This window comes from Bufo gargarizans, chromosome 5 (genome assembly GCF_014858855.1).
Source record: "Bufo gargarizans isolate SCDJY-AF-19 chromosome 5, ASM1485885v1, whole genome shotgun sequence".
Classification (NCBI taxonomy): Eukaryota; Metazoa; Chordata; class Amphibia; order Anura; family Bufonidae; genus Bufo; species Bufo gargarizans.
Window position 1 is genome coordinate 314598175 of NC_058084.1, and position 144179 is coordinate 314742353.

At 44.2% G+C, this 144179-nt stretch overlaps 1 protein-coding gene and 1 long non-coding RNA gene across 5 annotated transcripts; one reads left to right on the top strand and one right to left on the bottom strand.

The window, feature by feature from the left end:
• Positions 1-10071: 10071 nt before the first annotated feature.
• LOC122938383 lies at positions 10072-65527 on the top strand. Of its 3 annotated transcripts, XR_006390010.1 has the most exons (8): positions 10072-10185; positions 30768-30934; positions 31004-31065; positions 31144-31477; positions 31710-31842; positions 32211-32428; positions 34688-34808; positions 64807-65527. It is a non-coding gene; the product is annotated as an uncharacterized LOC122938383 (long non-coding RNA). The 3 variants fall into 3 exon arrangements; XR_006390009.1 differs by lacking the exons at positions 34688-34808; positions 64807-65527 and adding an exon at positions 29854-29894 and having other exon boundaries at positions 10121-10185; positions 32211-33401; XR_006390008.1 differs by lacking the exons at positions 34688-34808; positions 64807-65527 and having other exon boundaries at positions 32211-33401.
• Positions 44864-102624, bottom strand: LOC122938382 (gastrula zinc finger protein XlCGF57.1-like). 2 transcript variants are annotated; one of them, XM_044293848.1, is made up of 7 exons: positions 102490-102624; positions 91909-93060; positions 86161-86257; positions 82600-82845; positions 55891-56024; positions 52945-53068; positions 44864-45389 (listed from the first exon to the last, which is right to left on the bottom strand). In XM_044293848.1, exons 2-7 carry the CDS (start codon positions 93029-93031, stop codon positions 45215-45217), a joined length of 1899 nt encoding a protein of 632 aa, XP_044149783.1. In that variant the 5' UTR covers positions 93032-93060; positions 102490-102624; the 3' UTR covers positions 44864-45214. The 2 variants fall into 2 exon arrangements, with proteins under 2 accessions (XP_044149783.1, XP_044149784.1); XM_044293849.1 differs by having other exon boundaries at positions 102521-102600.
• Between the last annotated feature and the right edge of the window lie 41555 nt (positions 102625-144179).

Sequence of the window (144179 nt, forward strand, 5' to 3'; positions counted from 1 at the left end):
GTCCATGGGGAGTGCCAGTGTTGAACAGCGGGGACAGGAACTGTTGGTGTTACTGCTAAGCGCTCCGGGTCCCCTGCTGGCCTCGGAGCGCTCACAGTGTATGCCCCCAGGCAGCACTCCAGCGTCTCGGCGTGTGCGCCCTTGCTCTCTAGGGCGCGCGCGCGCCGGGACTCTTAGATTCAAAGGGCCAGTGCACCAGTGATTGGTGCCTGGTCCAAAGGGGTTATTAAGGGTTAAGGTTTGTGAGAGGCAGTGCTGACTTAATTAGGCTGCACCTGTGCACTGCCCATATATACCTTCTCCTCCCACAGCTTTCTGCCGGATCTTTGTGCCTTGTGCCTCAGAGAAAGCGTTCCCTACTGTGTTAGTTTGCCTTGCCTGTTGCCGAACCCGTTGCTACCGTCTACTCACCTTTGAACCTTTGCCGCCTGCCCTGACCTCTGCTACGTCCGACTACGCTCTTGCCTTCTCCCTGTGTACCACGCCTTATCAGCTGTCAGAGAGGTTGAGTTCTTACTAGGGGACACTACCTAGTAGTTACCGCCGCAGCAAATCCATCCCGCTTTGCGGCGGGCTCTGGTGAAGACCAGTAACTGCTTAGAACCGGTCCTTTAGTACAACCCGCGCCATCGCCTCTCTGGTCCAGAGGATCCACTACCTGTCCTGCCGGTACGTGACAGTTGGCTCCTGTGCCCCGTCGTTTAACCTCATAGGCTGAAGGCCTTAGCACTACTAAGGCAGTGCTAAGGTCCATGATCTCATCATCATGACCTCCTGTGCCCGGTTAGAGGTGACATCCTGTGCCAGGTCAGAAGAGACATGACAATGTCATTACGCCACCAGAGACAGGTCACGATGATGTTCACAACCACCTGTACTGTAAGGCAGGGTAGAGGCCTGCATCACAGACAGCCAGATGGATGTAGGCATCTTAGAGCCCTACATGCCCGCACCACTAGGCTGAAGAACAGCTTTTACCCCAAAGCAGTCAGTCTCCGTAATGCTCAGAGACTATTGCCCCTTTCTAGGATAGAAACTACCACAGACTAAAAGTGACTGCTGCATTCATGAACCCATGATGACCTCTTGTCTGCAGTGGTGTCTGAATCAGTGTATATATACTCATAAGCACTTCCTATATATATATGCTGTGAACTGTGAATAGTAATGCCTTCTAGTGCAATGTTTTGTTTTTTTCTAGTGTAATGCTTTCGTTTAAATGTCAGTTCTTGTTCCTTTGTCCATGGCATCTAGGATTGCTCCAAACAACATTTCATTGTATTGTACATTGTATTACATTGTATTGTACAGTGACAATAAAGGCACCTTATCTTATCTTACTGTAAAGTAGTGCAGTATGTAGTGAGGCTGCGACGCAGCACCCTCTAGGCAGCTCTGCAAGTACTAGTCCTGCTCACATTCCTGGTGGCCATTTTAAATCATTCCCAGAGAGAGAACCACTTAAATGAATATTCACAAGCAGCCATTCTGTTAAGATACAGATGTAGGAAGCATCATCTCTATGGATGGTGCACTACTACCCTGAGTATTGCAACACGACGGGTTATGCTATTTGTACAACTTGCTGTTCTAATATACTTATACACTGCGGTGGTGCGTGGTCTGTACAAGTGGTGCATGGTACATGTCTACATACAGTAGATACACCTTCACAGGCTTCCTGCTCTCCCCATACCATGAGTGTGCTTTACACATAATACCACAGGTCTCTGCCCCCTTTCATGTAGTTTCCACTGCTTTGCAAATGCAAAAATGAAACAGAATTATTTGCAAAAAATCCAGTAACACGTTATATACAGTGATATATTTGGCAAGATGTAGTTAGATTTTGAAACAATCTTCACTGTGCTGGATGTCCCAAAATAAAAGTATAGTGAAGAGGTTTTCTGAGCTCCATCTGGAGCATGGAAAACCTCAATATATTTTATACCACTCTGAAGTCTCTAATGGCAAATCAGCTGCAAACTGCCAAAGATAAGAATAGCAGTTCTTGAGCTATCATCTGGACAACAGAGGGCTGTACTTTGCTGTCTTCAAGACATAAAATAAATATCATCATGCTGGGACATGTTCATATTATTTCATTTAACTGAACAATGGGGCTGTAGACTGATCAAAGGGAGTAAGATGCTTGCCAATTGCCATTCTCACTTCTTAAACGCTATTGCTCCGGCAGGGCTCTCGTGCTATTCTGATTACCAGTCTATTTATATCCTTATGATAAATTATTATATTAAAGGTCACTGTAGGAAAATTTTAAATTTAAACTTTGCTTACAAACATTCAAAATATTAACTTGGATGTGGTTCTGCGTATTCTACAAAGCAAGACATCTTTTTTAAATAGCCAGTAAAGCCCCTTTGTGCACCCTGATGTACATGTAAGAGTCAGACACTAGTGTGCAAGGATTACATAGAGTGGGCTCACGGGCACACTGTGTGCTGTCCGCATCTTTTCCGGCCCTATTGAAAATGAATGGGTCCGCACTCATTCCGCATAATTGCGGAACGGATCCGGACCATTCATACGGACGTCTGAATGGAGCCTAAACGGTGGGTGCTGGCCATCCTACATACACAGCTGCCTACTGCGGCATGGGTTGGGGATAACTCTGATATGTGCCGAGTAACCACTCATATGCCACATTCCCAATAGGGAAGGGGGCCGATCAGTCCTCCCGACTGTCTGCCTCCCCTCAGTGATGCAATGACCCTTTGGCTTGTCACGTTGAGAAAAAAAACACTACTAAAATTACCATGCATCGGAAAATGTTTATATATTCAAATATCATGTCCTGGATGGTGATCGCCATAAAAAAATAAAAATAATTCCACAATGTTTTTGTGTGCTTTCCGCATTTGTACAGTATGTCCATTTCGCATACAGAACATATCCTATTCTTGGTTGCAGACCACCGACCTATCGAAGTCAGTGAGTCCACAAAAAATACAGACATCACATGGACGATATGCATATTTTGTGGATCCGTGTTCTGCAGGTTGCAAAATACATACGGTCGTGTAAATGTGCCCTTATTGGAATTAAATTTTTTTTTTTTTTTTTTTACCAAACAAATGTGTATTTTTTCATTATTTTACTTTAGCCCTATAGAGACATTTAGCAGTGTAAAAATGTGCTACATTTGAATATGGTTTTATAATCAATGATGGCCAGTTCGGCGTGTTGGCCCGCGAACACATGCAGGCTGCCATCTTAAATCACAAGTCCGGCGATGCACAAGTAAGTCGTTACCTGTGCCTGCGCCGCGAGCCGGTCGGAAACAAATGCGGTCACCGGGAGCAGGCAGTTCCGAGAACAGCCGCCCGGGGGCCTTCATCTGGCTGTTCTCAGAACTGCCTGCTCCCGGAGACCGCATTTGTTTCCGACCGGCTCGCGGCGCAGGCACAGGTAAGGGCTTACCTGTGCATCGCCGGACTTGTGATTTAAGATGGCAGCCCGCATGTGTTCACGGGCGAACTGGTTATCATTGTTTATAATACGCCAACAAAAATCTGCCATATCTGAACTGACTGTTTTATTACATTTACAAGATGAAATAAAAAATTCTACTTGGTTCCTGTTGCCAAAGACAAGTGCATTGGGGGAATTGGTGCCCTCACATGTTTTGTAATTCAACACAACACAACTCCGCAATACGGGCACGGACCTGCTGCTGTCGTGTGCATGAGGCCTTACTAAGAGGTAGGTCAGAAGAGGTGTGTGGGTGCGTGAAACTATCATAGCCTGTGAGAGCCCCGAATCTTGTACCTGTCTGGTTTTATGGATTGAAGAACTAGAGAGCCAGTTTTATTATTTTGGTGCTGCTCATCTATAATTTTTTGAGGTGGAGTATTTGGCGAGATTGTTCTCATGAGAATTTTTTTAGGTTCTTACAATGAAGCCTCATTCACACATCAGTGTTTGGTCAGTGATTTCCATCAGTGATTGTGAGCCAAAACCAGGATTGGAGCCTTCACAGACATAAGGTATAAGGAAAAGATCTGCACCTGTTCTGTGTTTAGAGACGCACCTGGTTTTGGCTCAAAATCTCTGATGGAAATCACTGACCAAAACACTGACGTGAGAATGAGGGGTAACAATGCTATATGAACAAATTTAGAACAGCAAGAAAAATATTTCAATTTAATGCTAAGAACTAATCATAGGACTGTATAACTATAACACTTTTTGCATGTGAACAGAGAACCTTCAGTGTTCGGTAAGAAAACACCTGTGTATGCAACATTTAATACTTTCATTAAAGCTTTTTGTTACTTGGCCTATGACTTGTCCCACATTACTTTAAAACATGACACTTTCCCTGCAGAGACATGGTGAAATATAGGCCAAAGAGACTTTAATAAGTAATGATAGCCCCAGTACATACTTTTAAAAGAGACGTGTTCATGTTGGCACTAAAGGGGTTGTCCGGTTTATGGATAAAACGAGGCAATAGAAGCCAATGCAACAAAATAATATATAATTAAGAATGAGAAAACTTGTGTTTTCCAAGTTCGAGTTTGGGTTTTATTACAATTCCGATATACCACGGAATTCTATGACGGAATGCATTAAAGGAATTCCAATTTGCATTCCGTCATAATAAAAGTCTATGGGCCGCATAACGGACACACACCTAAGATTTGGAAGAGGAAAATAAAAAATAATATTTTCCATCAGACCTCAGAGCAGAAGCCAAATCAGATCCCCAATCATGATACCTCAAATCAGACCCCAAAATACGACCCCAAGCTTTATCAACCTGAGACCAGACCCCCAAACCTCCATCAGCCCCCTCAGCCTCAGATCAGACCCCCATCAGACCTCCCCAGCCTCCATTATCCTCAGGACAAGCCCCCTATCCCCCATCAGACTCAGATAAGACTCCTAATCATCCTCAGATCAGACCCAGTCAGCCTCATATTGGACCCCCCAGCCCCCATCAGCCTCAGATCATCAGCCCTCATCAGACTCAGACTGAACCCCTTAGCCCCAATCAGCCTCAGACCGAACCCCCAATCAAACATAAAGTAGACATATGGGAAATGTAAAGTAATACCTTGTGACGAATACCGCACCTCGCAGTTCCGCCTGGCGTCAACTATGTCGAGCTCACGTGACAAGGTGTCGTCACTGTTTATGAAGACGTAACATTACACCCTCCCTGGGAGTATGCAAGGTCAGCTTAGCACGGTTTACACAGACACCTCCTGTCCACACAAGCACAGTGAGGCACGGGAAGTGAGAGAGGGTGGTCCACGCTAACTCCGGTGTGACTTGCTCACAACCCTGACAAGCTGAGAGGGCATTTTCACTGTTCCAGTGAAACAGCGCCCTGTCAGCCCGGTAGACTGCCACCAGTTCCTTTTTAGATATAAGCCTGGTCCGCTAGCGGGATTATATTGGGTTGGGAACCAGCCCTAAGTAGCTTATAACTAGGCCAAAACACGGACGTGGGGATTCGTTATAAAGATACAAGAACAGCACAAGATTAAATTATATATTTAATTGCCTTAAGGGAGCACTAGACATAACTCTATATACACACAGAATATAGATAATGGTCCGATGTTCAAATACAGATGACGTGGTGCAAACAGGGTTAAACAGAGCAAAAGTCAGTTACCGGGTGGATGAGTAGTCCTTTGGGTTATGGTGATGAACATTTGGTTGCTAGAGTCCTTAGCTGTAGTCACATGGGGGCAGTGATGTCAGCAGATCCTGGTCTCCCCAAACACATTACACCAGACATGCTCAACCTGTGGCCCTCCAGCTGTTGTGAAACTACAAGTCCCACAATGCCCTGCTGTAGGCTGATAGCTGTAGGCTGTTTGGGAATGCTGGGAGTTTTGCAACAGCTGGAGGGCCGCAGGTTGAGCATGCCTGTATTACACGATATGGCCCCCTCCAGAGAAAGACCCTGGCCTCTGGCCTGAATGGGCCTTTTCACCTGTAGTCAGCCCCTCCCCTCCCTCCCTCCCCCTAGGATGACCTAATTTCCCCTTTGTCCGGTGAGGCAACTCAGACTCCAAAAATCCATTATTATCTCCTCATCGGGAGATAACAGGTAGATGGTTCTGGCAGCACCATATCTGGCTGGGTTCTGGCTACAAGTGGAGACCAAACATGGTGCTGTTATTAGGCTCCTACTGGGAGATCTTTGTATCTCCCCTTCCTGGCACCCGACCCCCAAACGACGACCATGGGCTTTTCCACCTTGGTCCCAGGGTTGCAGATATGAAACCAGATTATTTCTGTGATGGACAGGCAATTCATAATACCTTATAAGCTCCTGGTTTCATGAAGTCTGATGGATTCTTTTGTTCTGTTGACCAACTCACTGGTCCAGACGGCCCTCTGACATACCGGTTGTGGAGGAACCCTGCACTTAGGCCTTACCTGGGAGCCCTACTTCATCTGGGACAGCCCTGACCTCATTTGCATCCTCCTCATCCGCAGATGTCTGCCCCCCTGCTTGTCCCCTCTGTAACTACTTCAGGGGACAACAGGTTCCAGCATGCTTGCTGGCCACACCCTGGGGCCTCAGCATAGCTGGCTCGACCCCCTCCCCACTGAGGAAAAAGGCACACATTACATTCCCCACCCCCACATCACCATCACCAGGCATGTTATGTACATTATTAGTAACAACAGGGGTAGTCATTGCTTCACATTCTAGGGAATTGGACCTTGGGGTGTCAGCGGCCACGTACTTAGATACAAGCTGCCCCAAGTCTGTCCCAGCAAAACACTGGCAGGGATATTTGAGGATACCCCTACCTCCCTTACTCCTCGACCAGCACCCCAGACCAAATATACCTTGGCGACGGGCAGCGCTGGTTCTACTCCTCCAATCCCGGAGACAGTAAGGAATCTCCCAGGCAACAAATCTTGTGGGGCCACCAGTTGAGGCCATACCAGAATCATCTCAGTGACAGTGTCTCTAAGTCCCATGGCCACAGTCTGGCCTACGCTGAATGGTTGAAAATTGTCAAGGGACCTCCCAACACCCCCACCCACAAACACAGTGGACGGTTTCCGGGATGATGACTGGGACGGGTCCCTCTGTTGCTGGTGACACATGGCCTTGAAGTGTCCTGGCTGCTTACACAGATGGCAAAGTCGGGGTTCCCCCACCACCAAGGAAAGCGAAGCAGGGGCCGGTGCCCACTTTGGCCTAGGGGCAGGGGCAGCAAGTACAGCGTGCGTCTTACCCCCTCTGCAGTCGACTGGTTTCCGGGCTTCTGAAGTCCTGTTGTTGGTGTAGTCATCGGCCAGGGTTGCTGTTGCGGAGGCACACTTTGGCTTCCGGTCACGAAGATACTGCTGAAGTTCCTCTGGGCAATTCCACAAAATCTGCTCTGTGGTGATCAGCTCCTTCAACTGCTGGACAGTGGTAAGCTCCATTGGTTGACCGCTCTTAGCAGGGCCCGGATGTGATCGTCCCATCTCTGGGTGGGACCCCGCTGCAAACTCCGGAGCATCTTCTGGTACGTCTCAGGGGTCAAGTTGTACTGCCAGACCAGAACCTGATTGATATCCTGATAGCTTCCTGGAGACGTGGCATTAGGAATCGGACCCACTGATCCATCGGCAGCTGGTACTGATGGCAGGCTGTTTTAAATGCCAACAAGAATATGTCCAAGTCCTCATCTTTGTCCGGCAGGGGGAAGTCATCTGCCCGTAGCTTTGGCACCTATATCTCTGAGACTCACATATGACTGGGGAGGACTGCTGGAGTTGGAGCTGAAGCATTTGCAGCTGGTGCTCGTGCTTGGCCTGGGCTTGTTTGTGACATTCTGCAGCTGCAATAAGGATCTCATAGGTCACCTGGTCTCCAGCCTGGAGACAGTTCAGGGCAGCTTTTAGGAGAGCAGTCGAGCCTGCTTGGCTGGGGGGAGCGGCAGGTTGAGAGTGGCCCACCGCAAGCCTGACAGTTGACAAGTTGGGGAGCTTTGGCTGTGCTCCCCCTCGCCTTGATGAAAGTTGCCTTCCACCTCCTCTTGGCCCCTCATTTAGACTGTGTCCTCCCCGCCACCATTCATAGCATCAGCCATCTCCTTAGCCTTGCTCCTTGTGATAGCAGCCATCATTGCAACCGATGGTCACTGACACAGAACTGCAACCTGATGCACACACACACCTTATTGTATTTGCACTCAGACTGTCTAGTTTTGAGCTGATCTTAACACTCCAGCGCAAAAGCTACTGCTGGTAGTCTTTGGTGTCTGGGAGTATGGGTCCCACACTCACACACACTAGTATCTTGATCCCACTTTGCTGCCACCGATATGTAACGAATATCGCTCATCGCTGCCCCGCCTGACGTCAACTATGTCAAGCTCATGTGGCACTGTTTCATCACTGGTTACCAAGACGTAACGTTACACCCTCCTTGGGAGTGCGTAAGGTCAGCTTGGCACGGTTTACACAGATACCTCCTGTCCACACAGGCACAGGGAGGAACGGGAAGTGAGAGAGGGTGGTCCACGCTAACCCCGGTGTGACTCGCTCACAACCCTGACAAGCTGAGAGGGCAGTTTCACTGTCCCAGTGAAACAGCACCCTGTCAGCCCGGTAGACTGCCACCAGTTCCTTTTTAGATATAAGCCTGGTCCGCTAGCGGGATTATATCGGGTTGGGAACCAGCCCTAAGTAGCTTATAACTAGGCCAAAACACGGACGTGGGGATTCGTTATAAAGATACAAGAACAGCACAAGATTAAATTATATATTTAATCGCCTTAAGGGAGCACTAGACATAACTCTATATACACACAGAATACAGATAATGGTCGGATGTGCAAATACAGATGACTTGGTACAAACAGGGTTAAACAGAGCAAAAGTCAGTTACCGGATGGATGAGTAGTCCTTTGGGTCATAATGATGAATTCTTGGTTGCTCGAGTCCTCAGCTGTCGTCACATGGGGGCAGTGATGTCAGCAGATCCAGGTCTCCCCAAACACATTACACAATGTGGCCCCCTTCAGAGAAAGAACATGGCCACTGGCCTGCACGGGCCTTTTCACCTATAGTCGGCCACTCCCCTCCCCCTGGGATGACCTCATTTCCCCTTTATCCGGTGAAGCAGCTCAGACCCATTAAGGATTATAGCTCCCCACCTGAAGATCACAGGGAAATGGTTCTGTCAGCACCATATCTGGCTGGGTTCCGGCTACAAGTGGAGACCAAACAAAGCTCTGTTATTAGGTTCCTACTGGGAGATCTCTATATGTCCCCTTCCTGGCACCCGACCCCAAACGACGACCACAGGCACGTCCGCCTTGGCCCCAAGGTCACAGATATTTAACTGGTTTATTTCTGTGATGCACGGGCAATTCATAATCCCTGATGAACTCCCGGTTCAATGATGTCTGATGGATTCTTTTGTTCTGTTAACCAACTCAACCCCAACCCCCACCGACATTCATCCTGCCAGAGAGGTTGAGTTACCAGTATGGCTGAATGGTGTGTGATAATGATGTGGCCGCCTTTGAAGCAGGGCCCACTCCTGTGGAGTTCATAACTCCATATTCCTCAAATAACTATTTTATGAGGTATCACTATCTGCCTTAGGCCTCATGCACACGACCGCTCTGGTCCGCATCCGAGCCACAGCTTTTGCGGCTCGGGTGCCGTCCCATTTACTTCAATGGGGCCGCAAAAGATGAGGAAAGCACTGTGTGCTGTTCGCATCCGTTGCTCTGTTCCGTGGCCCCACAAAAAAAAATATAACATGTCCTATTCTTGTCTGTTTTTGCGGCATTTCTACAATGGGCCGCCTGTTCCGTTCCGCAAATTGCGGAAGGCACGCGAGCGGCTTCCGTGTTTTGCGGATCCGCAATTTGCGTACTGGAAAAATAGGAATGGTCATGTGCATGTGGCCTTAAAAGCAGAGAAAATAACATTTTAAAAATTGCGAATTTAGCTCGGAAGTATTACCATATTTCTATTTTATATCCGAGTACAAATCATTTAATTTGTTTTTCTTCCCTACTGCTTTCATTTTCAGTTTTAGGCTGCTTACACACAGTCCGTGTTCGGTAAGTGAGTGATTGTGAACCAAAACCAGGAGTGGAGACTATACAGAGATACGGTCAGAACTGCTGTGGTTTGTTCATCCTGCCTTCCAAGAATAGGATAAAAAGAGATTAAGACGTGGTATGTACTCCAATTTTCTGCAAGAATTTATTATTATCTTTTTAAGTGTTTGGCTGCTTTCCCACAGTCGGTGATTTGGCACGGGTTAAAAACATTTTCTGAAATACCTTATCTCTGTGTAGAATCCATTCCTAGTTTTGGTTCATAATCACTTATGGACATCCTGCTGTGGATGTTTCCTGCACCTTCACTATACCCATGCCATACATTTACACCATTTACCATTAACCACAGGATGAAGTAACTCAGTTGATGGCTACTTTTACTTTGACATCTTGGTATCTGCAGGAACCTCTTAAAGGGGTTTTCTCATCTCACCGTTACGAAGGCGAGATGAGACCATCCCAACCACCTGCCATTCGAGAAAAAGGGGAGCACGCTGGTGCTCGATGTTTCAGTAGCTCCCATTGCAATGCATGGGTCCAAGGAAACAGTGTAGCACAGCTATGCCATTTCTGAGTTAGGCCTCATGCACACAGCCATGTGATACCAGCCGTGTGCATTCTGCATTTTGCCAAACGGAACGTCCTGCCATCTATAGAACAATTTTTTTTTTATTTTTTTTTTGCGGGTGCCACAGAACGGACGTACAGTGTGCTCACAGGACAATGCTGGATACTGTGCAAGATAAGGGTTTTATTGGGCTGTGATAACACCGGGGATGGCTATCTGCTGACTGGCTGCACGGCATAATGGGTGATCTTGCGTTCCTGGGCTTCTTACTTTCACTTTGAACATGTGTAGCCACCACTTTTGGAAAAACTGATTAATTACCACAAAGCGCAAGGAAATTGGATTCATTGCGAATCGAAGTTTTGCTAAACTTCAGACTGAATTCTGCTTTGAATGGTTCGCTTCACTCAACACTACTCGGGACCCCGATCAGCTGTTTCAGAAGACACCACTGCTCACAGTAGTGCTGCAGCTTTTTCTCAGCTCTCCAAGCACAGCACTGTCCATTTAATAGTGGTTGTGCTTGGTTTTGCATTAATTTTGGACTACAACAAATTTTTTCAATTGGTCTTTATAAAAAATGTTCAGTGGTGTTTGTAATAAAGGCAGGGGCGTACATAGAAATCATTGGGCCCCATAGCAAAAATCTGAATTGGGCCCCCCTAACCCCACCCACTACCCACCTGTGGCCCATTCCACTACTAATTAAACAGTTAGGGATAAATAACTTAAAAACTAACTAAAATAATATTTTCCCGTAAGGTTTTGCTCTGGAAATTATTAACGTATTTTGAAGTAGACATGGTTCCATGCGTATGTAGCCTACTACTGACAATATAAATCCTTAAAGGGGTATTCTCGTTTCAAACTATTCCCTATCCACAGGATGTGTACACTGCTCAAATATCTCCGGAATTCCCATAGAAATTTATAGAACGGCCGTGCACATGTGCAACTGGCCCCTCAGTTCATTTCAGGCTTCAGAGAGTACAGGGCCTCCATTTTCGTGGATAGGGGATAACTTTAAAGAACCTGAATAACCCTTTAAAGCAGGGATGTCCAACCTGCAGCCGTTCAGCTACTGCAAAACTACAACTTCCATCATGCAACAGCTGTAGGAACGCAGGTTGGACAACCCTAACTTAAAGTACACATAAACTAAATGAAGTTTATTAGAACCTATTATAAGCGCCATAAGATTACTTTCTCCCATACTTTCGTACACCGCTGATATGACAGTGGTGTACAGAAGTACAGATTTCACTAGGGCTACAGCAAGGGATGTACAGCACACATCACTCTTCCTGCCTGTCTGCTAAAGCCTGGAACAGTGGGCACAGGCAGGAAGAGTGATTTATATGAGAGCAGAGCTGAAGGAGCGCAGGGCAGGAGCTTGCATAGCATCGGTCCTCCTGCTTATGCCCACTCTGCACAGCACCCCCCCTCCATGAACTCTTCTTAATGCTAATGCAACAGAGTTCATTGGGGGGGTGGCTGCTGGGGCATCGTTGTCTATATAAGCATCAACAGCAAGCAGCGTTCATGGGGGGGCTGTTTGAGGCACACTGAGTCTGTTCTCTATATGATAAGATTATGTAGAGGGCAGTGTGCCGCCCCCCCCCCCCCCCCCCCCCCTCCTTCCCCGTTAACTTTTTTTTTTTTTTTTTTTACTTTTGACAGTGCACAGCTGCACAGCTGCACAGCACTTACTTTGTCCGTAACTGTGCAGGGCACGCTCTCTGGAGACATTATCAGTCTGTGGGGATTGGGGTTCGTCTCTGGGTGGTTATAAATCACTGAGCCGGGCAGGCAGTGCTGTGAAGACAAGTCCAGCATCCCGCCCGCTCAGTCCTCTCTCTGTCTACTCTACTGAGCTAGGCTAGCCAATCAGCAGCAGGCTATTAACGCTGCTAAATGCTGATTGGCCAGTTCAACACCCGGCAGACAGACAGAGAGAAGCGCACTGTCATAGGCTGGCTGGGGACTGTCTGTCACTGCAGGAGCCTTCAGGAAGATTGATAAAATATGTAAGGGGAGGGGGGCCCTGAGCACATGGAGAAGTGATAGTGGAGTCACAGCAGCTATGTTAGTGTAATTAGGGGCGGGGCTTTCCATCCACTCCGGGCCCCCCCCTTCACGCGCCCCATAGCAGCTGCGTGGTCTGCCTCTATTGTAGGTACGCCACTGAATAAAGGGTTACGTTTTAGCCTCGCTGTGAGCATCTTACTTTCACTTTTCTTTTGAGCTGACATCTGACGGCTATGCATAGCCCTTATCTCTGAATTACTAACAGCTTATAAACACTTATTTAAGCCATATTCGTATCAGTAAAATTAGAACTGAGCTATAACAATTGTTTCTGTGCTCTCAGGAGATCAGAGTTATGCTTTACATGAGCCGTCCGCTGAGTTCCCTTTAGGAACACAGTGAAAACAAAGAGCCTGCTAATAGAGAATCTCAACCCTGTACAGAGAAAGGGGCTGACATTTTTAAAAAAATAAAATTAAAGACATGATTTTTAGCTCCAAATGAATACAATGCAATAATAATAAAAATTGTCCCCAAAGGAGTCCATAGCCTTTAAATCCCTTGTCTAGCTCTAGGATTAGGTGCTGAGCCAGGAACCTGATAGGCCTCACTGGAGCTTGAGTGGACGGCATAGCAACTCTATCAGAACAGCCATGCACAGTATCTTGGCTGTGTAAACTCTGTACAGTTAAAATATTGATGACTTTAACCCCTTTCATACATGTACCATACATTTATGGTGCAGCGGGAAGTGGCTTCCCGACAGCTGCCGTACCTATACAGGCGCGCTGATTAGACTGGTGCAGAAGCTGTGCCCACTCAATCAACAGCAGGGATCCGGCTACCCCTGCTGTAAATGCTGGCGCATTGACACTTTGTATGCCACAGCCAATGCTGACAACGGCATGCATGGAGTTTGCATAGGGAGGGGGTTCCCTCTCCAACACTATTAGGTCCCCACACTGCAGTGACGGGGACCCGATGGCTGGGAAGGCAGCTCGATGCCTTCCACAGGCATCGGGGCTTGCCTTCTATGGAAGCCTGTGAGACCCAGCCTCCTGCATCTCATAGGCAGGCATGCTATCAGTGTATTACACTGGTAATACACTGACAGACAATGCATTACAATACACTATGTATTATAATTTGTTGTAGAGGGGATCAGACCCACAAAAGTTAATATCCCACAGTGGATAAACAAAATGTAAAAATTAATATAAAAATGGCAGCAAAATAGCCATTCTTTGGTCACTTTGCCTTACAGAAAGTGTAGTAGCAAGCGATCAAAAAGTGCAATCTACTCCACAATGGTAGCAAAGAAAATGTCAACTCTTCCTGCAAAAAATGAGCCCCCACAAATGACTATTGACACAAAAATGCTTTAAAAAAATGCTTGTGTAAGTTTGCAAACAAAAATTTAAAAATAGACATACCGTATTTTTCATCCCATAACATGCACTCCCCCCCCCCCCCCAAAGTGGGGAAAAAATTCTACTCAGTCTTATGGGGGGAATACTAATGAGCGCTTCCATTATGGAAGCACTCATTAGTACCAGAGGACCAAAAAGCGGTGAATGCAGCGCTCCCTGGGCTCTGTTCTCACAGCTTCCTGGTCCTCTGCTGTCAACTGTGCTGTGACTCTCTGTGACCGCCAGGTGCAATAACAAAATCCAAAAAGCAATGGTAGATTTGCTGCCTATTTTATTCTGCTTCCCAAAAAGCTAAAAAAAAAATGATCAAAAAGTTGTATGTACTCCAAAATAGAACCAATGCTAAAGCTCAGTTGAGAGAAAAGTAAAAGATATGGTTGTCAGAAAATGGCTGTACTGGTCTCCAGAAGCTGATCAATAACAACATGGTGCCTGTAAACCATTCCACCAAAATCTGCCCTCCAAAAACCATATGGCGCTCTTTCTCTTCTGATCCCTGCCGTGTGTCCTAACACCAATTTTTGACCACATATGGGGTGATGCCATGTTCAGGAGAAAATGCTTGAAAACATTTGGGGTGCTTTTTCTCCTCTTACCTCTTGTGAAAATGAAAAATGGGGAGCTAACGCAACCTTTTATTGGAAGAAAGGAAAATTTGCATTTTTACAGGCAAGTGTTCTAAATTCTATTAAAAGCCTTTGTGGTCAATGTGGTCAGTACTCCCCTCAATAAATTCCTTGAGGGGGTGTAGTTTCCATAATGGGGTCACCTTTTGGGGGATTCTGCTGTAGGGTTACCTTAGTGTGCCTTCAAATGTAACATGATGCCCAAAAGCCATTCCAGCAAAACTGCTCTCCAAAAACCATATGGCTCTATTTTCCTTCTGGGCCCTACCACCACACATGGGGTGTTTCTGTAAACTGCAGAATCAGTGTAATTAATATTGAGGTTTGTTTGGCTGTTAACCTTTTGCTGTCTTACAGAAAAAAATTGATCAAAATGTAAAATCTGCAAAAAAAAAAGGGGAAATTATGAAATTTCACCTCCATTTTCCTTTAATTCTTGTGAAGCATGTAAAGGATTAACAATGTTTGTAAAATCTGATGTATAACAAGATTAATATGCTGGATAAAACAGTGAGATTTTTCCATTTCTAGCACAGCTTCACAGCGACAAATAATGACATATTTCTCTGAGACTGCACAGGCTTATAAACATTTCCTAGTATAGTTAAGGAGGGAATTCTGAGAGATAATTAAGTTATCTCACCAATTCTTCTAGGTTCTTAGTACTTATACTCAGGAAAATTAAACTTCAGCAAGTGGCATTTATCATGTAGAGAAAGTTAATACAAGCACTTACTAATGTATTGTGATTGTCCATATTGCTTTATTTGCTGGTTTGATTCATTTGTTCATCACATTAAACACTGCTCGCTTCCATGGTTATGACCACCCTGCAATCCATCAATGGTTGCCATGCTTGCACATTATAGGAAAAAGTGCCGTCCTCTCTAGTGGCCGGGACCGTGGGAGCTCACATAGGCTGGTGCTGCTCTCTATAGTGTGTAAGCACAGCCACTGCTGATGGATTGCAGGGTGGCCATAACCATGGAAACAAAAAGTGTATAACGTGATGGAAACATTAATCCATCCAGCAAAGGAAGCAATATGAACAATCACAATACATTAGTAAGTGCCTTGTATTAAATTTCTCTACATAATAAAAGCTATTTGCTGAAGTGACACAACCCCTTTAAGTTTTCTTTTAAATGGTTTTATACATCTTTCCCACAGATATCAGCTTACTGCCTAGGCACTATGACAGGCTGTGTTCTAGACGCACTATAGCTGGCACTATGGTATCTGAAAAGTGGCTATTAGAAGGAAATTATTGTGACACATGAATTGTCCAACATACACTACTCACAAAAAGTTAGAGATGTTTAGCTTTCGGGTGAAATTTTTGAAAAATGTAAACAGTTCACTCTACGGTGATATTATATCATGAAAGTAGGGTATTTAAGTAGAAGCATGCAATGGTGATTTCCTCATCTCAAACAATTTATTGAAACAAAACCAACAACAGTGTTGAGTATACCCCCACAGCAATGTCAGTGTCTCAATAACTTGCCATGTGGCATCAATTACAGCTTGACATCAATGTCTCATGCTGTTCACAAAGTCAACTTATTGTCTGCTGACGCATGGCATCCCACTCTTCTTGAAGGATGGCTGTCAGGTCATTGAGGTTCTGGGGTACATACATAGTTACAAGCCTCTACACGGTGACTTAGCTGATTCCATAGGTTTTCAATGGGATTTAGGTCTGGAGAAAGTGCAGGCCACTCCATTTGAGGTACCCCAGTCTTCAGCAGCCGTTTCCTAATGATGCAACCTCGATAAACTGGCACATTGTCATCCATGAAAATGGAATAAGGCCTGTGGTGTTCATGCAGAGGCACAATGACTGGATTAATGATGTTATTTAAGTAGTATAGGATTGTCACTGTACCATTCACAAAGTTTAGGGCAGTTCTCTATTGACTAGACACACCTGCCCATACTGTAACACCACCACCACCGAGGCTCATTTGGTGACAACAGTGGCTGATGCATAGCGCTCTCCTTGACGCCTCCAACATCGTTGGCGGCCATCAATTTTTCTCAGCGTGAATTGACAACAGCACTGGGGTCCACTGGTCCCTCGTCCAGCGTAGATGCTCCCTGGCCCATGCAAGACGATGATCCCTGTGCCTGCTGGTGTGGTCAGGTGCCCTTACAGGTCGTCAAGTACCCAAACCACGCTGATGTGATGTTTCAAATGGTCTCATGTCACACTTGGTTGCCTCTCACCCAGGCATGGGATCCAGCCGGTTCTCTCCGGTTCTGCCGAACCGTTTGTTAAAATTACAGGCGGTTCGCAGGACCGGTGAGAAGCAGGGATCCCGACCCGGTCCTGCAGCTGCGCCTGCACCAGTGGCGTAGCTATAGGGGTGGGGGCGGAGCGGAAGCCGAGAGGAGAGGCCCTGTGTGACGCGCACTGTGCAGGGCAGCTGGGCAGGCGAAGTGAGGAGGGGCCGGGGGAGCGGCTTCAGTTGAGGTGCGACGCAGGACTTAGTCACGTACCTCACTGTGACCTCCTGCGGCGGATCTCGCGAGATGACGCGATGACGCGGCGCGGGAAGGCACAGTGAGCGAGGCATTGGTGACCGCCTGTACCAGGATGCCACAAGCTGTGAAGGAGAGAGAGGTAAGTATTAATTATTTCTCCTAAGCAGGTGCCTACTCCACCTTCCCCTCATCCTGACCCAATGTTTAGATTCTTTTAGCCAAACAAGAGTTATGGATGGGGTTGATGACAATATTTAAGGTGGCCACACACAGGGAAACACATCTATTTTGCCCACAGAGTAAGAGCAGCTTTTTTAAGCGGTACTCCACTATGTAATGGCCCCCTCTTTATTATTAATATAATGGCCCCCTCTTTATTATTAATGTAATGGCCCCCTCTTTATTATTAATGTAATGGCCCCCTCTTTGTTATTAATGTAATGGCCCCCTCTTTGTTATTAAAGTGGGGGCCATTATATTAATAATAAAGAGGGGGCCATTATATTAATAATAAAGAGGGGGCCATTATATTAATAATAAAGTGGGGGCCATTATATTAATAATAAAGTGGGGGCCATTATATTAATAATAAAGTGGGGGCCATTACATTAAAAATAAAGAGTGGGCCATTATAATAATAATAAAGAGGGGGCCGTTACAGTAATAACAAAGAGGGGGCCGTTACAGTAATAACAAAGAGGGGGCCGATACAGTAATAACAAAGAGGGGGCCATTATATTAATAATAAAGAGGGGGCCATTATATTAATAATAAAGAGGGGGCCATTATATTAATAAAAAAGAGGGGGTCATTATATTAATAATAAAGAGTGGGCCATTATAATAATAATAAAGAGGGGGCCATTACAGTAATAACAAAGAGGGGGCCTAAGGCTTTTTAAAAGTTGAGTGGTATGTGTGTAGTGTATATATAGTGTATTTGTGTGTAGTGTATATATGGTGTATGTAAATATGTCGTGACTGTGTTGCATATATATGGTGTATGTATATATGTGTCATGACTCGTGACGCGCTGCGTATCCACCGCTAAGTAGGGAACCTGTTGTTAAAAATTTGAATCCCACCCCTGCTCTCACCTCCCCTAAATTTGCCTGGAGTTGTGCAGCATTCATCATCCGGTTTAATGCGAGAGTGGGATCCAATCGCTCCACCTGGGATGACGTCATTGTCAAAAAACTGAATCATCACATGTAACAGCAATTGTCTGTTACTATTAAAGACATGTAGTGGACCAATATATGTAACTTGGCAGTACCCTCTCCCGTGCAGTGACAATTGACATCGAGGTCAACTGCAGAATTGCAAAGGCAAGTTCTGCATTCGGCAGACTGCGGGCCATTGCGTGGGACCGCCGTGGAATAAGCCTTGCTACAAAGCTTAAAGTCTACCAGGTGGCAGTGTTAACCACTCTGATGTATGCTAGTGCGACCTAGACATTATACAGAAGACATGCTAGACAGCTGAACCACTTTCACATGACTTGCCTCCGTAGAATCCTTAGGATCCAGTGGCAGGACAAGTTGCCAGATTCAGAAGTCCTCTCCAGAGCAGGCTTACCATCAGTGTACACCTTATTAATGAAAGCCCAGATGCTCTGGCAGGCCACATCGTAAGGATGTCAGACCATCGCATCCCTAGACAGATCTTCTATTGTGAGCTGTCCCAGGGTAAGCGATCGCATGGGGGGCAAAAGAAGCGATACAAAGATTCCAGGCTCGGACTGGCCCACAGGGGTACAGGGGAATCCCCCGGTGGGCCCCTGAGCAAGGAGGGCCCCTAGTCTCCCACCCCCTGCACAAGTGGCACATAACACAGTAGACTTACTGCACTACATACATATATTCAATGTATAGCACCTCAACCAGCCTATGTTCATATAAAAAACGTGTTTATTTATTATATTTAAATGTATCCATACGGTGGGCCCCCAAAATAAATTTTACTGGTGGGCCCTAGGTACCCCAGTCTGACGCTGATTACACTGAAAGCCTCTCTCAAGTCCCTGGATATCAACATCACTTTGTCGGAATCTCTGGCGCATGATCGTTATATATGGCGTTCCTTGATCCATCAGGGTTGCCAGACATACGAATCCAGAAGGACAATTCTAGTACAGGAGAAGCGTACACTTCGTAAACACAGAGCTACAAATGCAAATGTTGAAACAAAAACACCTATATGTGTCTGCTCAGTATGTAACAAAACATTTAAAGCTAACATAGGCCTAATTATCCACCTAAGGAAACATCGCTAATGGCCTAAGATCTATCTATCATACGGTATGTCAAGGTCCTCATCAAAAACGATGGACGAACAACAACATTTCACTTATACCAGTTTTGTTCTCACTACTAGCGATATCACTGGTAGGGGATACTAAGGAGAAAAGAGACTGAAGTCACTGTCCTAATACATAAATGAATGTACCAGTGCAGTTGTTGACATCCCCTTATAATGTTAATCTGATATTGTATTAGCCTCTAATTCACAATATACCAAAAACAAGACAGAAAACTCCCTACAAACTGAAATACAATTGTTTTCAATTATTTCCACTGAGCTTTGTATCTGGGGAGCCCTGTAAAATCAAGCATGGTATTGGAAACAGGCCAGCATTCTAGTATTACCTCTCCGTCCAGATGTTTTCCATCTTTCTCAGAACGGATGGCATGATGAAGATACTCACATTTTTTAGAACTTGTAACATACCTCTGTACTCATTTTCAGCCTGAATTATATGGTGGAGTAAACCATAGGAAATCAGTGACATTACATAATGCAACTGGAAAGCAGGAAGCCGCTTGATCATGGGGCAAAAAAATAAGAAAGTAGAAACACTGAAACCTTAGTATTAGCATGTCACTAATTATATCACTGTGAATGGATAATCACCAGTGTATGCATTTCCATGGTTTCAATATTTAAGAGCATGATGCCTTGCCAGGATGAGGGAGCCATGTGTGGGTGAAAGCAAATACAGTAACAATATGAGTGCATCTCAAACTTAAAGAGGACCTGTAGCCTCTCCTGACATGTTTGTTGTAGTAACTACTTGTATTACCCATGTAATAACAGTTCTGCAGCATCTATTCTTATGACTTTAGAAGTTTACAATGGAGGTCAAAATGGCTGTTACCAGTTGGGGGTGGGGTGTCTCGACACCGTCTGAAATTGGCAGCATTGATTGGATAGTGTCAGACTGTGTAGGGAGACCCTCCCAACCAGTAGCACCATCTGGACCTTTAAAGTGCTGGTAATTAATTCATAACTTCTAGCAGGAATAATAATAGAATGGCACAACATAGAGTTATAAGAATGGATGTTCCAAAATTGCAATAATGATTCTGGAGCATCTATTCTTATGGCTTTATATAGTGCCATTCCTTTGTTATTTCCTCTAGAAGTTATGAATTGGCAGCAGCTTGCAGTAAAGGTACAGATAGGTGCTACCAGTTGTGGGTGTGCCCCTGCACAGTCTGACACCAGCAGAACTGATTGGACAGAGTCAAACACACCCACCTATACTGCAGACTGCTGGCAATTTATTTGTAAACTTTTGGCAGGAATAATACAGATGCTCCAGAACTGGTATTACATGGGAAATGCAAGTATCATATTTTTACCTTTTATAATGCTATTTTTGCACATTTTCCCTTTCCGCTATTGAGATCCGTCATACGGATTCAGCAAAAACGCTGGTGTGAAAGTAGACTAACACACACCTGATGATAAGATACACCTCAGGTTTTGGAGGAGGAAAATAAGAAAAACATATTTTTCATAAGACCCCCATATCAGATCCTCAGATCAGACCCCCATATCGAATCCTCAGATCAGACCCCCATATCAGGACCATACATCAGAAACCCAATATCAGGACCTCACATCAGACCCCCATCAGACCTCAGATCAGATTTCCATACCAGACCCCTATCAGACCTCAAACTTTTAAAATAAATAACATCACTTACCTCTCCTTCTCCGCTGCTCATCTCCAGGTCCAGCGGTCTCTGCAGAAGTCTTTTCCGTGCCTGCACTGCACTGTTATGTGACTGTGTGCAGCGTCTGGTCATAGTGCGTGCACTACGTTCTGACTCTATACACTGGCAAGATCTGCATTGCAGCGCAGCCCCAGGAAAGAAGACCAGGGAAGGTGAGTACAAGAAGCACTCACAGCGCTTCGCTCACTCGCTCCCACCACCTAATGCATACTAGTGAGCGATTCCATTTAGGGGGAAATAAGTGCGTCTTGTAAAGTGAAAAATACAGTAGTTACTAAAACTGACATGTCAGGAGCGATGGGTCCTCTTTAAGCTGCCAAGTGCACATGCAGCGGATCAGCCAGGTACAAATCTGCTGACAAATACTCTTTAAACTCCCTGTATATGTGATCACTTGTTTTTTATACCTACCAGTATGGTCCCTTTAACCATAGATCTAACATTGTATGGGCAGCCAGTCTCCTGGCAGGGGGATCATTGTTAACTTTGCATCTTCTGGACACAGAGTTGGAAACTGCCCCAGCGACACATTCCCCTGCCTTTTGCAGTCTCAATTTTAAGCCCATAGCATATTTCTCTTCAGGCAGTTGCTATTTGTGCCCTTCATTTGGCCCAGCTCCACGTGGCATTGTTGCACAATTCTGTTTTCAACATTTTAGAACAGATATGCTAGCTTCCACAAAGGAGTTTTACGTCCTATATTATTTTTATTATAATTTGAAACTAATAAGGAAGTCTAACTGCATAACTACAAAGCCATATGCAGTGTCCGGGTTTGGGGTGGCCCCAACACTATGCTGGGTCCCCCGGATACCGTCGTTGCTGCTCTCTGGAAGGAATGGTAAGGCGTGGTGCACCCCAATGGGAAATAAGTCCAGAGAGTCAGGGTCTGCAGTAAACCAGGGTGCTTCTTTACTGGAGGAATTCAAGTATAAAACAAAACAGGTGAGACATTGGGCTGGCTTCTCCAGTCTCCTCAGTGGCTAAATAAGAGTTTGTTGCTGAGGAAAGGCCTGAGCTAGCTGTCCTCCTTTCTCTTCAGAAGGCTGGTACCCTGGTCCAAGGCTGGTGATCCAGGGTCTGTGGCAGCGTATCCCGTCTTCTTCTGGTCACTCAGTAGTCTTGCAGATTCTCCTCTTCCAAGCACTATTCTCTAACTGCAGCACACTAGGGGATCTGACTGCTCTCCTTTTATAAAGTTTTTGCTAGACTTGAACTTTCTAGTGGGAGTGGTGGAGTAGAGAAACTCAGCACAAACAGATACATTGTTTCAGCTCCCAACTGGTATAGACTTACAGTAAAGCTTCAATGATACTCAATGGCAAGGAAACAAGTTTCCAGACATAACAACATAGCTAAAACCAGACATTTAAAAGGTCAGGCTGTTTTTTTTTTGTGGTAAACAAGTCTGGGTTTTTCCCTCCAAAACATGGTGGTAAACAAGTCTGGGTTTTTCCCTCCAAAACATGGTGGTAAACAAGTCTGGGTTTTCCCTCCAAAACATGGTGGTAAAAAAGTCTGGGTTTTCACCTCTAAAACAGGGTGGTAAACAAGTCTGGGGTTTCCCCTCCAAAACATGGTCTTCTTTAAACCCTATGGCAGCTGTGGAAAATTACCAGCTTCTCAATCAAAGCCCTAACAGTCTCTCATTATTTCTTAACCCTTTCCACAGAGCCATGTAAATACATTGATAAGGAACATGATATATATCACAACATATATATTGTTCTGTCTTTATACCCGTTCACACAGTGTGCTGTCTGACATTCAGTGTAAAACATTCCTGTCTTCCAAATAAGAGGACTGTTTTCTGTAGTCTAACTTGTTTATTAGTCAACAGGATTGTAAATTGGTAAAACTACAAGAATACAAATGGCTTGTGTAATTAAAACATATAGAATAGGTTGTACAGTAATACATTGACAGAGAAAGCAGATGTTCAAAATGGCAGCCTATACATAGAACTGCATGTCTAGTTAACAGAACTAACTCCCTGAGTGACACGTATACCTAGCTAAAAAGCTCTGCATAACATAATGTCCCTGAAACAAAGGTAGATCTAACTTACCAGATATACAGTCAGGTCCATAAATATCGGTACATCGATTCTAACATTTTTGGCTCTATACACCACCACAATGGATTTGAAATGAAACAAACAAACTGCAGATTGTCCGCTTTAATTTGAGGGTATTTACATCCAAATCAGGTGAACGGTGTAAGAGTTAAAACAGTTTGCATATGTGCCTCCCACTTGTTAAGGGACCAAGGGAAGAAAATAAAAAGAAGAAAAAAAAAGAGACCAAAAGTCATGGGACAGAATAATAATCATAAATCAAACTTTCACTTTTTAATACTTGGTTACAAATCCTTTTCAGTCAATTACAGCCTGAAGTCTGGAACGCATAGACATCACCAGACGCTGGGTTTCATCCCTGGTGATGCTCTGTCAGGCCTCTACTACAACTGTCTTCAGTTCCTGCTTGTTCTTGGTGCATTTTCCCTTCAGGTGCACTTTTGTCTTCAGGAAGTGAAATGCATGCTCAATCGGATTCAGGTCAGGTGATTGACTTGGTCATTGCATAACATTCCACTTCTTTCCCTTAAAAAACTCTTTGGTTGCTTTTGGAGTATGCTTTGGGTCATTGTCCATCTGCACTGTGAAGCGCCGTCCAATGAGTTCTGAAGCATTTGGCTGAATATGGGCAGATAGCAATACCTGAAACACTTCAGAATTCATCCTGCTGCTTTTGTCAGCAGTCACATCATCAATAAATACAAGAGAACCAGTTCCATTGACAGCCATACATGCCCACGCCATGACACTACCACCACCATGCTTCACTGATTAGGTGGTATGCTTAGGGTCATGAGCAGTTCCTTTCCTTCTCCATACTCTTCTCTTCACATCACTCTGGTACAAGTTGATCTTGGTCTCATCTGTCCATCTTGTGGTGAACCCTCTGTATTCACTCTGGTGAAGTCTTCTCTTGATTGTTGACTTTGGCACACATACACCTACCTCCTGGAGAGTGTTCTTGATCTGGCCAACTGTTGTGAAGGGTATTTTCTTCACCAGGGAAAGAATTCTTCGGTCATCCACCACAGTTGTTTTCCGTGGTCTTCCGGGTCTTTTGGTGTTACTGAGCTCACCAGTGCGTTCCTTCTTTTTAAGAATGTTCCAAACAGTTGTTTTGGCCACGCCTAATGTTTTTGCCATCTCTCTGATGGGTTTGTTTTTTCAGCCTAATGATGGCTTGCTTAACTGATAGTGACAGCTCTTTGGATCTCATCTTGAGAGTTGACAGCAACAGATTCCAAATGCAAATAGCACACTTGAAATGAACTCTGCACCTTTTATCTGCTCATTGTAATTGGGATAATGAGGGAATAACACACACCTGGCCATAGAACAGCTGAGAAGCCAATTGTCCCATTACTTTTGGTCCCTTAACAAGTGGGAGGCACATATGCAAACTGTTGTAATTCCTACACCGTTCACCTGATTTGGATGTAAATACCCTCAAATTAAAGCTGACAGACTGTAGTTAAAGCACATCCTGTGCGTTTCATTTCAAATCCATTGTGGTGGTGTATAGAGCCAAAAATGTTAGAATTGTGTCGATATCCTAATATTTATGGACCTGACTGTACTTGCACAAAGATGGTGGAGTTTAAGAAGGAAAACTGCATGGAAAAACTCTGCTGATGTCCTATAGTATGCATGTAGACTGAAGACTGGGGTTTCTCCTTCCCAGAATGCCTTGCACTACCCACAAAGCAATAATCTTTATTAACAAAACAAGGTGCAATACATTTTTTACCACACCGCTAAATGGTGCTGTTACCTAACTAATAACTACAGGAATACAGAAATTGTAGCAGAATGAATTAGAAATTAAATAGACATGAACTGAAAAGAATCTCTCTCTGCTGGAGGCAGAACACTCCTTGTCTGGCGTCAACAGACACCACCACTGAATCCTTCTTCTTAGCAACCTATTTTGGTCAATGGTGCGACCAAGCTTTTCCAAAGTGTTGTCTTTGGAGACTATTTAGCTTTTGCTAAGGTAGTTTATTTCCTTTGCATGACATTCGCGTTGTACCGTGCAAATTATTATGTTCTTGGACCTTTCCAGATTAGGGGTGGTAAAGGCGTGTTTGCAGTGATGCCAAACTTTTCAGGGCTTTTGGCTCACAGGTAATATCTGAGCTGTAGTACACAGGCTATAGCACAAAAGAGCAACATCCAGGTGGAGAACCTGTTGAAATGATGGGATTTGAGTTGGTGGTCCAAAGTCACTGTGCGTAGAGAAGATACTTCAGGTCGGATTTCTTCATCTGTATCTGGGTTTACCAATTCGAATGTGTCGGATCTGATGTTTCAAGACGTTGAACAGTACAGGAATGCAAGACCTGCTAACCATGTTTTGTTCTTAAGGTGGCTTGGTGCGGCGGATCTAGTCTTGTGGCCCGCAGAATTAAGCTGTGTAGGCACGTAGTGCCACTGTTTAGGACAAGTGGATCTCCTGATTCTTAGCACCCGATTGCAGACGTAGACATAAAAACGTCTGGTTTGCAGATATATCCTAGGATTACCTTGCTGTCCATATAAAACTTGACTTCTTCAATTTCCAGGTTCATTTCCGATGTTATAAGTTCAGCCAACTCCACTGCAAGCACAGCAAATCCTATATGGAATCTTTCTTTGACATCAATGGTCTTTAGGTATGCTATGGCAGCATTTGCCTTGACTGAAGCATCACAGAAGATACAGTTGTGTTCAAAATAATAGCAGTCAGACATCACTAACCTGATCAACTATTGTTTTTGGTAGAAATTATATTTCTACATGGCAAATAATTTACTAGCAGGTGTAGTAGAGTAATAGAAATCCAACAGACCAAACTGTCATGACATGCATGCTGCTGATTCTCTGTAATTCAATCACTTATTAAAAGGGGCATGTTCAAAATAATAGCAGTGTGGAGTTCAATGAGTAAGGTCATTCATTCTTTGAAAAACAGGTGCCAATAATTGCCCTTATTTAAGGAAGGAAGGCAGCAAATGTTGTACATGCTGGTTACAGTGCATTTCTCTCAGAAGTTCTGAGGAAAATGGGTTGATCCAGACATTGTTCAGAACAACAGTGAATCTTGATTCAAAAGTTGATTGGAGAGGGGAAAACATATAAAGAAGTGCAGAAAATGATAGCAAATGCTTTAAAATGGCAACCAAAACCTGAAAGATGTGGAACAAAAGCGAAAAACTACCATTCGGATGGATAGAAAAATAGCCAAAATGGCAAGGACTCAGCCAACAATCAGCTCCAGGAAGATCAAAGAAGGTCTAAAGTTACCTGTGAGTACTGTTACAATTAGAAGACTATCTGCAAGAAGCCCCCGCAAAGTCCCACTGTTGAAAAAAAGACGTGCTGAAGAGGTTACAATTTGCCAAAGAGCACATTGACTGGCTTAAAGAGTCATTTTGTGGACTGATGAAAGTAAGATTGTTCTTTTTGGGTCTAGTGGCCAGAGACAGTTTGTCAGATGACCCCCAAACACTGAATTCCTTATCTCGGTGACCACCCGTATACATTCTGACAAGGCAGATTTTAGAGCAGGACTTCCCTCCTACGAGTCTTTTACAGATCTCAGTACAGTGAGAAGTGACTACTACAGTGTCTACGTCAGTGTCTATCTGCTTCCTGTCATGCTTCTCTGCTTGGGGTGATATCTGAGAGGGTGGTCCAGGGTGTATAGCCATGTTGTGTTCTCTGCTACGACATTCTGTGCATGTCACACTGACCTTACAGTTCCTGGCGAAGTGCGATGTTGTAGTGCAGCACCTGAAGCAGATTTTGTTTTCTCTGAGGAATTTTTTGCGGTCCTCTAAAGACTTCTCCCTAAAGGCTCTGCATTTTAATAGAGAATATGGTTTCTTGTGCAGGGGGCATTCTTTAGTAAGATCTTTGGCAATGTTCGTTTTGTGGACTGCTCCTGGTGTTTTATGAGGTTTGACACCAGGGGTAGTGGGACATGACAATGTAAAGTCAAAACTGGGATTGTTTCTGATCCTTGCCTGTTGAGTAACAAAGTCTACAAACACCACAAAGGGGGGAAATGGAACATTATGAACTAGCTTATAATGAAAACCATAACCAATCCACTTCTCCTGTAGGTTATAAGGGAGTTTTTGGACAATCGGGTTGACACCTCTGCCGGTGTCCAGGAATGCTAGCCTTGGCAGATCTCCTTCTGCCTGAGCAACCTGTACCTCTATTAACAGGTTGCTGAGTTCCCTGAGCTTCTGGTGACTGCTACCCACTATTCTGGGAATATTATCAATTCTCTTAAATAAAGAATTTTCTATAGCTTCTATTGACCCACAACACTCATCGAGTCTTTCCCACATCATCTTTAGGCCTTTGCCCATATAGTTTATGTTAATGTCTCTGATTATTTTGGCGTGTTCAGCAGACTTGCTTCCAAACCACTTTACCAAGAGATCTAACTCTTCTCTTTCTTATGGTGTTCTGGAAGGAGGCTCGCCATGCCCTGTAGTTCTCGGGTTGATCGGTAAACTTTATAAGTCCTTTGGTAACCAGCTCCCGTTTAGCAAAGAACTTAGCGAAGTCCATGGCGGCCTGGTTAGCTCCAATATTACCCGGTGTGTTGTTGTTATGCTGCATGTATGGTGTATCACCATACCTTTTAGGGGTTTCTAGCTTAGGGAAGTCTGTATAATACCGTTCGGGACGAAGGGTGTCCCTTTAAGTCGAATCGCAGGTTGTAGCTTTCGTTCTGCAGGGCGGTAGTTGTGGTCAGCATCGTATTGTCCCATGCCGTCCTGCTGGAGGTACTGTGGTTTAAAGTAGGGTCTTTGGCATTCTGTATAAGCTGGCTAATCAACTGGATCATAGTTGTCATCTTCTGTCTTGGGATGCTGATGGACATATTCTGAGACACGGTGTGCTGGATCTTGTTGATCTAGGTCTGGTCCAAGTACTTGGCCGTGTTTCTCGGGTTCGGGAAACTCCAAGGCTTCTAGGAACTCTGCTTGGCTGCTGCTTCTTTCTCTGCAGAAAGTTTTCCCTGTGACACTTGCAGGCATGCTTTATCCTTTTCCAGTGACGCTTGCAGGCATGCTCTCTCCTTTTCCAGTGACGCTTGCAGGCATGCTTTCTCCTTTTCCAGTGACGCTTGCAGTCATGCTCTCTCTCTCTCTTTAGTTTTATCTTTAGTTTAGTCTTACAAAACTATGAATCCAATAGATGGCACTGTTCATGACTCATAAACAGCGCCATCTATTGGTTTCATAGTCTTTTTTTAAAAATACATTTTATTAGGTTTTGATATCATTTGCACATGTACATTCAAAGGTACATATTGGATCAAATTACAGGTCATATTCCTTTTTTACAGATATGTGCAGTGAAAACAAAGGTAAAACACATATAAACAGTGCAATAATCCTTTCCCTAAACATTCCCCCCCCCCCCTAACCCTGCCCCCTTCTATACAGATGATGTGGTTTAAAGTTTTCTTTTTATTATAGGTATTCCTGGAGGTGTACAGTGTCTCATTTCGAAGTTCATGTGGATTTATTGTCGTGTAGTCTCATGGTAGTGCGTCTTTACGTAAGGATTGATGATGCTTTATATGTTATTGGTTTCATAGTCTTATGACAAGACTATGAATCCAATAGCTGGCGCTGTTCATGACTCATGAACAATGCGACTTATTGGATTCATAGTCTCATGACAAGACTATGAATCCAGTAGATGGCACTGTTCATGAGTAGTGTAGATTGCGAATATTGTAATCGCAAATTTGTCTTTCCCATATGCCCATGTTTATGCAAATCAGTTTACATGAGAAAACTGTATAAAAAGGTTATTAAACATTATGTTAGGACAATCAGAAATCTTTTTGTCATCCTAATGATAATGATCTAGGTGCGCAGGTCCACCCAACAGATATAAAGCAACTTTGAGGCTTACTCGCTCTCAGTCAGATGAGAGCTGGTTTTGAATGTCTCATAGTGCACAAGGCTGCCATTGTAAGGTGGGCTGACTGTATGTCTTATGGATAGATTGTTGGCTTGCACATACCTGGCTTTTGACATATAGCCTTTGTCTGGTTGTCTATTGTATGTCATAGGTAATAGGAATCCAAGATGCATCCAGATGTTCTCCCCGTGCTGTTTCCAAACCATTTTGGTGGTGTTTCCATCTATTTCTAACCTTTTTCTGTAAACCAGAAACCCTCTCTTCTTCAGAGCAGGGGGTGCCTGGTTTAATGCTCGGGTTCTCCCATTGACTTCCATTATACTCGGGTGCTCGGTAGAGCACCCGAGCATCCCGATGTATTCGGACAGAACACCCGAGCACTTTGGTGCTCGATCAACACTAACTAGCATCTGTTTTACGAGAACCCATTGACTTGTTTGGCCAGAACACCCGAGCACTTTGGTGCTCGATCAACACTAACTAGCATCTGTTTTACTGTTCTGTCTTCATACACGTTCACACAGTGTGCAGTCTGACATTCAGTATAAACCATTCCTGTCTTCCAAATAAGAGGACTGTTTTCTGTGGTCTAACTTGTTTATTGGTCAACAGGATTGTGAATTGGTAAAACTACAAGAATACAAATGGCTTGTGTAAGTAAAACATATATAGAATAGCATGTACAGTAATACATTGACAGAGAAAGCATATGTCCAAAATGGCTGCCTATACATAGAACTGCATGTCTAGCTAACAGAAATAACTCCCTGAGTGACACTTATAAATAACTAAACAGCTCTGAATAACATAATGTCCCTGAAACAAGATAGATCTCGCTCACCAGATAAACTTGCACAAAGATGGTGGAGTTTAAGAAGAAGAACTGCATGGAACAGCTCTGCTGATGTCCTGTAGTCTGTATGTAGACTGAAGACTGGGGCTTCTCCTTTCCAGAATGCCTTGCACTACCCACAATGCCTAGCACCTCCCACAAAGCAATAATCTTTATTAACAAGAAAACAAGGTGCAATACATTTTTACCACCGCTAGATGGTGCTGTTACCTAACTAATAACTACAGGAATACAGAAATTGCAGCAGAATGAATCTTTCATACTTGCGTTTTTCTTTTCCGGCACTGAGTTCCGTCAAAAGGGCTCAATGCCGGAAAAGAACTGATCAGGCATATCCCCATGCATTCTGAAGAACGGAGAGCAATCCGTTCAGGATGCATCAGGAGGTCTTCCGTTCAGTCTTTTTTAAAGATCAGGCAAAAGATAAAACCGTAGCATGCAACGGTTTTATCTCCGGCCAAAAAAACTGAAGACTTGCCGGAATGACGGATCCGGCATTAATGTCCATTGAAATGTATTAATGCCGGATCCGTCCAAAAGAGTTCCGTTGTTTGCCGCAGGCCCTATTTACCTTTGCATAGGAACTGCAGGTGGCCTAAGTACATAGTGGATGATAGGAGTAGTAGTCTTAAAACATGAATAACACTCCTATTATTTTTTTTTTCTAATGTAGGGTAAAAAAAAAAAAAAAGAGTTCTGGGCCAGAACACCCTGCCCGACTGCCTTGCCCACAAGCCCGCTTGCCAGCCTGTTCTAAAGACTGCATGCAACCAAGCTTGCCCGCGAAATAGACAGCCTGAACGCCACATTTTTTGCAACTCCATACAAAAATAATGTCCAGTAAGTAATATTTTTGTGGGTGTGTTGTATTATGAATAGTTCAAATCTAATTTTTTTTTTTTTCTACAGGCACATCATCTTCAAGTGAGGCCGGGAGCTCTTCTCCAACACGACGTCGTCGACATGATACGGTATGTCAAGTTTTGAAGCATTACCCATTGTAATATTATGACAGTATTGTAAAAATTTTCATTTTTTTTATTTCACAGTCATCGTCTGTGGAGGAGATTACCTTCAGGCCAAGGGACGGCAGGAGATGAGGAAGTTGGGGGTGGAGAACAAATGTTTCAAACATTATGTTAAAAATTGCATGTTTTTTTAGGGTTTCCTGAGGCTCCACTAGAACGGATGAGGAGGACATCTGCGGTTTTTGGATCGACAACGACCTCTTCATCCAGATGGTGGAGGACCGACCACCATTGTGGGACCACACAGACCGCTGCCACGCAGACCATCACGCAACCTGGCTCCTCTGGCTCCAGATTTGTGAGGAGATAGTGCCTAATTGGGATGACCTCAGTGAAAGTCAACAGGATGAGTGTTGTAAGTATATCGTATTTAATTTGTATACTGCTTATGTCTGCTTTTTAGTCAAAATTGGTTTTCTGTCTGGTTGAAGTGGGTCACTGCTACAGATAGTTAACATATTTTTTTTTTTATTGTGGCAGGTTCAATCAAAAAGTAAACAATTTTTGATGTCCTAAAAAAAAAGTCTTTTTAAGACTAATTTTGTGTTTTGTTTTTCTTGTTGCCGGGTATGACAATCATGGTGCAGTGGCGGTCAATGAGGGACCGCTATAAGAAGGACTTCAACGAGGAGGTTAAGCGCCCGAGTTGGTCTGGAGGAACCTGCAAGCGGCCGTACAGATATTCGGCTGCATTGGGGTACCTAAAAGGGAGCTGCGAAGGTAAGATATAATGTTTATACTAATTAGGAATTTTAATCTCCAATAGATGTGTGGCCTAGGCAGACTGTCATTTGTCACTTTGTCCGGGACATTCACATATGGATTGGGTGAAATACAGATGAGCAAAGCGTGCTTGAGATAATACATCTGAAGTTGCTTTAAAAAAATTAAATAAAAAACATACTGTACATAGACACTTCTCTGTACACTACTACAATACAATGTATGGGCTTTATCTTTGTACAGTATGTATTTTTTTTTCTTTTTTGGTATGCAACTTTACATGTATTATCCCAAGTCTCCTTGTTCGCCTCTATCCTGAGGTTCTCTAATTTTTACATTAATTTGTTTTTTTGTTTGCTTTACAGCACATCAAGCAGTATTTGGGCACCCGAAGCTCCTCGTGAAGTCCAAGCTCCTGTCGCACCGGAGGCGGTCCTTGAAGAGCCGCCCACCGCGGGTTCCTCTCGTCCTACTCCAACAGCTGCTCGGGACCTCAATGTTCACCTACATGTGCCCTCTGGCGACGCAATGATGGCTACATTAGCACCGCTTTTTGAGGCCCTAATACGTCACCAGAGGACAGGTAGGAGCAGTCAGACGGGCTACGAGGATCTCACAAGGCTCGATAACGAGTCCTTGATGGGATTCACTAATAGAGTTGCCGCTTTGGAAAACACTGTGCGACGTCTGCAGGGGGGGCGGTGCTGACATCGCAGTTGGGCCCAGTGCATCACTATTGGTTATCGTTGCTCTCCGTGATGGAACTGTTTACGCCCGACCAGCTATTTGAGGCCTGAAGACAGGTGGACAGCGTCTTCTGGCAAGTACAGCACTGCCCCACATCCCTTCCTCTGCCCCAGACCTATCCCCCATCCATGCCCTATTCCCCATCACAACCTCAACATCCCCCTTCCCAACCTCCTCAGCTCCCATCCCCATTCACCAACCCCCAAGCTCTTTACTCAACACTTTTCTCCCTCTCCTCCTCATTACTTTCCTCCAACCACTTTCACTACTCCCTCAACTCTTGCTCGGTCAATTCCTTTTACTGTTCCTACCCCATCCTCAAGATTGCACACTCTCTCTGTTGTACTTCCCACAACACACAGTTATATGTCCACAGGGGCACAAGAACAGGACAGAGGGGGACCAAACTGTGTTCTGTCCTCCACCCCAAACCTTCTACTCCTACAAGGCCTTCATATAGGCATTTGTAGTTTGTTTCTTTTTTATTTATATTTTTTTACAAAAATTGTATTTAAAAATAAAAGTTATTTTGTTTTGAAAATGTTTTTGTTTTTGTCTCACCAATACTTGTGTCGCTCCATCAGCACTGGGAGATAAACAATAGTGTGTATAACAGGCCTGACAATCTCCCAGCGACAGTGAAGCGACACAAGTATTTGTCGCTAGAGTAGGCGTACGTCTATAGGCGAATTGTGTCACTTTATTGATGGACCGCCTTATATTTGCTATGCTCACAACCATTTCAGTATCTTTGTACTGCTAATTCCGGGAATGGTATATTGCTATGTCTTGTGGTTGTATGCATTTGCAATCACTACTTTCTCTTGTCCTCAATAAAGAGATTGAACAACAAGTATTTGTCGCTTCTTAAGCGTGTGGAGATTGACCAATAGTGTGTGTAGAACAGGTCTGACTCTCCCAGCGCCAAGTATGTGTTGCTCCTCAAGCGTGGGGACATAAATATACGAAACAAGATTCAATGTACGGTGATGAACAAAATTTTATGAACAAAAAATTAAATATACAACAATACACCCCACTGTAACCACCCACATAAACAGGCAACCAAACATAATCACATTAACGGTTCATGGAAAATTAATCACAAATTGTTTATACAAATAAAGAGCAGAAATAATCTCTCATCTTTGCAACCGTTACACTTGACCGCGGTCCAAAATATTGAATGCTGGCCATCTCGCTGTCCTCCGGTATCTGCTCCAAATTTAGGGGTTCTTTTTTAAGGAGGTAGTTGTGTAACACAACAGCAGACTTTACCACCTTGTCGATTGTTTCAACTTTCATATGAATGGGTTTAGTGAAAATCCTCAATTTTGCAACCAAAAGCCCGAATGTGCATTCCATCCTTCGAGCCCCGGTCGAAGCGGATTTCTCAGATCCCTGCTATATTAGCTGAGGATCTGCACTGTGCCTAATTACTAATAACCCCCCATGCAGTCTGCCCATTACCCCTGATGAAGCCAGATTAGCTGGCAAAACATGTTGGGGGGCGGAATTTAGGTTTTATTTGCTGTACTTCACCGATGCTAGGCTGTACTCTATGCGCATAGTGTCAGACATTCAGTGTGAACAGGCTTTGATCCACAACTTACGCCTCAATCTTGGGGGGTTATTAGTAATTAGGCACAGTGCAAAACCTCAGCTAATACAGCAGGGATCTGAGAAAGGCAGTGCGGGTCAGTGCACCCCCGCCTGCGCTTCTACGTTGTATACCAGCCTTGAAGAGCACTTGGTGGGGTATAGCTAGTTTTAATTTTTCAGTTAGCTCACATGTGTATACCTTTTTCACTTGTTTTCATAAAGAAGCAAAAGTTAAGTTTTAGTGTCTGGGACAAGAGTGGTTAGTAGCCGTATAGGCAGAATTGTTTAATATATTATAAACCCTTCCAGGACAGGGACCCCTCTAGATTTTATGTCAATATATAATAATTAATAAAACGTTATTTACCTTATGGTCAGCAATGGGTCATCAAAACTTTCAACGCTCATCCGTAAGTAATTAAAAAACTTTTCTGGATAATCCCTCAATTCAGGAAACAAGAGTTTCAAAAGCTCCCCTTTCTTATTCTTGCAGAGGTTATTGGATGCACCCAATAGCGACGCTGATGATGCCGTCTGGCTCTAAGACGTCTTCTCCATCAGGAAACAAGGATTAGAGCATTATCTTTCCAATCTTCAGAGAGAGCATCTGAGGGGTAAGTGACCTTCGCTTGCCTTTTATAGCCACTGTACTATTTGCATAACTGATTGATTCTCTTTGATCTGTGAAAATTTGAATACCGGATCCGTCTTTCCGTTTGAAAACGGAAGATAACGGATTAGACGGATCCGCTATTTCAACGGATCCGGCAAAACAATCTCTGTTATCATCCGTTCTGACGGATCCGGACGTTCTTTCCTGCGACGGAACTGCTTGCCGGATCAGTCTGCCGCAAGTGTGAAAGTAGCCTTAGAAATGAAATAGACGTGAACTGAAATGAATCTCTCTCTGCTGGAGGCAGAACATATATAAAATGCAGTAACATAGTATTAAACAGTATAAGTTAACCCTTTCAAGAGAAATAAAGTAAGAAGTTTTAACTTTGCATAGGGCACATAGGCAAATGCCCAACTGTCAAAGTACTCCCTGCTCCAGGGCACTACACATACACATGCCAGCGGTTGTCATATTGCAGGGGAAATGAATAGCACACATTACCGAAGGCTCAAATAATGAGAAGTAATGAGATGTAACAAAGCATCTTGACTATACAATAATGAGCTCTGCATCTCTGATTAGGATTTTAGGAATTTGTTACTGAATAAAACTGTCTCTTCTAAGATTTGGATCAGTGATGCTACATATGAATCATTTCCTTGCTTCCTATCCTATTGCTTTAATGTGATATGTATCCTAGGTAATCTTTAACCAGTATTCCAAGATATACATCTGCTTAAGTATTTCTATTGAAAAAGACAATAATATCAGCAGCTGCATACAAATGAAAAGTTTGGCTACTGAAGTTAGATCTGAATAAACTGGAGAATGCCGGGACAGGATACGGTTTAACAAACAGATTACAGAGAGGGCTAAGGATGTCGATGAACTGAGACCATACACAGAGGTAACAGAGGAAGAGGTTGGTGGTTACCCTCTGGCCTTGGGATGCAGGAGAGGTGTCATATGTGAAGTGTTCAGGAACCCAGTAAGGAAACAGAGCTACAAGTGAAAGATTAGGAAGTAACAATCTGGAAACAGCTATATGATGTGTACCTTCTTTCCCTGGTTTATCATGGACACACAGCTGCACAACTTACTGTACAGTTATTAGAGCTGTGGATCATCCATGCTCCTTAGTGATCATCATCATCTTCATCATCAAGTCTATGAGAGATTTGTATACATTGGATATGCAGGTCACAAAGTGAGTTCACATCACCGTTTAGTTTCTGATCCATCAGAAGACCAGGAAAAAACCCAGATCCGTTATGTGGAGCATCAGTTATGATCAGTTTGTGTCACATCCATCAGAGATCAGTTATTTTTGAGGAGAGAAAAAAGTGCTTTTTGCACTTTTTTTTTAAAATAACTTATCTCTGACGTGACACAAACTGATGCTCCAAATAACGAATCCATTTTTGTTTTCTGTACTTCTGTCGGATCAGAGGAACAGAAAGCTAAATGGTGATGTGAACTCACCCCAAGAGGTTTTCCCACTATAGGAAGTGACGGTATATCACTAAGATATGTAATTAATTTCTCATAGGTGGGGGATAGACACCCACTGATCCTCATAGTGAAGGGACGCAGTGCTATTTAATGGGGTTTCTGGCGTTTTAATATTGATGACCTATCCTTAAATTATGCTAACGTAGGCTGCCTATGTGCTGCCTATAAAGAAAAAATAGTGCTTCCCCACTAGAGTACATTAGAGGATAGCATGGGCGGACTGGGAAATAAAGGTGGCCCTGGAAAAAAAAAAAACTAAAAGTGGCCCCATGTAAGTGGGTCCAAATTGATAGAAGGAAATGCAACAGACGTAGGTGGGGCAAGCAATACCATAGCGCAAAATACTGTCCCACAGTGCAGCACAATATATTGCCCCAAAATCTGTCCCTTTGTGGTGTCCTTCAATAGATGCCATTTTCTGTCTTCTTCCACCAGTTGTCTCTGATTAAGATATGAAGCAAGGGACCACAGCAATTGAATTCAGGAAAGCATGTGCAGTCACATATACATGAGAACCTGATTCTCACAGCTTTAATTACTGCTGAGAGCTCATTATGTAAGCCAATGGCAGAGAGGAGAGCTTGGTCAGCCCCCTGGGCATCGGGCCCACCAGGAAATTTCCCTGTAAGGTATATGCCCAATCCGCCCCTGGAGGATAGTCAGGGGTTTCCCAGAAGACACCACCAAGCCATCATGTTCACAGTACAGATGGCAAACTGATTTCAACCTTCTCAAAGATGCTTGCGAAATAGTTAAAGAGGCTGTGCAGGCAGTATACATTGATAACCTATCCTCTGGATAGGTCATCAATATCTGATTGGCGAGGGTCAGATATCCGGCAACCCTGCTGATCAGCTGTTTGAAGAGAAGGAGCTTTCTCTTCATTACTATGAGCGCTGTATCACTTGCAGCGGCGGTGTAGTGTAATTACAAGTACTCGCTCCATTCAAGTGAATTAATTACACTGCTCTTCAAACAGCTGATTGGCGGTGGTGCCGTACCCCCGATGATCAGATATTTATGACCTCCTTCACAATCCCTTTAATACTTTTTAGTAAATAATACAGCGCTAGGCCAGAATTAACCAGTTGAAATAACTAATAATAATAATATGCCACAAATGCTGAGATTGAAAACCCCTTTAAAGGGGTTCCCCAGGAATTAAAGGGGTGAGCCATATAGGTTCTCGATATAGGTGCGGGTCCCAGCTGTGGGACCTGCACCTATAAGACAATGGGGGCATATCCTAGAGATATGCCCCCAATGTCTATGATGAGACAACCACTTTAAGAAAATGAAAATACTTAAATATTACTTTATTAGAAATATATTCATAATTACTTTTCATTAGTTATAATTAGATATGAGCGAATTTCATATTTTCAAATTCTTTCACACTGCGTTTGGTGGTAAAAGGTGAATTGCGTTATGGATTCCGTTACCACGGACCATAACGCAATTCTATTTATGGAATGCATAACGGAATGCTTTCATAATAGAAGTCTATGGGACTGATCCCTTTTTGCAGCCAATAGACTTCTATTATGACGGAATGCCTCTAAAGGCATTCCGTTATGCATTCCGTCATAGAATTGCGTTATGGTCTATGGTAACTGAATCCATAACGCAATTCACCTTTTACCACCAAACGAATTGTGAACGAATTTCATAACCGGAAATTTGCTCATCTCTAGTTATAATGGCTTGTTTTGTCTGGGGAGCAATCATTAGGAGAAATAAAATGGCTGCCGTCCTATTAGTACAAGCAAAACCTGTCCTAATTACACAGCAGGACAAGTTACTGCAGAAAACTGAGGTAAAGAGCCGTCTTATCCTCCTCTCTGCTCTGCTTGTCAGGGATTATGATCCTGTTTACAGTTTAATATGATCTTCAGCTGAATCTCTGTGGGAATTGAGTTCATGAGGAGACATGAAGTACAGAGAGGAGGTGGGGATGTGGCTAATGAGCAGCAGCACTTGTATGCAGTCTCCATTACCACAGTCTCTGTACTTCAGTTGTCTCCTCATGAACTGCATTCCCACAGAGATTCAGCTAAATTTCCTATAGGCCAATGATGGCTAACCTCCGTCACTCCAGCTGTGGTGAAACTAGACTCCCAGCATGCTCCATTCATTTTTATGGAGTTCTGAGAACAGCCAAGCAAGTGAGGTTAGCCACCACAGTTATAGGCTACATTCAGTATCATAATACCTGACAAGTAGAGCAGAGAGGAGGATGAGACAGCTCTTTAGCTCAGCGTTATTTGTCCTACTGTGCGATTAGGACAGGTTTTGTGTGTACTAATAGAACAGCAGCCATTTTATTTCCCCTGAAGATTGCTCTCCAGTCAAAAGGAGACATTATTAATAATGAAAGGTATTTGGGAATATATTTATAATAAAGTAATATTTAAGTATTTTCATTTTCGTATTTCCCAGAGAACTCCTTTAACTTGTTTAGTAGTGTGGTGCCAGGAACCTACAGCACAAATACACCAGGAAAAACTATCTTTTATATACTGTACACATGCATACATACCATTTATGTTTTTTAAACAAAAGTTAGGCACTAGCACCATGTTAGTGATTACAATAAAATACACCACCATACTGTGACCATCATGAAAACAACAAGGCTTCAAGCTGGCTGCCTGAGAAACATCACTTAAAGAGGACCTTTCATCAGTTTAGCCCTAGTCTAATTATTGTCTTACCTTATAGGACGGCCCCCACTGATGCCATGGCACTCCCCCCCCCCGTTTATTTTGGCGCCTTATATTATAATGAGCTGACTCGGTTATACTAGGCGGAGACTCGCAGTTTTGCTGGGGACGGTTCTCTTTTCCCTAACTGTGAGCGCATCCAATCAGAGCGCACCGCTCTTAGCCAGGGAGTGCCATGGCATCAGTGGGGTCTGCCCTATAAGATAAGACCATAATTAGACTAGGGCTAAACTGATGAAAGGTCCTCTTTAATGATACTACATAGAAACATAGAATGTGTCGTCAGATGAGAACCATTTGGCCCATCTAGTCTGAATACTATGGATAGCCCTTGGCCTTATCTTATATGAAGGATGGCCTTATGCCTATTCCGTGCATGCTTAAACTCCTCCACTGTATTTGCAGCTACCACTTCTGCAGGAAGGCTATTCCATGCACCCACTACTCTCTTAGTAAAGTAATACTTCCTGATATTGCTTTTAATCCTTTGCCCCTCTTATTTAAAACTATGTCCCCTTGTAGGAGTTTTTCTTCTTTTAAATATTCCCTCCTCTTTTACCTTGTTGATTCCCTTTATGTATTTAAAAGTTTCTATCATATCCCCTCTGTCGCGTCTTTCTTCCAAGCTATACATATATACATGATATTATCACCTTTTAAATTACTATAAAAAAGAAAAGAAAAAAAAAGTGAAGCTGTCAGTAATGAAGTTAAAAGGGTTGAGTATAAAATCACTCATTTCTTAAATCCTTTTTTAGAAAATATTTTTAGAAAATGGTTTTCAAAGGACCACTGAGATATAGATTAGCATGACAAATCATGTGTTAACTGCATAATTGAATCGAAAGACAAAAGAGATGTAGATCATTATTTGCATGAGTATATTTAGAGACAATCTCTTCTTCATAACTATGGGATACTAACAGTAGTTCCTCCTCTCCAGACACTGCTTTTTGGCTGCTGGAACAAATCCAGAAAAAGTTCATCTAAGATCAGCTAGCTTTTGCCTTTTTAAAAAGAAAAGGAGTAAAAAGTGACCACACAGACTTTAACTGACAACATACTGAAAAACTGCCACGATCATCAATAATTTAGGCCAAGATTGCAACCTTAAAAGGGTTTTTATCTGAGACAATGGGGGCATATGGCTAGGATATGCCCCTATTGTCTAATAGGTGCGGGTCCCACACCTATCTCTTAAATGGAGCCCTGCAAAGTGGTGGCTGCAGAACCTCGGTCCAGCCACCACCATGCACTCTCCCCATAGAAATGAATGGGAGCACATCGCGCATGACTGGCCACTGCTACCATTCACTTCTATATGACTGACGGAAATAACTAAGCCAGCGCTCGGCTATTTTTGGCAGCCCCATAGAAATGATTAGAGGGTGGCTGTGCATGCGTAGTGCACCCTCCACAACTTTTGAGGCTCCATTCTTGATATAGGTGCGGGTCCCACCGCTGGGATATGCCCCCATTGTCTGATATGAGACAACTACTTTAACGGGCAGACACACACAAGTGAGGTCAATATGAGAAGCTCGCAGCATGTGGCAGTGAGAGTTCCCGTTCTGAACTCTGCTAATCTGACAGGGCCGCACAGTGTTATAAACATTTATAAGCAGTGAAGGCCAGTTCGCACTGTTCGCCCGCTGCCATCTTTTTTCACAAGTCCGGCGAGGCACAGGTAAGCCCTGTGCCGCGAGCCGGTCTGAAAACAAATGCGGTCACCGGTAGCAGGCAGTTCCGAGAACAGCCCGATGAAGTCCCCCAGTGGCTGTTCTCGGAACAGCCTGCTCCCGCTGACCGCACTTATTTTCAGACCGACTAGCGCACAGGCACAGGCTTACCTGTGCCTCGTCGGACTTGTGAAAAAAGATGGCAGCCCACATATGTTCGCGGGCGAACAATGTGAACTGGCCATCACGGTTTATAAGGCTGTGTGTCCCTGTGAGACCTGCAGTCTACTGACAGCATTATGTTCAGAACGGGAACTCTCACTGCCACACGCAGCGAGGTTCTCGCACTGAATTCGCTTGTGTGTGTCGGGCCTAAGAGGGCAGAAAATAAATGTTTGGCCAGGATTATGTTCTGTGCACCCAGAGACTCCTTCATCAGCAGTATACATCAGGAAGATTTTCTGATGTAGATCTCAAATGGAGGCATAAGAAACGTTACAAAAAACCATACCGTGCAGTACACATTTCTCTTAGTGGCTGACTGTATACAAAGTGCAGTCATTTAGTAGAAGAAAAGTATGCTAAAGCCTACACTCGTTTGGCCGAAAACATCAGATGTTGTGTGCACAAGAGTCTATGTGCTTCTTTGGTCACATCATAGGGCATGGACTATATTTATCCTTATGCATGTACATTTACAATCAATTCATGAAAATATAATACACACGGTTTCTGCAAAAACATGTACACATCTCATTTAAATTAGTCTGTGCAGAATGCACTGCTCTGCAGCTGAAAACTTTGTCTACATTCATAATGTTGATACTGAAGACCTTAGTCATCTGGAAAGAATTATACAAATATCTTGAAATATTTCAGTGTCCAAATAAATTGGATCTCTTTAGAATTATGCTCTCAGACTAAAAAACAGGAAACCAGCGAGAAACTGTTATAAAAAAAGTATGATTCTGGAATATACTGTTATGCCTGGTTTAGGCAAGATTGTGAGATTTCCCTGGTTTAGGGTGCCAGTGTCGGTGGGAATAATGCACGTGGCTTCACAACGCAGTTTTCAGGTGCACAGCAAGTACATGTAAAAAACAAGGGGGGACCTTTATAAAGACTGGTGTTTTTCTTTGCTGGTCTTGATTCCCCTTGTGCCGCCAGAGGATAGACCACATTTATGCAGAGGTGCAGGCCTCTCATAGATTTGGAGCATCCTCCCACTGGCCGTGCAACAGTCTATAATCTGCAGCAGCCTCCTAGCTGCTATAGATTGACCTCTTTATTTATGTCAGAAGACAGGCATGAATAAAGATAAGTGTGACGGACCTGCAGCAATGCCCCCCTCCCCATCACTCACCCTTTTCTTGAAGAGGTAATAGTGGCAGATTTTGCTGTGCAACAAAATTGCGGAGTAAATCACGTAATAAATTTCGACCAAGGTTTTTATGTGCTGCCCCCCGCGTGAAAACCACAGCAATTTGTGGCAGTTACTGGCCCTTCCTGTTACCGTAATTTTTGCCCCATAAGACGGACCCCTAAAATGGTGAATTGCTTGGTAGATCGCAGGCTGCGCTGCATAGTAACAGCAGCCTGCGATTTACCAGACATCCATGTACCTGGAAAGGGGAGAGCACGGCGTCCGCGGTGTGTGCTTTGTTGATCGGGACGGCCGCTGGGTGGTAGGGTCAGGTGGTGTGGCTGGTGCACGGTGATAGAGAACGGCCGGCCCCGTCTGGAGGTTGGCAGGTATCGGTCGGCAGATTTGCAGTGAGAACGTTGGTGGGAGCACCGGAGCAGGCAAATGAGGGGCGGAGCAGGCTTTCCTGCTACACATGTCTGCTCCTGTGTACTTGCCGAGGCATGGGGGGCTGATGAGAAGAGGCATGGGGGGGCTGATGAGAGGAGGCATGGGTGGCATTCACATTGGGGCTCTTATCTGAGGTCTGATTGGGGGTCATTCACATTGGGGGTTTGATTGGTGGTCTGATTGGGGTCTTATTAACATTGGGGGATCTGATTGGTGGTCTGATCTTAGGTCTAATGAAAAATATTTTTTTCTTATTGTCCTCTTCTAAAACCTAGGTGTGTCTTATAGGGCGAAAAATACGGTACTTATAAGAGTGATAGGCCTGCTATACAAAACACATCAAACCTAAAGATGTGGAAGATGGTTTAGTTGTAAAAGAGCCTTCCAACAGTCAAAGACAATTCCAAGTGTACACACTATGGAAAATATCTGTGAATGGCTTGATCATTCTTTCACATACAAACAAGAAGAATTGGACCAACTAAGAGCCAGCGGATGTTGAACTGACAAGGACATTGCCGTATTCTTTATAAAAAGTATGCAAATTAGCTTTCTTCCCAAAAAGAAAGTAAAAGCTAATTCTTTAGTGCGACCAGATGTAAGGTAGCCGTCCTATAAGTCAATGCTCGACCTTTTAAGCAGGCCTTTTTGGAAAGAGAACTGTAATAGGCATAACTTTTTCCTCAACCTATATCATAGGACTACCTCTCCAGTTAACAAACCCAAGCTAGAAAATGGCAAAACTGAGAAGCTAATCTGTATTAAAACTACAAATTTGAATAAATGCATACTTTTTAATAGACAACTGTTTTATGAATATTATTATATAGACACTATTTTGGGAATTGTTCTAGAAATTGTTTATCACAAATTTAAAAAAAAAATTAAATGTCAAAATCACAGGCGAGTACTAAAACCTGAAATGCGATGCTCGTCTGTAGCTTACTGTTAATCCTGCATCTGCTGTACATATGGATAATTCTTGTTAAATTGTAAAATAAATCTGGCATGGCAGTAATCATCACAAGCTTTGTATTCTTTTTAATTAATTCGGCTATTGTTGAAACTGGTACAAACCCTGCTTTCATTAGGAGAGCCCAGAAGAGCTTGAAATCTACATGTACTGCTTTTTAAATGTGCAGGGCTGAATAATGAACGGCATGGGGAATGCTAAGGGATAAAAAAGCAGACAAGATGGACATTAAAACAAAACGGATTACGAAGTATAGTTATTGGCTTATTAGTGCGCTCACACGTGAACACTGTGGAGGGCACATCTTGGCATCAGTTCTATTATAACTTAGAAATTAGGAGGGCAGTATGTAAGTACAAGCAGCAATTAATATCCATATATTTTTTAGTTTAAACCAGAACATGTACATTTTAAAATACTTTCCACAAGAGAGGTTCTAAGAGTCTGATCGTTGGCTCCAATGAGAACAGGGGTCCTATGTCCCTCATTTGAATAGCACGTTGGTCAAGCATGTGCACTAGTGCTTTATTCAGTATATGAAACTGCTGAATATAGCGGGGTACAGTGCATGGCTATATATGGCTGTCCAATCGAGATGAACGGCACGTCAACATGCATGCTTAACCCCCTCTCCATTCACATAGGAGAAACAGGACCCATGTTTTCGTGAATGGTGGGGTTCTCAACAGTCAGACTCCCACCAATCAGACACTTCACCTATCTTTTGGACAGCTGATCAGTTTAGATTGAGGGAGAACTCTTTTAAATTCTGGATTACAGATTCACTTATCAGTGCTAGTGAGTCCAGGAGGCGCCACTCTGTCCACACAGAGTGACCACTTAACCTAATGAGCATATGTGGAAGACCACACTCTGGGCTCGCCGTCAGCAGAGTCCCAGAGCTAGGCTTTAGTAGTTTATAATAGAAGATACAAAGATCTTCTAAGCTTGGCCTTTTCTGCCATAAACGGTCCTCAAGGTAGCATTTGAGCCCTGACAGGTCCATAAATTGAAGCCTATAAAACATATATGCCTTCTGGTAGATTGCAAAGCAATAGCCAATACAAACAATCAAATTGGGACATGTAGCTTACAGGGGTTATGCCATGATTGATGTAAAAAATGAAAATCAGACATCATATAGTACATGACAATCTTTTTCTAGAACCATCCCTGTACTTAATGGAACCAGAGATCTCCCCGTTCATTGCTCCAAATGTTCTGCTAGATTTATTTCAGCCTGGCAGCTCAGGGGGTGTCCTTTCCTCTGTAGCTCTTTCTATTTTTTTTTACATTTACATGCAATCACAAAAGTATTCAGATCCAGGTGCTGGTTTGAAAAAAGTAATAATATTTTTCATGGCATAACTCCTTTATTAGAATGACAAAGTGGGGTGGTATGCGCAGATTGAGGCAGACAATAGAAGGCTGTTAATCCTTATTTTCATTTGCAAGATCACCAAGAAAATAATGTGGTCTCATTAGAACTACAGATTCAACAGGGCAAAGCGATTAACATCTTGTATGTATCCTGAGCCATGTAATTGGCTCCCAAAAAAAACACATTATTATGGTGGCAAGAATGTAAATGAAATGCCATCCACACGTCTTTACTAATGACATACAGATACTATAAAACAATGTCTCCGAAAAGCCTCAATGCATTAAAATATGGTGGGTGACGGGTGCTGAACTAGATACTTGTCAGCTGGTGGGAAGTTGCTTGCTGGAGAGCTGGAGATCCTCATTGGCGTGATGCTTCTTCGTATGTTTATGTAGCAGCTGCTTGTCTGGGGTGGAATACTGGCAAAGGTTGCATTTGAACATCTCCCCGGTGTGGTGCCGACGGATGTGCAGATCAAGACTCTTCTTCTGATTGCTAACAATATAAATAGTTTGTCATTACTGTGGCAGAATATTACAAACATTTTTTTTAACCCCTTAATAACCAGGAAATTTTCAATTTTTAAAATTTTTGTTTTTTACTCCCAGCCTTCTCAAAACCATAACGTATTTTCATTCACATAGCTGTATGAGGGCTTGTTTTTTGTTTTGTTTTTTTGCGGAAAAAGATGCACTTTTTAATTCGTTCATTTACAGTTGCATAAAATGTGGTGGGAAGCGGGACAAAATTCCAAAAGGTCATGGAATAATAAATAAAAAACAAAAAACATTCCACCACCGTTGTAGTTATTATTTCCTATGCAGTAAGACTGACTAGTTACTATTATTCTCCAGATCAGTATGATTAGGGTGATACCATATACAATTAGGTCCATATATATTTGGACAGAGACAACCTTTTTCTAATTTTTGCTCTGTACATTACCACAATGGATTTTGAACCAAACAATTCAGATGCAGTTGAAGTTCAGACTTTCAGCTTTAATTCAGTGGGTTGAACAAAATGATCGAATAAAAACATGAGGAGCTAAAGCATTTTTTAAACTCAATCCCTTCAGTTCAGGGGCTTGGACAAATTAAATAATTGCAAAGGGTTGAAAACCCTTTGTTGGTGATGACTGCCTGAAGTCTTGAACTCATTGACATCACCCGACGCTGTGTTTCCTCCTTTTTAATGCTCTGCCAGGCCTTTACTGCAGCGGTTTTCAGTTGCTGTTTGTTTGTGGGCCTTTCTGTCTGAAGTTTAGTATTTAACAAGCGAAATGCATGCTCTATTGTAGCGCTGGCCAACCTGTGGCTCTCCAGCTGTTGTAAAACTACAACTCCCACCATGCCCTGCTGTAGGCTGATAGCTGTAGGCAGACTGGAAGTTCTAGTTTTGCAACAGCTGGAGAGCCGCAGGTTGGCCATCCCTGCTCTATTAGGTTCAGATCAGGTGACTGACTTGGCCATTCAAAAATATTCCACTTCTTTGCTTTAATAAACTCCTAGGTTTATTTGGCTTTATGTTTTGGGTCATTGTCCATCTGTATTATAAAACGCCGACCAATCAGTTTGGCTGCATTTGGCTGGATGTGAGCACAGAGTATTCCGTGAGGGGCATGGTGAGTTCCTAGAATATTTTTTTTGGGCACAAGTTAGTGGAAAATTATATATATATTTTTTTTTTTCTCTTACAAAATCATTTTCCGCTAACTTGTGCCAAAAAAATAAAAAATATTCTAGGAAATCGCCATGCCCCTCACGGAATACCTTGGGGTGTCTTCTTTCCAAAATAGGGTCACATGTGGGGTATTTATACCGCCCTGGCATTTTAGGGGCCCTAAAGCGTGAGAAGTCTGGAATCCAAATGCCTAAAAATGCCCTCCTAAAAGGTACTCATTGGAATTTGGGCCCCTTTGCGCACCTAGGCTGCAAAAAAGTGTCACACATGTGGTATCGCCATACTCAGGAGAAGTAGGGCAATGTGTTTTGGGGTGTATTTTTTACATATACCCATGCTGGGTGAGAGAAATATCTCTGTAAAAGACAACTTTTCCCATTTTTTTATACAAAGTTGTCATTTTACAGAGATATTTCTCTCACCCAGTATGGGTATATGTAAAAATACACCCCAAAACACATTGCCCTACTTCTCCTGAGTACGGCGATACCACATGTGTGACACTTTTTTGCAGCCTAGGTGCGCAAAGGGGACCACATGCCAATGAATATCTTTACGATTTCACAGGGCATATTTTACGCATTTGGATTCCAAACTGCTTCTCATGCTTTAGGTCCCCTAAAATGCCAGGGCAGTATAAATACCCCACAAGTGACCCCATTTTGGAAAGAATACACCCCAAAGTATTCCGTGAGGGGTATGGCGAGTTCATGTAAAATTTTATTTTTTGTCACAAGTTAGTGGACTATGAGACTTTGTAAGAAAAAATTACTTAAAAAAATCAATCATTTTCCGCTAACTTGTGACAAAAAAGAAAAACTTCCATGAACTCACTATGCCCATCAGCGAATACCTTAGGGTGTCTACTTTCCGAAATGGGGTAATTTGTGGGATGTTTCTACTGTCTGGGTATTGAAGAACCTCAGGAATCATGACAGGTGCTCCGAAAGTCAAAGTGCGTAAATTCACATTTTTGCACCATAGTTTGTAAATGCTATAACTTTTACTCAAACCAATAAATATACACTTATTGCATTTTTTTTTATCAAAGACATGTAGAACAATAAATTTAGAGAAAAATTAATATAGAAAAAGTTTACAACAGAAAGTGAAAAATGTAATTTCGATTAATATAAAAAAAAGTAAAAATGTCAGCAGCAATAAAATACCACTAAATGAAAGCTCTATTAGTGAGAAGAAAAGGAGGTAAAATTCATTTGGGTGGTAAGTTGTATGACCGAGCAATAAACCAGGAAAGTAGTGTAGTGCAGAATTGTAAAAAGTGGTCTGGTCATTAAGGGGGTTTAAGATTGGGGGGCTGAAGTGGTTAACTATTATTTTTTTTTTTTATACTTTCCATAGGGGCTCCATAGAAACTAATACGCAGCAGCTTCCTGTCACACAGGAGGACAAGGGCTGCCGTATACACGCTCCGGCTCCATGATCCCTGCTGGGGGAAGCCGGAGCACACCCGGAAGCATGCACTTCAGGGTTTTAGGGCATCCAGATGCCGTGGTCGAGTTTTTTTTAAATGGCAAACACCCGATTGACATGGTGCCCTCTGAATGCGCCATTTTTAAATGCCTGTCCGCCACATAAATTTACGTTGGGCGGTTGGGAAAGGGTTAAGAATTAACCCATAAATGTAAGAATATCACACAAATTCAATGACTGGATCTTTTATGCGCCTTATTGTGCATCTTATCTTATTCACAGGCAGCACTGATTGTACTGACGGATAGAGTCAGACTGTGCAGGGACACATCCCCAACTGGAAACGCCCATCTGGTTCTTCACTGCAAACTGCTAGTGATTCATTCATAAATTCTAATAGGAGTAATAAAGGAACGGCACATCATAGAGTCATAAGAATACATGTTCCAGATTTGTTATTAATTGGTGAATGCAAGTAGTTGCTAAAACAGACATGTCAGGAGAGGCGACAGGTCATATTTAAGAGAGTGAGCTAGGAAGATGAATGAATTTAGACCCTAATGGGAGCTGAAGCGGAGACCATCAACCAGTGGCGTACATAGAGAAGTAAGGGCCCCCATAGCAAGGATCAAACCAGGCCCCCCAAACAGGACAGAAGGGTTTCTGCCTAAACCCCTTTCAATGGCCCTTGAGCCATTTTTCCACTGCCCCATTTGCTAGAAGTTGTTCCTTTAGAGTGTAGAGTCCTGACCAAGTATTCACCAGTAGAAGAGGAGATAATTCCAACTAAGACTTGGCCCTCTCTTGCTTTGGTCCCCATAGCAGTTGCTTAGTCTGCCACTATGGTAGTTACGCCCCTGCCATCAACTATGAAGGAGACTGTAAGAAGATCTATCGCTTTAACAGACATGGAGGAAGACCCTTGTGGAGACTGGAGCTACAGCTATGGCTTGCAACTCTGAGGGATACTGGAAAATGTTACAATCTTAGGTGGGGGGCTTATGTTTTCTATTTACATTTTTTCTGTTATGGCGCTCACCACATAGGAATTTGTTTTCCATGTGGCGATATCTAGTATGTTTGGTTTTTCCCACTTTTTATTTAATAACTATTTTCCCCCTTAGGGGCTATAACCTGGGATCTTCTCATCCCTTGTCCTATTCACCCTGCACACAGCAGCAGGGAGCTTACCATGGCAGCCAGGGCTTAAGTAGCTTCCTGGCTGACATGGTAACTGATCGGAGCCCCAGGATTACACTGCTGGGGCTCCGATCAGAAGCTGCCACCGTCACCAATAAGGAGGAGGGGAGGGGACCCTGTGGCCACTGCCAACAATGATTTTAATACTGGTGGGGGGTACACTGCGCCACCAATGTTTTTAATACTGGGGGGGGGGGGGGGGGGGTGCACTGCGCCACCAATGATAATTAACCTTTAATACAGATACAGGAGGCGGGTGCGGCAGAATCACATAGCTGGCACCCGACCTCTGACAGGGAGCTGCTTTCAGCGGCAGTTAACCCCTCAGGTGCTGCACCTGCCTACTGTATCTGTAAGAGGACCTTTCATTGGTCCATACTTTATTAACTAAGTAGCAGGACATGTAGAGCGCCACCCAGGAATCTCCCTGCTCTTACTATTATTTCTGGGCGCCGCTCCGTTCACCCCCTGTGGCCCCCGTTACATTCTCCTGCGCTGTATTCTAATTACTACTATCTGAACACCAGGGAGGAGACATCAGCTTCTCTCTCTGGGCGTTCCTTCTCCCTGGCTGTAGCGCTGTCGAATCGCAGCGCAGAGCGTCACAGCCAGGGAGAAGGTGAGTTTTTTTCTCTCCCTGGCTGTGACGCTCTGCAAAGTGATTGGACAGCGCTACAGCCAGGGAGAAGCAACGCCCAGGGAGAAAAGCTGATGTCTCCTCCCTGGTGTTCAGATAGTAGTAATTAGAATACAGCGCAGGAGAATGTAACGGGTGCCACAGCGGGCGAATGGAGCGGGGCCCAGGAATAATAGTAAGTGCAGGGAGATCCCTGGGCGCCGCTCTACATGTCCTGCTACTTAGTTAATAAAGTCCGGACCCATGAAAGGTCCTCTGGTTAATTATCATTGGTGGCACAGTGGCCACAGTCCCTCCCTTCCTCCGCCCACTCTATCCTCATTGGTTGCAGTGCCTGGCCGGCATCACAGTTGGAAGGAAGGAACGTTCTCCTTCCTTCCCGCTGTATGGCTGTGCGCTGTGTGTGATGCGCGCATCGGGCGCACATGCTCCTGGTGTCTCCACTCCTCTGTTTGCCTGGGCCGCGGCAATACAATCTTCCAGGGCCCAGTCCTGGGCCGCGGCCCGGCGGTTGGGGACCGCTGATGTAGAGGATAGAGCTTGCAACTGCATCACTGCTCTCACTGAAGTGAATGGGAGAAATGCTGCAGTTACAAGCATGATCCACTACAAAATGGACGGAGTTCTGTTATTCCGGCACTGGAACTTCTGCAGAACAGCTGATTGGAGGTAGTCAAAAAGGTAAATCTATCTAGAATTTATCAGTGATCAAATACTGATGGATCACATAGATAACTAGTTAGAACAAGAACATCTGTACTGGCTCCACTACCCAAACACTGGATGAAATCCTAAAAAGATTTTATTTTAATTTTTTTTGGGGAGGGGGGGGGGGGGCAGGGAAGAGTCTTTTCTTTTCACATGAAAGGATCTCTCATATAACCATGTGAATAAAACAAATTATTCTGTAGCTCTAAACTAAAAGGATAAAAGGTATTCAGAAATTTTGCTGTACAGTTCTATCTTTTATTGGGACTTTCTATCATCCAGCAAATTGAGAATTCATCTGATGAAATGCTGACAGGAAAACAATGAGTGAAGCAATAATCCTTGAAATCACATTAAATCGGACACACAACACAGTGGTTCCTTTCTTCTTTATAAATGCAATTTTCCAAATCCATCCATTCACGATTAAAGAAACTTAAAGGGAATCTGTCACTAGCGATTTACCAATTTTTTTTTCCCCATGAATCCAGGTTTAACAGAGTACCTGTTTTCCATCTGTGTTCTTCTTTTGATTGTGAGTCTTGTCATTTCTTCAAAAAAGCGATTCTTCGGATATGTAAATGGCGCTGTAAGGAGCCCAGAGGGGCGTTATTCTTTCTCCACGGTGCCCAGGAACGCCCCTCTGATGTGCCGTGCCCGCCTAAGTTTGAAAACTAATTACGCCTCCCAGTTCCTCTAAATCGCCTCCCAGAGGCAAGGCTAAGTGCTCAGCACCCGCCCGCCCCCCGCTCCAGCAAACACCCCATCCTCCTCTCGCCGGCATCCCAAATCACGCGCAGGTGCAGTGTCGGCGATTGCCTGCGCTATGATAAGATGACTGACGGCACTGCGCATGCGCGGGATTTGGGATGCCGGCGAGAGGAGGATCGGGGTGTTTGCTGCAGAGCGTGGCGCTGGGGGCGGGCGGGTGCTGAGCACTTAGCCTCGCCTCTGGGAGGCGATTTAGAGGAACTGGGAGGCGTAATTAGTTTTCAAACTTAGGCGGGCACTGCACATCAGAGGGGAGTTCCTGGGCACCGTGGAGAAAGAATAACGCCCCTCTGGGCTCCTTACAGCGTCATTTACATATCAGAAGAATCGCTTTTTTGAAGAAATGACAAGACTCACAATCAAAAGAAGAACACAGATGGAAAACAGGTACTCTGTTAAACCTGGATTCATGGGAAAAAAAAATTGGTAAATCGCTAGTGACAGATTCCCTTTAACAATTTTGTGCTTTCCTAAATTTGCAGGTGAAATTTTTTTAAATAAAATAAAACAATGAAAAGGAAAACAACCGATCTGTCAGAGGTTGGGCTTTAACTCTTAGGATACTGGAGTTTTTTTTGTTTTTGCTTGAGCCATAACTTTTATATATTTCCGTTCCCATAGCTGTATGAGGGCTTATTTTTTTGTGAGACAAGTTGTACTTTCTAATGCCACCACAGGCAAAACTGACCCATGCCCTTTATTTTCTGGGTCAGTACGATTACAACTATACCACATATGTATAGGTTTTTTATGTTTAAATAGTGTAAAAATAAATAACTTTGAAAAATACTTTTTTTTTTTTCACATCACCATATTCTGACCCTCATAATTTTTTTTTATAGTTATATCTACTGAGCTGTATGGGGGCTCATTTTTTACGGGACAATCTGTAGTTTTTATTGATACTATTTTGGAGTGTGCGTGCGACTTTTTTTTATCACATTTTATTACATGTTTTTGGGTAAGAGAAGCAATGCAAAAATGGCAAATTTGCAATTTTTACCCTTTTTTCCATTACGTCATTCGCCGTATTGGAAAAATATTTTAATATTTTAATAGTACAGGCGTTTTCGGTCGTGGTGATACCCATGATGTTTACGGTATATTTTTTGCTATTTAGGTATTTTTATTTTTTATCATACGGAAAGGGGGGTAATTTAAACAATTTTATTTTAGTTCTTATATTTTTTTTACTTTTTTGCAATTAATTTGAAGCTCATATTTGAGCCTACAAAATAAATTTTTAACAATCATGTATTTTTAAAATAAATGTATTACTGTCTATTGCTAATTTCTTATGTTGGCCTGCCACCAGGTGGCCAAAATAAGAATTGCAGTTTAAATGCTCTCAGCCTCTTCTGCAAGGCCGAGCACATTCAAATCACTCACTGGCCACAGAGGATGCCGGTAACACCCCTGGAAGTGCGAGCGTCTGAGTTTTTTACCATTTAGATGCCGTGATCTCACTTGATCAAGGCATCTAAAGACTTTATTGCCGCAGGTCTCTGCTGTTTCAAACAGCAGAAATCGGCCAGCCATGGCGCCGCCCCCCCCGCACGCGCCATGTTTGCCAATGGTAGCGAAAGGGTTAGGAAGCGCTAATTGTTATGAACTTACCAGCTGTATGAACAGAGTTGACACTTGTAAGGCTTTTCACTGGTGTGAGTTCGGATGTGCCGACGGAGAGAACTGGCATCTATTGATGCATATGAACACAGTTTACATTTAAAAGGCTTCTCACCTGCAAGAACACAGAATGAGTTACTGAAAGCCATTAGCAACAATGAATGTATACAATTAAACCTCAACGAAATACATAATATCAAACTAAGAAGCTATCAATATGCCAGCTGTGGGCATTACTATATTGCAAAGTGACAAAAGCTCTTTAAGTAATAAGTTATTCTACTTTTCATCTATGGGGCCCTGTGACTACTAGCTGCACCCCTCTACGTATCCAGCTCCATTTTGTTCTGAAAATATGGGTCATTATTTCTAACTGGTCACATGATGAATTCATTACAGGGCCAAATTTACCTATAGGCACAGTAGACATGCATGGATGGATGCATACCTACAAGAATCTTTGGATGGCCCCATGTCATGTCAGCATGTGACAATAAAATTTAAAGAATAGTCAAATTGATGACAAACCACTGTACACCAGTAAATGGGGGATGACAAAATCTATGAACAAAGAGAAAAGAAACATGGACACATACTGCCATGTCTGACAAAAGAACATGCCACCACAGTTAAAAAATGCAGAAGACACAGCAAACACCATGCTTGATCATTGCAACAAAGGTATCCGAAACAAGCTGCAGCAAAGCACTCTAACAATTAACCCGGGGACTACTGTAATGTGGCCACACACAGTATGGACCAAACTTTAAAGTTATTCAATTACTTTTGAAGACCATTTTAACTGCATTGCGTGTGTTTTATAAAAAAAAATAATCATATTTACATTTCCATTACATTTTGTTTTCTGCAGCTTGCATGCTTTACAATACAATGCAAGCTGCTCAGTGCTTACTTTGTCACATGAGCTCTCTGATGGGTCACACTGCAACCCCTTCTCTTTGCTCTCCTGAAAAGAAATCCAAGCTGACATCTTTACAAGCAAACAAAATAAACTTACATCTAAAGGGATGTCACCTTTATGAGTGTTCACAAGAGCAGAGAGAAGGGCTATACTGACCTTTCAGAGAGCTCATCTGCTGAGGTAAATAAACACTGAATGGCATTGAACAGCTGGTACTGTATTGTAAAACATGCAAGCTGCAGAAGACAAACAGTCTTTATTTAACTCCTTCTACCCTGGGCCAGTTCTCGCCCTCATGCCCAGGCCATTTTTTGCAAATCTGGCATGTCACTTTATGTGGCCATAACTTTAGAACACCTAATATGTGTGTTTTTTTCTACTTTTTATTATACTTGAAAAACACTTGTTTTGCTTATTTATTTATTTTTTTAACTTTATTTCTGTCCCACTCTGGGACTTCAACTTTTGGGGGTCTGATCCCCTCTGCAATGCATTACAATACAATACAATCTGTATTGTAATGCATTGCCCGTTAGTGTATTACACAGAGTAATACACTAACAGGTTGCCTAGGAGACCCAGCCTGGGGCTGGATCTCTTCGGCCCCCGTGGAAGGCAGGAACCCATTCCGTGCAAGGCATTGGGCTGCCTCGTCACCCATCGGGTCCCCGCCACAGCAGTGCGGGGACCCGATGGGATCCCTCACATGCCACATGCACCTACTATGCTGCGGTCAGATCTGACCGTGGCATAGAAGGGGTTAATCCACTGGCATCGGTTTTTACAGCGATTCCGGCGGATACAGAAGGGGCACGGCTATCAGGGACTGCCGGGGCTCTGCAGTGATCGGGCGCGTACCGCTCCAGTGCCCGCCCGATCACCATGACGTAATAGTACGTAGAAATTCGGCAAATCACCTGCCGCCATGACGTACTATTACGTCATATGTAGGGAAGGGGTTAAATCAATTGTAAATATCTTCCATTTACTAAAATAGACACACAATGCAATTTAAAAAAAGAAACATGTCCATTGCCTTTAAAAGGGGTTGTTCAGTCCCCACCCCAGCATGACTGGACTCATGCTGGTGAGCATACTTACATCATCCCCTCAGCTGGGTTTTAGCTGCCATCGCTCACCCTAGGGTATCACAGGTCCTTGATCTGCCTGTATCAACATTTTACGTGGGTCACGTGACAGTCACGAAGCATCACCCGTGTCCCAATAACATGACACATGGGTCACAATGTTGCGGCAGTCACGTGACCTGCGGTAGTGATGAGGGACCTGTGGCACCTGATCGGGAGCAACGGACCTGGAACCCAGTGTCAGGGATCAGGCAAGTATGTTCAACACTACAGGTCCAGCCACGCTGGGAAATCTGAAAAGAAGGCACACCAAGGGTGAACAACCTTTTAAAGAGCATGTCTGATAGAGGTAATGGAGTTCAATGTGGACATGTGGTAGGAGAATAAGTCATCACAACCTCTGAACTGCACACTTAATCGACATCTTTCGAAGGGTGACACACACTGACCATTGGCATACCAGCTGAGCTGAGGATGAAACGTAACTATATGGTTGCTGTTTTTCATTACACTACCAGTCAGCCACATTTGCCACAGATGTTACCTCAAAAAAGTAGTTTCAGCGAATTTTAAACTTTCATTCAATTTAAAGTCTTCTGTAAAAAATGTGTGTTTCAGATTGTGTACATGATTGCAAGCATTAGGCCTCTATCACATCTGCGCTGAGATTTACGATCTTCTGATCCATCAACAGAACAGAAGTAAAAAATAATAATAAAATGTGTCCGTTAAATGGATCGAATGATGGATGTAAATGGATCCTTTTTTCCCATTTTTCTGTTGTTCTGATGGAGCAGAAGAACAGAAAGCACAATGCAGATGTGAACAACGCATTACTTGAAGGCCTTTGTTCAGAACAATACAGACATGGAAATATAGAAAAAAACGTGTTGGAAAGTTGGTACTAACTGTTCAGATGCCACTTACCTGTATGGACCCGGAGGTGTTGTGTGAGTGAGGCTTTCAGTCTGGTTTTGTAGTCGCAGTGTGAGCAATGAAATGGCTTCACTCCAGCATGTACGCCCATGTGTCTCTGCAGAGCCAGTTTGGATGAACAATTCCTAGAGGGAAAAAATGGATTTTGTCACAAGTCAAACACAATAAGCTCATTTAACTACAGCCGATGAGATCATTAATGGCTTCATTTACAAGGCCTGGAAAAAGCACAAGACATACCATATAGTGTCATAGAGAATAATATTTCATTCATCACATTTGTCTCAAGCATATGAGTTCATGAACGGCATTAATGGGGCTGTCCAAGTTAAATAAATACTTCCACAGGAACTGTAAAAGTAATAAAATAACAAAGGAAAGGATGCTTAGCATATCCTGGTCTTCCCCATCTAGTAATTGGCTGCATGGTGATGAGGTGTGTATGGACGTCGCCACTGCAGCCAGGAAGATGTCCACAGTTCTATGCTGAAGGATTAGGGGAGGAATTTTTTTATATAATTTTTTTTATCACATTTACTACTCCTGGGAAAGTACTCATTGAACTTGGACAACTTCTTTAACCCTTGCATTTTGGTCACTACAGTGACCCAAACATCCCATGTCACTGTAGTGTCCTGCCTATGGCACACAGAATATTTAGCAGTAGGGTTTATTACATCCTTTATCGTGATATGAACTGGTTCTACAGCTGAGAAAACGCTACAAGCATGTAATTAATGTGGCATTAACCACTTCAGGACCTTGCAATTTTCCGTTTTTGTGTGTTCGTTTTTGCCCTCCCTGCCTTCCTGGAGCCATAACTTTATTTTTCTGTTTACATAGCTGCACAGGGCTCCAGATGGCGACCAAAATGGTCGCCAATGCGACTTAGAATTTACAAATGGCGACAAGACTTTTTAGTCTTGTCGCCATTTGCGACTAAACCCGCCACCGCAGCTCTGCAGTTGAATACAGCGGCGGGGCACAGGAGCTGATAGTTCTCTGCCCCGCCGCCGATGGTCTTCTCAGCAGCGCAGTGGAGGAGTCTCTCCCTCCCCCCTGTGCTGCTGCCACCGCCTCCGCCAATAAGAAGAGAGACAGGAGGAGGAGGGGAGGGGCTGTGGCCACTGCACCACCAATGTTTATTATACTGGGGTGTTGGGGGCGCACTGTGCCACCAATGTTTATTATATTGAGGGGGGGGGGCGCACTGCGCCACCAATGTTTATTATATTGAGGGGGGGGGGGTGCACTGCGCCACCAATGTTCATTATATTGAGGGGGGCACACTGCGCCACCAATGTTTATTATATTGAGGGGGGCGCACTGCGCCACCAATGTTTATTATATTGAGGGGGGCACACTGCGCCACCAATGTTTATTATATTGAGGGGGGCACACTGCGCCACCAATGTTTATTATATTGAGGGGGGGGGCGCACTGCGCCACCAATGTTTATTATATTGAGGGGGGCACACTGCACCACCAATGTTTATTATATTGAGGGGGGCGCACTGCGCCACCAATGTTTATTATATTGAGGGGGCACACTGCGCCACCAATGTTTATTATAATGAGGGGGGCACACTGCGCCACCAATGTTTATTATATTGAGGGGGGCACACTGCGCCACCAATGTTTATTATACTGAAGTGTATATAATGTTTATTATATTGACCTTCTACTATGCATTCTGTATTAAAGAATGCTATTATTCTCACTTATAACCATGTTATAGTGAACAGTAAATAGACTTTCATCCTAGCAACCATGCGTGAAAATCGCACCGCATCCGCACCTGCTTGCGGATGCTTGCGATTTTCACGCAGCCCCATTAACTTCTATGGGGCCTGCGTTGCGTGAAAAAAGCACAACATAGAGCATGCTGCGATTTTCACGCAACGCACAAGTGATGCGTGAAAATCACCTGTTCACAGCCCCATAGAAGTGAATGGGTCCGGATTTAGTGCGGGTGCATTCCGGTATTTTGAATGCCGGATCTGGCACTAATACAATCCTACGGGGAAAAATGCTGGATCCGGCATTCAGGCAAATCTTCAGTTTTTTTCGCCAGAGATAAAACTGTAGCATGCTGCAGTTTTATCTTTTGCCTGATCAGTCAAAATGACTGAACTGAAGACATCCTGAACGGATTGCTCTCCATTCAGAATGCATGGGGATAAAACTGATCAGTTCTTTTCTGGTATAGAGCCCCTAGGACGGAACTCTATGCCGGAAAAGAAAACCGCTAGTGTGAAAGTACCCTAAAATATTAAGTTTAAATCCCCCAATTTTACATATAAAATATATAAACAATAAATAAATAAACATATTACATAGCGCTGTCCAAACTATTAAATTATTTAAAAAATATCTCCTATGCGGTGAGCATTTGCCATTTTTTAGTCACCTTGTCACCCCAAAAATAGGATAGTTCTGTTCTATTATGGGTTCTATTTTATTTCATAAAATGCGAAATGCACGCAGCTTTTTTTGGGTGTTTTTTTTTGGCGTAGCGTTGTCATGATACCAAAATTTTTATTCAGTTTCGATTTGGCGACTAAAAATTTGATTTGGCTCCTAAATTTGACACATTCCAAATGGGGTGGAATTGGAAAAAACAAAACTCAAATCTGCCCCTGTTTTATGGGTTTAATTTTTTACAGCTTTCCCTATACAGTAAAACTGTCCATCATTCTCTGTGCTTTAACCACTTAGTCACCAGCCTGTTTTTGGGCCTTACTGACCAAGCGTTTTTCTTCCTTTTTTCATCGTCTTGTTCCAAGAGATACAACTTTTTTATTGTTCCGTCTCGGGGAGGGAGATGGGAAAAACAGCAATACTGCCACTGCGTTTTTACATCATAAATTTTACGGCGTTCATTTTTCAGTATAAATAACATAGTATCTATATTCTCTGGGTCAGTACAATTACAATGATACGAAATACATATATTTTTTTTTTAGGTTTTACTACTTTTTTGCCAAAAAACACCAAAAATGTTTTTGCATTGCAGCTTCTCAAGACCCATAATTTTTATTTTATTTTTCTTTCGATGGAGTTCAGTCAGGGCTTGATTTTTGAGAGACAACTTGTATTTTTCATTGGTATCATTGTGGAGTAAATGGCGCTTTTTGATAGTTTGTTATTACGTTTTTTTCGGAGGCAACTAATTAGCAATTCAGTTTTTTTGTTTTCTATTTACGGTGTTCACCGTAGGGGATAATTCACGTGATATTTATGTAAAACGGGTTGTTACGGACGCATTGAAAAACCAAACATATGGGGAAGATATTTTTTTTTATGGGATTTTTTTATTGAATAAATGTGTTGTTTTTTGAAACCTTTTTTTTTTTACCACTTAATAGTCCCACAAGGGGACTATAACAGACAGCTTTTTGATTGATTTTAAAATGCATTGCATTATCCCTATAGAGCATTGCATATTAATGTCAGTGCTATTCTGACATTGACCAGCAGGCTGCGCCAGAGAGGCACAGCCTGCTGGAAATTAGTCAAGGCTAGTCTGGGGCCTACACGAGACCCCAGCCAGCCTTCACACACACATCGACACCCATGATCGTATTTACGGGGTGCCGATGGGAGACAGAGGGAGACCACTCCCTCTGTCAGCACTTTAAATGCGGCGGGCGCCATTGTCCACAGCACTCCTGCCGGTCTAGGCTGTTAGAGCAGGGTAGTATTTATGACTTTTTGATCGCTTTTTATTAAATTTTTGGGGGAGGAAAGCAACGGAAAAAAAAGGCAAAGCGTTATGCCGTTTGCCATGTGAGCAAAAACATTTTTATATTTAAATAGTAAAGGCATTTTGAAACACAGCAATTTACATGATGTTTATTTTTTATTGTTTAGTTATTTTATTATTGGGAAAGAGGGTATTTGAATTTCTATATTATTTTGTCTTAAACATTTATTTTAAGTTACCCCAGAGGACTATAATAAGCAATCAATAGACTGATTCTACAATACACTGCATTGAATTGCTTTTGCCACCTGCGGGGCTCCATAGGAAATACAACTCTAAAAGCCCTGATTTCTTCAGAGAGGGGCTTTCAAATACAAGCAACCTCTACCCCGATCAACACACGGGGAAGCTCAAACCTACATTTAAGAGGGTATGCCTCTCTCCTGCCACCTGACTTGTAGATTTAAAAAAAGTTATCATAATTTACACTCAACTGAAAAAGCATTAAATTGTACCTCTGATTATAACCAGCTTTCCATAAGTGAACAGCGAAGATAAGAAACTTTGTAATATGTCTTATCAGAGAAAAATAGCTATTTTTCCACTTACCAAGCTAAATGTATCCTCTCCCCGCCTCCTGAACTGTTCACTCACTCTGAATTAATTCATCAAAATCAGATGGCTTTTAGCTTCAATGAGACATCGGGTTACACCCTGTCCATAAAAGCCTATGGAGAGGGAACTAAAATTGGTGGTGGGGGTTGGTGTGTGTGTGTGTGTGTGTTCAGAGAGGTGTACACTTTTAGGCCCCTTGCAGACTAGAGAGTATCCCGCGCTGGTGCAATGCGTTATGCGAACAAATTGCGCCCACACTGAATCCGGACCCATTCATTTCAATGGGCCTGTGCACATGAGCGGTGATTTTTAACGCATCACTTGTGTGTTGCATGAAAATCGCAGGTATGTTGTATATTCTGCGATTTTCACGCAACCCTGGTCCCATAGAAGTGAATGGGGCTGCGTGAAAATCGCATCACATCTGCAAGCAAGTGCGGATGCAATGCGTTTTTCACGGATGGTTGCTAAGAGATGTTGTTTGGAAACCTTCCGTTTTTTATCACACGCGTGCAAAACGCATTAAATCACATTGCACCCGTGCAAAAAAAACTGAACAACTGAAAGTGATTGCAGGCAAAACTAAATAAACTTGCTTGTGAAATTGCGTATTTTTCACTGAACACATCCGGGCCTATTCCGCTGCAAGACCTATTCCGGGCCTATTCTGCTGCGTTGAATCATTAGTGAATAATATATAGAGCCAGATAGACAGGGAGGCCTGCTGTAGAGAGCGTTCCCCGGAGACCGCTAGTTACTTTGCACTGTGGAAATAACAGTGCAAGTATCAGTATCAGCCTGTAGTAGTTACTATAGGGAAGCAGTACAGCAGATAAGGGAAGCCGGGGAGACACCAGATCCTCTAGCCAACCCTATAGCGCCACTATCAGGATGCAGGTTATTACGTATATTGCAGACATAGCTGAAAATTTTCAAATGTGAGTTCAGTGTAGTGTTTTACTAATAAACAATAAACGTTATGTTTTATATTAGATCACACGTGTAAACCTAGAGACAACCATTGGTCTAAGTGACCATCTGTAAATATGCAATAAGTATTGTGTCTCAACACGTTGTGATGGGTCAGCTCTAAATACAAATAGTAGTGAATGATTGCGCTCTCGGCACGCACCATGTTCTCCTGAGCCGGCACCGTGGAGAAGGAGTGAGTCCCTCCCTCCCCACTGTGCGCGGCTGCCGCTGGCCACCAATAAGAACAGAGGAGGAGGGGAGGGACTGTGGCCACTGCGCCACCAATGAATGCCTGAATACCAAAGTAGCGTTCATGTGCCGGCCATATCCCGACCCCCCTATGACTGCATGCTGCGATCCGCCGCAATTAACCCCTCAGTTGAGGGATTAATCGCGCGGATCACAGCGTCCTGTCAGAGTGCCGGGAATGTTCTTCAGTCTCTGCATTAGTGGCAGTGGGCAGTTCCAATCGGAGTCCCAGCAGTGGAATGCTGGGGCTCCGATCGGTTACCATGGCAGCCAGGAGTCACGCTACTGAAGTCCTGGCTGCCATGGTATGTTAGTGAGCAGAATTATACTCACGTGCGCCGTGGCCGCCGGTCACTCCTTCTTCTGTCTGTGCGGCGCATTGCTAATGCTTATAGCATTAGCAATGTGCCGCACAGACCTATGAGAAGAAGGAGCGCCCAGCGGCCACGGCGCACGTGAGTATAATGCTGCTCACTAACATACCATGGCAGCAAGGACTTCAGTAGCGTCCTGGCTGCCATGGTAACCGATCAGAGCCCCAGCATTACACTGCTCGGACTCCGATCGGAACTGCCCACTGCCACCAATGATGGGGGGGGGGGACCCTGTGGCCACTGCCACCAATAATTAATACTGGGGAGGGAGGGGGGGTGGGTTTGAGTTACCAGAGGGGGCTGATAAGAGGGAGAGGCTGGGGGGCGGAGCAGAGGCTGGGGGGCGGAGCAGAGGCTGGGGGGCACATGAGAGGCTGGCTGCCATAGAGCTCTATTAGGGTGAATATGACAAGGGTTCTAGCCCTTAAGGAGGCTAATAGTTATTAAATAAAAAGTAAAAAATAAAATAAAAAAAAGTTTAAAAGTTTAAACAGCCCCCCCAAATATAGAAAACAATATATTGCGATATATATCGCATATCGCACATGCTTAAAATTATATTGCAATATAGATTTTAGGCCATATCGCCCACCCCTACATTCTACCATATCATGAAAAAAGGAACTTCAGCTTGTGTGGCTCCTCCTGCGCGTCAGAGGTCTGATGCACAGGAGGAGCCGGCGTCACACACATGCAAGATGGGCGTGCGGTCCTATTTAAAACTCCTACACTGATCGTCCATAGATCCTTTTTCCTACAACGCAGCGCAATCTGCTGCCATACTAAAGTGCTTTCCCTTTTAAGCTATTCTCTTTCCTCTACCCACAAGCGGCATTAGGTAAGCAAGTCTCTGGCAACATCATGGCCTAAATTAATCCCATCAACTTTCAATTGGTGTAATACCTAAAGCTGACCCATTTATGCCCCTATTCCTTAAAGGGGTTATCCAATATCATAAACAGCCCCCCTATGTGCTGGGCCCCTCAGAGGGAATATACTTACCCCGCTCCCCACACCACCGCTGCTGCTTCTCCCTGTACACAGATGAAAACATCCAGTGTCAGGGGGAAGCAGCCAATGGCAGGCGGGGACAAGCCTCCCTAGCGCCACCCATGATGCTAGGGAGGCTCGTCCCCGCCCCCTCCTGCCATTGGCTCCTCCCACCCCAACACCGGATGTTTTCATCCGTGTACAAGGAGAAGCAGCAGCGGCGGTGCAGTGACCAAGAGCGACGCAGGGAGCGGGTTAAGTATATTACTTCTGAGGGGCACGGCACATAGGGGGGCTGTTTATGATATTGGTTAATCACTTTAAAGGGAGTCTTTCACCTAAAATGACCATTATACACCACAAACATCATGATATCCATTACATTCCCCATATTATAATCTTACCTTTCATATTGCTGTCCGTCGCCTATTCTCTCTTAAAAAACGCTTTTAATCCATATGCTAATGAGGTTCTGAAGGTGCCCAGGGGCGGCGTTTATGCGGCCGGTGCCCAGGCTCCACGGCGCTGTTCAAATCAAACCCCTCCCCTTTCACCCCTCTGGCCCGCCCTCGGTTCTTCAGATACCATCCTCCAGTCAATGACAGATCCGGCGCCTGCGCCTGCGCACTCCATTACCCACTAGGGCAGAGGCAGCAGAGCGTTTAATCCGCATGCGCCGGCCCGATCTAGCTGGCGGAAGTAAACTGCCAAAATATCGGGATGTACGGGCCGGCGCATGCGCATTAAACGCTCTGCTGCCTCTGCCCTAGTGGGTAATGGAGTGCGCAGGCGCCGGATCTGTCATTGACTGGAGGATGGTATCTCAAGAACCGAGGGCGGGCCAGAGGGGTGAAAGGGGAGGGGTTTGATTTGAACAGCGCCGTGGAGCCTGGGCACCGGCCGCATAAACGCCGCCCCTGGGCACCTTCAGAACCTAATTAGCATATGGATTAAAAGCGTTTTTAAGAGAGAATAGGCGACGGACAGCAATATGAAAGGTAAGATTATAATATGGGGAATGTAATGGATATCATGATGTTTGTGGTGTATAATGGTCATTTTAGGTGAAAGACTCCCTTTAACTCCTAATGGCAGAATTATTACCCCCTATACATGTTTGTTACCTGACTGAATAACAACATATTGATTAGATCAACAACCAAAACAACCCTATCATCTACTATTGGGTCCCTAACACATTCCTATGCTATTTGAAGTGACCCGTCTGGTGGCTCTGATTTCGCTCTACTCATGTAAAATTATTGTACTACACTGTAATCATGTTGAGTTTTGTACTACCAGAATGGGATTGTGATATCGTCTAAATCATGTATTAAGTGCATTTCTACCATATCTAGATAGTTTGTGTCTATATCTGATGACGTATATATCTACTTTTTATTGAAGTCTAGGATATTTTGGTCAGGGCTTCACCTGTAATGAGAGATATGTTATTACTTATACTGTTTGGACTACCTCACTGTAACATGCCTATCGTATTCACAATCTGTCACCTGCTTTTACCATTTTAAGCTGGCACCATCGCTATGTTGACTAAAGTACCTTCTAGAAATGCCCCGTCCTTCTTCCTGTCTGCGGCCAGAAAACTCACGCAGTACCGCCTGCGTGAGTTTTCTGGCCGCAGACAGGAAGAAGGACGGGGCATTTCTAGAAGGTAGATTATGACGTGGGGAGGGGGCGGAACCACTTGCCGGGGCTGTGGGAGGTTATTTGATGATCAGGAGGCGTTCTTGGGCACTGCAGGGGGGCGTCACTGGGCACCGGAGAGTGAAAAAAACGCCCCTCTAGGCACTTTGGAGCCTCATTAGCATAACATAAAAAGCGCTTTTATATCAAAACTACAAAACGAAATAAAGTAAAAAGAAGACTGCTGGAAATAAGGTACTTTAGTCAACATAGCGATGGTGCCAGCTTAAAATGGTAAAAGCAGGTGACAGATTCCCTTTAATAATTGTGTTTATGTTGTCTTTTTTACTGTAGTCTGACGAAGGCCACACGGCCGAAACATCACACTAGTGCAGCCGCAGTAATTATCAAATAAACAACAATCAAAGAGCATTTTGTGCTGGCGTTAATTTTATACATGAATGCTCGTGATCTACAGGCCTTCAGGCGGCACTGCATTAAAGACAGGCATGATTCTGTACTGGAAATCACTGCATGGGCTCAGGAACACATCCAGAAATCCTTGTCTGTGGCCATAGTTTGCAGTACAATCCACAAATGCAAGTTAATGCTGTATCATGCAAAGAAGCCAAATGTGAATACGATCCAGAAACGCTGCCATCTTCTCAGGGCCAACGCTCATTTAAAATAGACTGAGGCAAAATCGAAAACTGGTCTGTAATCAAATGAATAAAAAATTTAAAACCACAGACGCCATCTCCTACGGACTTGAGTGGGACCATCCAGCTGAACTGGCCTTTCACCACAAGAAAACATTTGGTGCATCATGAAACGAGAAATCCGGCAAAGAAGACCCTGAACTGCTCAGCAGCTGGAATCCTACATCACACAAGAATGGGACAACATTCCTCTCCCAAAACTCCAGCTGTTGAGCTCCTCACTTCCCAATGTTAAAAAAGAAGGGATGCTACACAATGGCAGACGTGGCCCTGTCCCAACTTTTTGAAATAGGTTGCTGCCATCAACTCCTAAATGAGTTATTTTTTTCATGAAATGGTAAAATGCCTCACTTTCAACTGATATGTGTTCTGTGATGTATTGTGAACAAAATATGGGTCTATTAGATTACAAATCACTGCATTGTGTTTTATTGACATTTACTTCCATCTTACACAGAGTCCCAAAGTGGAGATCAGGGCACTCAGGATTTCATGAAGTGCTTCAAAATAGCGTACCAACCCAACTGATCCAGTAAGGCCCCTTGCAGACGAGCGTTCCTCCCGTAGCGAGTCCGCATCGCAGCACCCGGCCTGACCTCCCAGCACTGACGGGATTCACATAGCATTATATTGATTTATGATGCTATGTAATACTTACAGTTCTGGAATGTATTGGATAACACTGGTAGCATCATGCCAGGGTTATCCAATACATTCCAGAACTGTAAGGGTTACATAGCATCATAAATCAATATAATGCTATGTGACCCCGGCAGAGCTGGGAGGTCAGGCCGGGTGCTGCGATGTGGACTCGCTGCGGGAGGAACGCTCGTCTGCAAGGTGCCTAAGGATATTTAGCACTCTCCATATTCTATTAAATCTTATTTATTTTAAGACACAGGATAAATTATACTATGTCATGAAATTATCTTTATTATAATGAATATTCAGAGCGCTGAATATCCATACTGTATCTTTTAGACAAAGAGATCCTGCGGATGTCACTGTGTGCAGGAGCACACAGGGCCATCTAAGACAGCATGTACACTAAAGGGCTTATGGCACAGAGACCATGACATTAGGCCATATATTCAGTGAGGTGGGTAGGATAGGGTTAAGCATTATCAAAGTGATAATTTACCAAGATGCCCATTAAATAGATGCGGATGACAGTCACTATAGGTGCACATTTGTTGTCAGGCAGCAACGAAAAAGGCAGCAGGGACAAAACAAAAACTGCAAAAATCTTTATCTGCTCATGCAAGATAACTGCACACTCAATGGATGAGTAAGGGTGCCCATACAAGGTGGGGTCGAGCCACAGAAGCAGCACCCGATCACTTCTCAGCTGTTTTCGGCAGCCACCAGCAGAAGAAACAAACCAGTGGATGGAGCTGGAGGCAGAAGGCTCCATCTAATGGGTAGCACCAGCCTATGTGCGCTCCCATGGACCCAACCACCAGAGAGGCCGGTACTTTCTCCTATAGTGTGCAAGCATGGCCATCACTGATGGATTACAGGGTGGTCGTAACCATGGAAACGACCAGTGTATAATGTCATGGAAAAACTAACCCAGCTAGCAAAGGAGGCAATATGGATAATAACAGTACATTAGTAAGTGGCTTGTATAAACCTTCCCTACATCATAAGGCTCCATTCACATGTCTGCAATTTCGTTCTGCATTTTGCGGAACGGAATTGCGGACCCATTCATTCCTATGGGGCAGCATGATGTGCTGCCCGGACACGGAATTGCAGATCCGCACTTCCGTTCCGCTTAAAAATATAACATGTCCTATTCTTGTCCGCAATTGCTGACAAGAACAGGCATATTCTTTTAGTGCCAGCAATGTGTGGTCCACAAAATGAGGAACGCACATTACCGCTTTCCGTGTTTTGCGGATCTGCAGCTCCGTGTTTCTGCAAAACACGTTGCGGACGTGTGAATGGAGCCTATTGCCCCTTTCACACGAGCGAATATTCCGTGCGGGTGCAATGCATGATGCGAACACATTGTGCCTGCACGGAATCCGGATCCATTGATGGGGCTGTGTACATGAGCGTTGGTTTTCACGCATCACTTGTGCGTTGCGTGAAAATCGCAGCATGTTCTATATTCTACGATTTTCACGCTAGCCCCATAGAAGTGAATGGAGCTGCGTAAAAATCGCATTGCATCCGCAAGCAAGTGCGAAAGCGATGCGTTTTTCGCGGATGGTTGCTAAGAGATGTTGTTTGTATACCTATAGTTTTTTATCACGCGCTTGCAAAACGCATTAAATCGCATTACACCCGTGCAATAAAAACGGAACAACTGAATGCGATCGCAGACAAAAGTGAATGACTTTGCGATTTTTAACTGAACTAATTCACAACGCATCCGGACCTAATACGCACACGCTCGTCTGCAAGGGGCCTAAATGCCACTTGCTGAAGTGAGACAACCCCTTTAATGAGATTGTTTTTGAGGGATCAGTTGTATTTTTTTTCTGGCACCATTTTTCTCTCTCCCTTGCTGTGTGCAATGGCCTCAGTGACTTTTGGTGACTTTGTGCTTTAAAGCTTCAATTGTTAAGGTGGGATTACATTGCACGATGTTACAGCCGACTGTTGGCAAGGGAGCGTTCCTTCCCGACAGTCGGCTGCTCATTCAGTAAAGGAGATTGCTGCATTTACATGCAGTGATTTCCTTCACAGTAGGTGAACGAGGGATCTCTAAGTGCTCATGCACGTTTTTGCATTCCGATAACGGTCCGTATATGGAACCATTTATTTGAATGGGTACGCAAAAGATGCGGACAGCACTCCATGTGCTGTCCGCATCCGTTGCTCCTTTCCGTGACCCCGCAAAAATTATGAGACATGTCCTATTCTTGTCCGTTTTGCGGACAAGAATAGGCATCTCTATAATGGGCCAAATTGCTGAAGGCACACGGGCGGCATCCATGTTTTGCAGATCCGCAATTTGAGGACTGCAAAACACGGCACAGTCGTGTGAACAAGCCCTAATGCAATCGCTTGTTCATATACAGAATCATTGTTTCTGGGCAGCAGATCTCGGTTTAGACCACATAATCTGCTGCCCAGAAACGCTGATTGATGTGCCTGCACGAACGGAACGATCACCCAAATGAATGAGTGGTTGGCTCATTCATTGGGTGATCAGTGGCACATTTAAATGGCCAGAATGTCGTGAACGAGCGTTCGTAGGAACGGTCGTTCCCGATAATCTGCCTGAAAATCGGGCCCTGTAAATCCAAATATTAATTTGCACTGATACAAGAAATCAGATATTTTTGTACAAAGAATGAAGCATTTAAGACGTTAAGCATTTTCCACCGTTGCTCGAGAGCACTACTCTTCTTATCTTATTGGCATTTATTGTGAGAAATTGGCAGAAGAGTTCTCAGAAACAAGTCCTTTAGGCTCTACAAAAGAGGTGATAAAATATAGTGCCAGATGTTTGTTGGTCTTTTAAATGATTACTTTATAGAAATTCTATTTACGACGTTTCCTACAGGCAAATCAGTCTCAGGAAAGTAATTGTAACTGGATTTACTGCATGCAAAAATGTATGTAAATTACAGATAAAATAGCAATTTTTTTTAAATAGCTTACAGTCATACCATATGCCTGTAAATTTGTATGTGCAAACTGCTAAAGTAATCTGCATATCAGCAAATGCTAGAATGGCAAGCACTTACTTAACCCCTTCAGGGCCCAGCCAGTTTTCACCTTCAGGGGCCGGCCTAATTTTGCAAATCTGACACGTGTCACTTAATGGTAATGACTTTGGAAAGTTTTTACTTATCCAAGCCATTCTGAGATTGTTATTTCTTGACACGTTCTACTTTGCGTTAGTGGTAAATCTGGGTCGATATGTTTTACCTTTATAAACTACATTTACAGAAAATTTGGAAAAATTAGCAATTTTCTAAATGTGAATCTGTCTGCTTAAGACCTCATGCACACGACCGTTTTTTTTGCGTTCCGCAAAAACGGGTTCCGTAGTTCCGTGATCCGTGTCCGTTTTTTCTTCCGTGGGTCTTCCTCGATTTTTGGAGGATCCACGGACATGAAGGAAAAAGTCGTTTTGGTGTCCTCCTGGCCGTGCGGAGCCAAACGGATTTGACGTTGACACCATATGGTGCAATTGCAAATGTCCCCCATTGACTTTCAATGTAAAGTCAGGAGTCCCTATTAATATAGGATCAGAGTTTTCTCCAATCCAATGGTATATTTTAACTTGAAGCGTCCCCATCACCATGGGAACGCCTCTATGTTAGAAAATTCCATCGGATTTGAGTTAGATCGTCAAAACTCAGATTCAACAATATAGTCTAACACAGAGGCGTTCCCATAGTGATGGGGACGCTTCAAGTTAGAATATACTAAGAACTGTGTACATGACTACCCCGTGCTGTAAGAGATCAGGTGCTGCCAGGCAGCAGGGGGCAGACCCCCCTCCCTCCCCTGTATTTAACTCATTGGTGGCCAGTGCGGCCCCCCTCCCTCCCCTGTATTTAACTCATTGGTGGCCAGTGCCCCCCCCCCCCCCCCCCATCATTGGTGGCAGCGGAGAGTTCCGATCGGAGTCCCAGTTTAATCGCTGGGGCTCCGATCGGTTACCATGGAAACCAGGACGCTACTGCAGTCCTGGCTTCCATGGTTACTTAGCAATTTTAGAAACCTTATACTTACCTGCGCTGTCTGTGACCGGCCAGGCGCTCCTCCTACTGGTAAGTGAAAGGTCTGTGCGGCGCATTGCCTATAGCACAGACCTGTCACTTACCAGTAGGAGGAGCGCCCGGCCGGCCACAGACAGGTAAGTATAATGCTTCTAAAATTGCTAAGTAACCATGGAAGCCAGGACTGCAGTAGTGTCCTGGATTCCATGGTAACCGATATCGGAGCCCCAGCGATTAAACTGGGACTCCGATTGAAACTCTCCGCTGCCACCAATGATGGGGGGGGGGGGGGGGAATTTTAATTAGGGGGGGGGGGGGGGGCCGCACTGGCCACCAGTAAATGTAATACAGGGGAGGGAGGGGGTCTGCCCCCTCCTGCCTGGCAGCACCTGATCTCTTACAGGGGGCTATGATCCGCACAATTAACCCCTCAGGTGCGGCACCTGAGGGGTTAATTGTGCGGATCACAGCCCCCTGTAAGAGATCGGATGCTGCCAGGCAGCAGGGGGCAGTCATGTACACAGTTCGTAGTATATTCTAACTTGAAGCATCCCCATCACCATGGGACCATGGGAACGCCTCTGTGTTAGAATATACTGTCGGATCTGAGTTTTCACGAAGTGAAAACTCAGCTCTGAAAAAGCTTGTATGCAGACGCATCTTCGGATCCGTCTGTATGAAAGTAGCCTACGGCCACGGATGTCAATCTTGTGTGCATCTGTGTTTTTTCACGGACCCATTGACTTGAATGGGTCCGTGAACCGTTGTCCGACAAAAAAATAGGACAGTTCCTAGGAAACACGGATCACGGACGCGGATGAACAACGGTGCATTTTCCGAGTTTTCAACGGACCTATTGAAAGTCAATGTGTCCGCAGAAAATAATGGAAAACGGCACAACGGACACGGATGCACACAACGGTCGTGTGCATGAGGCCTAAGTCCTCATGCAAAAAAACTGATTTTGATTCCATGTCTGATCTGCATTCTTTGAGGACCCATTTATTTCTGTTGGGCAGCAAATAATGACATCCATGTGCTCTCCACACCCGTGCGGCCATTCTGTAAATTACAGAACATGTCCTAATTTTGCCCGTTTTCCCACTTCTCAGACAACTGCAGATAGCTGGAACTTATGAATAAATGTCCGACTGGCTTGATCCCAAACTAAGGAGCATATAGGTGAGCCCTATAAAACCCTAAGAGCTCTCCCTGACTGCTATGCCCATGCAAGGGTCTCAATGGTAGACGATTGCATGCTTACTTACCTAAGACTGTGTGACACCTGAAAACCCTATAATAGTGAGGGGACACGACCACCGACTCCCTGCACTTAATACGGACGGAGTCAGGCTCACCTAGAATCAAGCCAGCAAGCAAAATACATGAAAAGACTTATCTGAGTAAACAGCAGCAGCCTCCAGCAGTGAACACTTCATCCAGGAAGTAGCATAAACTGCAAAGTGAGGCAGTATGGGAGGGAATACAAAGGGAGACAATTAGTCTAAATAGGCGACAGCTGGGAGAAGGAAAGGAGATGACAAAGTGAAACCAAAACAAAGAACATCATGCAAGAGGTAGAGAAGGACGTCTGCCAGACCTTCTAACAGAACTGGCGGAGACAGCTACACAGGGTGAGGGTATAACGCTCCGGGAAGACTTAACTGGATAACCAACAGTCCGTAGCATATAGTACAGTCCCAGCAAGGACATAGGATGGCAGAGGTGACAGTGATTCACCTTTCCACTGACTCGCCAGGGATCAAACCTCTCGCAGCTTTGGGGGGAACCAAGGACCAACTACCTTAGCCAGTAGCACCTACTTTGGGCAGTCACCCACCAAGAGGAGGTAGCGGCAAGCTTAGGGAACCAGACATGCACAGTGAGGCATGTGGCCAGGTGACCCAATCGTCCCAACCTGGACTCTCCAACCAAACCCGTAGGCTCGAGGTTGGGCAGAACAGCAGTTCTGAAGTCCACCAGCTGGATCCATATTCCCTAGGCTAACGTCCTGTAGAATAGCCGCTGATTGGCAAGGGCGGACGCCCTTTTATTTCCCTCAGCCGCCATGTCAGTGCATTGGCCCCCATAGAATTGGTGGGAGATAAGCGTGGCTGTTCCATCATTGGTTGTCAGTTCAATCCGACTGCATAATGTCATTCTGATGATGCAGATTTTCCACTTCAGCCAGACATGCTGAACAGCTCCTAGTAAACAGCAGGGGGCTAACGCAATCCACAGGTGATGTCATCAGCAGGTCCTTTCCCATACATCTGCTTAGTCAAACCGCATAGTTGATTCAAGTCAGACAGCTACAGGAAAGACACATTAAACAATAGCTCATGACTGCTTCCCCAAAACGATGGACAAAGAAACCGTACACCTGGCACAAATTAAGAACAATTCACCCCACAAATGGCCAGGTGTTTTCAGTGAGCATGATGTCGTCACAACCCTCTCCCTCTGTAAACTGCTTGGATGTGGCTTTCAGCAGTGACTCCCGCATCTAAGGGGTTAAACATCAGTGTTTTCAATCGATGCTGGCAGTTTCACCAGGGGCCCGGTTGTCAGTAACAACCAGGCCCCAGCCCAGATTGGCAAGCAGAGCTACTGTGCCCACCCAATCAATGGACCGTAATAGTACAGTGTGGGTCTTTAACGCTCTTCCTACTGCGCCGTATATATACGAGTGTCAGGAAGGGGCTAAAGGAACAATAAAAACAGAGAACACACATATATAAAATAAATAAAAAAATATTCCATCATGTCCTCTCTTCATCTTCTCCTCTCCTTTGTGAGCTATATAAAGAAATCTTCTCTCTTTTCTCATAGTCCTGTGTCTGACTGTAAGACACATGGCTGGAGCACAAGCCTCCCTGCTGTGCTCCTCTACAGTAAGACAAAGGCTATGCTCCTCCCAGTCATTCAGCCACCAGCCTAAGATCAGCAGTGTTCTCTGTAGGATTTCTACAAGGCTATATGTGTTAGGAACATGCAGAAAATGCTTTTTATGATAACAAACAATCAATATACTGCAATCAGGATATCCAAAGCTTGTAAAAAGCCAAGCATAGATCTATGACAATGTTTTTCATCTAGGAGCTGAAGAGATGAAATCCTGCGCACTGCGGTTAAGATAACATTCCCAGTACTTTCTCCTGCTGACATTTCTGTACTCGTGGCTACACCAGAGAGATGGGGAAAGAATGAGCCAAATATGATCTCATTCAGGGTGGCTAGCCGTGTAATCTGACTCGGCGCACAGCGACGGCTCTCTGAGACATGAATTAAAGCTGCAGCCTAATTTATCCCCATTATTGAAATGCAAAGAGACGAGTCCTACAAATGAGCAGAAGGAATCCAGTGTGTTACACGCACAGCGTAATGTGGTCTACTCTGGGAATGTCTGGTACAAATGCAATAACTAAAGGAAATGAAAGGTCAAATACAGTTACGCGGGCAGCTGGATCCAAACACAAATAAAATAAAAAGACAATAAAATACACATGTAGAAAATGTCACTGTCCTGCCACAATGTGTACTCTGAAGACTTCTCCATAATCCACTTCAAACCACTGCTATATGTCACCTCAGTTCTGAGGGTAATCTTCCCTGCTTTACACTTCCCCAATCTTTCTTTTTATACTTCAGAACCTCTAGAGATACTAAGGGAATATAGACGCTACATCCACCTCTTGGAATGCATACATCACACAGAGCGTAGATAATATATATGCATCCATACAAAAATGCAGAACATTTAAAGGGAACCTGTCATCTGGATTTTGGGTATAGAGCTGAGGACATGGGTTGCTAGATGGCCGCTAGCACATCTGCAATACCCAGTCCTCATAGCTCTGTGTGCTTTTATTGTGTAAAAAAAACGATTTGATACATATGCAAATTAACCTGAGATGAGTCCTGTACGTGAGATGAGTCAGGGACAGGACTCATATCAGGCTAATTTGCATATGTATCAAATCGGTTTTATTACACAATAAAAGCACACAGAGCTATGGGGACTGGGTATAGCGGATGTGCTAGCGGCCATCTAGCAACCCATGTCCTCAGCGCTATACACAAAATCCCGGAGACAGGTTTCCTTTAATGTCTTTCTCTCTTTGTTCATTTTGTAGAAGTTCAGTACATGTTGCATATTATGAAAATAATTAATAAAAGCTTATTGATCCTTCAAAAGGTTGATATTGTATAGTGAATATCAAGATTTGTATAGATAAGGGTCTATTCATCTATGGGTCCAATTCAACCCAGTAGATACCAAACAATTGTCCTTCTGGCATATGTCTTCCTGGTATACAAAAAACTCACAGAAACTGGTACAGTGCTGCCAGTCCGGCAAGATACGTAGTGCAAACCAGATTGCAAAATATCACAGAGGGTTACTGTCAAAACATAAGCTTTAGGGCTCATGCTCACGAGTGTACTTGCTCAGTGTCTGTATTGCGGCGAGTGAAGCCTGTGACTTTAATAGGTCCGCATATGCCACATACGCCGAAGATAGGGCTTTACCTATCTTTCTGCAGTGCCTAGGCTTCTGATTCATGTCTCCGCACCGCAAAATGATAGGACAAGTTCTATCTTTGGCTGTACGTTGCTGCTTACGGGCTCATTAAAGTCAATTGGTTCGCATCTGCAAGTGGAGTGCACTCGGCGGGCGCCCATGCATTGCAGACAGCAATTTTCAGTCCGCAGCAAGGGCACTGAGCAAGGACATGGACAGGAGCCCTGAATCACGTGTTATTAAAAACATAAAACATACCATACATACAAATACAAATGCTCTGCAATGATGAGGGGCAATCACCCAGAAACAGCTGTCTGCAGATGAAGTCCTGGCTTATTTAAAGGGGTTCTGCACTTTCATTTAACTGATGATCTATCCTCTGGATAGATCATCAGCTTCTGATCGTCCGGGGTCCGACACCCGGGACCCCCGCCGATCAGCTGTTTGAGAAGGCAGCGGCGCTCCAGCAGCGCCGCGGCCTTCTCACTGTTTAACGCCGGGCCGCCCGCCGACTGACGTCACGACTTGTATCAACTAGAGTGGGCGCGGCTAAGCTCCATTCAAGTGAACAGAGCTTAGCCGTGCCCACTCTAGTTGATACAAGTCGTGACGTCAGTGGGCGGGCGGCCCGGCGGTAAACAGTGAGAAGGCCGCGGCGCTGCTGCCTTCTCAAACAGCTGATCGGCGGGGGTCCCGGGTGTCGGACCCCCGCCGATCAGAAGCTGATGATCTATCCAGAGGATAGATCATCAGTTAAATGAAAGTGCAGAACCCCTTTAATATCCAAGTCATATCTCAAGGCTTATTTAAAGAGCTGAACATTGACCTATAGGATAGCTGCCTTACATCTGGAGGCATTAGAGGCAGAGCTTGTTAAGAGCTCATTTGCATTTCTTCCCTCCCAGAATTCCAGAGGAGCATGTATGGCCTAAAAGTCTCCTCACACTGATTAAGGTGCTCCCTCCCTAAGGAGAGTTAGTTCCCCCCTGACCCTCTCACCCAGTCAAGTCAGTACTCTCTGCTCTGCACTGATGAGGGGCAATCACCCTGAAACAGCTGTCTGCAGATGAGGTGCTGGCTTATTTAATATCCAAGTTATGTCTCAAGGCTTACTTTAGGAGGTGAATATTGACCTATAGGATAGCTGCCTTACATCTGGTGGCACTAGAGGCAGAGCTTGTTAAGAGCTCATTTGCATTTCTTCCCTCCCAGAATTCCAGAGGAGCATGTATGGCCTATAAGTCTCATCACACTGATTAAGGTGCTCTTTCCCTAAGGAGAGTTAGTTCCCCCCTGACCCGGACACAGGCCTCTCACCCAGTTAAGCCAGTACTCTCTGCTCTGCACTGATGAGGGGCAATCACCCCGAAACAGCTGTCTGCAGACGAGGTGCTAACTTATTTAAAGGAAATCTGTCATCAGGTTTTAGCATATTAAGCTGTTACCATTGCAATGTTCAATAAACTACCTTCTTTCCAGCAAGAGTCTTTCTTTTTTTCATATTGTCATTTAGATAAAAAAGCAATTTTTCGGTTATGCCAATGAACCTTCAAGGTGCCCAGAGGGGCGTTATTCCTCTCCTCTAGTGCCCAGTAACACCCCCCTGCAGTGCCCAGCCAGCCTTAAATTCAAGCCCAGCACGCCTCCTCATAAATAAATTTCCTCCCACAGCCGAGCTGAATGAACGGTGCCGCCCCCTCCGCTACGTCATATAATTTATTCAACATACGAACCTTGCTTCATCCTTTCTATTGAGGCTGTTGCCCTCAGGACCGGTAGGATCGGACAGGTGCAGACAGTCGGCGATACTGCAGCTGCGCAAGATTTCATGCGCAAGAAAGGATGAAGCAAGGTTCGTATGTTGAATAAATTATATGACGTAGCAGAGGGGGCGGCGCCGTTCAGCTCGGAAATTTATTTATGAGGCGGCGTGCTGGGCTTGAATTTAAGGCTGGCTGGGCACTGCTGGGGGGTGTTACTGGGCACTAGAGGAGAGGAATAACGCCCCTCTAGGCACCTTGAAGGTTCATTAGCATAACAACAAAAATGACAATATGAAGAAAAGAAAGAAGACCCTTGCTGGAAAGAAGGTAGTTTATTGAAAATTGCAATGGTAACAGCTTAATATGCTAAAACCTGATGACAGATTCCCTTTAATATCCAAGTCATGTCTCAAGACTTACTTTAAGAGCTGAACATTGACCTATAGAATAGCTGCCTTACATCTGGTGGCATTAGAGGCAGAGCTTGTTAAGAGCTCATTTGCATCCCTTCCCTCCCATACATACAAAAAAAAAGCAAAAATCCAAATGGCTGGGTAAGGCTTCGTTCACATCTCCGGTAAAGGCATCTGGTAGAGAACAGCCTGCTGGAGCTCACTGGATCTGGCACTGCTGGACACTGCTGTTCACCGCCAGACCCCATAAACGAATAGAATCCATCCTCTTTCCAGCAGGAGTGCTGGGTTTCAGCCGGACAAAAAGCGTCGCACGCAATGTTTTTTTGTCCAGCCGAAAGTCAGCATTTTGCCGGAAAGCAGCCTTTTCCCATTATAGTCTATGGCAGGGGTCCTCAAACTACGGCCCGCGGGCCACATGCGGCCCGCCGAGGAATCTGATCCGGCCCGCCGGGTCTGTTTAACAGTTAACCTTTAAGCATGCTCAGGGCCTGCGCACCTCTGCTCTCCTCCTCCTGCGCCCTGGCTCCCTCCCTCCGATGTCAGCTCTGCTCCGGCGGTACGTGACTGCTCACTGACGTCACTCGCCTGCTCCTCTCAGGCGACGCAGGTGACGCTGGCGCGTGACCTACAGTGAGTGAGTTGCCGCCGCTGCCGCCCGCCCGCTGTCTGCTTCTCATATCACCGCCCGGAGCAGAGAGAAGAAGCCTCAGGCTCAGGGACAGCCTGGACAACTGTGGGTGCGTCAGTGTGGCACTTAACATTTTAATATTGACAATGGGGAGACAGTGTGTGGTGGGCATTTTTTACAATGGGGGGGGGGGTGGCGGCGCCGATGCGGGGGACATGAAAATGGCGGCCACTTGTCTGTGGGGGACATGAAAATGGTGGCCACTGTGACAGTGGAAAAAAAAAAAAAACGGGCAGTTATCTGGGTTGGCATGCTCTCATTTCATATTCAAAAAGACTTGGATAACAAAATGCCAGTCTGCCTGTCAACAGGTCAGTCAGAGTGACACTTGGATAATGAAATATCAGGGTGCCAGTCTGCAGAATCTGACCTATTGAAATGCAGACTTGCAGCCTGATATTTCATTATCCAAGTCTCTTTGGGAAACAATTGAGAGCATGCCAATCCGGCCAACTGCCAGTTTTCTTTCCATGGGGCAACCATGATAATAAAATAGCATCCTACTTTTATACGCATTTCCTTTTAGGCCCGTTATATAGGGAGAACCCCGTCCGTTATATAGGGAGAACCCCGTCCGTTATATAGGGAGAACCCCGTCAGGGACTGATCTTGTCTTCATAGAAAAGACTGCAAGAGGTAAGTGTCCACGTGGGGGGGCAGAGGCCTGTAAGTGGGGGTTCTGGTTTGGAATGGCTATATAAGCAGGAAGATCCTATTTTAGTGTCATGGTTGTCCCATGGAAAGGATCTTCCTGCTTATATAGCCATTCCAAACCAGAACGTCAACTGAAGTGTAAAATAGATTACTGATTAAAGGGGTCTCCTTGATAGAAATACTAAGATTTGATAAGTAGTGATGAGCGAACTTCTGTTTTAAGTTCGGCGTCTAAAGTTCGGGTTCGGGTTAGCGGAGAATCCCGATATGGATTGCGAATTCCGTTGTGGTCTGTGGTAGCGGAATCAATAATCGGCCATTATTGATTCCGCTACCACAGACCACAACGGTATTCGGAATCCATATCGGGATTCTCCGCTAACCGGAAGCTGGACTTTAGACGCCGAACTTAAAACAGAAGTTCGCTCATCTCTATTGATAAGCATTTCCTTTTCAGTGTTCGGATTTAGAACGTATCAATTTGGCCCGTTATATAGGGAGATATAACAGAACCCCATCAGGGACTGAGCTGGTCTGCATAGAAAAGCCTGCAAGAGGTAACTGTCCACACTGCCCCCATTGTCCTATAGGTGCAGGTCCCACCACTGGGACCCGCACTGATATAGAGAACAGAGCCCCGAAAGTGAAGGAGAGCGCACTGCGCATAAGCAGCCGCCGTCCATTCATTTCTATTGGGCTGCCGAAAATAGCCGAGCGCTGGCTCGGCTATTTCCGCCAGCCTCATAGAAATGAATGGGAGCATGGGTAGTGCATGCGCAGTACCCTCCCATTCACTTTCGGGGCTCCGTTCTCTATATAGGTGCGGGTCCCAGCGGTGGGACCTGCACCTAACGATATTCCCCTATTGTCCAAGATGGGAATACCCCTCTAAAAAATATAGTCCGGCCCTCCAATGGTCTGAGAGACAGTGAAGTGGCCCCCAGTTTAAAAAGTTTGAGGACCCCTGGTCTATGGGGTCCGGCAGAGAACAGCAGTATCCGCTGAAATCCAGCAGGTTGTTCTCTGCCAGAACAGCCTGCCGGATACGTTTACGGAAACGAAGCCTAAGGCCCCTTGCAGACAAGCGTGAGCGGATTAGGTCCGGATGCATTGCGGATGCGTTCAGTGAAAAATGCACGATTTCGCAAACAATGTCTTTCAGTTTTGTCTGCGATCACGTTCAGTTGTTATCATGCGGATGCACTGCGCATTGATGCGTTTTTCTTGCATGGGGCCAGCGTTGCGTGAAAAACGCAGAATATAGAACATGCTGCAATTTTCACACAATGCACAAGTGATGCGTGAAAACCAATGCTCATGTACACAGACCCATTGAAATGAATGGGTCCGCTCGCATCACACCTTACACCCGTGCGGAATACTCGCTCGTGTGAAAGGGGCCTAAAGGGGACCAATTTCCCCTACTTTCACCCTAGTCTACAACTATCTAAAGCAGTATAGCTGGACTCCAGATTGTTAGGGACGGTTATTTGCTTTTGTGTTGCTTTTTTTTTTTTTTTTTTTTTTATAACACACAGCCAAAAAGGCATATACATTTTTTTTTACTGCAGGATAGGGCATAACTAACTGACCAGTCGTGATCTGTCCACTGGGACTCCACAATCCTGGGGTCCTGTTCCCCAGTTCTAAAAACGCTGAAGGTCCATTCATTCTCTATGGGACTGCCAGATAGGAAATAACTGTAAAACTTGGCATAACCCTTTTAAGTTTCGCATAAAACCGGAAAAAAATAATAATCTTTAAACCGTTTGTCCCCTACTGCTCAAGATGTCCTCCAGGCAAGGGCTTCTGAATCTTCTACTGGAACCTCAAAACTGGTCATAGTCCATGTTAACATTTTTAAGAATTACCTCAATTCATCTTAAAATTTTACTCCGAAATTCATTTGAACATTAAAATAATGAGACAGTGGGGTGGACTTACTAACCATAAAGATGACGTAAACTGACTGTGCAGACGTGTCATCACATTGGTCAGGCTGTGTGATAAATGTGGAGCATGGATAGACACGTTAGTCTGAAGGCTGTATTACACTGCCTGATATATGGGCAGTGCGAGCATCGATGGATGAGAATACATGCATCGGTGCTCATTCGCACCAGTCCGATTACACAGGCCAATGTAAACCCGAATGTGAGAGCAATGATTGTTACCTCACTCATTCCACCGCCATTCTGTTCCAGTGATTTTTGGCACCACATCCCTGATTACACTTGCGGTAATCGTGCATCTTTTCATAAAAGATGCCCATCAGCCGACAAACGAGCTGATCAATTATACGGGTCAATTATTGGGAATAAGCATTCCTATTAAGGCTCAATCCCGATAATTGGCCTGCAAATACCTCTTTTCATGCTAGGTGCAAAAACTCTCTAAATCTATCTATGCCAATTTTTGCCTCAATTTACACCATAATCTAATCTAGTTGCACAATAATAAATATGGGCCCAGTGAGTCTGCTGTGTTGCAAAGCCAGAGACTGGTGCACATACTGGTGCAGTCTAGGATCACCAACGCAGCTGTAATACACAGTTGTGCAGTCTGCCAAAGCAGGTGCTGTTCTTTGCACTCTGGCTAAGCCCTTATTCACACAGTCAGTGTTTGGTCAGCGATTTCCATCAGTGATATAAAGCCCAAACCAAGTATGGTTCTAAATACAGACCAGGTGCAGATCTTTCCCTTATACCTATGATGGCTAACCTCCGGCACTCCAGCTGGGGTAAAACTACGACTCCCAAGATGTACACTTGCCTTGCTGTTCTCAGAACTCCATAGAAATGAATAGAGCATGCTGGGAGTCGTAGTTTCACCACAGCTGGAATGCCAGTGTTCTGTCAGAAAACCTTAACTCGTCAGATTCCCTTACCACACGTCACTTCCGGGGGTGTGCCGGGGACGTGCACCTCCGCGCAAGCGCAGTACCATGGCACAGCGCCTCCGCAAGCACAGTACCAGGGCATGGGCAAGTTAAAATTACAGTGAGCGTTGACTCATGGACGCGCCCAACCGCGCGTGCGCTCTCAGGGGTAAGGAGATCTGACGGTCTTTTGTCTTGTTAAATCTCCTTACGCGCGGATTGTAAAATCTCCTTACCCTCACTACACAGCACGCTTCAGATTCATTGCTGGCTGGTTTCAATCCATGCGTGTGCAGTGTGAGGGTAAGGAGATTTAACAAGACAAAAGATCGTTAGATCTCCTTACCCCTGAGGGCGCACGCGTTGTTGGGCGCGTCCATGAGTCAACGCTCACTGTAATTTTACCTTACCCATGCCCTGGTACCGCGCTTGCACGGAGGCACCATGCCGTGGTACTGAGCTTGTGCTGAGGTGCACACCCCGGGAAGTCACATGGGGTAAGGGAATCTGAAGATTTCAGGTTTTCTGACAGAACACCGGAGGTTAGCCATCACTGCCTTATACCTTATCTCTGTGGAGGCTGCACTGGTTATGGCTCACAATCACTGACGGAAATCACTGACCAAACACTGACGTCTGAATAAGGCATAATAGTGTGGTGGTGGGGGAGTCATGAAAAGAGTAGTAAATGGCTCATTTCACTGGATTAACCTAGTTTGTGAACCTCCTTGTTCAATTCATTGTGTCCAAGCTCAGTTACGGGAATACAACCACTATCATTTTCAAGCATATCAAAATGTCCCATCAGAAAATAACCTGACCTGCTTGTCTCTAGTTTCCAGGCTACAGCAACTAAATATTATAGCATGGAAGGAACATCTGAGACACTGCACCAAGCTGCAAGCTACAATTAGCTTGTTCGTTACTGACACCTATTGGGAAATATGTATATTAGTTTTCCCTGTAAAGATGTATTACTTTAAACTGTTTTTTTGGTCTATAAATACAGATGACCCGTTCTCAATATAGGTCATCAATATCCAATAGGTGGCGGTCCAAAACCCGGGTCCCCCTCTGATCTGATGTTTGCGGCAGCAACTGGCACGTGAAACAAACCAGTAGACTGAGCTGGAAGCAGAAGGCACCATCCACTGTGTGGTGGCCGTGCCGGGATACTGCTGCTCAGCTCCCATTCACTTGCTGCAGTACGCAAGCGCCGCCACCACACAGTGGATTGAGCCTTCTGCTTCCAGCTCCGTCTACTGGTTTGTTTCCAGTGGCTGCCACAAAGAGCTGATCAAGGGAATGCGAGGTGTCAGACCCCCACCTATCTGATATTGATTAACCATCCTGAAGATAAGTCAACATTTTTAAACATAGATTGCCCAAGTAATATCACCGGTTCTTCCAAAACTAACATTATCTGCCCAATATGTCTTGAGAGACAAGACGGGCTGCCAGCAAACTGAAGGATCATGTTACATGCTGCCAATAGAAGAACGGGGAGGATGAGGGAAGAAGTGCACAGTGGCACACACAGACATGCGACCCATAGAAGTCATTGGAGAGGGGAGGGAGAAAGTGCACAGAGAGATACACACAGACGCTGCCCATAGAAGTCTATGGAGAGGGGAGGAATGAGCTGCTAAAAGGAGAAAAATAAATTTTTTCTCTGATATATTACAAAGTTTCTTATATTCAGCTACACTTTTGATTTATGCAAAGTTTGTTGAAAGTACAGTGGCCATTTAAGTCATACTAGTTCCTAAACTAATGGCCACATGATCATAATGGTGGATACAGAAGTATCTCTTACCTGTTGCAAATATCACAACTGAATTTTCTCTTTGGAACACTTTGTGGATTGACAGAACTTTCCGGGACAAGGACTCTATTTGGAATCTCCGCTTTCTCCTTCTTACAATCTGTGTTATTCTGCTTGGGATGAACAATCTTCTGGTGTTTAGTCATTTGGCGAATGTTTTTGAAAGGTTCATTACAGAATGGACAAGTAAGAAGCGTGTGCTTTTTGTGCTTAGAGGAGTGGGCTTTCACTTGTGATCTATAGAAACAAATATAACAAGCATTTTAAGTACATGTGTGCATTGTATTTAGCAGTAGGTGCATATGCTGCCCCTTAAATAACTGGTTTTCACTGATTCAACAATGAGATGCTTTGACTCCAATCCCACGCAAATTATATTTTTTAAGCTTCCTCTGACAACTAGCAGCAACGGTAAACAGGAAAAAAGAGGGAATTTTAGTTTAGGAGCCCTATCAAACTCAAAGAACCACACTTAAAAAGATATGCCAAATGAATAGCAGGACACATGTCGATGGGATGATGTCTGTTAGCTTTAGTTCCAATGTTCAAGAGAAGTATCTACATGCCAATGATATCACCACAGGTAAATTTAGAGGGACCCAAGGAAATTAAGATAGACAAGGTGGTATTTGTAGCAGGAAAAAAGTTGTTACTTTTGGGTAGTTCCTGCTGTCCTCTTGAAGACAGCTCAGTAAGGGCCTTATGGGCTTCTCTCAGACCCACCTCTGCTGATAATTTTTTTCCACCCTTAACACAGAAGTGCTGCTTGTTTTGACTGGTTGCTCAAAAACAGCACATGCTTAACTATCAGGAAAACCCCTTTCCATTTTGTCCTCTCATGCATATGGACATCATATAGTGGGTTCTCCCATTCATGATCCCTGAAGTGGAGAGGTACTGTGAAGAGCTACTAGAGGTCTCGGAGTGACCAAGCACGTATCGGACAACGCTAAGCTTTCCCTACAGTGTCCATCTATTTTCTCTGATGGTGAAACCGGCTGTTGATACGGCAGCATTTCCTTATCTAGCCAGTGGGTTTGCATATTCAGAATCACAGTAAAATAATTTTTGGTATCTACTTCTGTGAGCAGGGATGAACGCTTGTAGTTACAGGCCTAAAGGCACTGCTGAGAAATTCTAATGACATGTCCCATTATATCTGTCAGGTGAAATGTTCTTTATGGAGACCTTGTAGAACCTGACAAATGATAAACAGGCCTGTAATTTCAAGTGACTATATCCCCATATAGAAGATATTAAAAAATAATTTCACATATTTAGTGTATACTAACATGTCTACTGGAAACTTCTTCTGGTCAATCTAACTTTAATAGGTGCCCTGATACTGATTGTCTACCCTCAGGATAGGTCATCCATATCAGATTGGTGTGGGTGTGATACCTGGCACCCTCACCAACAGAAGGATGGAGCTGGAAGCAGAAGGTTCTGTCTATTGTGTAGTGGCTGTGTCAGGGTACAGCAGATGGGCTTCCATTAAAAAGGTATGACAGCTTCCGTCCACGGTATAGTTTCAGGCGCTAATGTCTGCCTGAAACAACTGATTGGTGGGGTGCTCTGTCCACTGTTTCTTTTCCAGCAGCTGACAAACACAGCTGATCAGATGGAGAGTCGGGTGTTGTATCCCCACCAATCTGATATTGATGTCATATCCTGAGGGTAGGCCAACAATTTCTAAGCTCCAGAAAACCCTTTAATTAGGAAGGGATAGACAGAGTCTCAAAACTAGTCTATAAAACTAAAAAAATTGCTGCACACCATTATACATACAAACAATAGAGCTAAGAAATGGGGGTCATTCTAAATAAAAGTGGTACAATACCTACTATAAATGAGTCAATGGAAGCTCTTAGCACACATATTTGATCAAACGTGCGTCAGGCCCATCTACCAGGCGCCAAGGTGGCTTCCGCAGATGGGTCCCTAACACTAATATACCGCCTCTCTTGGACTTACCTAAGTCTACAATATTCAGGGCAGTATAGGAAAGAGCTTCCATTGACTCATTTATAGTAGGTATTGTACCACTTTTATTTATAATGACCCCCATTTATTAGCTCTATTGTTTGTATGTATAATGGTGTGTAGCCATTTTCTTTTTATAATCATGCTTGCTTGTGATTTTATAATCATGCTTGCTTGTGATTTTATAATCATGCACCTGTGATTTCTGAAGGTTCTAGTCTAAATACTCTTGTAGTATATAAAATCGCCATAAAATAACAACTGTAACATTTTTAAAAATTAACGCACAACTGAGCAGGACCAATGAAGAAATTTCTTATTGAAGATTGTAGGGTATACTGATGGCCTGTGATATCGCTTATTATTTTTTCTATGCACTGCTCCGTTCCCCCGCTGTGCCCCCCGTTTTAGTCTACAACCCTGTATGTAAATCCATACTAATCATTACAGGCAGGAGGAGACGGCTGTGTTTCTCAAGGGGCGTCTCCTTCGCTGGCCAATCGTAGCGGAGAGCGTCACAGCCAGAAAACCAGAACAGGGGGCACAGCCCACAGAAAAGAAATAATAAACAATTTCACACGTTATCAATATGCCCTACCCTGCCAGCTATTTATATGGTAATGCCAGAACCAGTGAAAGGTCCTCTTTAAAGAAAAGTCACAAATTAGCCATAAACTAACACAGCAGAGGCCTTCAGAAATAATAAAAGAAAAATTGAAGAACTAGATATCAAAAAGGCTCACATACATTTCAGATGTATCTTTGCCCTGAAAACAAATTTGCTAAATCAATACCGTGGGTCAGGAATCATGCACACGGCCGCATGTTTTTTCCACATCCGATACACATTTTTTGCGGATCAGATAGGACAAGGATAGGACATTTCTATAGAAGGGAAAAATAAAATGGCGGCATGCACACGGCTGGTATCTGTTTTTGCGGACCGCAAAACACATAGGTCGTATGCATAAGGCCTAGCTGTGCAAGCGGTAGATAATGTAATATGGATAAATTATAATGAAACCCAAGCTGATGATAATAATATCATTTAAGATGATTCCTGCTTAGTCTTATGTTAAAAATATCCCAACATGTAATTACCATTCAGATTTCTCTCTGTAGACAGATCTATGTCTACGTCCCCATCGGGGCGGAGGCAGAAAATTATTGTTTGCCTTCTGTAACATACATGTTTATTAACCCTTGAGGCTCTGTTCACACATTGTTATTCAAATATGTTCAGCGTATGAGCTGGGAAAGCCTCCGATGCATACACCTAACATATTCATAGTGCCCCCTGTACCCGGCATATGGCAAAAGAGGGTCCTTTTGGCATACACTGTGCAGCTATGCATGGTCATATCTTATGAGCAGCCTGCTGCACCTTTCTGTATAGAGCAATATAGTAAAAAGTATACCTTTTTTTCATACTATTATAAATTTTTGTTTTTTAAACAATATGCCTACATAGTGGCATATGCCGCAGCCCTCTAACTGACATATATATGTCTGGGGACACTCAGCGCATACTATAAGGCGTGACAACTTATTAAATGGGTGACGACTTACTTTGTGAAAAATCTTTTGTCACATGGGCTACATGTAAAGGGCTTCAAACTGCTGTCATGACTGGACATGTGCTCATAGATCTTGTTCCATTCTTGTTCTGCAAATTAACAGAAGTGAAATAATGTTAAAATAGAGTAGAATAGTGTACAAATCCCCAAGTTTAAGAGCAATACCACATCGAATTTGGAGGCCAGGGTGTGGGGGATAAGCCAAATTTCACATTCTGCAGCTGTTTAAAAGAACATTCACCCATATATCAGTGACAAAAGTAACCAGGAGATGATCTAGTCCTCACTATTTGTCAGTCTGCAGGATTTTCTGCATGTTCCAGTAGAAATTCTGCAGAATTTTGGATGAGGGCCACCTGAGGTGTGGACCATAGTCAAGGAGGCGGGAATTAAATCTCTTTTTGTCCTACTGCATAAACAGTAAGAGGCAGAAACGGATGATGTCCTCGGACACAGAGATTTATTCTTTAATATTCTTCAATAACCAAGTCAACCTCTGCTCTCCTGAAGTCTGTACTGCGCAACCCGGCATGCATCAGGGCTGTTAAGTGCAAGTGCCGATTCCAGAAGCATCAGAGCATGCATGAAAACACAGGACCGGTGAGATTACATACGGAGCAGAATTTCTTGGTGACTTGCTTGTTGCACCAAACAGCTCATTTACATATCAGAGAAGACATGATTTCTCTCCAAGAGAGGCACAGATCTTGGTGCACTTAATACTGAGGTAAGTGGGGACAGATTCCCTTTAGAAAAGAGGACCACAAGAGACCAGGAGATAAAAGGGGTTATCTGGGAATTGGATATTGGATGACCAATCCTCGGTGGGGGGCCGACTCCCGGGAGCTCTGCCAAGTGAGTGCTAAGGCCTGTGACATCACCGTACATCAGTCACGTGGCCTAAGCGCAGCTCAGCCCCATTCAAGTGAATGGGGCTAAACTGCAATACCAAGCACAGCCACTATCCAATGTACGGCGCTGTGCTTGGTGAGTTGTGAAGAGACCGCAGTGGTCACTGGAACCAAGCCTCTTCAAACAGCTGATCAGATCTGATAATGATGACCTCCTTTAAAAGGGAGACCCCCCCCCCCCCTCCCACACACACATAAATTTGTTTCGTTTTTCAAAGATGTAGTATGAGTTTGGGTTTACCAGTAATAGGCTACATAAAGAAAAGCATTGCCTAATCCTAAAGTGATGACATAAAGCTATCAAAATAGAGCCTTGCCCTATTAAATTAATCCATTCTCCCCACACCAAACAACTAGTACATGAAACTTGTACGTAGGCGGTTGGCAATAAATACCCATAGTCACTACTACACTAATTCTTTTATTTTACCAAGTATACTGCAATTCTAACCACTTGAAAGGCAATATGATAAAGAACAGGTTGACAGCACAAGAGAGGACACACAGTGGTTTCATCATGCTTGGTCCAGATTTCCCAAAAAAATGCTGAAAAAATAAATCGATTTTGAGTAGTCTTGCACAAAATCGAGATTGAGATCATCAATCCGAAGTTGATTCGGTGAAAGATTTTAATGCTATCTCCATACAGCATTAAAATGTATTGGCTCTGTGGAGCCAAATTAGTTTCTCTAGAAGTTTCGAGATACTTCGGTGAATGAATTCGGTATTCATTTCTACATCTTTAAAAACATTTAAAATGAGGAATCCAAAGTCGGGTTTGGTGCCGGCTGGTACCTCAGTACCAAACCCATTGAATTGCCATTTTAAAGACGCAGAAGTGTGTACCGAATTAATTCACCAAAGACTTGCACGACTTCGGGTGAAACTAATTACCTACACAGAGGCAATACATTTTAATGCTGAATGCAGAGATAGAATTTAAATCAAATTGCTTAACCGAATCGACTGCGGATCTCTGATCCAAAGCTCGATTCGCTCTACACTAGTTTTGAGACACTGATACAATTAATTCAAAACTACGCAACAAGACTGTGACCTTACTTCCATCAAATTTTGTTTTATCAAACATTAACAATTGTGAATATTCAAATTGTTTTTAAAATTAAAAACACGTGGATGGTTTCCAGGATATAATTTTTTTTTTATTCAGTCCATGTATTCTTCTCGTCACTGCTAAGGTCCTTTGCTGTGCTAAAAGTCCAGACAAACAGCTTCACTTAACTTTTTAAAATCAGACCACCATTGTAACCAGAGAGAGCACGATTTTAATCACTAGTCAGTAAGGCTTGATTTAAATAATAGTTTTCTACATAAAGACTAATTCTTGCTGGTATAACTTATAATATGCAAGTAGATGAAGATTTTTAGAATAACAACTTTTCATATTAGTTTGATTAGGTTGATTCTGTATTCATAGGTTTGTAGAAGTTAGGATTAAGGTCTTTTTCTCAACTCTGTTCATGTTATCACATTTTTGCTGTGAAGAAGAGGCATGTGATCTCTGCTGAGTCAAATTCAGTTTTGAGAACTGCAAAAGTAAACCAAGCATCTGTGATAATATCTTGTAGGCAGAGAAACTGCCCAATAATCTTACAAAAACCTCTGGAAGAACATGACATTGTGAATGGATTAATGGAATTTATTTACCAAAACAATTAAACATATACAGTGGTCCCTCAAGTTACAATATTAATTGGTTCCAGGACGACCATTGTATGTTGAAACCATTGTAAGTTGAGTAATCGGTTCCACAGCCCCAAAATGTCATCCAAGATAAGAGAAAATGAAGATTTAAGGGAAAAAAAGCAGATAACTAAGACAGATAAAACAAGTCTTTACATATAACAGTCTGGAATAGTTGCTAACTAGCTACTAATAGAGCTATTTTACCAGAGAAGTGGACAAGATTCATTTGGTCTGAGTCTGAGACATTGTATGTTAAGTCTGGTTTCAACTTAAGATGGGTCAGAAAAGACCATTGTATGTTGAAAATATTGTATCCTGAGGGATCACTGTACAACCTTATTCTACATAATTAAAAAAACTAATCTTTATTTCATGATGGAATAACCTTTGGATGTGAATATATTTCCCTCAAAAAGCATTTTATATAAAAAAAATCCGAAAAAAACTTCTCATAGATTTTTATCCACCATGATACAGAATCAACCTAATATGAAAAGTTGTTATTCTAAAAATCTTCATCTACTTGCATATTATAAGTTATACCAGCAAGAATTAGTCTTTATGTAGAAAACTATAATTTAAATCAAGCCTTACTGAATCAAATCCACCCTGTATAGGTATACAAATTGCTATTCAGTAGTAAAATGTTATCATTTTTAACTTTCTGAAGACCCTCCTCCCACAACTCCCAAATATCCCTTTCTGAAGGAAGTGTCTCTTTAAAGTGTCCCTCCAATGTTACTCTCTCGCCCCATCTGACATTGCACATTGGTTGGTACAGCTACCAAGGCAACTGTACAATGCTTAGTATCATGCACGGGTCCAATTCTAATTAGTAGGACCTAAGCAAGATACTCACTGGGTGTCGTACATTTGCCCTGGCAACTGGTCTGCCCAGTGTACAGCTGTGTCTTCCCATGCCCTATGTAAAAAGCCCTATGTAAAAAAAAAAAAAAATACAAAAACAACAGATGGGATGATAACATTTTTCTAATACTGAACAATCCCTTTAAAAACAATAACACTATAAACAAATATATCTTTGTAAATAAATTAATCCAAAATGTAACCCTTTGCCGACCGCCCGTTGACTATATACATCCGGGTGGTTGGCACCTAATTCTGCATGAACTTTTTAAAACGTCCATGCAGAGACTACAGTCATGCTCTAATCGGGCAGCTGCAGGAGCGGGGAGCCTGCTGTCAGTAAAAGCAGGGCTCCATATAGAGAAGGCATCCCCATCACTCTATAAATAGTGTGCAGGGTGCTGGCGGTCATGTGACTGCCTGGGAAGAAGAGTCTGCATAAGCTGCTGGGTCTTACCAGACCCAGATCAGCTCTGCACTGAGGCTGTAAAGTGATGTACAACCTATCTGGGGGCTGTATTTCCCCTGTAAAACTGGGGCTAATATGTCAGTCCCAGTTACTGGAGAAATCAGCTATTAAAAAAAATATATATAGTGGTAGTGAGACCTTATGGGGGGCAAAGGTGCAAAATAAAAAAACGCCACCACAGGCAGCAATGTGGCTTGTAGCCCTACTCTCAGCCACCAAAACCCCTACATCCCACCCCCATTTTATTTAAAAAAATAAAAACAATAAAAATACAAAAAGAAAAAAAACTAAGCCCCATGGTATAACCGAGAAAAAGTGCAAACATTATTTACAGAACCAAATGGAAAAAAGTTATAGCTTTCAAAGACGCATGTACTGAAAAAAAGGTAAACAGCCTGGTTTTGAACTGGTTAAATCCTAAAATGGATTTTTTTCTGTTGGCATGTATGCATATCCCATATATTAGCCTGTGTACTAATAGGCAGTTGCTAGTGCATACTCTAAGTATGCCTTAACTCCACGAAATATGGTCAAACAGCCCTGGGGTCCTTCAATAGGCCTTGGGCTGCCTGCCAGTACACGGTATGGGCCTTTGTATGCCACGATCAGAGCTGATCTGGGCTGCCACTGAAGGGGTTAAATGGCAGAGCTCAGAGGTTTCTTTGATCTCTACCATTGTCCTGTTGGAAATTAATGTTGTTTAGTGCTAGCTTTGAAAACATTTTAAGGATCTGTTCATATCTGCGCTATGGCTTATGTTTATAGCTGCAGTATTCTTGCCGTCAACAGTGACAGAAAACTTGATGGAACCTTCAATGGAAAACCTCAACGCAGATGTGAACAGAGCCTGAGGCCAACCTCATGTGTACAATACACGTGTGCTTAATTTCCTTACAGTTTTTTAACAGTGATGTGTATCCTGTTATTTCTATTGTATACATTGTGTGTGCTAGGGGTATCAAGGCAATCAGCTAGCCAGGAGATGTGGTCAACACTACTCAAACCTAGTCTTTCTTCGGCTCTAAAGGGAAACCACCAGAATGATAAGAGTTTTTCTTTTTCACCTATTTGGGCCTCTTACAGACTCTATAATAATGGACAGGTTTCTCTTCTCTTTTGGGTCATGACTCTTACTTAGTTCTGTATGACCAGTCTAGATGATGCATACTGATGACCACCAGTCCCAGGAGCAGGGTAATTATAGCCAAGGTTAAAGGGGTGATGCCATAAATGATGTAAAAATTAAAATCAGACATCATATGGTACATCACAATCTCTTTCTAACAGCGCTGTACCTCACATGGATCCAGAGATCTCCATATTCACAGCTCCAGTTGCTCTGCTATCTTTTCTTCAGGCTAGCATCTCAGAGAACGTGTCTTTCTGCTGCAGCTCTCTTCCTACCTTCCTTTTTGCTGCTGCAGCTTGCTCTCTATAACTGTCACAGCTTTTTACAGTAGATACAGCTGATGGCAGTTAAAGCCTGGAACTGAGCATGTGCGACCATGCTCATCCAGCTCAAAAAGTGGACGACACATATACTATACTGATTTAACATCAGGGGGCATCTTTATAATGAAGCAAAGAGAATATCTCACAAATTAAATATTTTAACACAAAGTAAATCATAAAAGTAACTGTTTATTTTATATTAAAATAACATTTAATCGTGGCAGAACCTTTTTAAGTTTCTGGCGATGAAGCATAGTATGGCTAAAATAAAAATTCTAGGTCAAGGCTGGAATTACTAGCATAAGCTGCCTTAAAATAAATATGAAGCACATACCCACAAGTCCGCAATGACAACACTTGAAGACATCTTCATTATGACAGGTCACATGCAGGTTTCTAACACTTTCAATTTCAAATGATAAAGGGCATTTTGTGCACAAGAAAACTTCACTCTTCTGGTCATGGCCTCTCATGTGGCTTTTCCATGCACTCTGGGTCATGAACCGTTTCTCACATACCTGACACTGGTAGCTCTTTCTTACCAGGCGATGGCTTTTTATGTGTTTTTCCATTGGGTCCCATTCACTCATGAAGGCGCCACAATACATGCAGGTGAAACCACCACCATGTTTGTGACATTGCACGTGTACTTTGTAGGTGTCCTTGGTATTAAATTCCAGTTCACAAGAAGCGCACCTATAACTTTTTTTCTTTTCTGTGTTGTTTTTCAGGTGGTCGACCGGCAAGGGGGGCATATTTGCAAGCTTTCTACATCTGCTCCTCGTTCTTGCAGATTCTTTTACCAAGTTACTTTGAGGAATTTTTGCTTCAGTGGATAAAGAAAGGGGTCTCAGGTTGGAGATGCGGTACAGACCCAGAGACAAGAGGTGCTCACATTGAGCTTCGTCTTCTTCTTTACTTTTGGGAGAATTGGCAGAGCTTGAAGGAGGAATGGAGTCACTTGGCATGGATTCATCTAAGGGGAACTCTGACTGTTCTTCAAATAATGAATTCACTTCACTAGCACCAACGATGTTGGTATTTCCACCTTGGTCTCCAAGACTCATATCACACGAGGCTGGGCTCATGGTGTTTAAAATTCGGTATAAGAAGGGCATTTTGTCTAAGTTTTCCTCGTTCTCTTTGTTTTCCTGAGTCATTTCTTCTCCAATGCCATAAGAATCGCTTTCCTCTGGTTCGGTGCTTTCTGGAAGCAGAGGAGTTTGATCGAGCTGATGTACATCTAAAACATGAAGGCATAGTTTATTTTTTAAGCTGCTGGTAAACTGGCAGAGTTTGCACCTATAAACCTCCAGAAGAAACACTTCCACCAGGTTGGCTATCCTGGCATCTAGGTCTTCTGCAGTAGAGGCATAAAAGCTCGCTGTAGTAATTTCTGCATGGATATGCAATGTTGTTGGAGCGATGGCCTCAAATTTGTATTTCAGTTCATTCATTTTTCAAAAGGAAAAACAATGATGAAAACCTAAAAGTGTAGAAAAAAAGAAAACGTTAATTACATGGAAAGTGTTTTTTACTGCAATTGTTTTATTTATGTGTTTTATATTTCCTAAAACTGTAATGTGATATATTTGTAATATTTTCTGCAGTGCTCCAAGGCTGCGAAAGAGTAGGAAGCCTTTATTTATATCCCACAAATCAGTAGGAAGTTATGGTATTAAGATTTTAACACTTTACATGACTAGGGGAATGAGTGACACAGCTTCCATTTATTGGGAAATGTACTAATTAAGGCCATTACTAAAGTTATTTATATAGCTTGGGGTGGGATTTTAAATTTCTGATATGGGAGCAACTACTATAATTAGGGATGAGCAAATTTAATATTTAGAAGTTCGTGTGCGGGTTCGTGTTGTGGCATTTACTGAATTGCGTTATCGATTCCATTCCTTTAGAGGCATTCCGTTATTTATTCCGACATAATAGAAGTCTATGGCCTGCATAACAGATCCTTCCGCTTTACGTTATGCTGGAGTCCTCTCTTGCATAACGTAAACTAGACGGATCCGTTATGCAGGCCATAGACTTCTATTATGACGGAATGAAGGCATTCTGTTATGCTTTCCGTCATAGAATTGCGTTATGGTCCGTGGTAAAAGAATCCATAACGCAATTCAGTACAGACTACAACACGGACTTCAAAATATGAAATTCACTCATCCTTTACTATAATTGTAATACTGTAATAGTCTACTGTATTATCCTGTCCAAATACAGAAAAAAGAAAATAATCAGTTACAAGATAAATTCATCATGGATCATTTAACATTTCTTAAAGGGGTTTTCCCCATTAGGACACCTTTGGCCTATCCACAGGATAGGGGATGTGTCTGATCAGTGGAGGTCCAAGTGCTGGGGCCTCTGCCAATCATGACTATTAAGGATGAGCGAATCGACTTCGGATGGTACACTGGAAATCGATTCGCTAAAAACTTAGCTCTAATACTGTACGTTGCTCCCGCTCTGTACATTATTAGAATGTATTGGCTCCGATGAGCCGAAGTTATTACTTTGCGAAGTCGCGAAGACCGTGTAATAACTTTGGGAATTATTACTGTTAAAAACCTTGGTACCGAACTCGAGTTCAGTATCAAGGTTTTTTACAGTAATATTTAATACCCGAAGTTATTACACAAAGTTCTGCAGCAACTTCGCCAAGTAATAACTTCAGCTCATTGGAGCCAATACATTCTAATACTGGACGGATCGGGAACTCCATACAGTATTACAATGTTTTTAGGCAAATTGACTTCGGATGTACCAACCAAATTCGATTTGCTCATCCCTAATGACTATGGGTGCCCGTGCTCCCTATTTGAATGGAGCGGCAGACATGCATCTGTGTCCACGGATCTATTCAACTCTATGGGACTGATGGAGATAGCCTAGTCCGAGAGCTCAGCTGGCAGCCCCAAAGAGCTGTAAGGAGCTGCAGACTGCATGCGTGACGGCTCCTTTACTTAAACAGAGAAGCACAATCCTCCATTCTTATGATCAGCGGGGACCACAGCAACTTGCTATTCTGGCTAACCTAATCGTTATATTAGTTGCTCCTATATTTGTGATTTAAAATTCCATCCTATTTTTATAGTCTCTCTACAGCTCTTGGTTCCACGACACGACCATGAAGAATATAATTCACTGTCGTCAGTAAGGGAATATTCTGATGGAGGATTTTGTCCACAACAAAATCCTCAGCGTATCCCATGCCAAAAACTACTGTGCTGCGGCTTCGGCCATTGGTTTTCATGCGGACCCACTCTAGGTTTAAGCTACAAGCAGGCTCCAGCTGTGGCTTTGGAAGAGGACCATGTCAATGGTGGATCTGTACATTCTTGGCGCGGTCTTGAAAACCCTTGGCCCCATAAACTCCGGCTTATCCTCCCACTGAAAACATGGGAGGCGGGTTCAGCACAGATTCAACCTGGTTTTCAGCATCAAATCCGTACTGAAACCCGCTGTCTGAACATGTCCTAAAACTGACATATAGCCACTGTGGCAAAGGACTGTGTCCTGTGCAGGGCTGTGGAGTCGGAGTCTGAGGCAATTTTGGGTACCTGGAGTCGGAGTCGGCAAAAAAATGAACCGACTCCGACTAGATTTAAATTGGAATAAAAAAAAAAAAGCAAGTTTAAATGTCTCACAAAAAGTTATAATTAATTACCGTATTTTTCGCCCTATAAGACGCACCTGCCCATAAGACGCAGCTAGGTTTTTGAGGAGGAAAATAAGAAAAATAATATTTTGAACCAAAAAGTGTGCTTTTGGTGGGTTTTGAACTAATGGTGGTCTGTGGGTGGCACCGTTATGGGGGCATCTGTGGGTGGCACTGTTATGGGGGATCATTGTGGGGGGCATCTGTGGATGACATATATATATAGCATCTTATATTATGTGTCATCCACAGATTTCCCCCCCCCCCCCCCCCAACAGTGTCCCTGTGTAGTGAATGGGGGCCGGCATCTGTTTCTGTAATGACAGCGGGTCCCGATGCCTGCTTCATTCATAAAGTGGGCGGAGCAGGCACGTGACGTAGTGAGCTACGCTATGAGTGCCCACCCGGCCTCCTGACTGCCAAGAAGTTAGTAGTAAGTAGTACAGAGCTAGATTTAAGATGATTGGAATACTTTAACAATACCCACAAGTTAGATATGATTACCGTATACTACAGAGAGCGGGGCCCGGTGTAGTAGAATACAGTGACTGCACCGGGCTCCGCTGCCATTACAGAAACAGATGCCGGCCCCCCAGCCCCTCCTCCCTGTCAGCCTATTCACTGGACGGTCGCAGCATTCACCCCATAAGACGCACTGCTATTTTTCCCGCACTTTTGTGAAAAATACGGTACTTCTCTACTGTAAGAATGAAGGCCAATGCATGCAGTGCGTCACGTTACCGCAAAACGAACACGTTAAGTGACCATGAAGAAGCATGCTTTTCACATGCTTCACTATATGGCACGCAACGCACAGTTAAGGAGCGGCAATACTTTCCATTGTGTTGTGTTCCGCTATTACAGGGAACGCAACGCCCATGGTTAACCTAGCCTCTCACTGATAACTGATTAAGTAAATCTGTTTTTTGCAGGACTAGAGACACTTGTATAAGTGAAGGGAATGGATGGTCAATAGTTGAAGACTGAAGCTGTAAACCATTTGAAAAACTGCTGTCATTCAGCTAAGGCTATAAAAACTTGTAAACTCAGATTGTTAGCTTAAACTTTAAACATGACTATGGGATTCTACTAGGGAAATCATGTTTTAAAATAAATGCCCCTTCCCCTGCCCCTTCCTGGATCATCCCACTGCCCTATGTTCAGCAGAAGATCAGCACACAAAGGAGAAGGCAGCAGCTTCCTAGCCAGTAGTTCTGTGGTAATGACATGTATGTTGCCTTTCTTTCCTTCAAGGAATGTATAAAATACATTTGCATATTAAATACAGAGGAGTCGGAAGTAGCAAAAACTGAGGAGTCGGACCATTTATCTACCGACTCCACAGCCCTGGTCCTGTGTGGACCCAACCAGCAACTACAGTTCACTGCAGATAAGTTAAAGGGGTTTTCCGTTTTTTGTTTTTTTTTTTACTGGTGACTTATCCTCTGTAACGACACCCGGGACCCCTGCCGATCAGCTGTTCGAGAAGGCAGCGGCCTTCCCTCTGCTTTTCCTAGGTCGAGTGACAACACGTCCATGTATCACGTGGCCTAGGCGCAGCTCAGCCCTATTCAAGTGAATGAGGCCAAGAGCGATACCAAGCACAGCCACTACACAATGATACAATGTACAGCGCAGCGCTGTGCTTGTTAAAGGCTATGTACTCCTTTGGGGACAATTTGTTTACGATTGCATTTTACTCATTTGGGGCTAAAAATCTTTTTTTTAATTGGTCTTTATTAAAAATGTCGAGTCACTGTCACAAAGGGTTCACTGTTTGTCTAGCTGTGTGAATAATACTTTCACTTTGTGCTGAACATCTAAAAACCCTTATCTCTGAATTACTAAGAGATTATAAACACTTATTTAAGCCACATTCTTATCAGTAGGATTGAGCTTTGATAAGTGTTTATAATGTCAGAGAGCAGAAATAAGGAGCCCCTCAGCTCCCTGCCTGACAGAGCAGAGAAAAAATTCTGATCCCTCTATTAGAGCATTTCAGCTCTGTACAGAGAAAAGGGCTCCATATTTTTAATAAAGACCAATTGAAAAAAAAACTCGATTTTTGTACTCACCGTAAAATCAGTTTCTCTTCCGTTCATTGGGGGACACAGGCATCGACCATGGGACGTTCCAGAGCAGTCCCTGGGGGTGGGATTAACTACAACCCCCCTGCCAATCAGAGAACCGCTGTTTGCAAAACTCTACGCCCCAAAGAAGCGTCAGAAGATGCAAAGGTCTGCACCATTTAAAACTTAGAAAAAGTATGCAAAGACAAACAGGTTGCCACCTTGCACACCTGAAGGGCCGAAGCCCCGTGATGCATCGCTCAAGAGGCTCCCACTGTCCGAGCCGAATGAGCAGTCACCCGGAAGGGCGGGGCCCAGTCCTTAACGCGGTACGCTTCTACAATAGCCAAACGAATTCATCTGGTAATGGAAGTTTTTGACATTGCCAGCCCTCATCTTGGCCCCTCTGGGATCACAAACAGGTAATCCGTCCGCCTGAAAGATGCCATCTGGGACAGATAGATACGGACTACGCAGCAGATCCAGAGTATGGAGCGACTGTTCTAGAGGATGAGACGGGTCCGGACAAAATGAAGGAAGAATAATCTCATTTAGATGGAATGTCAACACCACCTTCGGCAAGAAGGACTGCACAGGGCGAAGGACCACCTTATCCTGATGGAGGATCAGGAAGGGCGACCAACATGACAGAGCCGCGAGTTCTGACACTCTATGGATAGAAGTAATTGCAAACAAAAAAAACACCTTATAAGACAGGAAGTGCAAGGGCTGAAATGGAGAAGATTAGAGAGCGTTTAGTACTAGATTAAGATCCCAAGGACCCAATGGAGGATGGAAAGGGGGGCGCAGCATGCACCACCCGCTGCAGAAAAGTCTGAACCTCCGAAAGCGAAGCTAAATTTTGCTGAAAAAGAATGAAGAGAGCCAACACTTGCCCTATGAGAGAGCTGAAAGCCAGCCCCAAGTCCATGTATGACTGCAGGAAAGCCAAAAGTCGCTGCAAAGAAAAACAAACGGGAGACAGCTGTCTCCACTCGCACAAACTAAAGTAGGACTTCCAAGTTCGGTGGTAGATTCTGGAAGACGACGGCTTCCTGGTACAAATCATAGTCTTGACCACTGCATCCGAAAAATCTGGAGCTTTCATTACGGCGGCTTCAACAGTCATGCCGTTAAATGTAGCGACCCTAAATTTGGATGGAAGATAGGCCCCTGCGACAGCACGTCCTCCCGAAGAGGAAGACGCCAAGGTTCGTCGGCGAGAAGTGCGACTAGGGATGCGTGCCACACCCTGCGTGGCCAATCTGGGGCCACGAGAATGACGGGCAGTCCCTTGGTCCTGATCTTCCTGAGATCACCAGTGCATCGCATGCCAGGGCCCTGACCTCATTTATCCATGCATCTGAGACGTGAGCCAGCCAAATATGCCGAAACACATGAAGCCGACTGCCCAACCGAACGGCTCATGCAGCGGAGCTCTTAGGGTTAAAGGACTTGGAGCCCTGTTGACGGGAATGCCAGTAAGGCCGTGGCTTGAAGGAAGGCTTGTGCTTCTGGCCTGTGGCCGACTTATCGGTTGCTCCCTTGGGGCCAGAAACTCCGAAAGGGACGAAAAAAAAGGCTTCCGCTTTTTTGCCTTATTATACCGCATCCTGTTCTGAGGTAAATGGGTCCTCTTACCACCTGTAGCGTCCAAAATGATCTCATCCAGGCGCTTACCAAAAAAAAATCAGCTGACGGTAAATGGGAGGGCCGCCAGGGTCCGCTTTGAAGCATTATCTGCTGCCCAGCATGAGACCCATAGGGTACGGCGAATAGCCACCAACAGGGCTGATGAGCGAGCCATAAACCTGGCCGCGTCCAAAGATGCTTCACAAATATATGCACTGGCATGCGAGAGCTGCAGGGACACATCTGCAAGTTCCTCCAAGGGAAGTCCCGACTCAAGACCCTGACGTAAGTTATTTTCCCCACTCCCCCATAGTCTTGCTCACCCATGTAGAGACAAACACTGGTTGCAGCGCTGTGCCCACTGTGTCAAAGACAAATTTTGCAAACGCTTCCAGCTTCTTATCTTTGATATCAGAAAAAGAAGCCCCATCCGCCATTGGCAAGGTAGTATGTTTAGCCAAGCGGGAAACTGGTGGGTCCACTATAGGTGGAGCCGACCATTTCTAAGTCAACTCCTCCGGAAAAAGATAAAGGACGTTAAAGCGTGTTGGCAACATAAAACGTCTATATGGAAAATTCCACTCCTTGGAGAGAGAGGAATCAAACTCCTGGTGGTTGGGGTAACATTTGTGTGAGCGACGGAACCTTCTAAAGGAAAAACCCGAGCTGCCAGATGACAGGGCGGTATCTTCAACCTGCAACGTCTCAATAACTTACGTAATTAAATTGTCCACCATGGAGGATAGTTTGGGCGACTGACCCTCCGGTGAGACATCCTCATCTGATCCTCTCTCCTCAGAACAAGCCTCTTCAACTGAGGACATGTTGGAGTGAGACTCTCTAGCAGGGGAGGAGAGGCCGAGGACATGGGAGACACAGAACCCCTTTTGAGGGAGGAAGTTCTGTCCCGTTTTGTGGGGCGGCCACGATGAGCACGAGCCCCATGATCCCCAGAGTCGGACCGGTCAGAGGACTGCATTGCCGACAAACACCCCAATATATCCACAATAGCTTTGTTGGTATTTGAGATTTGTTGGTATTGGAGACATCCTGTACCACCCTAGAGAGGGAACGTGTTTTTACCCGGACTGCCTGAAGCTTCCCGCTAGAAAAAAAGAGCAACAAAATTAGTAAATCAGCAGACCTACAACGCAGGAAGGTCTGCCTCCTACACACACTAAGCTAAAACTGATTACCTTGGTCCCTGCTGGAAGCTGAAGAGGGAGGAGCTTACACTTTGTGTGCTTAGTGTCCGCCACCTAGCGGCAACAGCTATACCCATGGTCAATGCCTGTGTCCCCCAATTTAGCTCATAATGAGTGCAATGCACAAATACAAAAAAATAGCCCCAAAAGGTGTACATAGTCTTTAAGCTGTCAAACCACCACCGATCACATAACGATGACCTAAAAGAAAAAGAATCAAGGAAAACCTTTTCAAAGGAATATTCCAGGATTTCACTATTAATGGCCTGTCTTCAGAATAGGCAATCAATATCTGATCGGCAAGGGTCTGACACTCCGATCAGTTAGGGTCTATTCACATGTCCGCAAAATGGGTCCGCAATTTTGCAGAACAGGTGCCGACCCATTCATGTTCAATGTGGGCCGGAATGTGCTGCCCGCATCCGCATTTCCGTTCCGCAAAAAAATAGAACATGTCTTATTTTGTCCGCAATTGCGGACAAGAAAAGGCATTTTCTATGAGAGTGCCCGCGATGTGCGGTCCGCAAAATGCGGAAAGCACATTGCCGGTGTCTGCGTTTTGTCGGATCCGCCGTGTAAATGGACCCTTATCCTGCAGTAGCTCCAGTGCCAGAACCACACAGCTCCATCCACTACACAACAGATGTTGCTGTGTAGTTCCAGTGCCGACTTCCAAGGTTGGAGCTATTCGGCGGGGGTGCGAGGTGTTGGATCCGGATGATCAGACATTGATTACCTATCTTGAGGTTAGGCCAGGAATAGTTAAAGGGGCTGTCTGCTTTTGTAATATTGATGACCTATCCTCAGGACAAGGCTCGTACAAGTGCTATGTTCTCTTCACTGCTTTCCTGCTTGCCGCTGCAATGTTGATGGTGAGCACTGCAGGTGTCATGACAACTCTACTCTATGGGATGCCGCCTTCCAGTCAAGTGAACAGAAGTGAGCCGTCCCATTTTATGCACTTATATAGCGCTGCTATATTACAGACACTGGCATTGAAGTAAATGGGGAGGGCGAAGTTGTAATTACACCTGCTCACCACTGCGATTGCAACAGCCAGCAGGTAAACAGTGAGAATTCAAACAGCTGATTGGCAGTGGTGCCAGAGTCGGCCCCCCGCCAATCTGATATTGATGACCTATCCTGAGGGTAGGTCATCAATATAAAAAAAAAAAAGCGGACAACCCCTTTAAGTCCTGGTAGCGAATTTCATGTTATGAAATTCGTTCACGCTTCGTTTGGTAGCAAAAGGTGATTTGCGTTATGGATTCCGTTACCACGGACCATAACGCAATTCTATGACAGAATGCATAACGAATGCCTTTAGAGGCATTCCGTTATTCATTCCGCCATAAAAGAAGTCTATGGCCTGCACAACGGATCTGTCTAGTTTCCATTAGGGCTCATGCACACGAACGTATTTTCTTTACGTGTCCATTTCGTATTTTTTTCAGACCGCAAAATACATACGGTTGTGTGCATGAGCTCTTATGCAGGAGAGGACCCCCCTGCATAACGGAAACGGGACGGACCCGTTTTGCAGCCCATAGACTTCTATTATGACGGAATAAATACATTCCGCCATAGAATTGAGTTGTGGTAACGGATTCCATAACGCAATTCTGCTTTTACCACCAAATGAAGAGTGAACGAATTTCAAACTATGAAATTCGCTCATCTCTAGTCCTGGTATACCCCTTTTTAAAGGGAACCTGTCACCGGGATTTTGGGTATAGAGCTGAGGACATAGGCTGCTAGATGGCCGCTAGCACATCCGCAATACCCAGTACCCATAGCTCTCTGTGCTTTTATTGTGTAAAAAAACGATACATATGCAAATTAACATAAAAGTCATATCTTACCTGTGTGACCAGAGAAGAGTCATATTTTCAAGCTCTGATCATCTCAGGTTAATTTGAATTTGTATCAAATTGGTATTTTTACACAATAAAAGCACACAGAGCTATGTCTATACCCAAAAAATCGGTCACTGTTTTATGCTGTCCAGTCTGATGGAAGCCTGGATTGGTGACAGGGACCACGCTGGCTCCATGTAGTGCACAAGGCCAGGAGTCCTGGGTGACAGCTCTCCTCCTGTACTGTGACATTAACCTCATCTATGTTAAACCCTTAGGTTCTAGCCTTCCTCTTACATAAGCGACACCTGGACCTCCTATGGCTCCACAGAACCGATCACCAGGGGAGATTGGTGATTTCTCAAAGTTGCCAAAACGCAAGAAAACCGCATGAAGAACCAGCCCAGTTATGATACATTACACCTACAGAGCGGCAACCAATGAACTTCCATTGTAGTTCTGCTACTTACTACCTACATGGAAAACACAGCAGCGGCAGAAACAGCACCTGGCAGGGAATGGGCACAGGGTATGCTCACAGCTGGCAGCTCGCTTCCGGCACCGCAGCCCCTTCCTCACCCGCAGCTGCCTGTTGCTCTCAGTGCTGCGCTTCCCGTGCAGCCTGTACTCTCCCACTTTTTTTTTTTTTCTTTTCAAGAAACTTTATTGACAGCGGAAATATCTTGCTCTGGTCCTTATACCTGCATGGGATTTTTTCTTTCTTATAATAATACTGCTGACACCACTTGCTTTACGCCGGCTTATAAGCCTGACCGACGTCCCAGAGAAGGGGTTTAGTACATGAACTGTCGTTAAATTATTTCTCTATGGGGGAAAAAAAAAGTTGAATTTAATGATCACAAAATCAGACAATGGGTTTCAAAACAATAAACCGCAAAGGAGAGTACAGTAGACTCTCCGCGAGTCGCCTGCGATACACAGCATGGCCACGACTCATAGACACCTCTAGTGTTGAGCGAAGTGAGCTTCGGATGCTTCATCTGAAGTCGCTTTGTTCGGAATAAGGCCTCACGGACACGACCGTTGTGTGGTCCGCAAACCGTGGATCCGCAAAACACGGAGGGCGTCCGTGTGCGTTCTGCAAATTTGCGGAATGGCACTGACAGCCATTAATATTCAAAACGCGGACAAGAATAGGACAGGTTATATTTTTTGGGCCGGACCACGGAACGGAGCACTGGATGCGGACATGTGCCCACCGTCTGCAGACACGCACCCATTCACTTGAATGAGGTCCGCGATGCGCATCCGGTAGTCCGCACTGCAAAAAGCAGTGCATTCACTACTGTTCTGCGGTGCGGAGGCACAGACAAGAAAACCCACGGAAGCGCTCCGTAGTGCTTCCATGGACTTCTGAACCCTGCCTCCGTTCTGCGCCACATCATCAGGATTGCGGACCAGTTTGAGGGCCGCAATACAGGCACGGACTGGCAATGCCCGTAAGCATGAGCCCTTACTAAGTAAAAATGTAAACAATAACAGATTAACATGACTGATATCGCCACATCCATAAAATATTTTTATCACCCTGCAAAAAAAGCCATCAACACTTCCACCAATGGAAGAATAAAAAGTTAGGGGTTTCAGAATAAATGACACAAATAAATATTTGTTAAGAGTACTTTCACACATAGGTTTTGCTGCCACTTTCTGCACTTTAGTTTTTTCAGTGGTCTTCTTTGCACTTACATTTTTTGCTGTGTTTTTTGCTTTAAAAACCAGCTCCAGATGTTAGCTGAAGGTCTGTCGTAAATATGATATGCAGGACACGAAAGGTTTTTTTCCCCCCACTGGTGTTTTAATTAGGTGATCTTTTTGTGTTTCTGGATTATTTTTAAAAATGCAGCAATCTCTAACTCTTGACATTTTTTTCAGGCATTTTCACATCGCTATAGGGTTTAAAATGCTATGAAAAACACGCTAGTAGGCAAGACAGAATTCTTGTGTGTAAAGACCCTGGGGAGTTTCTATTTTTTTTAAAGTAGTAAAACATGATAAAAACTATAAAAAAAATTGGTATTGTCTAATATATTGTCTGACCCACAACATAAAGGAAGTCCTATTTACAAGGCAGTGAATGCAACGTCCCCAGAAATGGCAGAATTGTTTCTACATTCAACCCATATGTTTTTTTCCCTTCTTAGGTTTTTCAATATATGCACCCTAAAATGGTGCCAGTACAAATACTGTCCTTGTCTCCTGAGAAAGCCACTTTCTGTTGGTGATACATGTGGGGGCTTCTTCTCACACTCTCCAGTTAACCCTTCATTACCAAGATTCCTGGTGATAATCATTTGTACTGTTGTTTTTTACATTTGGTATTATTAGACTATTTAGTGTCTTTAATTGTTTTTCTTTCATTTTTTACCCTTTTGGGGCATTTATTTACATTGTAAGTCTGGACCGATCCGCACGCCTCCGCCTGTCCGTGCAGAGGCGAGCGGAGCGGAGGCTGAACGCCGCCAGACTGATGCAGTCTGAGCGGATCCGCATCCATTCAGACTGCATCAGGGCTGGACGGAAGCGTTCTGCTCCGCTCGTGAGCTCCTTCAAACGGAGCTCACGAGCGGACAGCAGAACGCTAGTGTGAAAGTAGCCTTACAGACATTGGCATCAAGCTGTCCCCGGTATCTTTGGAGTGTGGGTGGAAACCAAAGTACCCGGAGGAAACAGAACATACAAACTCGATTGGTCAGCTTCGAACCTAGGATCCCAGTGCTGCAAGGCACCAGTGCTAACCACTGAGCCACCATGCTGTACATTTTTTTTATATTTTTAGTCAGCATGGTGCCTTTGTATATTTTTGAATAAAGTATGTTTATTTCTATTCACAGTATTAATAGTGTTTTCTCTCTGTTCTATGCTTTTTTTTTTTTTTTTAAAGCGGCTCTGTCACCAGGATGAACCCTATTAAACCAGGCTTATAGCCTGGTAGAGTTGATCCAACTGAGTAAACTGATACTTGTGTTTTTTTGTAGGTGCAGGCATTTTGGAGAAATGTACACTTTTATTTTTATGCAAATAAGCTATTGGAGCACCATGAGGAGGGCTTATACGGTTTGAGCACCGCTCCAGCGACGCCTCTGGTGCTCAATACAGAGGCCTCCATTGTTTAAATCCCTCCCCTCAGATTGACAGCACTAGACATGAGTCTAGCGCTGATTTCTCTGATCTGTGCACCGGTTTGCTAGGAAGGCGCATGCACTCCACATCTTTTGCTGCTTGCCGAGCCATGGAGATTAGTGCACACGCACCTTTGATGTCATTACACCCAGAAGTGGGGGTGACTGCAGATGAAGCCGATGGCGCCTACACTTAGTGACGTAAAATGCCGATGGCGCCTGCACAGTGACGTAAAATGTGCGTGTGCGCACTAATCATCCAGTGCGCAGGTGCGAGAAATCAGCGCTAGACTTACATTTAGCGCTGCCAATCTAAGGGGAGTGTTTTTATCAATGGAGGTGTCTGTACTAAGCACCAGGGGCATTGCTGGCAATGTGCACCTTTGTGTTTTTTTTATTTATTATTTAATTGTATTCATTTTGAGCTAAAAATAATGTTTTAAATTGGTCTTTATTAAAAATCTGAAGTCCTTTTTTCTGTACAGAACTGACATGCTCTAGTAGCACCCTTTGGATTTTTCCATCAGACCAGGAGCTGACGGACTCCCTATCTCTGACATTATAAACTCATTATAGCTCAATCTTTATCGTACTGATAAGAATGTGGCTTAAATAAGTGTTTATGACCTCTCAGTAGTTTAGAGATAAGGGTTAGGCTACTTTCACACTTACGTTTGGTGCGGATCCGTCATGGATCTGAACAGACGGATCCCTTCAGATAATACAACCGTCTGCATCCGTTCAGAACGGATCCGTTTGTATTCTCTGTAACATAGCCAAGACGGATCCGTCTTGAACACCATTGAAAGTCAATGGAGGACGGATCAGTTTTCTATTGTGCCAGATTGTGTCAGAGAAAACAGATCCATCCCCATTGACTTACATTGTGTGTCAGGACGGATCCGTTTGGCTCAGTTTCATCAGACAGATATCAAAACGCTGCAAGCAGAGTTTTGGTGTCCACTTCCAAAGCAGAATGGAGACAGAAAGGAGACAAACTGATGCATTCTGAGCGGATCCTTGTCCATTCAGAATGCATTAGGGCAAAACTGATCCATTTTGGACCGCTTGTGAGAGCCCTGAACGGATCTCACAAACGGAAACCAAAACGCCATTGTGAAAGTAGCCTTCCTCGTGCTCCAATGCATAAAAATACAAGTGTACATTTATTCAAAACATCTGCACCTACAAAAAAAGACAAGTATCATTTTACTTCTACTTTCACACTGGCGTTTTGGCTTTCCGTTTGTGAGATTCGTTCAGGGCTCTCACAAGCGGTCCAAAACGGATCAGCTTTGCCCTAATGCATTCTGAATGGAAAAGGATCCGCTCAGAATGCATCAGTTTGCCTCCGTTCCGTCTCCATTCCGCTTTGGAGGCGGACACCAAAATTCTGCTTGCAGCATTATCATGTCTAGCTGACGAAAATGAGCCACTGAGTTTTCTATGACACGATCTGGCACAATACAAAACGGATCCGTCCTCCATTGACTTTCAATGGTGTTCAAGACGGATCCATCTTGGCTATGTTAAAGATAATACAAACGGATCCGCTCAGAACGGATGCAGACGGTTATATTCAGGGCCGGCCTTAGGTGTTCAGGCGCCCTGTGCGAGCTAACCTTGTGGCGCCCCCCCCCCCCCCAAAAAAAAATAAAAACACTGCTTGTTGCTGGCATCATGGCATAGGCTGGCTGACTATCCAACCAAGTAGTTACCAGCCCTCACACCCCAAAGGCCGGTGTAATGTTATACTTCCCTAGTTCGTGAGATTTCCCTACCCTCGTCACTTCCGGTCGCACCGGACATGACGTGAGGAGGTGTGCAGCGCCGCGCAGGCGCACAACGACAGGTTAGGGAAATTTCACAGCAGAGTGCGCATGCGCCAGGAGCCTCGCCGGCGGTTAGGGTAGGGAAAAACTATGGGCCAATGCGCAGTGATCGGATGGATGTTTTCAGCTGAACACCGGCCGACACTGCGCATGCACCGGGAGCCTCACCAGCGGTTAGGGAAGGGAAAAATTACGTACGGGCCAGTGCTTTTTCCCTACCCTAAACGCTGGTGAGGCTCCCAGCGCATGCACAGTGTCGGCCGGTGTCCAGCTGAGAAAATTTGTTTCCAATGTAGTATTAATAACTAAACAATTAAATAATAAACATATTGCATTGTCTACTTACCACCAGGACAATAAGATGATCTGGACTCTGGCTGCAGTCTGGCTCTGGGGACTCCATTGTCATTCTCTCCCCCCCCCCCCCTTCCCTTGTCACTCTCATTATCCCCCCTCTCCCTTGTCCCTCATTATTCCCCCCGCCCTCCCTTGTCACGCTCATTATCCCCCCCCCCATCACTCTCATTATTCCCCCCCCCATCACTCTCACTATTCCCCCCCCATCACTCTCATTATTTCCCCCCCCATCACTCTCATTATTTCCCCCCCCATCACTCTCATTATTTCCCCCCCCCCATCACTCTCATTATTTCCCCCCCCCCCATCACTCTCATTATTTCCCCCCCCCCCCCATCACTCTCATTATTTCCCCCCCCCCCATCACTCTCATTATTTCCCCCCCCCCCCCATCACTCTCATTATTTCCCCCCCCCCCATCACTCTCATTATTTCCCCCCCCCCCATCACTCTCATTATTTCCCCCCCCCCCCATCACTCTCATTATTTCCCCCCCCCCCATCACTCTCATTATTTCCCCCCCCCCCCATCACTCTCATTATTTCCCCCCCCCCCCATCACTCTCATTATTTCCCCCCCCCCCCCATCACTCTCATTATTTCCCCCCCCCCCATCACTCTCATTATTTCCCCCCCCCCCCATCACTCATTATTTCCTCCCCCCCCCCCATCACTCATTATTTCCTCCCCCCCCCCCATCACTCATTATTTCCTCCCCCCCCCATCACTCTCATTATTTCCTCCCCCCTCCCCCCTTGTCACTCTCTCTCTTCCCTCCCCCCTTGTCACTCTCTCTCTTTCTTTCCTCCCCCCTCGTCACTCTCTCTTTCTTTCCTCCCCCCTTGTCACTCTCTCTCTTTCTTTCCTCCCCCCTTGTCACTCTAGTGTACCTCTAGTGTAGCGTGGCCGAGCTCTGTTCGATCCGCGGTACAGGAGCATTTGTTTCCTGTACCCGGCCGGACTGACAGGAAGTGCACACTAAGTGAGCACTTCCTGTCAGTCCGGCCGGGTACAGGAAACAAAAGCTCCTGTACCGCGGACCTAACAGAGCTCGGCCACGCTACATTAACAGGCGCAGGCAGGATTCTTTAGAGCGGCAAGCCACTCAGGCGGCGCAGAATGAGGGGCGCCGCCAGCCGCCCCCAACTTATATAAGCAACTTTTTTTTTTACCGCAACGGGCGCCGGGCGCCCCCTGCTGAGTACAGGAGGGGGGGGGGAAACATAAGTGCCGCCTCGCCTGCCCATATTACATTGCGGGCTGTCGGCCGCCCGGCGCCCCTGTTGCTATGGCGCCCTGTGCGGCCGCACAGCCCGCACACCCCAAAGGCCGGCCCTGGTTATATTATCTGTACGGATCCGTCCATGACAAAACAGGAGTGTGAAAGTAGCCTTAGACCTAGTTCACACGAACGTATGGCTTTTATAGTTTTTTGCGGTCTGTTTTTCATGGATCCGTTGTTCCGTTTTTGAGTTCCGTTGTGTTTCCGTTTCCGTTCCGTTGTTCCGTTCCGTTTTTCCGTATGCCATGTACAGTTTACAGTAATTACATAGGAAAAATTGGGCTGGCCATAACATTTTCAATAGATGGTTCAGAAAAAACGGAACGGAAACGGAAGACATACGGATGCATTTCCGTATGTGTTCCGTTTTTTTTGCGGATCCATTGACTTGAATGGAGCCACGACCCGTGATTTACGGCCAAATATAGGACAAGCTCTATCTTTCAACGGAACGGAAAAACGGAAACGGAAGGCATACGGAACACATTCCGTTTTTTTGCGGAACCATTGAAATCAATGGTTCTGTATACGGACCGTATACGGAACACAAAAAAACGGCCCGTACACCCGCAAAAAAAACGTTCGTGTGAACTAGGCCTTAGCTGGATAAACCCTACCAGGCTATGTGCCTGGTTTAATAGGGTTGACCCTGATGATTGAGCCTTTTTGAACTGGCTGCCAGAAAGGGGATGAAGACGGGAAGTCAATTTTTATTTTTTAATACAAATAGAAGTCAAATAAATATGAAACAAAAAACATGCACACACTATATTTTATATTGAATACAAGTTTATTACATAGCAGTCCAGAAGACTCAATATTAAACTCATCATCATAAAGGTAGGTTCACACATATGGGGGTCATTTATCAAACTAGTGTAAAGTCGAACTGGCTTAGTTGCCAATCAGACTCCACCTTTCATTTTCCAAATGAGCTGTAAAAAAAAGGCGGAATCTGATTGGTTGCTATGGGCAACTAAGCCAGTTCTACTTTACACCAGTTTGATAAATGACCACATAGTTTGGCTACATGCACACGACCGTATGTTTTGCGGTCCGCAAAAAGGATGACGTTCCATACGGCATCTGTTTTTTTGCGGATCCATTGTAATAATGCCTATCCTTGTCCGCAAACTAGAAAAAAATAGGACATGGACTATTTTTTTTGCAGGGCTATGGAACGTACATAATGATGTGGACAGCACACGGTGTGGTGTCCGCGTTTTTTGCGGACCCATAGAAATAAATGGGTCCGCATCCTATCCGCAAAAAAAAACGGAACGGACACGATAACAAACAACGTTCGTGTGCATATAGCCTTTTTTGGAGGAGATTTTAAGGCAGATTTTTCCTGCAGGATTTTCATCCAAACCCAGAAGTGGATTAGAAAGGAATCAGAAATATAAAGGAAGGACTTAGCGTGCGGCTACAATCTTAGGCGCGACTCGTGTAGTGTGCCTATGTATCGCAGTGTAGCAGGGCTGCCATAACACTTGACTTGCACGTTTGCTGCAACTGCGAAGCATGAATTGTAAACATTCCAACACTGCTAGAATATTTGGGATTCGCGCGTCACGTTCGCAGCAAACATGCGAGTCGTTGCAACCCCATTAATTCCTATGGAAGCCCTGCTACACTTAGGAGCACAACACTTAGACCTCTTTCACACGGGCGAGATTTCCATGCGGGTGCAATGCGTGAGGTGAACGCATTGCACCCGCACTGAATCTGGACCCATTCATTTCTATGGGGCTGTGCACATGAACAGTGATTTTCACGCATCACTTGTGCGTTGCGTGAAAATCGCAGCATGCTCTATATTGTGCGTTTTTCACGCAACGCAGGCCCCATAGAAGTGAATGGGGCAGCATGAAAATCGCAAGCATCCACAAGCAAGTGCGGATGCGGTGTGATTTTCACACATGGTTGCTGGGAGATGATCGGGACCCGATCTTTATTATTTTCGCTTATAACATGGTTATAAGGGAAAATAATAGCATTCTTAATACAGAATGCTTAGTAAAATAGGGATGGAGGGGTTAAAAAAAAAATATATATAATTTAACTCACCTCATCCACTTGTTTGTGCGGCCAGACTTCTCTTCTGTCTTCTTCTTTGATGCCCAGGAGGAAAAGGACCTGTGGTGATGTCACTGCGCTCATCACATGATCCATCACCATAATAATAAAATCTACACTACACCTAACCCGAACTTCTGTGAAGAAGCCCGGGTTCGGGTCTGGGTACCAAACATACTGATTTTTCTCCCGCGCGTGCAAAACGCATTAAAACGCTTTACAAACGCGGGGAAAAATCAGGCATTTTCCTGCAACGCACCCGCATATTTTCCCACATGTCACCCGCAACGCCCGTGTGAACCCAGCCTTAGGGATTAAGGTAGGGAAGAAGCCCAGGATCCCTAAAATATAGAGCCTTTAGTCCACACAGGTACTATCCAGTACAGGAAAGGATAAAGGAGGGAACACTAAGTGACATGTTCCCTGCACATCCCTGCGTCCGTTCCGGATGATGTCTCACTTTAATGAGGGTGTTCAGCTTTTTGGACATTTTTAGCTTTCGCTAGCAGTATGCGCTGCATGTTGAAAAAATTATACTGACCTGCTCCATTCTGTCCGTCCAGAGGTTAATAGAACAGTGACCAGAAAACCTCTGATACGGGTAGGTGAGCGAAATATATAAATACAAAAAACTGGGCCACCCAAGCCCTTCTCATGACCACCAGCTGTGTATTAAGCATTAACACTGGGAGCGTCCTCTGTTTCCATGTGGATCAACAAAATCCAGGAGACCATGAGAATGGAAGATCTCACCTCTACATTAAGGCGCACTGAGAAGAGGTTTACTAAAACTTGGAGCCATTGGATGGAGTTCTATGATTCAGCAGAATGCAGGACGCTTCTAGCACAGCCGTGAGAGTGAGGTCTGTTGTTGCCTTTCCGCTCCCTCTTCACCTCCCCCTTTTTTTTTTCCCTTTCTTTAATTACTTCATCTTTTCCCCCCTTTGTTCTTTTTCTTTTCTTTTTTCTCATTTCCATCATTTGTCTGTCTGTGACCTAGATTGCTCATATTGTTCCACATATGCCGGTGTAGTAACCCATTGGGTACTCGGCCTCTTCGCTTAACAGTTGTCATTTGTTACAATTTCATTTTACTCTGTGATATCGGTTCATTCTCTGTTTTATGACTGCACTGATCCTTGGTACTTGGAAATGAAAATGAAAATGAAAACTTAAATAAAGAATTTACAAAAAAAAAAAAAAAAAAACACTGGGAGCGTCAGGTACTTATGTACCCGACTGGTGGCCACAGGTGCCCTCCTGAATTCAATGGTTCCCTGCCCCGCCATTCATCCTCATAGGCCTCATGTCATGAGCCTTGAAGCCTAGGAGGCAGTGTGAGAACATCATATGTAATCAAGCAGTAATTACATCATCGTGACCGCCGGCTCTGTGGAAGAGACCCGCGGCCTGCACTACAGATACAGGCATGGAACCAGACTCAGGTGAGTAGTTATTTTACTTGGCCACTTGGGAGGCATACAATAGGAGACATTACTGAAGGCATTTTTAATACTGGGGCACTATGGGGCATTACAGGGAACACTATAGGGGGATTTACTGACGGCACTACTGGAGCATTTTTATACAGGGGCATCATTAAGGGCACTACTGAGGGCATTTTTAATACTGGGGTCCCTATAGAGGCATCCCTGGAGCACTACAATACTGAGGGCACTTACTTGGGACATTATCACAGGGGGTACAATAGGGGCATTTTTATTGCTGGAGACACTATAGGACAGAGATCAGCAACCTTTGTCACTCGAGCTGCTGTGAAACTACAACTCCCAACATACATACTTAAACAGTTCTTGAAGATTCTGGAAGTTGTAGTTTCAGAACAGCTGGAGTGCCAGAGGTTGCTGATGCCCACTATAGGGGGTATTATTAATACTGGGGGCACTATTATTACTAGGGATATTATAGGGAGCTTTATTACTACTGGGATTAATGGGGACACTACAGGGGCCTTTATTTCTACTGGAGCCACTCTGGGGGGATCATATTTCTACTGGGGTCACTATACGGGACAATTATTACTACTGGGGGCTCTACAAGTCTAGCTGTTGAGAGCACTTCACTTGTAACAATTATTTTTGTATGACACTTGTATTTTTAGTATAGTATATGGATGGGGCATCATGGAGCACAGCAGGCACAGTATTGGTTGTGGCAGAAGTATGACACTGTTGGGACACCAGGATGGGGAGTTTATGTTGAGAATGGGGTGATGGGGTATGGAAAAGAGAAGAATCTAACATGTCTGTGTGACAAAACATGACTGAAAGGTGTCATGGTGGCCTGGGCCAAAAGGAGAACATGAAGAAAACATCTAAATGACTGCTGTCTTCTCCTTTATGTTTAGAAGCGCTGAAAGATCAGGCAACATGCTGAAGGTAAAGCTGACTTGGTGTCAGGGTTGCCAACCGTCCAGAAATTTCTGAAAAATAGGCAACTTTTTATCCTGTGTCCATGAAAAAAAATATATAGATGTGCCCAAGATTTTTCTGAGGCTGGTGGCTCTTGACTAGATTATTTTGGTGGCAATTATCATCATTTTACAGCTCCCAGTAAATGCCTGCAATGAGCTCCTATCTGTATATTAACCACTTCAACCCCGCTAGCTGAAACCCCCTTAATGACCAGGCCACGTTTTACACTTCTGCACTACACTACTTTCACCGTTTATCGCTCGGTCATGCAACTTACCATACGAATGAATTTTACCTCCTTGTCTTCTCACTAATAGAGCTTTCATTTGGTGGTATTTCATTGCTGCTGACATTTTTACTTTTTTGTTATTAATCAAAATGTAACGATTTTTTTGCAAAAAAATGACATTTTTCACTTTCAGTTGTAAAATTTAGCGACATCCATATATACATTTTTCGCTAAATTTATTGTTCTACATGTCTTTGATAAAAAAAAAATGTTTGGGTAAAAGTTATAGCATTTACAAACTATGGTACAAAAATGTGAATTTCCGCTTTTTGAAGCAGCTCTGACTTTCTGAGCACCTGTCATGTTTCCTGAGGTTCTACAATGCCCAGACAGTACAAACCCCCCACAAATGACCCCATTTCGGAAAGTAGACACCCTAAGGTATTCACTGATGGGCATAGTGAGTTCATAGAACTTTTTTTTTTTTGTCAAAAGTTAGCGGAAAATGATGATTTTTTTTTTTCTTACAAAGTCTCATATTCCACTAACTTGTGACAAAAAATAAAAACTTCCATGAACTCACTATGCCCATCACAAAATACCTTGGGGTGTCTTCTTTCCAAAATGGGGTCACTTGTGGGGTAGTTATACTGCCCTGGCATTCTAGGGGCCCAGATGTGTGAGAAGAAGTTTGCAATCAAAATCTGTAAAAAATGACCGGTGAAATCCGAAAGGTGCACTTTGGAATGTGTGCCCCTTTGCCCACCTAGGCTGCAAAAAAGTGTCACACATCTGGTATCGCCGTACTCAGGAGAAGTTGGGGAATGTGTTTTGGGGTGTCATTTTACATATACCCATGCTGGGTGAGAGAAATATCTCGGCAAAAGACAACTTTTCCCATTTTTTTTATACAAAGTTGGCATTTGACCAAGATATTTATCTCACCCAGCATGGGTATATGTAAAATGACACCCCAAAACACATTCCCCAACTTCTCCTGAGTACGGCAATAACACATGTGTGACACTTTTTTGCAGACTAGATGCGCAAAGCGGCCCAAATTCCTTTTAGGAGGGCATTTTTAGACATTTGGATCCCAGACTTTTTCTCACGCTTTAGGGCCCCTAAAAAGCCAGGGCAGTATAAATACCCCACATGTGACCCCACTTTGGAAAGAAGACACCCCAAGGTATTCAATGAGGGGCATGGCGAGTTCATAGAAATTTTTTTTTTTTTTGCATAAGTTAGCGGAAATTGATTTTTTTTAGTTTTTTCTCACAAAGTCTCACTTTCCGCTAATTTGGGACAAATATTTCAATCTTTGATGGACTCAATATGCCCCCCACGGAATACCTTGGGATGTCTTCTTTCCGAAATGGGGGTATTTATACTGCCCTGGCATTTTAGGGGCCCTAAAGCGTGAGAAGAAGTCTGGAATATAAATGTCTAAAATTTTTTACGCATTTGGATTCCGTGAGGGGTATGGTGAGTTCATGTGAGATTTTTTTTGGGACACAAGTTAGTGGAATATGAGACTTTGTAAGAAAAAACAAAAAAAATAAAAAAAAATATTTCCGCTGACTTGGGCCAAAAAAATGTCTGAATGGAGCCTTAGGCTCCATTCACACGTCCGCAATGTGTTTTGCGGATACACGGAGACACGGATCCGCAAAACACGGAAAGCGGCAATGTGTGTTCCGCATTTTGCGGACCGCACATTGCTGACATAATAGAATATACCTATTCTTGTCCGCAATTGCGGACAAGAATAGGACATGTTCTATTTTTTTGCGGAAACGGAAGCACGGATGCGGAAGTGCGGATCCGCAAATGTGGATGCGGACAGCACATTCCGGCCCCATAGAGAATGAATGGGTCCGCACCCTTTCCGCAAAATTGCGGAAAGGATGCGGACCCATTTTGCGGACGTGTGAATGGAGCCTTACAGGGGGTGATCAATGACAGGGGGGTGATCAATGACAGGGGGGTGATCACCCATATAGACTCCCTGATCACCCCCCTGTCATTGATCACCCCCCTGTAAGGCTCCATTCAGATGTCCGTATGATTTTTATGGATCCACGGATACATGGATCGGATCCGCAAAACACATACGGACGTCTGAATGGAGCCTTACAGGGGGGTGATCAATGACAGGGGGGTGATCAGGGAGTGTATATGAGGTGATCACCCCCCTGTCATTGATCAACCCCCTGTAAGGCTCCATTCAGACGTCCGTATGTGTTTTGCGGATCCGATCCATGTATCCGTAAAAATCATACGGACGTCTGAATGGAGCCTTTCAGGGAGGTGATCAATGACAGGGGGGTGATCAATGACAGGGAAGTGATCAGGAAGTCTATATGCGTGATCACCCCCTTGTCATTGATCACCCCCCTGTAAGGCTCCATTCAGACGTCCGTATGTGTTTTGCGGATCCGATCCATGTATCCGTGGATCCGTAAAAATCATACGGACGTCTGAATGGAGCCTTACAGGGGGGTGATCAATGACAGACGGGGTGATCAATGACAGGGGGGTGATCGGGAAGTCTATATGGGTGATCACCCCCTTGTCATTGATCACCCCCCTGTAAGGCTCCATTCAGACATCCGTATGCGTTTTGCGGATCCGATCCATGTATCCGTGGATCCGTAAAAATCATACGGACGTCTGAATGGAGCCTTACAGGGGGGTGATCAATGACAGGGGGGTGATCAGGGAGTCTGTATGGGGTGATCAGTGGTTCATAAAGGGTTAATAAGTGACAGGGGGGGTGTAGTGTAGTGTTTTGTGGTACTTTACTGAGCTGCCTGTGTCCTCTGGTGGTCGATCCAAACAAAAGGGACCACCAGAGGACCAGGTAGCAGGTATATTAGACGTTGTTATCAAAACAGCGTCTTATATACCTGTTAGGGGTTAAAAAAATCACATCTCCAGCCTGCCAGCGAACGATCGCCGCTGGCAGGCTGGAGATCCACTCGCTTACCTTCCGTTCCTGTGAGCGCGCGCGCCTGTGTGCGCGCGTTCACAGGAAATCTCGGCTATCGCGGGAGGACGCGTATATGCGTCCACCTAGAAGAGCAGGGCCGCCGGCAGGACGCAATCCTGCGTACGGCGGTCCTGTAGCGGTTAAGCTATAGACATGTAGTACTTATAACTAGTTTTGCGCGAACTTGTGTTTCAAGTTCGACATACAGGGTTCGGGTTATATAAGAATTCCTTTATGAATTCCGCAGTTATTGATGGCCACCACAGAGAGCAGCTTCTGGGGAGGGTATTTTGTACTGCACTGAGGTATTTGGTTCTGATGGAGCGGTATTTTGTGCTGCACTGAGGTATTTGGTTCTGCCGGGGTGATATTTTGTGCTGCGCTGAGGTATTTGGTTCTGCTGGGGCGGTATTTTGTACTGCACTGAGGTATTTGGTTCTGATGGAGCGGTATTTTGTGCTGCACTGAGGTATTTGGTTCTGATGGAGCGGTATTTTGTGCTGCACTGAGGTATTTGGTTTAGAACCGAAAAAAGAAAGAAGGCCTCACTTTAATACCGTAAATAGGGGCAAACAGAGAACCAATCATATAAACCTATAAATGCTGCTATAAAAACAACCACAGAATGCCCAGTAGAAATATAAATACTTTATTAGATCATCAATGGATCACAAAAATTCATAAAATGTTTTTTACACAGATTTGCTATGGAGAATAATCAGCAAAACACTGGATGCAATAGTCCCCCCCGTCGGTGCCTCAAACACCCGCCAAGCAGATGAAAAACATGTCAGTGTAATATGCAGTGAGGTGATTCACCAGTAGAAAATGTCAGTGAACATCCACTACAAGTGTCTGTGATATTCAACTCACTGCACAACCCAGGGGAAGATTATTGTATGAAAAAATGCAGCCCAAAAGTAATGATACAATGGAGCACAAAGTCACATGACATCCATCAAATACATCCAGATGCAATCTGCCCATATACAATAAATCAAGGATACCAGGCTGTAAGATCAAACTCCCACACAAAAGAAAATATCCACTGGGGACGTGAACATACCCACAGACATGATGAAGGGTGGAGGCACCGAACACAGGGCTGGAAGGAACCCCGACGCGCGTTTCGCCTCAGCTTCGTCAGGAGGTTAATGTGAGTGTGGCCATGGCTCCCCCTTTATACCCCTCATGCAGCTACACCTTTAATTAGTATAATTCAGCTGATACCTATTTATCGAGCGCTTGTGCCCGATGATGCACGCCGAGGACATCATGGAGACGCCGCATTCATCAGGAGGAGGGGTGGAACGCAAACGTGCGTTCCAGCCCGCCTCCCAAGGAAACGTAGCTGCGTCTCCACGTGACCCGGTGCGCAGCGCATCCTGGCCAAGCGCTATATCAGCCTATACAACAAACCTGCCAAACGGCTCAGAAAGTACCAGAGCCCATCCGAATATATGGCGAATAGTCTTAACCCTTAATGGGATTTGCATGAGGTGTATAAAGTCCGGAAAAAAACTTAAGACCGCTGAATATGCATGGCTCATGATAGGGATACAAACAGGGGGGGAAAGAAGAGGGAATAAAGGTGAAAAAGAAGTCGAGGAGAAGAAAAATAAATAAGATAAATCAACAAAAAATAAACAAAAGAAGATAAACACAAAATCTGCACTGACAATACTATAAACATGATTCCATAATTTCATATTTTCATACAAATATTCATGAATTTCACACCATGATTTAGTATATAAAATGTAACATGATTTCTTATAGATTGCACCCCATGATTTTATAAAAACGGATACACAAGAATTTTACAAATTTATATGTCAGGAATAACATGATTTTATGAATTAGATCCCATAATTTTTAACAATAAATTTACGTATCCATGACATCATGATTCCATATATAATTACAAAAATTTATAATGAATTAGATCCCATAATTTTTAACAATAAATTTACGTATCCATGACATCATGATTCCATATATAATTACAAAAATTTATAATGAGCAGACTTTATGTACATGATTATATAAGACGATATTTAATATATATTTCCTCTAAGACATGGTATATGTATATCAATTATGTATATATACAGGAAGGAGCAATATTTTTCAGAAAAACGAATTTTAATATTATGTTCTCGCCAATATTATCAAGAATAAATGTAAATAATCCGTGCAACGATGATTATGTAGGTATGGGCCCTAACCAGTAGAGGTCCCATCCTATCTAGCCCATTCAAAATAAAACTACATAGACCCTGTGAAATTATACTACCGCTTAAATATTTCCAAAATAAAAAAAGTGATCCGTTCAATTCACACATATCGTAAGCAGGTTCCACCAACGTTAAGAAGGGGGGGAAAAAAAAAAAAATAAAAAAAAAAAAAAAATAAAAAAAAATTTTCATTTATAATTGATGTGAAGTATTGCGGGGGATGATCGATGGACCCGAGTGTCACTGGGCCCACCTTAACCTAGTGGGTTCAGTGCAGTCAGGCCCATCGCCACACCCCAGCAGCACCCAAAATGTACATAGTCAGTTATCCTAAACCCAAAATTGTGAGTTTATCTAAAAAGACCGTGCTGGTCAATAATATCTTCCAGCACCCAACATGTGCATAATTAATTATCCAGAACCAAAATTGTGAGCTTATATAAGAAGACCGTGCTGGTCAATAATATCTCCCAGCACAGACTATATTACACCCTCCAGCGACCTGACCTGTGCAGAAAATATTGACTAAATGAATGAAAATTCCAAAATTCATAATCATAGATATTCATAAAGTTGATTATTCATATTAGAGGGTCAGGGTGTGTCCAAAACCAGCTGGGTACCATCAATCATGGTTATACCAGCCTAATCGGGCACAACATCACCCAATTATGTACATAAAGTCCTGAAACAACATCACATTCCAATTATACTCCATACAAATTCATTCACCAATAATCCAGCCCATATATCATAGTAGATTCCTTATCAGATAACTATGGAACCACCCACACAGAAATAAATAAAAGGATCATGATGTTTCTTTCTGTTGATATCTTCTTTCTTATTTGCATCATAGAATTTCCGGTACATATGGGAACTGCTCCTCAACTTGAACACCTCCACTCCTCGTACCATGTCCACACAAAAACTAAATGGAATAAAAAACAGTTAAAATCACTGAAAAAATTCAGTAACAACGCTACCCTAAATAAAGGATTTGAAACTCAAAGCCTCATTTAATCCATGAGGAGTCACTGTGTTGAGCAGAACCATCCATTTGGTCTCTTTTTGGAGGAGGCAGCGTTTGATATTGCCCCCTCTAATCCCCAAACGTACCCGGTCTATCCCTTTAAACAAAATACCCCTGGGGTTACAACCATGCACCTCCCTAAAATGTTTTGCCACTGGTTTCAACTTTCTAAGTTTCTCGCACTCCGTGATCTCGGCAGCAGCCTTGATGTCACGAATGTGTTCCAGGACTCTCGTTCTGAGTGCCCTCGTGGTCATGCCTATATAGACCAGGCCACAGGGGCACTCAGCACGATAGATCACCGCCTCCGTTTTACAGGAGATGTGATGCACAATTTTATACTCCTTCTCCCTGTTGGTGTTGGTGAATTTATCTGACCGAATCATATATTTACATGCTGTACAATCACCACAGGGGAAGAAACCCCACTGTGGGCCCCTATCTCCAAATATCCCTCCCTTAGTAGGGGCCACATAGTGGCTCCTGGTCACAATATCTCTCAAGTTTTTAGCTCTCTTCCAAGTAACCAAAGGCCTATCCGAGATGACCTTGTTCAGGTCTCTATCTGTGCGAAGAACCTGCCAGTGTTTGTGGAGAATATCTTGTATTTGTCTCCATTGGGCATTGAAGTTGGTGATGAACCTAGGAAAGCCAAAATCTTTTTCTTTTTCTTTTTTGCGTGAGGATTGTTTAAGTAAACTGTCCCGCGAGGAGTTTTTGGCCCTATCATAGCCTTTTTTGATTACTTTTTGGCTATACCCTCTCTCTCGAAGTCTCCTAGAGAGATCCGCTGCCTCTCGCTCGAAGCTTACTTCGCTAGAACAAATTCTCCTGGCTCGACAAAATTGTCCAATGGGTATAGCGCGAGCGACTTGTGAATGATGCGAGGAGGAGGAGAACAGTAATGAATTTGTGGCCGTGGGCTTCCGATGTATATCAAAGCCCAAAAGGCCATCGTTCTCCACAGTAATAGCAAGATCCAAAAAATCAACACGCTCGCCACTATAAACCCACGTTAACTTTATGTTTTGATCATTGGAGTTAAGATCATCCATAAACTTCTTCAAGTGCGACGTCGAGCCCTGCCAGATGAACAGCACATCATCAATGTACCTCGACCACGAGACTACGGCGTCATGACCTTCCAAATTCAAGACAATCTCCCTCTCCCACAGCCCCAGAAAAAGATTTGCGTATGAGGGCGCACAAGTCGCCCCCATCGCTGTTCCCCGGAGCTGTAGGAAATAGCGATCCTTAAATGTGAAGGCATTGTGTTTCAATGCAAACTCCAGCAGCGTCATGATTAAATCAACCAGATCACTGTCTAGTTTGGTTGTATTAAGAAAGAATCGTGACGCTCGCAGCCCGTGGTCGTGGCAGATGGAAGTATACAGGGACTCGACGTCGCACGTGACCAAAACCATATTTTTGTCTAGATGTACACCACTGAGTCTATGAAGGACATCAGTGGTGTCACGTACGAAAGAGGGTAGGGTCTCTACACATTTTTGTAAATAATAATCCACAAAGCGGCAGATAGTCTCACACAGGCTCCCAATCCCAGACACTATCGGTCTGCCCGGAGGTGTTTTGGGGTCCTTGTGTACTTTCGGTAATAAGTAAAATGTGGGAAGTACCGGAAATTCGGTGGTCAAACCTTCCCACATTTTCATACTTATAATGCCCTTGTCATATGCATGTCTCAAGATACCATCCAGCTCATTTTTATATTGTGTCATAGGATTAGATTTCAGTTTCTGGTAACAAGATATGTCCCCCAGTTGTCTAAAGGCCTCTTTCTCGTACATCCGCACCGGCCAGATCACAACATTACCCCCCTTATCCGCAGGTTTTATAATAATATTTTTCATATTTTTAAGTTCCTTTATAGCCAGCCGTAACTCTCTATTGAGATTATCATGCGATCTATTGTCGCATAATTTTTCAAGATCTTGTTTAACTAATTTAACAAATATATCAACTGCTGGGCAAGAGGCTGTAGGGGGCCAATGTTGCGATCGGCGGTGTAGGTGCACGGGAAATTTGGACACATCAGATTCCTGTTCCTCCAATAGAGATTGTAAATCATTTAAAGTTTGTATTTCAATAGGGGAGAGATCAGACTGGTCTCCACCCCTATTAAAGTATTTTTTAAAACACAGTTTTCTTGCGAAGAGTTCCAAGTCCTTCACCGACAGGAAAAAATCAAATTTTCCCGTTGGTGAAAAAGTCAGACCCCTCCGCAAGACAGTTAGTTGGGGCTGTGTGAGAACAGTATCTGACAAGTTTATTACCTTTAATATCTCTTTGCTCGTTTCCCCAGGGCATAACTCTGCCTTGTCTTTCGCTTTGTAGATGTCCTCGGCGTGCATCATCGGGCACAAGCGCTCGATAAATAGGTATCAGCTGAATTATACTAATTAAAGGTGTAGCTGCATGAGGGGTATAAAGGGGGAGCCATGGCCACACTCACATTAACCTCCTGACGAAGCTGAGGCGAAACGCGCGTCGGGGTTCCTTCCAGCCCTGTGTCCGGTGCCTCCACCCTTCATCATGTCTGTGGGTATGTTCACGTCCCCAGTGGATATTTTCTTTTGTGTGGGAGTTTGATCTTACAGCCTGGTATCCTTGATTTATTGTATATGGGCAGATTGCATCTGGATGTATTTGATGGATGTCATGTGACTTTGTGCTCCATTGTATCATTACTTTTGGGCTGCATTTTTTCATACAATAATCTTCCCCTGGGTTGTGCAGTGAGTTGAATATCACAGACACTTGTAGTGGATGTTCACTGACATTTTCTACTGGTGAATCACCTCACTGCATATTACACTGACATGTTTTTCATCTGCTTGGCGGGTGTTTGAGGCACCGACGGGGGGGACTATTGCATCCAGTCTGTTTTGCTGATTATTCTCCATAGCAAATCTGTGTAAAAAACATTTTATGAATTTTTGTGATCCATTGATGATCTAATAAAGTATTTATATTTCTACTGGGCATTCTGTGGTTGTTTTTATAGCAGCATTTATAGGTTTATATATACTGAGGTATTTGGTTCTGCCGGGGTGATATTTTGTGCTGCGCTGAGGTATTTGGTTCTGCTGGGGCGGTATTTTGTACTGCACTGAGGTATTTGGTTCTGATGGAGCGGTATTTTGTGCTGCACTGAGGTATTTGGTTCTGCCGGGGTGATATTTTGTGCTGCACTGTGGTGTTTGGTTCTGATGGAGCGGTATTTTGTGCTGCCCTGAGATATTTTGTTCTGCTGGGGTGATATTTTGTGCTGCACTGTAGTATTTGGTTCTGCTGGGGTGATATTTTGTGCTGCACTGAGGTATTTGGTTCTGATGGAGCGGTATTTTGTGCTGCCCTGAGATATTTTGTTCTGCTGGGGTGATATTTTGTGCTGCACTGTAGTATTTGGTTCTGCTGGGGTGATATTTTGTGCTGCACTGTGATATTTGGTTCTGCTGGGGTGATATTTTGTGCTGCACTGTGGTATTTGGTTCTGCTGGGGTGATATTTTGTGCTGCACTGTGGTATTTGGTTCTGATGGAGCAGTATTTTGTGCTGCCCTGAGGTATTTAGTTCTGCTGGGGTGATATTTTGTGCTACACTGAGGTATTTGGTTCTGCTGGGGCGGTATTTTGTGCTGCACTGAGGTATTTGGTTCTGATGGAGCGGTATTTTGTGCTGCCCTGAGATATTTTGTTCTGCTGGGGTGATATTTTGTGCTGCACTGTAGTATTTGGTTCTGCTGGGGTGATATTTTGTGCTGCACTGTGGTATTTGGTTCTGGTACTGTGTGCTGCACTGTGGTATTTGGTTCTGGTACTGTGGTATTTGGTGTTGTACTGTGGTATTTGGTTCTGGTACTGTGTGCTGCACTGTGGTATTTTGTTCTTGGTACTGTGTGCTGCACTGTGGTATTTGGTTCTGGTACTGTGTGCTGCACTGTGGTATTTGGTGTTGTACTGTGGTATTTGGTTCTGGTACTGTGTGCTGCACTGTGGTATTTGGTGTTGTACTGTATATTTGGTTCTGGTACTGTGTGCTGCACTGTGGTATTTGGTTCTTGGTACTGTGTGCTGCACTGTGGTATTTGGTTCTGGTACTGTGTGCTGCACTGTGGTATTTGGTGTTGTACTGTATATTTGGTTCTGGTACTGTGTGCTGTACCGTGGTATTTGGTTCTTGGTGCTGTGTGCTGCACTGTGGTATTTGGTGTTGTACTGTATATTGGGTTCTGGTACTGTGTGCTGTACCGTGGTATTTGGTTCTTGGTACTGTGTGCTGCACTGTGGTATTTGGTTCTGGTACTGTGTGCTGCACTGTGGTATTTGGTGTTGTACTGTATATTTGGTTCTTGGTACTGTGTGTTGTACTGTGGTATTTGGTTCTGGTACTGTGTGCTGCACTGTGGTATTTGGTTCTTGGTGCTGTGTGCTGCACTGTGGTATTTGGTTCTTGTTACTGTGTGCTGCACTGTGGTATTTGGTTCTGGTACTGTGTGCTGCACTGTGGTATTTGGTGTTGTACTGTATATTTGGTTCTTGGTACTGTGTGCTGCACTGTGGTATTTGGTGTTGTACTGTGGTATTTGGTTCTGGTACTGTGTGCTGCACTGTGGTATTTGGTGTTGTACTGTGGTATTTGGTTCTGGTACTGTGTGCTGCACTGTGGTATTTGGTGTTGTACTGTGGTATTTGGTTCTGGTACTGTGTGCTGTACCGTGGTATTTGGTTCTGGTACTGTGTGCTGCACTGTGGTATTTGGTGTTGTACTGTGGTATTTGGTTCTGGTACTGTGTGCTGTACTGTGGTATTTGGTGTTGTACTGTATATTTGGTTCTTGGTACTGTGTGTTGTACTGTGGTATTTGGTTCTGGTGCTGTGTGCTGCACTGTGGTATTTGGTTCTGGTGCTGTGTGCTGCACTGTGGTATTTGGTTCTTGGTACTGTGTGTTGTACTGTGGTATTTGGTTCTGGTGCTGTGTGCTGCACTGTGGTATTTGGTCCTTGGTACTGTGTGCTGCACTGTGGTATTTGGTGTTGTACTGTGGTATTTGGTTCTTCGTGCTGCACTGTGGTATTTGGTTCTGGTACTGTGTGCTGCACTGTGGTATTTGGTTCTTGGTACTGTGTGTTGTACTGTGGTATTTGGTTCTGGTGCTGTGTACTGCACTGTGGTATTTGGTTCTGGTACTGTGTGCTGCACTGTGGTATTTGGTTCTTGGTACTGTGTGTTGTACTGTGGTATTTGGTTCTGGTACTGTGTGCTGCACTGTGGTATTTGGTTCTTGGTACTGTGTGCTGCACTGTGGTATTTGGTTCTGGTACTGTGTGCTGCACTGTGGTATTTGGTGTTGTACTGTATATTTGGTTCTGGTACTGTGTGCTGTACCGTGGTATTTGGTTCTTGGTACTGTGTGTTGTACTGTGGTATTTGGTTCTGGTACTGTGTGCTTCACTGTGGTATTTGGTTCTTGGTACTGTGTGCTGCACTGTGGTATTTGGTTCTGGTACTGTGTGCTGCACTGTGGTATTTGGTGTTGTACTGTATATTTGGTTCTGGTACTGTGTGCTGTACCGTGGTATTTGGTTCTTGGTGCTATGTGCTGCACTGTGGTATTTGGTGTTGTACTGTATATTTGGTTCTGGTACTGTGTGCTGTACCGTGGTATTTGGTTCTTGGTACTGTGTGCTGCACTGTGGTATTTGGTTCTGGTACTGTGTGCTGCACTGTGGTATTTGGTGTTGTACTGTATATTTGGTTCTTGGTACTGTGTGTTGTACTGTGGTATTTGGTTCTTGTTACTGTGTGCTGCACTGTGGTATTTGGTTCTGGTACTGTGTGCTGCACTGTGGTATTTGGTGTTGTACTGTATATTTGGTTCTTGGTACTGTGTGCTGCACTGTGGTATTTGGTGTTGTACTGTGGTATTTGGTTCTGGTACTGTGTGCTGCACTGTGGTATTTGGTGTTGTACTGTGGTATTGGTTCTGGTACTGTGTGCTGCACTGTGGTATTTGGTGTTGTACTGTGGTATTTGGTTCTGGTACTGTGTGCTGTACCGTGGTATTTGGTTCTGGTACTGTGTGCTGCACTGTGGTATTTGGTGTTGTACTGTGGTATTTGGTTCTGGTACTGTGTGCTGTACTGTGGTATTTGGTTCTGGTACTGTGTGCTGTACTGTGGTATTTGGTGTTGTACTGTATATTTGGTTCTTGGTACTGTGTGTTGTACTGTGGTATTTGGTTCTGGTGCTGTGTGCTGCACTGTGGTATTTGGTCCTTGGTACTGTGTGCTGCACTGTGGTATTTGGTGTTGTACTGTGGTATTTGGTTCTTCGTGCTGCACTGTGGTATTTGGTTCTGGTACTGTGTGCTGCACTGTGGTATTTGGTGTTGTACTGTGGTATTTGGTTCTGGTACTGTGTGCTGTACTGTGGTATTTGGTTCTGGTACTGTGTGCTGTACTGTGGTATTTGGTGTTGTACTGTATATTTGGTTCTTGGTACTGTGTGTTGTACTGTGGTATTTGGTTCTGGTGCTGTGTGCTGCACTGTGGTATTTGGTCCTTGGTACTGTGTGCTGCACTGTGGTATTTGGTGTTGTACTGTGGTATTTGGTTCTTCGTGCTGCACTGTGGTATTTGGTTCTGGTACTGTGTGCTGCACTGTGGTATTTGGTTCTTGGTACTGTGTGTTGTACTGTGGTATTTGGTTCTGGTGCTGTGTACTGCACTGTGGTATTTGGTTCTGGTACTGTGTGCTGCACTGTGGTATTTGGTTCTTGGTACTGTGTGTTGTACTGTGGTATTTGGTTCTGGTACTGTGTGCTGCACTGTGGTATTTGGTTCTGGTACTGTGGTATTTGGTTCTGGTACTGTGTGCTGCACTGTGGTATTTGGTTCTGGTACTGTGTGCTGCACTGTGGTATTTGGTTCTGGTACTGTGTGCTGTACCGTGGTATTTGGTTCTGGTACTGTGTGCTGCACTGTGGTATTTGGTGTTGTACTGTGTGTTGTACTGTGGTATTTGGTTCTGGTGCTGTGTGCTGCACTGTGGTATTTGGTTCTTGGTACTGTGTGCTGCACTGTGGTATTTGGTTCTGGTACTGTGTGCTGCACTGTGGTATTTGGTGTTGTACTGTATATTTGGTTCTGGTACTGTGTGCTGTACCGTGGTATTTGGTTCTTGGTGCTGTACTGTGGTATTCCTGGCCCCAACTTCTGCAAATTTGGATCCGCCCACGTCATGGGTCAATTTTTATTTTGCTTCCAGGACCACTGTAAGTTCCCACTCCACCACTGGGTACATGGGCGATTCTCATATGGCTCGTCTGAATCCGGTCACATCAATCCCCTTCTGCGGTTCTGGTCTGGCAGGATCACTTTTAAAGTTTGCCACACAGTGTACACACTGACTACAATTATCTCATAATCCCTCCATAACTGCCAGTAGCATTTCCTGCTACAAAGTATAAAACCGCGTGCTTCTATAACATGGCCGGAGTCAGATTCAAATGAGCGTTATACGGTATTTCACTCGTCTTTCAAAGCGCTATTAGGACAATGCTGCCAACCGTTGCCAACCACTACCGGAAGTCAGCCCTGCAGCCACGGAGGTGACGAATCATTCCCCCTTCCGCTCCCGTAACCTCGTCGCCTGAGAACCTGTGAGCTCTGAGAGGAAAATGGCCGCTGTGGAGTCGGAGCTGCGCGATCCAGAGTAAGAAAGACTGCGCGGGAATGGGTTGTGTTTGCGGGGTGTTTGGCGAACGTGCGGGGGCTCGGCCTATGCTATTGTGGTACTATGGAGCCGCAGCCGCCGCTCCCCGTGATGCGGAGCGGACGTAGGGCTTGTGAGAGGAGGCATGCATGGTGTGTATACAATGGCGACCCGGATTACCTCAGATTTGTCGGCGAGGACACGGTGGTCACCCGCATGGGGGAGCAGTGAGGGGTGTGCCCTTTCATGGGGGAGGGGTGTCATGTGCTTCCCATGTTACCTCAGCGCGGGCATCTGTCACAGTATTCTTGCCATGTGTGGAAATTCATGGTGCCAGGGGGGTAGCTAACAAGGAGCCTTGCCTCCCCATCGTCTAGTGATGGCATAGTGGCTGGCAGGAGATGGCATCACCAATCCTGGGCACAAGGGACTATGGTGGTGGCCTAGTCCTCTTCTAGGTCTTCAGTGCACAGTGATGCCCCCGACCGCCAGGCCATTCAAGTGCTGATGGGCGCCCACTGTGCGAGGGCGGAAACTTTTAGAGCGTGCAGAGCCAAATCAAGGCAGTGGACCCCATCACTCAGAATCTGAGGGTCCCGGGTAAAGTAAAGCCTATCTGTGGGCGCTGATGCCCGTTAGGCACTATTAGTATGGTGGTTGGTACACAATAGAATTTTTTCCAACCCCGCAACATTTTTTGAAAACTTTTCTGTACATGGAGGGAGCTGTGCACGTCACTGTGTGTTGGTAGAATTGGGAACACGATGGGCAGAGCCACCACTGGTGCAGTCTGCCTGGTTCCAGGTGCAGCCATTGGCTCCTAACCTGAGAAATTTAGGAGCCAAATGAAATATTTAGTCGCCAAATTTAAAATGCATATAATTATGCTTCCTTGATCCCTGGGTGCTGGGTCCTTGCTCATTCGCTTCCAGGCCTCCGCTGCTTGTCTTGGGTTTCGCCATGAAAACTTTTATCTTGATGCTGCTGCAGCCAATCACTGGCCACAGTGGAGATCTGCTCCCCTTGCATCACAAGACCATTTAACATAACGCGAGGGAAGCAGTGGTCAGTTATTGGCTGTAACGGCGTCAGTCAGGACGTTTTCATGAAGGAACTCGAGACAGGCAACAGGGGCTGGGGAGCAAACACGCCGGGATCAGGTAAGTATGATCACCAACAAAGGTCCTGCCAGTCTACGAAATTAGTGTATACAAACCCTTTAAGGAGTTAATATTTTTTTTAAGGGGGTTTCAAACCAATATTTTTTTATCTGACACAGAATGGGTTAAAATAAACTATCTCCACTGCTCTCCTTAAAAGGCCAATCACTTAAAGAGGTTGTCCGGGTTCAGCTGTGAACCCAGACATACCCATATTTTCAACCAGGCAGCCCCCCTGATGTTGGCATCGGAGCATCTGATGCTCCGATGCTCTCCCTTGCCCAGCGCTGGATGCGCAGGGCACGGATATTTTTGTTTACAACAACACACTGCCGGGCGGAGGCTTCTGCCCGGCAGTGTGTTTAGTGACATCACTAGCTCAGATGGATGGGCTTTAGTGCTGCCCTAATCGTTTTGCTGCCTAGGGCAACGCTAAAGCTCGCCCATTAGTACTTGTGCGTTGCGTGAAAATCGCAGCATGTTCTATATTTAGCGTTTTTCACGCAATGCAGGCCCCATGGAAATGAATGCGGCTGCGTGAAAATCGCGTCCGCAAGCAAGTGCGGATGCGATGCGTTTTTCACGGATAGTTGCTAAGAGATATTGTTTGTAAACCTTCAGTTTTTTTATTGTGTATGCAAAATGCATAAAATCGCATTGCACCCGCGCGGAAAAAACTGTGGGGGTGGGGGTCCCCACCGACATACTGTGAAACCAGCACAGTCGGTGCTTATACATGTTCTAACAGGGTTTACCGATCTCTGGCTTCTCCTTGTGACCTCAAGGGGACCAAGTCCTATAAAACACACTAATAAATCTGCATGCCTAGTGTTAAAAGCCAAGGACTGTGCGTGAGTTTTGTGTGTCCCTAGTTGACATGTCTCCAGAAGCTCACTTCCACCAGCAGCTCAGCTCCACAGCACAGATTCTAACTTGCCAAACTGCTGGAGACGGGAGCCCAAGACGCAGAAACCCAAGCCACGCCCACCCTCTATGCCGGGTAGTGTAAGGGGCGGATCTTCACCCAGCAGATGTCTGCAGCGTGTCTGTTGGATGAAAGCCTTTTTTTCTTAAAGCGGCAGAGCAGAAGAGGGTCTAGGCGCAAATGGCGATAAGACTACCGACTTGTCGCCATTTTACAATTCTAAGTCGCGTTGGCGACCATTTTGGTTGCCATTTGCAGCACTAAGGTGGCTCTACCAAAATGTAAGAAGCATCTTCACATCATGTCTTCAAGTGCCCATGTAGAAGCCGCTCTTATGTTCCTCTCCCCGTCTCCTGTGTGTTCTTTTTTGACGGTTTATTAACATGACATCACCTAGAGACAGGCAGTCGTAGGAAAAACAATGTGCACCCTCTTTATTAGCAACATGACATCACCTAGAGACAGGCGGTCATGAGAAAAAACAATCTACACTCTTGAATTCAATGGGTTTACATATTAGAACACAATAAAAAAAAAAGGTCCTTAGAAGGTCTTAAAATGAGATAACTGCAACCTCCGATAAACAACAAAACACAACAGATTACACCCCGCCATTATTCACCCAAAATGAGGCAAAAATGGAAAATCCATGTGTGAAAAACACCCATGAATCACCAGCTTGTAGAACCATCTTTGGTAACGATAATTGGAAGTAATTGTTTTCTGTGTGCCTTTCGGTCTCTCACTTTGTTCTGGAGAAATTTGGGCCAATTCTTCTTTTTTCAGATCATTGAGGTTTGTGGGCGGTCGTTTATGCAGGTCTCTCTTAAACAAGTCGGCCAGTTTCCTCAGGATCGGTCATCAATATTAGATGGGTGGGATCGTGTGAGTGCTGCATTCTCTTCATTGTTCTCTTCACTGCGACGTTGATGGCTAACAGGTAGACAGTGAACAGAATGCAGCGCTGATTGGCCAGCGTTTCAGGAGTTGGATCCCTGCCTATTTGATGACCTAGACACCAGTTTTATGTATTAGCTTTCTAAGTATAGAAAACCTCTGTTCTCAACATGCTAAGGCTACAGTAAGTAGTGTATATGTTATGTACATGCCAGGACACAGCTCTGCCATCAGCATGCCCGCATTACACAGCGCCCGCATTACATATATCTGCAACCTGGCTATGATCCCTTGAGAAAGGTCTCAAGAAGACCGAAACGTTGGGATACATTATGGCCTAACATATGATACATATGCTTGTACTACTATTATGGCGCAATTAGTCATATATTGACAATTTTTTCTGTATTTTTTGTAATAAACCTGCAAACCAAAAAAGACATCTGGTGTGCCGTGGATTACCTCTATATATATCAGCATGCTGATGTCTAGTCCTGTCAATCAAGTGAAGGCAGGAGTGTGCAGATCACAGCTCCAAGGATTCAGCCCTGCCCCCTGGTGCTCCAATGTGCTCATTTGCATGTGAATAGAAATGCAGATATCTCTGCAGCTGTTTAACATACAGACAAAAGAAAGGTATCATTTTTATCAGCATGATGAACGTACCAGCAGTATGCCTGATTTAGGGCTCTTTCACACTTGCGTTCTTTTCTTCCGGCATAGAGTTCCGTCGTCGGGGCTCTATGCCGGAAGAATCCTGATCAGTTTTATCCTAATGCATTCTGAATGGAGAGAAATCCGTTCAGGATGCATCAGGATGTCTTCTTCAGTTCCGGACCGGAATGTTTTTTGGCCGGAGAAAATACCGCAGCATGCTGCGCTTTTTGCTCCGGCCAAAAATCCTGAACACTTGCCCCAAGGCCGGATCCGGAATTAATGCCCATTGAAAGGCATTGATCCGGATCCGGCCTTAAGCTAAACGTCGCTTCGGCGCATTGCCGGATCCGACGTTTAGCTTTTTCTGAATGGTTACCATGGCTACCAGGACTTTAATAGCGTCCTGGCTGCCATAGTAACACTGAACGCATTTTGAAGACGGATCCGTCTTCAAATGCTTTCAGTTCACTTGCGTTTGTCCGGATCCGGCGTGTAATTCCGGCAAATCGAGTACATGCCGGATCTGGACAACGCAAGTGTGAAAGGGCCCTTAAAAGGGTTGATCGTGCTGACGAAACAGTGTAGCTTTTCATGCATCGTTCTAGATCTGAGGTTGCATTTACCTTATTTTTAGACCTTCTGAGTCCCGGATTTTTTTTGTTCTATTCTGATGCAGAAAACCCTAGAAGTCAGAGTGGGTGCACTAGGTTTTTCTCATGACTGTACATGTGAGTACTCACTGTGATGAACCTGTTGTAAAACTATGAAAGGGATTTATAAAACCTGTTATGCCACTATTGTGACTTAAAGGGAACCTGTCATCGGGATTTTGTGTATAGAGCTGAGGACATGGGCTGCTAGATCGCCGCTAGCACATCCGCAATACCCAGTCCCCATAGCTCTGTGTGCTTTTATTGTGTAAGAAAAACGATTTGATACATATGCAAATTAACCTGAAATGAATCCTGTCCCTGACTCATCTCACGTACAGGACTCATCTCAGGTTAATTTGCATATGTATCAAATCGTTTTTTTTACACAATAAAAGCACACAGAGCTTTGGGGACTGGGTATTGCGGATGTGCTAGCGGCCATCTATCAACACATGTCCTAAGCTCTATACACAAAATCCCGGTGACAGGTTCCCTTTAAGAATGTTGTACGACATATTTGCTCCATAATTAGCTACTTTTTAGACTTCTGGAAACTTTTCTAAATTGGCAAGAAAAGGGTGGGGCTTAGCTGGATGGGAGGAGCTTCCACACCCTGCCAGATTTACTATACCTTAGTGTACATTCACACTAGCGTTATTATTTCCGGCATAGAGTTCTGTCCTAGGGGAACTATACCGGAAAAGAACTGATCAGTTTTATCCCCATGCATTCTGAATGGAGAGCAATCCGTTCAGGATGCATCAGTTCAGTCTTTTTTATCTCCGTCCAAAATTCCGGAACATTTGCTGTCATTTTTTCCCATTGACATGCATTAATGCCGGATACGGCCACAAGTGTTTGCTCATGCTCAGACCGCAAAAAATGTGAAAAAAATAAATGCTGGATCTGGTTTTCCGGATGACACCTGAGAGACGGATCCGACATTTTTATGCATTTGTCATACGGATCAGGATCCTGATCCGTATGACAAATGCCATTAGTTTACATACGGTTTGACGGAACTGCCTGCCGGAATTTTCTGCCGCAAGGGTGAAAGCACCCTTACTCCACAAACTGGCATAAGTTATAGCTCAAGTAGATTTAAACTTTTGGCACATGGAGCACCAGAGATCTGCCTAATTTATTAAGTGGCCTCTGCCTCTCAGTTAATTATGCGCATCTCACTCAGGCTGGCTTAAAGGGGCTGTCCAGGTTCAGAGCTGAACCTGGACATGCCTCCATTTTCACCCAGGCAGCCCCCCTGACATGAGCATCGGAGCAGTTCATGCTCCGATGCTCTCCTTTGCCCTGCGCTAAATTGCACAGGGCAAAGGCATTTTTCTGAGTTCCGGTGACGTACCGGGGCTCTCTATGGGGCTGACAGGAACCCCGGTGATGTCACCGGCACTGATGGGCGGGATTTGGCTCTGCCCTAGCCAGTAAAACGGCTAGGGCAGAGCTAAAGCCCGCCCCTCAGAGCCGGTGACGTCACCGAACACACTGCCGGGCGGAAGTTACCGCCCGGCAGTGTGTTATTGAAAACAAAAGAGCCGGTGCCCTGTGCGATCTAGCGCAGGGCACTGGAGCGCATCGGAGCATGAGATGCTCCGATGCTAGGCTCAGGGGGGCTGCCTGGGTGAAAATAAGGGTAAGTCCGGGTTCAGCTCTGAACCCGGACAACCCCTTTAAGGGAAAGTCAGTCTTAATAAATCTCCATATCTGATTATTCTAGCAGTAGTATTCCATTAAAGGGGTTCTCCGGGCTTTTAATATTGATGACCTATCCTCAGATCGTGCCGGACGCATTGCACAGGGCTAGTATTTGGGCCATACCATTCTACTGAAGATTCACACTGAAGGCATCAAAACTATGAATTAACACATGTGGAATTATATACATAACAAAAAAGTGTGAAACAACTGAAAATATGTCATATTCTAGGTTCTTCAAAGTAGCCACCTTTTGCTTTGATTACTGCTTTGCACACTCTTGGCATTCTCTTGATGAGCTTCAAGAGGTAGTCACCTGAAATGGTCTTCCAACAGTCTTGAAGGAGTTCCCAGAGATGCTTAGCACTTGTTGGCCCTTTTGCCTTTACTCTGCGGTCCAGCTCACCCCAAACCATCTCGATTGGGTTCAGGTCCGGTGACTGTGGAGGCCAGGTCATCTGGCGCAGCACCCCATCACTCTCCTTCATGGTCAAATAGCCCTTACACAGCCTGGAGGTGTGTTTGGGGTCATTGTCCTGTTGAAAAATAAATGATGGTCCAACTAAACGTAAACCGGATGGAATAGCATGCCGCTGCTAGATGCTGTGGTAGCCATGCTGGTTCAGTATGCCTTCAATTTTGAATAAATCCCCAACAGTGTCACCAGCAAAGCACCCCCACACCATCACACCTCCTCCTCCATGCTTCACGGTGGGAACCAGGTATGTAGAGTCCATCCGTTCACCTTTTCTGCGTCGCACAAAGACGCAGCGGTTGGAACCAAAGATCTCAAATTTGGACTCATCAGACCAAAGCACAGATTTCCACTGGTCTAATGTCCATTCCTTGTGTTCTTTAGCCCAAACAAGCCTCTTCTGCTTGTTGCCTGTCCTTAGCAGTGGTTTCCTAGCAGATATTCTACCATGAAGGCCTGATTCACACAGTCTCCTCTTAACAGTTGTTCTAGAGATGTGTCTGCTGCTAGAACTCTGTGTGGCATTGACCTGGTCTCTAATCTGAGCTACTGTTAACCTGCGATTTCTGAGGCTGGTGACTCGGATGAATTTATCCTCCGCAGTAGAGGTGACTCTTGGTCTTCCTTTCCTGGGGCGGTCCGCATGTGAGCCAGTTTCTTTGAAGCGCTTGATGGTTTTTGTGACTGCACTTAAGGACACTTTCAAAGTTTTCCCAATTTTTCGGACTGACTGACCTTCATTTCTTAAAGTAATGACGGCCACTCGTTTTTCTTTACTTAGCTGCTTTTTTTCTTGCCATAATACAAATTCTAACAGTCTATTCAGTAGGACTATCAGCTGTGTAACCACCTGACTTCTCCACAACGCAACTGATGGTCCCAACTCCATTTATAAGGCAAGAAATCCCACTTATTAAACCTGACAGGGCACACCTGTGAAGGGAAAACCATTTCAGGTGACTACCTCTTGAAGCTCATCAAGAGAATGCCAAGAGTGTGCAAAGCAGTAATCAAAGCAAAAGGTGGCTACTTTGAAGAACCTAGAATATGACATAGTTTCAGTTGTTTCACACTTTTTTGTTATGTATATAATTCCACATGTGTTAATTCATAGTTTTGATGCCTTCAGTGTGAATCTACACTTTTCATAGTCATGAAAATAAAGAAAACTCTTTGAATGAGAAGGTGTCCAAACTTTTGGTCTGTACTGTACGTAGCTGGGAATGAAAGGTTTAAAGGGAACCTGTCACCTCTGCTATGCTACCCTCACTGAGCGTTTATAAATGTTCATTGTTACCCTAAACATATAAATTGCACTTTTAATTTCATTTGCAGACAAATTCAATAAGTATTCTGCGTTTTTGTACTTCCCGCCTTTTATGCAAATTAATATAAGTCATATCTTGTGTGACCAGAGAAGAGTCATATTTTCAAGCTCTGGCTCATCTCAGGTTAATTTGCATATGTATTAAATGTTTTTTTTTTACACAATAAAAGCACACAGAGCTATAGGGACTGGGTATTGCGGATGTGCTAGTGGCCATCTAGCAACCCATGTCCTCAGCTCTATACCCAAAATCCTGGTGTCAGGTTCCCTTTAAGTAGCTGTGATTTTATTTATTTTTTATAACGTTAGTTGGAAAAGTCCTGTTAAAAAAAAGTCCTTATACTCGCCCCTTTTTCCAGTGCAGTTCTCGATCTAAGGGCTCACACACACGAAAGCGTGCCAGCTGTGCCCGTGTTGCGGCCCCCAAACAGCTGGTCCGCAGTATACACGCACCGTCCGTGTGTGCACCATTTCACGGATGCAAACCCATTCACTTGAATGGGTCTACAATCTGGAAGATATGTTGTGGAGAAATGGAAAAACCACAGCGCAATACAGTAGCAGCAAAGTACACTTGATTTTTAAATTGACCTACTGTGCGGATAATGAAATCTGCAGCATGTCAATTGTTGGCCTTTTTATTTTTTTTTGTATTGGAAGGGTGAGATCTGTGGAAAATCGGTGGAAAAAAACGCATAAAAAATATTACAAATTTGTGTGGATTTGGTTTAGATTTTCTTCCTCAGACACGCTTAGGCCTATTGCACACGACCGTATGGCTTTTTCAGTGTTTTGCGGTCCGTTTTTCATGGATCCGTTGTTCCGTTTTTTGTTTCCGTTGTGTTTCCGTTTTTCCGTTCCGTTTTTCCGTTCCGTTTTTCCGTATTGCATATACAGTATACAGTAATTACATAGATAAAATTGGGCTGGGCATAACATTTTCAATAGATGGTTCAGGAAAAAACGGAACGGAAACGGAAGACATACGGATGCATTTCCGTATGTGTTCCTTTTTTTTTGCGGTTCCATTGACTTGAATGGAGCCACGGACTGTGATTTGCGGGCAATAATAGGACATGTTCTATGTTAAAACGGAACGGAAATACGGAAACGGAATGCATACGGAGTACATTCCGTTTTTTTTGCGGAACCATTGAAATGAATGGTTCAGTATATGTTCCGTATACTGAGCTAAAAAAACGTCCAGTATACTGAACGCAAAATACTGTCATGTGCATGAGCCCTTACTGTTCCAAGAGAGCGGTGACTATAAGACAAACTGCAGGGCCCCGGAAAAATGTCAGGATTTCCGTATTCACCACGTGGACACAGTGCACATTTAGCTATTGCAGTCCCTTTCTGTCATACAGATTGATGGTTTCTGAGCAGCAGATCACGGTTTAAACCACACCATTTGCTGCCCAGAAACCATGACTGGTGGTGCCTGTATGACTGACAGGATGACCCGATCAACAAGCATTTTGCTCGTTCATTGGTTGATTAGTGGCACGTTTACATGGGCAGATTGTCTGGAGCGACACAGGAACGGTTGTTTGCAATAATCTGGACGATTATTGGCTCGTGTAAATGCAGCCTTAGAATTTAAAAGGTATTTCCACTAGATAAGTATGACATCTGAACAGGAGATGGTATACATTTCTGATTGGTCTCTGCCTTCCATCGGCAGTATTTTTATTTGGCAGTATATTCCACAGCTCTGTACATAGGTTGTTGCAGTTCACACAAGTTCCTACCCCCAGTAGATCAGAGGAAACCCATGCAAACCAGGAGAGAATATTTGGATTGATTTGACTCCTTTGATTGGATTTGAACCAGTGCTGGATAACTAAGTCACCATGCTGCCATTCACTAATCAGTGTAAGGCTACTTTCACACTAGCGTTCGGGCGGATCCGTTCAGAACGGATCCGCCCATAATAATGCAGACGGAGGCTCCGTTCAGAACGGATCCGTCTGCATTATTTTAGCAAAAAAAAGCTAAGTGTGAAAATAGCCTCGTACGGATCCGTCCAGACTTTCAATGTAAAGTCAATGGGGGACGGATCCGCTTGAAGATTGAGCCACATTGTGGCATCTTCAAACGGATCCGTCCCCATTGACTTACATTGAAAGTCTGGACGGATCCGTACGGATCCGCACGCCTCCGCACGGCCAGGCGGACACCCGAACGCTGCAAGCAGCGTTCAGCTGTCCGCCTGTCCGTGCGGAGGCGAGCGGAGTGGAGGCTGAACGCCGCCAGACTGATGCAGTCTGAGCGGATCCGCTCCATTCAGACTGCATCAGGGCTGGACGGCTGCGTTCGGGTCCGCTCGTGAGCTCCTTCAAACGGAGCTCACGAACGGAATACCGAACGCTAGTGTGAAAGCAGCCTTAATGTTTGTACTGGTAAATAATAATAAAATTAATTTATATAGCGCCACCATATTCCACAGTGCTTTACAAATTCAGAATAAAACAAGGCAACAACAAGAGTTTTTGCCGTTTCCACCGTAAGAAAAGGGCGAATTCTGGCGATATTCTTGAGGTGCAGACAACAAGAGCGTGTAAGTGATTGAATATGGGGAACAAAGGACAGATCAGAGCCTAATGTGGCCCCAAGACAGCAGGCATGTTGCATAGGAGTTATGATAGTGCTGCTGACCGAAATTGTAATATCAAGTTTAGGTGAGTTAGTAGATAGGGGAAAGACAAGAAGTTCAGTTTTTGAGAGGTTCAGTTTTAGATACAGAGAGGACATATTAGAGACGGCTGCCAGACAATTACTGGTGTTTTGGAGTGTAAAGCAGGGGTGATGTCAGGGGATGAAGTGTATAGTTGGGTGTCGTCAGCATAGAGATGGTATTGAAAGCCAAATCTACTGATAGTCTGTCCGATGGGGGCTGTATAGAGGGAGAAGAGTAGAGGACCTAGTACTGAGCCCTGAGGAATGCTGACATCAACAGGAAGAGGAGAAGAGCCAGCAAACTAAGAGAGAGCAGTGTCCTTAAGGCCAATTGAGTGGAGCATGGTGAAGAGGAGTTCATGGTCTACGGTATCAAACGCTGCAGAGAAATCCAGCAGAATCAGTAGAGAATAGTCACCATTTCTTTTTGCTGTTAGGAGATCGTTAGACACTTTAGTAAGGGCAGTTTCTGTAGAGTGAAGAAGGCGAAAGGCAGATTGTAAGGGGTCAAGAAGAGAGTTTGCAGAGAGAAAGCTGACTACGCGAGAGTAGTCAAGACATTCAAGGAGTTTAGAGATGAAGGGAAGGTTAGAAACAGGTCTTTAGTTAGCAGCACAGGTCGGGTCAAGAGATGCTTTCTTTAGTAGTGGGGTGATAATAGAGTGTTTAAAAGAGGAGAGAAAGATACCAGAAGAGAGAGAGAGGTTAAAAATTGTGGTTAGTTGAGTGATGACAGCCAGGGAGAGGGACTGGAGGTGGTGTGATGGAATAGGATCACTGCTACAGGTCGTGGGTCGGGAAGAAGAGAGAAGCATGGAAACTTCTTCCTCTGTTATAGGGTCAAAAGAGGAGAGAGAGCATGTGGAGGAATTAGAGGGAGGAGGATTGAAATTATCTGGGGAGTGGGAGATTATTTCCTGCTGGATACTGCCAATCTTGTCTCTGAAGTAAGTGGCCATGCCATCAGCGCTGAGGTCAGTGACAGGTTCTGGAACTTTAGTGCTTAGAAGGGAATGAAAAGTGTCAAGGTCGTTTTGGGTTATTTGAGAGTGAGGAGATGAGGTGAAGTACTTTTGTTTGGCAATGTTGAGAGCTGAATTGTATGTTTTGAGCATAAATTTATAATGGAGGAAGTCTGCTGATATTAGCGATTATCTCCATAAGCGTTCTGCACATCTGGAGCAGTGCTGTAGAAAACATGTTTCAGGTGTGTGCCAGGGTTGCCGTGTTCTGTGTCGAGAGGGTCGTATTGATATTGGAGCAACTTCATCTAGGGTGGTTTTGAGGGTCTGTTTGTAATGATTGGCAGCCAAGTCTGGACAGGGGAGGGAAGAGATTGGGGTAAGAGCTAGTTGTAGGGTGTTAGTAAGTTGCTGGCAGTTAATGTTGTGTAGGTTTCTGTAAATGTGAAAAGTAGGATTGCCATGAGAAAAGCGAGAGGTCTTTATGGTAAATGAAAGAAGATTGTTGTCAGAAAGTGGGAAGGATAAGTTACTAAAGTTTGAGACTGAGCAATGACAGAAGAAGACTAGATAAAGTATATTGCCCGGTTCATGCGTGGCAGAGGAAGTAAGTTGTGATAGGCCAAGAGAGGAGGTTAAACAAAGAAAGTGAGCGGCTTGTGGGGAGGTAGGATCATCAATGGGGATATTAAAATCACCCATAATAAGTTAGTGATTCAGAAGATAGGAAGTGAGGAAGCCAAGCTGCAAAGTGATCCAGAAATTGTTGGGGGGGAGCCTGGGGGACAATAGACAACTGCAACTCTGAGGGGGAATGGATGTGAGAGTCTAAGGGCTCTTTCACACTTGCGTTGTTCTTTTCCGGCATAGAGTTCTGTCGTCGGGGCTCTGTGCCGGAAGAATCCTGATGCATTCTGAATGGAGAGAAATCCGTTCAGGATGCATCAGGATGTCTTCAGTTCCGGACCGGAACGTTTTTTGGCCGGAGAAAATACTGCAGCATGCTGCTCTTTTTGCTCCGGCCAAAAATCCTGAAGACTTGCCGCAAGGCCGGATCCGGAATTAATGCCCATTGAAAGGCATTAATCGGGATCTGGCCTTAAGCTAAACATCGTTTCGGCGCATTACCGGATCCGACGTTTAGCTTTTTCTGAATGGTTACCATGGCTGCCGGGACGCTAAAGTCCCGCTTGCCATGGTAAAGGGGAGCGGGGGAGCAGTATACTTACCGTCCGTGCGGCTCCCGGGGCGCTTCAGAGTGACGTCGGGGTGCCCCACGCGCATGGATGACGTGATCGCACGTCATCCATGCGCATGGGGCGCTCTGACGTCATTCTAGAGCGCCCTGGGAGCCGCACGGGCGGTAAGTATACTGCTCCCCGGCTCCCCACTACTACTATGGCAAGCGGGACTTTAGCGTCCCGGCAGCCATGGTAACACTGAATGCATTTTGAAGACTGATCCGTCTTCAAATGCTTTCAGTTCACTTGCGTTTTTCCGGATCCGGCGTGTAATTCCGGCAAATGGATCCGGACGACGCAAGTGTGAAAAGGCCCTTAGGGTCTATTCACACGTCCGTAGTGCATTGCGGATCCGCAATACACTAGACCGGCACCCCATAGAAATGCCCTTTTTTCCAGAGCTGCGGACCGGAAGATCGGCGGCGCAATCCGGAAATGCGGACAGCACACTACTGTTCGCATCTATTCCGTCCCCATAGAGAATGAATAGGTCTGCACCCGTTCCGCACAGTTGCGGAACGGATGCGGACCACAATTGCGGACGTGTGAATGGAGCCTAATGGTGTGAACCTCAAAAGAGGGGAATGTGAGAGAGGGTACAGGGGGAATGACCTGAAATGTGCACTGTGGAGAAAGTAGTATCCACACAAAAAAAACTAGATTCCAGCACTTCTATGGATCTTTAGGTCTGGTCTTTATTTCCACAAATATAAACATCCAGTGGCACCTTCTCCCACTCGCACACATTTACGCATTTCGAAAAATAGTGTTCTTAATCGTAACAAGGTATATTTGCCTCACCATGGACTTAAATAGGTGCTCCCTCCTCCCAGCAAAAGGGGGGGGGGACCCGATCCAGGGCGTGACAGATACCTGCTCAAACATGTCTACACCCGTGATAAAATAAAACAGAATATACAAATACATAAATGCACTATAAAATACATCACCGCCTTTTACATAACATAAACTTGCATGCGGATGTGTCCAGAGGTGGGTCCGGATGCAATCCCCATGCAGATTAATTGTGTGTTTCTCAAAAATCGCATGGTGCAAATACAAGCCGAAATATACATAGGCAAGAAAAAGGATCGTTCTATGAAGCGGAACTTCCAGTGCATAGTTAATTCTAATCTTCAAAATATACATTGCAAATGTAAAAAGAAATGGCTTTGAATAGAACTAAATTATTTTTAGGTATGACAAACTTAGTACAGATACATTAACTCCTTTTTTCAGGTTCAGACCTTGTGGGTATCTGGTGTTTAATCTGAAAATCCAGAAAGCCTCACGTAAAAGAATATTTTCTTGATATCTCCTCCGCTGATTGGCACCGCCACTTTCTCTATTGCAAACGTACTGAAACCAGAGACTGCGATTGTGTACATTAATAAAGTGGTTGGCTGGGGTTAGAGATGTAGTCCACGTGCTCTCCTAATCTTTCCTTGTATTTTCTACTTGTACCGTACATCGGTAGTACATTTGATGATATAAATTACTCCTATAGTATTGCAACTTGCGTGACTTTTAATAGAACATTTTTCTGTATGTGCTGAGTTGTGAAATTCTTTGGTAGGTGAGGCCACTTGGCATGTTTTGCAGGGATAACCCCCACATTTCACGAAACCTGTATATTTCCTGAAACCTGATTTCTAGTGCGTGTATACATAGGAGGTGACTATGTTGTGGTAAGAGTATTAGGTCGTCTAGAAAATATTCGGCAACCACTTTTCAGTATCTCCCGAAGTATATCATCTTCATATAAGATAGGAAGACACTTATTGATTGTCTTTTGTGTCAATCTGAATTGACGACTGTATGTTAGTACCAGAGTGGGTTTAGAATAATTTTTATTATCTGTGGTAAATGTATATTTATTATTTGATGTTTTGTATAAAAGGCCTGTTCTTGACCTATTTTTTGGCTATATTAAAGCCTCTGGGTAACAGATATTTTCAAATTGATTCTGATTTGCTGCAATTTCTACGGGCACGTGTAAATTCTCCCACCGGTATTGCTTTAATTGTGTGGGTGGGATAGTGACTATTGGCTTTAAGGATGGTATTGGCCGATATTTCTTTGCAAAACGTTTCTGTATGAATTGTATGATTGAGTTCCTGTCAATTTCAAACTAAAAAATGAACGGTGTGGATGATCCTGCATATGAACAAATCTCAGATTATAGGTATTATCATTTACATGTGTTATGAAATCTGATATGGCAGATACATCACCCCTCCATATGAGGAGCAGGTCATCGATGTATAGGCCATACCAGACTAATGCCTCCAAGAAAGGATTATTCTCTAAGAAAATATCTCTCCTCCCAATAGGCCATTGTAAGATTAGCCAATGAAGGGGAAAATTTGGCCCCCATCGATCCTCCTGTAGTCTGAACATAGAATACATTATCAAAGGAAAAATAATTGTTAATAAATATGAGATTACTTCCAAAATGTAGTCTCTAAACATATCAGGGTGTTTACTATATTTGTGTAAATGGTATTCCAGTGCCAGGAGAGCAATCTTATGTGGGATGGAAGGGTATAGTGAAACCGCATCTAATGTAGGTCACACGTATTCCTGAGCACATCAGTCGTATCCTTCATGTACCCAGGGACTCTCTTGACCAGTGGTTGTAACAATGAATCCAACCACTCATTCTGTCAGTGAGCCGTTGCCCGACACTATAGGACGTAATGGAGGTGGATTTACGTTTTTGAGTACTTTGGGAAGGTCGTGTATAATTGGAGTAACCCGAGTATCAACATTTAAGAAATCATATTGTTTCTGATTAATAAACCCGCTATCTTTCCCCTTATTTAGAATAAAAACTAATTCCTTCTTATATTTTAACAAGGGGTTATGTTGTAATTTCAGATACGTAGTAACATCAGACAACCTCTAGCATTTGTTGATGGTAAGACTTCTTATCTAATACTACCACTGAGCCCCCTTTGTCCGCCTTTTTAAATACAAGGTCTGTTTTATTCTCTAATTCTGTAGTTTATTTAGATTGTCTCTTTTTGGGGGGTTTAGAATTGTATATCAGCATTAATTCCTTTTCCATAACCTCCTGAAATACATCCATGCTCGGTGTACGGGACTTAATAGGATAATATTTGGCATTAGTCACCCTGAAATCCTGTCCGACCGTAGTTTCTGAAAAATCTATGTTTCCAGACTGGAGATCCCTGATATTGTTCCTTGAATGATACATTGGTATATATATTATTGGCCACAGAATCTGTATCGCTCTCACAATCTCCTGAGTATGGATGAACCATAGAAACATCTCTTCAATGTCAAATTCCTCACAAATTTATTGATGTCCACGATAGTAGAGAATAAATCAAAGTCCACTGATGAAACAACATTCCGACCAAGCGATTATACGTCTTTCTGGTCCTGTGTCAGATTGTGATCTGACAAATTGATAGCGTCCAGGGTGAGCTGTTGTCTATTTCTTGTGTAGACGAGTCACCATGGCATGCAACCTTTTTATGCCTTCTCCATCGTGCCTGTCATCAGGTCTGGGGGTATGGGAGAAGTGAAGTCCACCATAGGATAGTGCGGCAGGGGAAGCAGTGTCAGAGGGTTGAAGCCAGGTTTCTGTAAGGGCTAGCAAGTTCAGAGAGCGTGAGAGGAAGAAATTGTGGATTGTGGGTAGTTTGTTTCGAATCGTCCGTGCGTTCCAGAGTGCGCAGTTAAGAGACTGGAGAGGACGTGCAGTGAACATTAATCAGATTTTTGGAGTTTCTGTGTGTGGCAGAGGAGAAGTTGGCAACAGAGGGAGGGCCAGGATTTGGTGAAATATCCCCTGCAGCTAGTAGCCGGAGAACAGAAAAAGACGGCAAGTGTTTGAAAGATTCATATTAGTGTTTTTTATGCTGCACGGTGGAGGAAGATGGGTCAGTGTAATGTATGAGGGTGTAAAGTGTATGGGAACTGAACAAGGGTGAGGGAAGGAGGGAGGGACTGATGTGGAGAGAAGGGACAGGGTGGACTGTGTGGTTGAATTTTAAAAGTAGACAGCCATAGTGATGAGAAGAGCAGCCAGAGCCTGAGTGAGACAGTATCATAGCATATCTGTGCTGTGTGTAACTTTGTTTGAGTAGTACAC

Excerpts from the sequence above, each read along its gene's own strand:
- LOC122938382 (XM_044293848.1), bottom strand. The coding sequence starts at position 93,031 with ATGAATGAACTGAAATACAAATTTGAGGCCATCGCTCCAACAACATTG. Across the intron at positions 86,258-91,908 it reads TTGTCATTGCGGACTTGTGG|AACAAGAATGGAACAAGATC; the intron begins GTATGTGCTTCA and ends GTTAATTTGCAG. Across the intron at positions 45,390-52,944 it reads CAACTCTGTTCATACAGCTG|CAATCAGAAGAAGAGTCTTG; the intron begins GTAAGTTCATAA and ends TTATATTGTTAG.